The following is a 144,179-nucleotide window of genomic DNA, read 5'->3' as shown; positions in this document are numbered from 1 at the left end:
TTTCTGTTAAATTCATGAGATATTTTAATTAGAAATGGTGCATGTTAATTAGCTGATGGCAATTCTTGTGATATGTAAACAATGCAAAGGATGAAGTAGAAGTGACTATATGCAAAACACCTCTAGTTTTTGGTTGACTTTGTAGTGGAACCTACCCCTTGCTGTCCAGGTTTTAACATTTGCACAGAAAGAATATGTTGTTACTTCAGTACTTGAATTCCTGGAGCTTCTGATGACAGTAAATTTTTGTTTTCTCTCCTTTCATCAGGGCAGATAGTGCTATTATCCTCCAAGGGTAACATCCCAGTGAAGATCTGCTGAAACAGATCTGAAGACTCAAAACCTATTGAAATTTATAATTCTTCTAATGTCAAAAAACCCCAACTATCTCATTCACAAAAACTGAGACGAGAAATAAGATATTTGAGGTAAACTAGCATGTTATATACTTGCTTAAAAGAGGTTTCCCATGTGTATTCTCTTAGAATCAATCACAGAATCCCTTAGGTTGGTTTTTCTGCATTGCATCCTACTGCAAGCACTTAGTGTAAGAGAAAAGCAGACTTTTTTTCAGTAAATGTCTAAAAATAAAATGTATTTGAGTTCTTATGTTAAAAGATTCTGAATCTTCCTGCAACTTCTTAGAAATGTTAACCTAGTGGGATATTTCCAAGTGCTGAGCTGCCTAATTTCATGAGAATCAAGAGGAGCTTGGTAGCTAAATACTTAGGCATGTTGGAAAGTCTCTTTAGCACCTGTCAGTGGTCAGGGCAGATGTCCAATACCATTCTTTGAGCAATTTGACTGTTTTGGTTCAGCTCAGTGAGATGGAAGTGTAAAGGACCAAAAGACTTTTCTTAATAATTTCTTATGCCTTGAAGGAGCATTTGGCCCAGTACTGCTTTTTATTTTTCCAGAACTCAGCAATACACTATAGCTTACTGTGCAGATTCCAGAGAATTACTAAAAAATTCATAACCTAGGAACATAAAAATGTAAACAGTAATGCTGGATGCTGCACTATGCATGAAAATAACTGATGCCAGTTTTAAATGTATACTGCTAATCAATGTAACTGGATTTGTAGACATAAAATAACATTTTTGTCTTTCTTCCAACGTGGGAAAATGAAACTACAAGAGGCAAAAACATCTCACAGCAGAAAACAAACTCAGTGTTGAAATCAGTCAGTAGTGCTTTCAACAGTCACTTGCCTAATTGTTTCTTGCTTTTCTTGTGCTGCTGCCAAGAACAAAGGTCATATTTAATGACTGCCTAAATCATTTGCAATATTTTTTAGACTTGGCCAAGAGGTGGCTGGTGTGGATCCTTTCATACTTGGTAGGAAAATCTCATATGGATCACCCAGTTAAAGAAACATTATCCTTCTAAACTGATTCAAATCCCTTCACATCCTCCAAAATACACACTTTTCTTTTTCTTTTCTGTTTCATGTCAAATACTGTAGTCACAGCTCAAACAAGGCAACACTGTTTGTTTCAAGATAATAGAGCACTCAGGACATCCACATCACCTTTGAAGTAAATTTTTTGAAGCCACAATCCTCTGCCAAACAAAAAAGAATATATGTCATCATAGCATCATTGCAATGACATGACCTTAACCAGGAGTCAGAGATAGCACCAAAAGCTGAGGGCCTAAGTCTTCTCTGTCTTGTTCCTCAAGTAGAAAATGTTAGGGCTCCATCACTTAGAAGTAGTGGTTTACTGTCTCTGGTCTAGAAAGTGAAATCAATACAATCTCATTTTTTTAATGACAGGACACTCCTGGTATTTACACACTTTTCTCTTCCTGCTTTATTATAGGCCAGTAGTTGGGCAATAAACAAAAGGAAAGTATTTTGCAACAAAGCACTTCATGGTGAGGTGAAAACAGAAGCAAGAATAGAAGAAAATGGAATATTAATTTCATAATATCAAGGACAGTCTGAGACAGAGTGTTAGGTTCTCCCATTGGTCCCAAAACTGGGGCACATGTGCCATGTTGAGGAGGGTTGGCAGTGAAAATCATTGGGGCTCAAGACAATGAATTTCATTCCATCTGTATTTTCAAAAACATCTCAGTAGGACAGAGGGTGATTACAGAGGTGATGCCTACAGCATCATTACACAGATACTAAATCAGTTCAGAGTTTCCTTCTGTTCTCTTCTCCCATCACTAAATGCGTTCCTGCCCCACAGAACAGATAGGAGTCCCACATTTTTTAATGTTTCTTTGAAAACTGATCATTGAAAACACAGGTTAACTACTTCAATCTGTCTTGATGATTAAAATACAGTGTTTAATGTTTAGTGCATGATGGTTACTTTTTAACACTGCTGGTGTCTGCCCTTGCTGTCATTTAAGTCCATACCATCACAGCATCATAGAATCACAGAATCATAGAATATGCTGTGTTGGAACAGACCCATCAGGACCATTGAGTCCAACTCCTGGCCCTGCACAGACACCCCAAGAATCACAACATGTGCCTGAGAGTGCTGTCCAAACGCTTCTTGAACTCTGTCCAGCTTAGTGCTGTGACCATTTCCCTGGGGAGCTGTTCCAGTGCCCAACCACCCTCTGGGTGAAGAACCTTTACCTGGTATCCAACCTAAACCTCCCCTGACTCTGCTTCATGCCATTTCCTCAAGTCCTGTCACCGGTCACGAGAGTGAAGAGATCAGTGCCTGCCCCTCCTCTTCCCACTATGAGGATGCTGAAGACCACAATGAGGTGTCCCTTCAGTCTCCCTTCTCCAGGCCAAACAGACCAAGTGACCTCATAGGGCCTCTCTACTCACTGATCCTGACAGGTCCCTTCCAAATCTGTATATTCCATGATTGTATGATTCACCATCCTCGTGGCCCTCCTTTGGATGCCTTCTAATAGTTTAATGTCTTTTTCATGTTGTGGCACCCAAAACTGCCCCCAGCACTCAAGGTGAGGCCAACTCAGTGCAGAGCAGAGCAGGGCAGTGTGGGATCTCAGCACCTCAGGATGGAGGTGCAGAGTGGCCGAGACCACCCTTGGGGGGCTCGGGAGTCCTGGAATGTTGCCAGAAGTGTCTGGTGGCAGGGCTTTGATCCTACACAGGAGACGACACCTGTATGAGGACTGGGAGGAATTCACTGGGTGAATGGTGAAGGGATAAGTTAGTTAAAGTGTAAAACACAGGGTTTAGGATTTTGGTACAGGGGGGTCTAAAGAAGTAAGATGGAGGAATTGGGGCGTGTCCTGTTCTTCTTCTTCTTCTTCTTGGCCTCCATCTTCTGTGGTGATGGTGGCACTTTGGGATTGGTTATTACTAAAAGTGCACCGGTTAACAAGGGTAGAAGGTATTGGGGAAAAATGATAAATATTGTACACGTAACTTCAGGTATAAAGATAAGTGACTGCCCCGGGGGCTCGCAGTGTGCCCATGGCTGACTTGCTGTGCAGACCTCTGTCGGGCTGAAAGAAAATCTTTTAGATAAACAATTAATAAACACCGAGACCGAGACAAGATCAGAAGTCTCTCCTCATCCTTTGAAGCGCCGGGCTCTTCAAGGCCATCCCTGGGCCTTTCCAGGCCACCTAGACAGCACAGAAAACTTACAAGTGGCGTCCCTGAGCTATCTCCGGTCATAAATTAGCAAAGAGAAACATGAAATCGACAGGGCAGGACAATGCCCTCCCTTGCCTGGCTGGTGATGCTGTGCCTGATGCACCCCAGGACATGGGGGGCTCTCCTGACTGCCATCAGTCAGGGCATGCTGACTCAGATTCAGCTTGCCATCAACCATGACCCTCAGGTCCTTTTCCACAGTGCTCCTCTCTGGGCTCTTGTTCCTGGTCTATACACACAACCAGGATTGTCCTGTCCTAGCTGCCAAATCCCACACTTTCCCTTGCTGAACTTCATTTGATTGGTGATTTCCCACCTCTCTAATTTGTCAAGGTCTCTCTGCAGGGCCTCTCTGCCTTCGAGGGAGTCTACAGCTTCTCCCAGTTTAGTGTCATTAGCAAACTTTGGGTCCTGTGTCCAAGACATTAATGAAGATGTTGAAGAGAAGTGGGTGGAGGGTGGTCCTGGTTTAGGGCAAATTTGGGAGAAAACTTCCAAAGGGGTCCCTCTAGAAAGCAGATTCAAGCAGCCCCTCACCCAACTGGTTTGGGAAAATATTTCCTTGGTAAAAGTGTAAAAAACCTTGTTTTTTTAACAAGCAAAGTATTCACAAGCATAAAAAAAAGAATAATATTAAACAATAAAACCTCTTGCTGTTCTGAAGAGATGACAAATTCAAGAATTCCTTTCTATGGGGTGTAACTTGGCTCTCTCAGTCTCTTATCAATCCTCTGGAAAATGCTGCATCCCAGGCCCCAGTGGGCCACAGGTGTAGCTCCTGGTGGTTTTCTGGGTTTTCAGTCTAGAGCAGGGCTGATCAGTTCCAAGAAAAAGAAAAACCACAGTCCAGGGAACTTTTCTGCCTCAGCTAGCTAAAAAATAACTAAGTAAAAGCAAAGGAGAGCTCTCTCTCTCTCACTGTCCGTGCTGCAAACAATACAGTTCATGAGAGAGGATGCAGGGGAGTAAGTGCAGTTTTTGAAAACAGTTTCTGGGTTGTCTTTCTCCCTTCACTCTCAGAACCACTCTTAAAGGTGTAGAACTTAATATCCAGCATAAACAGAAGAGAAGATTAGGATAGAATCATCATAAAGTTGCCCCAGGACAAGGATGGGGCCCTGGGGAACCCCCCTAGGGAGAGGACACCAGTCTAATGTCACCCCATTCCCTATAACTCTCTGTGCCCAACCCATGAGCCAGTTGCTCACCCATTGCATAACACTGTTATCCAGCTGTGTGCTGGACATTTTGTCCAGAAGGATACTGTGAGAGACAGTTTCAAAAGCTTTGCTGAAATCCGAAAGATTACATCTACTGGCTTATGAGGTAATCCAAGTGGAAAGCGCCTCTGGAGGGCTCCTGTCCTCAGGGCTCTAAACAGTTGGGTTCTTTAAAACCTCCAAGGACACAGACTGTACACCCTCTCTGGGCAATGCCTTCCCATGCTCAATTTGCCTCATGATGTTTCTTTATATCCAGTCAGAGCATCTCCTGTTTCAAGATACACCTGTTTTCTCACATACCCTTGCCATGCACCACCATGAAAACCCTGGTTCTGTTTCCTCAAAAACCTCCTTATAGGCACTGGAATTAAAGGATGTGCAAAAGCAGAAGTAAATCCTAAAAAGGCTACAATTTGTCCACAGTAACATCAGACCTTTGTATCAGTGTCTTCTCCAATTTCATCTCTTTCTCAATCCTGACTGAGCATTATTTCCCTATCCTTCCCCAGCATGCTGATCCAGCAAGGTGTGACAAACAGCTGCAAGGACACGTGTGAAGAGGACCACTGACTTAAAACAACTTTCATATGCATAAACAGTCTCTCAGAAACATGAAATACTGCAATGTCACATCTTCATACTCATCTTCAGTATCATTCTTGGCTTGGAGTTAGGATTAACCATCCATTATCTCTCAGTCACAAAAGCTGGAAAGCAAGCTTGAATTTATGTTTTAAATGCAAACTGATACTCTGAAATCATTCCTTAGCCCGGGACTATGTGCTGGTAACACATTAACCAATGTGAGAACTGGTAGCACTGCATCTATGCCTAGGCATGTGCTTTCAGACCTTGCCAGACAGAGGGAAGAGAGAACAGCTAAGCCTCGCATATGCTCAGTTTCCCTCAACAAAACCATAAACCAGCAAATTGTTACGCTAACCTTAGCTTGCACATCGAGACATTCCATTGAAATGATACCCTGTAGGCTTGTGATTAGCTATCAACAGATTGTCAGTCGTCCTTCAGGAGTTATTTAGGATGAAATAAATTTAGCTGAGAACCAAGCCGCACTGGGGGAAGTTCAGCTTGTAGAAATTTGCTGTCCTGTTAGCTCTGAGCCACACTCATTTTTAGTAGTGTGTAATGACATGGGTAAAACTTACCCATATTTTGTATGATGGAGACACAGCAAATTTAATAATGATTTAATTAGTCATTTGTACCAACAGTAAAAATATCCACAATTACTCTTATTAAGCCCAAACTGGAAGACTGCCTTTCATTCCCAAGGGAACAGGCATACTACCAAATCATGGGAATTAGGAATAAAGTGCTTTCCTGACTGCATTCCACTTTTGTTGGTTATTAATGCATTTTTCATTCTCAGAAAGCATGACAAGAAATCCAAGTGCAAGAGGAAGGCATGGGGGAGAGAAAGAGAAACTGTCAGTGCACGAACTTGAACTTACTAGCACTAGCCTGTCACTTCCTAACACACTGGTAATACTGGTGTACTGGTAATAAATAGCAGGAATTCTCAATTCAGAATTTGAAGTTTTACTTATAGGGAGCTCTTCTGAAGCTTGTTATACTGTTTCCAGCAATGTCCAGTCTGGCAAGGAATGGCTTGCCCATTTCACATTTTTTCTCTGGAGTACTTCCAAATTCCAGGTCCTTCTCACCCACGGCAGAACATGTTTTTATTTCAAGGGGCATTGTTATTTCCAAAAAAACCCCCCAAAATTGTGGTTAACACGTGGTGGCAGCAGTGAGTAGCAAGGAAGGAATGATGAAATCGATACTCAAGCTGCAAGGAGCATAAGGTATGGGCAAATTCCACAGAACTGTTGAGTTTTCCATGTGCCCATGTGTATATTTCTGCATTCATTATGTGTATCTTTGCAAGTGCAAGTGTGAGTAGGAGTTTTTCCTGAGGGCATTTTATCCCTGTGTGTGTATGTGTGTGTGTATGTGTGTGTGTGTGTGTGTGTGTATCTGAGTGCTTCTAAGGAGCAGCTCAGACCACAGACAGGAACCAGATGATCCTCACGAACACAGGAGCAATGTAAAACCTCTGGGCTGGTGCTGCACAGCCTGCTCCCCAAGCCTAGGTTGCAGCAACTGCTCTTATAATATCTAATGGCAGCTCAGGGCTGAGGATGGGATGCTGAAGCCAACAGTGAAATGCAGAGAGAAGGGTGTGCCTTGTTATGCTGGGCTGTCATGTCCTTGCTCCCCTTTTTCTAGAGTACTGAGAAGAAGGTAAATCTAGTTAAGTTAAAATAGAGCTGTATGTAAGAAATAAATAATAATATTGTACCAGCTTACCAAATAACAACTATGTTTAATATTTTCATAATTTTCCTTGGAGAAAAATATATATTAGTTATTTGAACATTGTCAGCACTATGTCAATGTCAGGAGATTTAATTTTGGAAATTACTTTGCTACTTTGTGTTACATCTGAGCAGCCTAAAGATCAAGTATCATAGCACATCTCTGGGCTCTGACTCAAGAAAAGGCTCAGTAAGTGTCAGGAAACATGAGAAGATGAGTATTTCTGCCTCATTTTGGGACCTGTGAAGCTACATTTTCAAAGGACAGGCTGCAAATGGTTTAGGAACTGCTTCATGAACTCCTCTGCAGCCTGTGGAGCAGGGGTGGAATAGGTGACTCCTGTGAGCTGAAGGACCTCCCCACCAGAGGCTGCCTTTGCTCCTCAACCAGTGCCCTGGAAGTTAGCATGGATTTGCAGGCACACCAAAGAATGAAGTCCATCCCCAGAGAAGCTGCCAGCCACTAATACAACAGTAATTCCAAGCATCCCTCACCTATCATGGAATTGGTGTCATTAGTGAGAGGTCCCTTCAAAGGCAGATGAGAAGATAAGAGAACATGACAACATATTATTGTTTTATAAACAATAAACTAAGCAAAAGGTTAACATTTGTAGGTTTTCACTGCTTTTATAAAAATACTGTGGACTGCAATTGTCATGGTCCACAAAGTGATGACAGAATTGAAGGCAGATGCACTTTCAGAAAGTGATTTCAAAGCTGTTTCCCTGAGCCTGTAGTATTTGTAATGAGTGTGCATGAAGAAGGGATGAAGCACTATTGAAACACAACAGTGCTGGAACCATAATAATGGTGATAGGATTTAATGTGGGAAAAAAAATAGTAAGGCAGGACTTTCCACTGGTGCAAGAAGTAATAGCCCAGTAATGTAGACTGGTCAGCCTTGTATTGCATTTCTTTTATCCTGTCTAATCATGTGTGAAAGCTATTACTCCTGATGAATCCATATTCCTGTCTGTGTCTTCTCATGATCTGTACTAACTACTCCCACCACACCCTAAAAGTGTCCTAGTGGGGTTTTATAGTGGCTTTAATGCTGTTGTTCACACAGGCTGATTGGTACCTTGGCCTGTATTGCAGATGATTATAACATTGCCAGGCTGTAAAGACAAAGGGGAGGGGATGTAGACATTTTAACATCTAGACTTTGAACTCCCATTTGTTGCCTGAGAAGAAGAGTTATCCTTGCCACAACAGGGCTATGTGAAAGAACACAAGAGAGGAAAAGAGAAACCACACTTGACGGGTCCTGCCTGAGTCCAAAGAAATGCCCTGCCAAGGCAACAGTGAGTATTTCTGTCCGAGATCCTATCAGCCCAAAAGACCAAATGGAGAAAGGATGTTAAGGATCTGTCTTGGATTTTCTCAGGGGCACCTTGAAATTTTGCTAGCCCACTATGTTTTCCAGTGCCTGCTCCTCAGGATGGAGCAATGCTTTGGAGGGAAACAGGGAGGAAGAAAGGAGGGCAAAATAAATATTATTTGCATTAATAATATTTGCATCTCCTTCTGGAGATGTGAATACAGGACAAGTAGAAAAGGTAACATTAAAAACCAAAACAAAACAAACAAAAAAATATCCCAGATTTTCTAGTTACCTGTTGCTTTCTTTGTGTTCTTAGCAGGATTAGGCTTGGGGAACATGTGGCATAAGCAGATTTCAGTATTCTATGTGGTCATATGCTACAAAAATTTAGTTGCTGAGTGTGACAGTAGTTTTACAGCACTGTTAGAGGATGGCAAGAATCATTGGGCCCATTGCAGTTTCATTAGCATAATTGGCATCCACACTTCTATGGATTCAGCATTACTGAAGCAGTTTCAAAGGGACTGATTATGTGCTGTATTCCTAGGAGCAGAATTTCAGCCAGAGATCCCACTGGGATGGAGCAGACATGAAAAAGAGCCCTAAATTTTATAGTGTTGTGTCAGTATTACTACAAGAAAAGTGTGGTAATAAAAGAAATTTGTCACACACAGGCAATTACCAGCTTAATGGATTTACATTGTTCTTTTAGATTTATCTTGATCAGTTCTATGTTATAGCTTCCCTTGATCATCTAATAGGTTTGCTCTTTCCCTAGAAACTGAACTTCAGTGTTTTCTGCTACTTGCATGCAAAATGTAGTCACTGACTTTGTGATCTAGAAAATAAGGGTAGCATCACTCCAACATCCATTAAACTATGGGTTTCTGCTAGCAGCAGGCTGTGCTCAGAGTTTTTTCTTTTCCTTTTTGAAGCAAATGCCCAAATGCAACTGCACAGCCAGCAGGGCAAAATCAGCAAGGAGGGTGAAACATCGTGCACTTGCTTGTCCCTAAGTCTGAGGATACAGACTAGAACAGCCAAAAATATTCTGACTATGGCAACACCTGCTGAGAGCTCCAGCCTGTACTTGGATCTTGCTCAAGTTTCAAGGATGTCCCAGCTACCTTACAGCTCTTACTCCAGCCAGTCTTGCACTGCAACATAAAGTCATCAGGATTCCACACGTCTTTCTTTTTCTTTTTTCACCCTGGATGTGCCAGAAAATGTGTGTACTCCTCCAGCATGATTTTGCACTATAAGGCTAGTGCAAGGATGCTTAAGAAGGTTGACAAATCAAATTTGTACTATATTTTTGGAAGCCATTTCAGTTGTTAGATAAATATAACACATTTTAACCTATATATATATTTTTAATATATACATTATATATCCCTATATATGCGCTATGCAGATTTACCATCATAAAAATACATGTATTATGAAGTAAGGAATAGTGAAATTATGAAAAATTATGTTTCTGCTCATGTTACAGTATGTGTACCTGCAGCTGTGCACAACCTGTGAGACCTGATGCTGCCAGCTCCCCTGCCCAGGCAGGGACACTGACAACCTACTGAAGAGTTTACAAGGACAGAAGCTAATCCAGTGCTGACTTTTGCTTTCACAGGTAGGAACCCAAGTTCTCATTCTGGAGGGCCCTGTGACAACATTCTGCCCAGTCCCTGCCATTCAATTACCCAAGAATTTCAGAGATCTGTCCTTAAGTCCCAGGGCTTAGTGGCTGCAGGATCCCATCTAGATTTGTCATGTGCTACAAATGAAGAGAGATCTGTTAGTAATGGAGAGCCAGTAGTCTTTTAGATAGTCCTGTGTCTCTTACCATCCCAAGTTAATTTACCCCTTCCCATATCTTGACTATTCAATTAAATGATTTAAGTGTTTGCAAATTAATGGATTTGTGTTTTTTTCTTAACCCAAAGGGGGTTAGAACACTGAGTGTAAATGTTAAATATAATCACAGAAAGGACCACAGGTGCCCTTAAACTGTCTTTGGGACACAGAGAAGAAAATTGTTTTCTCCGTTTTCTTCCTTAGGCTGCTGTGGAAGACAGCAAAGAAAGCATTACATATTTCTTTTGATATATCATAGAGAGTAAGCTGTGGGGTGCTGTAAAACACTGCTAAATGCAAATATATTTTGGGAAGGATGATTAGCTTTAATAAGGGTATTTAAAAACAGCACTAAATATGTCGCTGCGAATACAAAGAGATTAGTTCTGTTATTTTTAAATTAAACTGATATTTGTATTTATATTTATTTTTACTTTTTTTTCCTTTTAGAAGAAAGGAAAGAAAATCTAGGTTTACATTACAAAAGGGACAGTGAGGATTTCCCAGTTTGCTCTCCAGAGTTTTTTTAACCCTGATATTTTGAATCAATGAGTTGAACGGAAACAGGATAGCTGTGGATCACAAATGAGGAACCAGATACATATGGAATTGATGAGGTAATTAATATCACTTTCATGGACATGTCAAAGAAAATCTGTTGTGTCCTGCACAGAAGTGTCTGTTTTGATGGGAACGGTCACCACCTATCCCACAGCTTCTTTACATGGTTCAGCAGGAAAAAAATTGCAGTTTCTATCTACAATAGTCATTAGAAATCACATTTAACAAGGAACAAAGGGCCCTAGGTCAAGCTGTGAATGCCCAGAGCCATCACAGCCTTGCTAGCAGGATGTGCTTTCACACATGCACTTGGCAGCAGCCAGTGGAAGCAGTCCCATGACTCCCACCCCTCTCCAAGCCCCGTGCTGTCCTTGACCATGCTTAGAAGGATCATTTCTGTGACTGTGCAATGAGCTGGCTCAGTGGACACGTCTTAGCTAAAGATCATTCAGAAAAAAAAAATAGAAAAAAGTTATTTTTCAGCCTGCCTGCCCAGGTGGCAGAAGCAGTGCATCCAGAGATGCTCACATCCCCAGCTGCTTGCAGCAGCTCTCACTGCAAAACTCCTCTTCTGAGGAACAGGAAAGAGTGAGGGGCTGTTAGCTCACCTTATCCACCCTGGTTTTTCCTGTAATGGAAGAGCACCAAGCTGATTCAGGGGAGCTGGAAAGGGGATTGTGTGATAATGGAAATGATGGTAGTGCCAGCCCCAAGCATTCAGAAATCCTGAGCTGGGCTGGCAGAACTCATAAGGTCTTTAAAAATAAGAAAGGTAGTATTTCTTTTAATTCATGTGCCCTAACCTTTAGGGCACATGAGATACTGAATGCACATCTTCTTAGACTTTTCAGAGGGACTAGATTGATACAACCACAAACCAAGATTTACATGCTGCTCAGAAAATATAACCAGCTTTTTCTTGGTGGCTCTTTATCTACCCAGCATATTTGACACTTATGTATCAGAAAACTGAGTCTGACCCTGATAACTTAATCAAAACTTAGCAGTCTGCTGTGGTAGGCATGTGCTGCCTGGGGCTGGCCATGATTCCTTGCTGCCAGCTCCAGGTGAGCAGTGAGGTCCCTGAGCTACAGGCACCTTCAGGCACCCAGTGCTGGTGGGTGAGCTCCTGGGCCACTGAACTGCTGGTGTGCCACACACCCCATTTTGGGTCACCTCCTGCTCCAGAGCCTGCCCAGTAAGTTGTCATCAGGAAATACTTTTCCCTTGCACTCTGCTGACTTGATTTGGCAAATCCTCTGAAGATCAAAACCTCCCATGAACCAGTAGGAGTTTCAGATTATGTATATCTCCTCTTGGGTTTATGGGTGATCAGAGAATGCCCATATGCATTATTTATTATGCAGTTGAGGTGTTTTGACAGAGTTAGAAAATCAACTATCAGGAGATTTCTCTTCCAGCTCAGCATGGATGGTCTGTGAGAAATCACAAGAGTTATTACACTGGATGAAAATCTGCAGCTCAGCACATGCAGACCTGCCAATACAGACACACAGATCTGTATCTTACATTGAGATATGCAGTTTTTACTACCATAATTTAAGTGTCAGCTTTCTTCTTTACTCCCCTTCAGCGTGTCCTCACACTGCTTGGACCCATGCAGGCCTGTCCAAAAGCCTGCTAAAAGAAAACAAACACTGATTTCAGGTGGATGAATACATGATTCCCAGCCAAAACCACTTTGCCTTGCACAGTACTTCTGTTTTGCATTGTGAGTCATTATATGTACCTGTGAACAATGGGCTAAGCAGTCACAGCCTGTTTCATGCAGGATCTGGCCACATCAGTCAGAGGGAATTGCTGGGTTCCCATGCTGGGAGGGCAGTGAGGCAGACACCTCAGCCCCAAAGGTGTATATGTCTGTACCAGATGTGAGGTGAAGGAGTTTGTGCTGGGTCTTTTCATAGGGGAGTAGCAAAGGTATCAGACACTAAAAGGACTTTTGAGCTACATTCTATTTGTATTGTTTGGCACAAAGAGAAGCACAATTCTGGCCAGTCTCCACAAGTGAAACTATTAATAATGTCAAACACCAATCATGCAGTGGAGCCGATCCATTGCTGTCACCAGATGCAGTGCCAGGCTGGCACTGGCTGTTCTGGGTGGCTGGGGAAGGTACAATGCAGGCTGCAGCAACCTGGCTTCATTTCCTCTCCAAAAAGTTGCCAGAGATCTGTGGAATCAGGACTCTTTCAGTCCCATGATGCTGTGATGGACATATTATTTTCTGGAAGTGTTAGAAGTGTAGCCAGATTCACTCGCCTTGACTTTACCGGTTTGCCCCCAACAAAACAAGTCTCAGGCCCCTGAAACCCCCTGGTGCTCAGCAGCTCTGACCTTTGGCTGGGCACTGCCACAGCTACAGCCCCTTCCACACAAACCCCCAGCAGGAGGGACCCTCAGAAGGCTCCTCTGCCCCCACGGGGCGCTGCTGCCATGTCGGGATCTTTAGCTTGTCAGAGTGACCCCAAGAAGAGTTTGAGAGTCTGCTTTCTCAGCCCGGCGCTTGAAGAAGGAGTCAGAGCTCTTAATTTCTCAGTCTCAAGGTTGTTTATTGTACCTTATCTATAAAATTCTTTCTCCTGTCCTGCTGAGGTCAGCTCAGCAAGACAGTCCAAAGCATTCTGCCTGCCCCCAGGGCGGTGTTATGTCTTTATACTAAAAATTATGTATACAATGTTTACAATTACTTCCAATACCTATCACCTATGTTAGACAGTGAGATTCTACTCTAAACCCATCTGTAAGTGCCAACATCACAGCAGAAGATGGAGGCCAAGAAGAAGAAAGAGAAAGGCTGGACACACACAGTTCCCTCCATCTTGCCTCCTGAACCCCCATACCAAAAAAAACCCAAAATCTACTTTTCCACTCCATGATAACTTCATTATTATTCTGCCTAAACTGTTGTGGCTTGCTGATCTTCATATAAGGTTAGTAACCTGCTCCACGGGTCATAACCAAACCATGGGCATCTTGGGCTCTGTGCCAGGGTCTCTGAGCGTCCTGCTCAGAGACAGCCAGAGGGATGTCCTGGGTCCTGACACTGCCCATGGCAGGGATTCCACTGCAAAGCAGCCCAGGCATGGCTCCCGCGGGTGCCAGGCACGGCTCCGGTTACCAGGAGGTGACACTGACACTGCTCCGCCTCGTCCCGCACCCCGGCAGGGCAGGAGCTCTGCCACAGAAACCGCGTCTCTGCTGCCAAAGCGGTGTCTCTGCAGCTGAAAGGGTGTTGTTTTGGTGCTTACAGAAACTTGTGAAAGAAATGAATGGCAGGAAATCTTAGATGGAATAGTAATGCAAATAGTAATAACAGCAATAAAAAGAAATCTTCCACATTCAGCCAAATGTCTGCTCTAAATGACAGCAGTAAGAAAATAGAGATATTTATATGGGTATAACACAGTTATGTGTGGGTGGGTGTGTCTGAGCTATAGTGCAGGGAGGATGCCACTTATCCTTGGATCCATGGCAAGTCTAACAGTGATTCTCATCCTCACTTCTTATTTTGGAGGACAACAACTTGAAACCAACTGTGATGGCAACACAGTTCCACAGTATGACTGCAGGACATAATTCTCAGAAACATAATAAATAATTTCATATTATTTTATAGCATTGGAAAACTTGCAGTTTAGAAACATAACTACACAGTGTGTGCAACACTTTCAATACATGCTCACATTCCAGTTGACTTACCAATGGGCATGTGGGCAAATGGAAAGTCTTTCCCTAAATCAACACTGTGTTACACAGACCAGTTCCCTGTACAGAACCATTGCCAAATATGTTATATGGGACTTTTCCAGTATTTCTGTTAAATTATGCTATTTCAGTGTATGTAAATTCAAATTTAGCAAATTCACCTCATGGCAATGTAGTACTCTACAGTCAGTACTTTAGGGAATATTTGGTGTTAATGTCTTCAGTAAAAGAGCTTTAATTACCTTCATCCTAGTGCTGGCTGCTGTGGAGGTTATTCTCTCCACTTTTCCAAGAAAAGTATCATACTTTCCTATTTAGAAAATCAAAATACAGGTTATTCAGCATGCCCTACAAGTTAAGAAACTCAGGCTGTATCAGGTAAGGAGTGAGAGCAGATCACCAGTACAGATTCTGAGCAGAAAACACAACATATGCAGCTTGCTGGAGCTCAGGGCTCAATCTTTGTGCCTACTAAAGAAAAACAAACAAAAAAACCCCAAAAAACAACCCCACTGATTCCAGCACTGTAGTGGCAGATCCAACTATGAAAGAGCTGAAACACCTTTCTGATTTCATTTGTTGTGGCATATGTTTTAGGGGAGGGCAGGAGCAGCAAGTTACCAAGCCCTAATTAATAATAAAGTTGGAGGTATTTTAATGCATTTTCTCTGTGCATGTTAAGTGTCAGGTCCAAAGCAGCTCCAAAATCCGTAGTAATGAAAAATCTCAGACTAAAATATCCATATATTAGGTTCTGTGACTGCTGCCACTGACACAGTACTAACCCATACCTGTATGACTCCATTTTGTTTTAATATTTTATAAGAATGGAAATCCTTTAACATGAGAATGAAGACAACATCCTGAAAACAGGAATAAAGTTGTCTATTAAGATGCAAAGATAAATGCAAACTGTTTGCTTCATTTTCTCTTCTTTGAGTTACAAATTTCTTGCTGTCATGAAAAACCTTTTCATCTTTCCTGAAATTCATCACTGTGGCACTCGGTTGACAAATGTATTCATCACAGTAGTGTACTTCCCAGAGATTCCTGTCTTCTGCCTCAAGCATTTTATTCCTTTAGATGATAAAAGTATTTTTCTGAGAAGAGTTTACATACATACCTGTGTGGCTGTAGGCTCACGCACATCATCAAAGTATTCCAAAAAATCGTACTTCCAAGAAAAAAATCAGCTTTAAGGACGGATATTCTTTATGACAGGATCTTATTTCCACAATGGCTGCACAGTGATCGTCTTTCCACCATGTTTGGACAGTGAAATGCTCTCTGCTGTAGCAATTAAGGAGCATGCAACTGTATTTTATGAACTTAAAAGTTTTTTTGGAGGTTCTCAACGTGTGGCAATGCAGCTACATTACTGCATTTGGATGTGTAATAGCCATTTACCTGAGATGGCATCAGGCAACATATTATCACTAGGTAAGAATATGTGTGTATAGCTACTGCATTTTGGTTTATACAGCTGTCCTGAGGGGAATGATAGCCGAGAAAGTTGGCCATTACTGCAGCAACTGTGGTATTGGAAAAATAAGCTTTTCTTCACCTTCACTTTTTCTTATAGACACTGTTCCCTTTTTAATGGCACCTGCTCCTGGAGTGTTGGGTGTGAAAGGGGAACTTGTGAAAGCAGAACCCCAACTTGTCCTCCTTTCTGAACTCATATTGTGTTACATGTAGCTAATTTTTCAGAGCTCTCATTTCCAGTGCAATTTGGGTAGTGGAAAAAATGTCTCTTCCCTTGGTTCCCTATCCCCACCGTGGGGACCACTTCGGGGCTTTATAGCCAAATACACAAACTATTCACTGGCATCACTTTCCCACAATTGAAACCAAACCAGTCTGAAAGCAAAAGCCAGAGGATATAGTCAATAAGGGATCTTCATCTCATCAGGAGAGGAAATTTATGCATGCAGAAATCCTCTTCTCTAAACAGGCAGCTGGTTGCAATATTAGAATTATATCATCCACCATCAGAAAATAAGGGGTTTGGGTGCCCAGAAATTTCTCATTCAGAAGTCAGATCCTCTGTTTTGCTTCTCACATGAAAATTGGCATTTCCATTTTCATACTTTCACTACTTCCACTTAATACTTTGCTACAGAACTGGTGAAATGCATTTCAACAAAATATCACTGTGTAGCAGTGAAACCTCCCAACAAGGCTTCTGTGATGCATAAAGCTTTCAGCTGGCCAAGGTGACTGACCAAAACCCATCCCCTCTCATTGGGCTTAAGTGCTTCATGTTGGGTGTTAGTCTTCAAAGAACTGGCCAAGCCAGAAAAAATCATTTGCAAAATCAAATCCCACTGGAGTTTCCAGTTACTCAATACTGTCCACTCTGATATACAATGAGCCTGAAAAAAATCCCAAAACATTTTGAGGCGTTTGGTTATTTATATAAACAAAGCAGACTATTTTGTTGAATAAATAAAATGTAAGTAAAACATTCTATTTTGTTAATATAAAGAGATATGTAAGAAAATATTCTAGTCTATAAATACTAATTCAAGGTAGGTTGATGTGAGAATGTATAAGGGTGCTGATATTCACTGTGTTTTAAGAAGGTGTCATCTTGGGGTTGGCTAATAGCAGAAAATATGTTGTGTTTTTCTTTCTCTTTCTGTGTCTCAGGTAAATTTAAAGACAAAATTTATTCATTTAATGTTTATTATATTCATTTTGGCTTCACAGCTCCTCAGAACTAATAGTTTTTTAAGATCTCATTTCCAAAAGCATACAACTTCAATTCACTATGCTTAGACAGTTTGGAGACAGTAAAAAAGAGATCATAAGAAGATTTCAGATAAAATTCTCCTGTGTCAGCCCAGAGGCCAGGGTCCATTGTACCTTTCCTGTGCCTCTTTGAGATCCTATTCTGCTGAGGAAAATAAACCTAATTTATGGGGAAACAAAAAGTTGCATGTTGTTCAAACTAGAAGAAATGTGAACAAGATTTCTAATACAATTCCAGATAAAATTGCTACCTTTGTAAAAGCCTCATTGGCATCCCCTTTTTACCAGTATAACTGTATATTTTTTACCAGTAAAACTGTAAAATAGGCAGCATAAGGACACACCAAACATCTTGCAAACTTCCTGCAACATTTTTCCAATAAAAATGCAAGTGATGTAATTTCTTGCCATTGCTGCCTCATTCTATATATTTTTAATTTTCTGTTTTCTCTCACTTCTACTTGACTTTTCCTTAGAATACAGAACTGATAGGAACTTAGAGCTGTTTTGCTGGCCCCTGTCCCTTGCTGATTGTTCAAAGGACACTCGTGTTTGCCATACCCTCCTCTGGATATTAAATTTGTTCCTTGAATAAGGAGGGCACAGGAGTTCTCCCATCTCCTGTCTGCACCAGACAGGTATTGAATTGGTCAAATGAGCCACCATAAGCATAATGGTGCTTTGGAAGTGCCAATTGATGACATTTGATTGATGAAGACATTATGATACTTAATATGTTTCCACTACAATCAGTAGCTGTGAACAGCCAACAATTCAAAATGTAATCTCTGGGACAGAACTACAAAACCTTGACTGATTTAGATTTTGATGGATAAAATGTGTCACAGAATGTGTAAAATCTTTATGATGATGCTCTCAGCATACCATTATAAAATGAGTGTGGTTTCCATCTAGCTCCCCAGAAGTGCTGATTCAGGGCCATAAAGAGAAATGCATCCCTCTGTAGGAAACTATAACATTTCTATTGATTTCAGACATCTTGTATTCTGAGCAAAAATAAAATTAGCCCTGCTTTAATTTAGGAGAACAGGGCAGTGTTTGGAGGAGATCAGTGGCAATGAGGACTCCTGGATTCTATTCCTAGCCACAGCAGTGACTCATGCCATGACCTTGTGTAAGCCTGTTGACCTCTGTGCCTGTTTACCCATGTTGGACAATGAAAAAAGAATGAATACCTACTTCACTGGGGTTTAAGCCCTCAGTCAGAAAGTGCCAAGTATACAGGCCTTCCTGGCAAAGTAAATAAATCATGAGGACGTTTCCAATGAGCTCAGAAAATATCTCCAGTATGAGGTTTCTGTGCTCTCTTCAATTTGATCCTGTTATGTATTTCAGTGAGCACATGTCCTATCTTTAAAACACTGGGTAGGGTTACATGCTGTGGGATAGGTTACAGCATGAAGATTTAATATTAACATTAATGGGAGCTGTGCAGTTAAAGCCTATGGCTCTCTGCTGAAAGTGTGCCCTCAGGAGAGCCAGCCTGCTAATAATTTACACATTGTCCAGTTAAAAAGTGTTGTGGAAATTTCTGACTTCTGCAGACATATCTTGTGAACTCTATCAGAAATGCTGTGGCTTTGAGTATGTTTGTGTGTCAGTACTGAGACTTGTGTGAAATATTCTGTGGATGTTCCTAAGGAAGGCTTGGGCAGTTACTTACCCTTTAACAAACATTTAAAAGCACTTGTTTCCTTGCAGCACTGTTACATCTGAGGTGTCATTGCTGTTCTATTTCTGTCACTCTGCAGTCAAATACTGTATTTTGTGGGACACTAGCAGATCAGACAATACTGATACGGGTGATATTCTCATTTTTTTGTTTCAGTTCTAATAACCGTTTGGGCTGCTTTTCACAGAATAAGGCAGCAATTTATATTGTGACCTGAGTAAAAATATCCACATGCAACTGATTGGTATCAGGGAAACAAAAACTCAGAAAATCCCCCACTTCTGTGTTATCCCCTTCATGTATGCAACCCATCTCAACAACCTCTTGTGCTTAAACTGAAACAGACAGGTATCTCCAAGATCTGTATTTTTACTTCTGCATTTTACCATTTGAACTTTTTCATGCTATATTATCTTGTGACCCATTGGGAGGAAAAGCAAAAAACGGTGGTCAGAGATCTGTTGGTTGATGACATATTTAAGTGATGGTACCTCGCAGATGGTACAGCCAACAGACCTGTCCCTGGCTGTATCCTGAATACTGGAACAAGGAGCTGGAAAACCAATAATGTCTTGGTTTTGCCTTCTCCCACTGAATCAGGACCTGGCTCCAAGCTGCACCAGGTGCTCCTCAGACAGGTGAGACATTTTCATGTGGGATAAACTGTCTACATCAATTGCTTGAAATAGCAGGTAAGCTGAAAGTAGATGTTTTTTCTGAATAACTCTATAAACTGATAAGTTTCACAGGGAGAAGAACTTTATCAGCTCCCAGACATTCTTTTCACTTTCAAAAGGAGCAGTCTAATTTGGGGACAGAGAAAGGCACTGCTTCCTGATGTCATTTTCTCCTTCACTGACTGCATTGATAAAATTATGTCTAATTTCCACAACCATTGGTCTCTTCACCACATTATTATCACAGTCCTTAACTGTTTTGTATAGTGTCAGAATCTACCTGCTTCATATTTGCAATTTACAAAACATATTGACAAACAAACAACAACAACCCCCATAGGTAAACAAATAATAAATTAGAGGGCTACTTGAAATAAATTAAAACATTTACTTATCATAATCAGCATTTCTGGACATATCCAGATGTCAAAAATATTCATTTAGGAAGTGTGGCAATGTGTTTTTTTTTTTTCCTTTGCCTGGTAAAATAGGACTACAATTCTTAACTGGTTAAAATAAAATAAACCAAGCAAACACATTCCATCAGATCACGGGTATTCAAAGCTAACCAAAATAGTTAGCCTCAGCTAACACCCATAGAAAACCTTTCTGTTCTCATGCTGCCACTCTCCAAAAGAACCTGTCCATGTGCCAGGCTCCTGCTGGAATCAATAACAACACATGAGCGAGAGCAAAACTACACAAATGAGTGCTCACACTGAACACACTCGTTGCTTTATTAAACAGTCATTTTTCTTAGGTTGATAATAAAGTCTAAATACATTTAAGTGTGTGTGGAGCATTAAGAAGTCACAGTCTATTTTGAACCTACAAGAACATCAAGAAACTTGACACATTCATATCAGCGTTGTCTGTAGCAGTATGCAATTCCAAAAAGCCTCAGTCTCTTGACTCTGCTATTTTTTATTTTTTGAGGGGAAATGAAAATTCAGGAGAAAATAACTCTTCCCAGTCATAGTTGCCATGCTGGCTGGCTGCAGCATTCTCTTATGGAAGAGCAGCAGAATTTGATTTCAGTGTCCTGTGTGCTGCTTCTCGTCCCCTTCACAGGAGGTTTTACAACCTATCCTAATGTGTCACTTTGTGTTTGATGCACACGTACAATAAACCTGTAAATTACGGGTCAAAATACAGAATGGGAGCGTTGCAGATGACATCTCCACTGGCCCTCTGCCAGAAGAGGCGAACACTGAATAAATACACTGCAAAACCACCTTTCTCTATTTCGAGTTAAGTGTTTTCTGTACCCTGTGTGTACACGTCTGTTCCGTGTGGCGTTCTGCCAGAGCGCCTCTCGATGTTTATCCGGCCTGCCGACACTGCCCCTGCAGCTCTCCATCCTTCCCGCGGGACCAGGAGCCAGAGCTGCCTTTGGAGCCCGGCCAAGCCGCCTGTGCCGGTAACCGCCGTCCCCGTCCCGGGGCTCCGAGTGGCCGAGCCCCGCCCGGGGCTGCCGATGGCCGCGCTGCTCCCGGGCCGTGCCCGCTCCGCTGCCACGTGCCCGTCCCGCGTTATCGGCCCGTGCCAAGCCCGCCGCGCCCGGCCCGCCAATCAGCGCCGCCCTTACTCTGTCCCGCCTCCCGAGGGCCAATCAGCGCGGCCCTTGGTGGTGCGGGCGGGCGGGTTCATTCAGGAAGCCGCTCGGCGGCGCGAGCGGCGGGGCGGGGCCTGGAGGGCGGGGCGAGAGGAGGCCCCGCCCCCAGCAGCGCGGGGTGGTGGCGGCGGGCGCGGGGGCGTGGCCGGGGGCGCGGCCGGCGCGCGGGCGGTGGCGGCGGGGGGCGTGGCCGCGCGGCGCGCGGAGCCGGGAGTCGTTGGCGGCGGGCGGAGGCGGCGGCGCGCGCTCGCTCGCCATGGTGTTCCTGAAACTCCGCGAGCAGGTGGGCATTCCCGAGCTCCCCGGCCCCTCTCCGCCCCTCCCGGGCCGCCGGGCGCGCCCTCCGCCGCCGCGGGCTGCCGTTCGTGCGCGGGTGACAGGCGGCGGGCAACGGGAGGCAGCATGGCTGCTGCCGCCGCTGGGGTCCGGGCTGGGTGGGAGGCGCCATGTGCGCCCGGTGTGGGCGCCGGTGCCCCCGCGGGGCGGGCGGGAGCCGCCGTCCCTCGCAGGTACCGGGCCGAACAGGTGGCCGCGGCGGCCCGCCCGCCCCTCGCCCCGCATCGCCGGCGGGTCCCTGGCGAGCCCCCTCCCCGGCGCGGAGAGGAAGCCCGGGAGGGGTGGTGGGGGTGGGTCTGAGGGCTCCCCCCGGGCCAGCCCTGCCCCGCGCCGTTCTGGGGAAGGGAAGGGTCTCTGCACGGGGCTCCCGGGCCTGAGGAGCTGCCCGGTGTGAGGGGATCGACCTGGCGGCGGGAGGCGGCGTGCCCGGGAGATGGGGCTGGAGCTGGCGCCGCTCCCCCGGCCCCGCAGCCGGCCCTTGCCCTGCGCAGTTTCACGTGCCCGGGAGCCGCCTGCTCGTCCCTCCACCTTTCCCTGCCGGGCCTTTACAATCTTTTGTTCGGCCGCCGTGCCTTTGGCCTGCCGCGGGCATGCCAGAGCTTCCCCGAGCCCGCGCTCCCCTGCTGAAGGCGAAGGAGGCTCTCGGTGCCTTCAGTGGGTTGTTGCTCTCGTCGCATCACACCCTTCTTTGTCTGCCAGGCTCTTCGGTTTCCATCCCAGCTGGTGTAAAATACTTGTCTCCGCTGCTCTGTCCTTTCCTGGTGTCTCCCCTGTCCTACCTATTGTCTCCTGTGCGGTATCAGGATACAAAGGTGGGAGGGTCTGCGCTGCCAGTTTGCCGCCTATGAAAAGATGTTTCTTACGAATGGTATCATCTCGTGTTTTCATGTGTGCCAGGCCAAATTCCGTGTCAAAAACTCATACATCCTGCTGTGGGTCTCCTTGTTACTCTTCCTTAAAGATAACCAACTGTAACACTTGAAGACCCCACCCCCTTCCAAAAAAAAAAAAATTTAAAAAAAAAAGCCCCGCAGTAAAAAAGCCTGTAGAAACTTGGGGGTGGTAAGGCCAGCTGATGTTCTGTGTCTGTTTGTTATGCTGATCAGTGTCAGCCCATCCTTACCTGCGAGTCCTTTCATTAGCTACATACACATCTGTGTTTTCACACTTAGCTTGCGTGATCCCTCGGGATTTGTTCTAAGGAGCATTTGGTGATATGGGGCTGGGATCTCTTATGTCCTGCTGTGTTGTGTGTAAACTTTGTGAAGTCTCACGTTGTTTTAGAACCTCATCTATGAATCAGCAACAACTGTGGATCTGAAAGACACTTAGTGTCCCTCGAGTTAGATTTTCTTTCAGGATTGGTTGCTGTTCTTCTATGGGAGACTTCCCACAGAAATAAGCACTTGTTCATCTATTCTGTTAAATAAGCCCTTCTGTTAAAACCAAGAACTACAACCCTTCTGCAAGTAGGGGTAAAAACCCCATTATCAATATGCTAACATGAAAGTACTGTATTTCAGAACTTTTCTTCTGGGAAGAATCCTGCTATTGACAGATGTTGAAGTGAAATATTGAACTATGTGGGACCATTGGTTTGACAGAGTAATGCATGTGAGACTTTCAGCTTCTGTCATAATGTAAGTTTTAATTCAGAAGAAGCACAAGGTGGATTTTTTAGTGGCTTCACAGATCTGTAAAGGAGAATTGATACACTGGGAATTGAAGTATTCATTCACATTATGGAGGGGGTGCTAGGGCAGGGAAGGGATGGAGGGAAGGAAGGGAATGCTGGTTTTGGACAGTTTTGTAGGGGGAGTGATTTTTAGCAGCAGCTGCATTTCTGCTGCTAAAGTGTCAGTTGCTTGACAAATCAGTTATTTCAAACTAATTCTGTTCTAGCAGTGTGAGAATGCCAGAAAGTCATGAGGAATGATGTTAACATGAAATCCCTCAGCTTTGGAATACAGAGCATTCCTGCAGGTCCCTGTTGCAGAGTGCTGCAGGATGTCTTGACTTGAGGATGCTGTACGGAGAGCGAGGCACCACCTGCTCTTTATGGAAGCCAGCCTGTGGGACTGTGTGGGAGCAGAGCTGTTCCTCTTCAGTAGTTCAGGAAACATGCTTCTTGTGTGCTTGAGCCATTTGCTTTGCTCCATAGTGGTGTGTTTGGTCAGAATGAAGTGAGTTGTCTTGTGCATTTGTAGTCCTTAGAGTGACTCTGTCTGCAGGGGTGGCTGTGCTTCACAGGGAGATGCAAAGGCTGCTCTGTTGTTTGTACTGTTCAGCTGGTATGAAGAAGGGAAGTGATTTGCTAGTGTCTTTCTTCAGCTGTTAGATTAATAACTTTCTGAAAACAAATTATTAACTAAAGTATTATTTGAGTGGAATTATCAAGATTATTTTTCCAAATTCAGTATGAACCTGTTGATTTTATTCCTTGATAATGTAGAAGGGCTCTGTGTTAAATATCAGAATTTTGCTGGGGACAGGCAGACTTATGCCATACAAGAAGCTTAGTGTTTTCTTGCACTTGCTTAGTTTTTCAATTTACTGCAAGCTGGTGTCAAAGCAGTGCTCGGGAAGTTACAACGAGGTGAGAAATTCTGCTCTGAGCCTCTTAGTTCAGCTCAGAGGGTGAAATCCCGGTTCCACTTGCTTGATTTAATTTACTTAGTACCTGATAAACAAAACTTTGATCCTGCAGATGCTTAATGTGTTTGTGAAGCTCAAATATTTGTTTGTCTGTGGAGGCTGATTTGACACGTTTAACCTTCAGAATACAGGTTTTCCAGCACTGAGAAAAGCAGGCCTTACTTGGGCTCAGCAAGCAGGCAGCCAGTACATTATCTATACATTTGTGTTGCTGCTTGAGCTTTATTGCTTTGCCATCCTACCAGGTAGGAATATATTTCAAAGTTTGGACGTAATTGAGGGTGTACGCTGCACTTTCAGAAGTGACTTATGTTTGCTTACAAAGTATATCAGGTATCACAAAAACTCATACGCCATGTTAGCAGAAATTGTATTTAAAGCTAAATTGAGCTGTATTGGGCAAAGCTGATACCTGTAATGCTCAATAGCAAATTGTAACTCAGGTATAGAAAAGCAGTCATTCAAATGTCAAATTAGAAGTTGTAGATTGTTCCCATTGCTCTTGGGTTTTTGTGCAGTGTTGTGCAGGTTTCGTTTGATAACAAAGGAAGCAAATCTGCAAATTCTGAATGTTAAACTATTCAAGGTAGGGATGAAAAATATGGTAAATGTACATTATAATTGAGGTATTTGCTTTTAAGTTTGTGTGCTTTTGTATTGTCTTCATATATTGGTGCTTGTATACCAGGTTCTTCTAAATGAGATGCTGCTTTAAGTACAAAAATGCTAAGTGAGACAAAGCCTAGAAAAGTTTGTTCCTGAAATGCTGTGTTACACTGCTGTTAGAAACTGCACTGACAGTCCAGTTTAGGTCAGGGGTCACTAATGTTTTATCACAATATTTTGGTTTTTTCCCCATTTAGGGGGAGTGTGTGGAAGGGAAGGTATGGGGTGGGGCTAAAAAAGGAGTATTTTGCTTGTGGGTATCCATAGTGGTTGCCTCGGTCTCCTATGTGGAATCCCTCTCACCTCTGCATGGCTAGGTGTGAAAGGCTAACTATCCTCTGGGGTTTTTGTTTTGCAATGTAGGTTCTAGGAACACTGTTTCCCAGAACAGATACATTCTTACTTTAAGGGTTGTGAATTAGTCTCTCGTACACCTAAGAGGTAATTGACAGCTTAGTTTTTCTTAGCGTGCAGGTGAAATTTGGATTGCCCAACAGCCCGGGGATTTGTTCCTTTTCTATTACAAACTTTACCTGCATATGTGCCTATAGGTCATCTTTTAGGCTCACATAAGCCTACATCTCAGCAGAGTTTTGTTGAAAGGTGTGAAATGAATCAAAACTGGCTTGTTTTTTGTTTGTTTTTTTTCTCTCTAGTTTTGCAGCTCTATAACTATTTCTGGCAAAATTCATTGGATGCAGTGTCATTCTATTTGGTAAAGTTTTATATTTTTCTTTCAGTGCATCATAGTTTTAATATTAAGCATTTTAATATTATGCATTTCCCATTTTCTCTGAATCTTAAATGTGTAATAGGAAGATGTCTTAGGGCTAATAATGATGGGCATGTGGAAGGATTTTGTATGGGATTTTCCTGTATGACTGCTAGACTGTGCTTGAGGCAGTGCATTTATTTCCATAAGTCAGATATGAGTGGTACAGATCTGAGTAGGAACAACTGCATGAGGATATTAGGATGACCACTTATCTTTAAAGTCCTTGAACAGTGAGAGCACTGACTTCTTTATTGCCCATTTATATCTTTCTGGTAGCTGAGATGGATCTTGTTCAATTGGCAGTTAAACAAATGTTTGCAGTGTCATAGTGAAGGCTCTGAATGCCTCTATGGTTGCTATTTTCATTACTGCCAGCGTTAGACTTCATTCTTTTAGAATTTATGCCAAGAATAAATGTCCCAACTAGTTCCTTGTTACACTAAGAGGAGGAATGGTCTCCTGTGGTGATGAAAAGGAGCTGCTGCTGTTCAGTGAGGGAGGGATATGGTGGGAATGGAATTATGTGGTATTGCTCTACAAATTCTGTTCAGATGTAGGCTAATGAGATGTGTGTTTTATTTTTGACTTTTTTGGTAGTAGTTACTTTCAAGTTACTCTTTAAAAAAACCCAATAATTTCTTTCATGAATCTTGTAGTGGCTAAGAACCAGCTCTTTGTACTCTGTTGTCCATTGTATGTTCTTCCTAAAATTTGCATCTAATCTTTTCAAAGTGCATACAAGATAATGAAATTAAGAAATTGTAGTTCTTACCAAGACACCTAAAGTCTTACTGTTAGTTCTCTTGTTCCCAGGCTAAGAACTTACATGTGCTGAGAAGATAAGTTTCTTTAGCTGATGGGCAACTCTGAGTAACTTGAACTCTGTTTATCTTGTTATATGCAGTAATTACCAGCCCTTCCATTAGAATGTGTTGAGAGACCCTGGTTCTACCACGTGTTCGTTTGGGGGGATCAGATTGCCCCAAGATAACTTTAGAACTTTTGACTTGTGAACAAGCAGTTCTCCTCAGTCAAGAAAATAAACCTTTTAAAAGAAGGAGGAAAAAAGAGGTGGGGGAGAAACAAAGCAAGCCTTGATTCTGCAGTCAGATCCTCAAGGCGGATCCTGTTAACTCAGCAGCCTTCTGTGTGGATATAAAGGTCTATTCATGCAAATAGCATCGAAGGTTTCTGGCCATTATTTGGAGGCAAATATCAGGGGAAAATGAGGCAAATGGGCACTTCTCTATGAAGAAGTGACTTCTTTAGCACCCACAAGAAAAGATGATTCCTGTAGGAAACTAGTAGCTGTTGAGACTCTGAACTAGCAGTCTGCTATCTGGCATGGATTGTTATTTTCCCAGATTCCTAGGGTTGTTCCATTCACTGAAACGGGTTGTGGAATATGATTATTGAAATGAAATTTATTTGGTATTATATAATTCATATTCTCCACCTCATCTTTTGTCAGCAAGTTTGTTTCTCATTTGCCATACCTGATATTTTTCTCTAATCAGCTGGGCCATCCTGAGGTCAGACTAGTATCTGATGATTTGTTTTCTTGCTTCTGCCAACTTTTTACTTTGTTCTTACCTCTATTCCTTACTCCTATTTCTGGAAATTGAGTGGGAGACTCGTTGCCTTAGTTACAGTGACTAACTGTTTCAAAGTTATTTATAATGTTTGTTTTTAAATAACCTGTATCACAATAGAATCATAGAACATTTCACATCAATAAAAAAGTAAACAAAGCAGTACATCACTGGGAGCATGCTTACAGTGCTGATTTTTGGGAGGTTTGTTTTCCTTTCATTGATGGGGGTGGAAGACAAGTTCTCATCTGGCATTTCAAGATACATCTGAAATAAGGTGTCTTGGTGTTATCCTTTGTACAAAGAGAAACGAATCTTAATGTTTAAGCTCCAAAATATCAGGGAATGTTATGCTTTCCTTAGTAAAGACATTAGCACTCTTCCCAGGGGGTGGCAATATACAGGTTTAACTCTGTTAATTCAGTTGTGAGTCTGGTGTTGATGAATTATACAGCACTGACCCATTTCAGCACAGAAACCAGAGCTGTGTGAGAGTGGTGGGACTGAGTAGCTGGGAGGGAAGGGAAGATGAGACTTGTAGCCAGCTGTGTGGGTGCAGAGAGATGAAGAGGAAGCACCAGCACTGATATGCAAATAAAAGGGACAAAACAGTTGGTTTGTAGCATCTTGTAGATTAGGAAACTGCTTGTTAGCTGAAGCTAGTGACTTAGCTGATGACTTCTGTCTTTAAATAATGAGATGCTCTTTACTGTGAATTGAATATAACCTGAGATTTTCATTGTTTATCTCTACAGTAATGTATGTATGTGAATTGAGTGAACAGTACTATGTAAGTAGATTGTTTTCTACATGAATAAAGTCTACCTATTTAGGGCAGCCTGAGAACAAATATTTTTCTCAGTAAGTTACTGAAATGGTACATAAATTTGAGAAGTATGAAGCAGAAGTCTGCCTATTCTAATGCTTGGCATCTGGTAAAAAAAAAAGAAAAGAAAAAACCAACTCAAGCTTTTGTTGTTAAACTTCAGAACTGAAGTTACCTGGGTGGGGGTGAAAGTGTTTACAATTGTAAACTGACTCATGTTAGAACTTCCTGAATGTTCAGGTTTTGTAGGGGACTGCCTGTTTACATGACTGCAGTCTAATTCTGACTGTGTCTTGAACTGTTGTGAAGTCATCCTAAATGTTTAATGTTTCCATATTCTCAGACAATGAACTTCACTTAATGGCCTGTCTAATTCAAGATGATGAGCATTTGCCTATAAGTCACTCTTGGTAATTGTGCAGTCATGCAATTATACTTCAGCTCCACTCTCACTTTGTGCTGAAGTCCTGTACCTGCTTCCAGCTGGTGCAGAGAAGAAAGCATAGATTTTTTTAATTTTTTAATTTTTCTTTGGCAAAGTGAAGATACAGCACTGCCTTAAGGAAGGAAGGCAAGGGAGCACAAGCAAGAACAGTCAGCATGACAAAATGAAAATGAAATTACAGTCAGTTAAAGCATTGAGACCAAAACAAGCCTTTTTTAGAGCTTACAGAACTCTAGCAATCATGACGAATCCATGTTTTGTTTCAAGATTTTGCTGTTTGTCCTCCTTTTTGTTTTTGTTTTGATAGCTCCATCTATGCTGGTCCCCTTGACAAAGGAGAAAGTTGAACCTTCCATCAGGAGCCTGGTCATCAAACAGCAGGCAGCATAATAGACCAGGGATCTACCCAGCACGTAGATGGAGGAGCTGCTTGTGTCATAGGCAGCTTACCTGGGGGCAGTGAAAAGCATTTTCAGGAAGGTCTGTAGTTATTTATATTCTAACATAATCTATACCTAATAAATCATTAAGTTATTTAAATTCATTGCTGCAGACTAAGTTTTGTACCATATTTGGGGTAATTGGTATTCTCTCTTTCCCTGTGCTATCTTCAGGTCATCTGCTTCTTCTGTTAGTTGCTCATGAGAGTGGGCAGATAATCTATGCAAGTCCTTTTTTTCATCCCAAGCACTTGATGTGTCTTTCCTGCCTCAGATCACTGTGTAGTGTCTGCTAACATTTCATTCGTTCACCAGTATGTCCCTACAAAGTATTGTTGGTAGGTTAAAAGGAAGGACATAAATCAGGAGAGGAAGAAAAACAAAATGCTAACCTTGTTTTTCTGGTTACATTATTACTCATTGTTTCAAATTAGTGCAATGTCCCAAGCCATGGTAGAAGGGTGCTTCAGAAACAGCATGTTAATGGCATTCCTCAGCCCTTCCTCTGTCCCTTGCTAACTGCACAGTTTTGTTCCCTTCTTGCTGTGTTGGCTAAAACATGAGGGTCGATAGAAAGAGGTCTTATGCTTAATTCTGTGCTGCTGTGCAGTCTTTGACAGATCAGAACCCTGTAATGGTGCTGCCTGATGGCTTTTATTTCCTTTGCTCCTTGTCTCAGTTCCAGGAGCTGTATTTTGTTTTATAGCTCTGCTGTATCTCTTACCTTTTTTTTTTTTTTTAAACAGTGCTCTTACATTCAGGGGGATAATTTTCAGTATTGAGGAGTACTTGTAGAAGAACACTTTCTCTTCTTTCTGTCACTGCAAGGCTGCAAAGGCCATTACTGACCTGCAGCAGTACTGATCCTGTAGTAACCAACCAGCTCATTTATTTCTTCCAGACCTACCCACTGACATTGTTTGCAGTTCCTTTCCATCCACAAGTACAGGAACATTTAAAGTTTATTATCTAACACTGCTTAGATTACAGAAGGGTAAATCTATTAAAATAAAACCTTTCAAATAAAGAATATTTTAGGACTTGTCCATAGGTATTTCTCTATATTTTACCGTAAGTTTAGCAAATTATGATTTGTGCAATCAGGGATGTAAATAGTCAAGTTAATATACTCCATAAGAAAGAGAGCTCAAGAGAGGAGTTTTTTGAATGCTTTCATTAAGAGAGTGAAAAGGAAAGGTGAAGAGAGGATTTATAGAACACCAGAGAGAACCAGGAGGACAGAAAGGGTTAGGATATCCCAGCTTGTCAGCATCAGTGAGCAGCAATGCTCTTCTGATGAACTTCAAGTTTCATAGTCAAGGATCATCCAGAGACCAACAGGTATCCAGCTGCCCTGTGGAGCTGTGTTTGCAATGACTCGAAGATATTGATTCCTTTTTCTACCTGCTGCACCTTTTTACAGCACAGGAAGGGAACTTTCTGTAATCTCAAACTAACACTGTGAATAATGCACAGATGAGGATGCCTCCTGCTGTTTTTCTACACCCAGAGATGTAAAAAATGGTTTTTGATCAAGTATACCAGATTTGTTATTTTGGAAGGGCAAATATAGCTGCATGCAGCCATATCTTTTATTTCTGAAAGGACTTTGACTCTGCATGTCATGAATTTGCTTTCTTTTTTTTTTTTTTTAAACTCAATATCTAGCAAGCCATAATTTAAAAATTATATTTTTTATAGCATGGACTTGTACAGATAATTTATGAGGTTTTCACACCTGAAGATTGATAAAATTTTGATAATACTTTGCATGTGTTAAAACTGCTTTTGTAATCATTTAAGCATTAAACTTACTCCATATATAATTCAAGAGTAATTACTATAAGTGCCATAGTTCATGAGTCTGTGTCCACAAGCATTGGAAGAATTTTGCAGAAAAACTGCCATGACTGTTGAAAAATTGTTGATTATATCTTTGCATTTTAGCATTATTGTCACCTGGAAGGCTCTCTTGGTGCTGCAATGGCTGTACAAAATATCCCACACATTTAGGGTATCACTCTGGTTTCCTGTCTTGCCATGCCACCCCTTGCATGGGGGAGCAGTGAGATGTTTCCTTCTGCAAAGCTCTGCTGGAGCTGACACGAGGCAGGGAAACAGTATCAGTTTGAGCAGCAGGAGGAACAGCAGTGCCAGCGGTGCTTTGCAGGCTGTCAGAGAGCTTCAGCTCCCGGCCCTGGCACTTTGCCACACCAGTATTAGCAGGGCTCTCCTCCTTGTTGACTGGAGGTGTTGCAGAGTTGTTTGGGACCTGTCATTCTGGAGGAAGTTCTTTAGAAAATTAGCTCTTTGGCTCTGCAGTGGCCACAAGCACAAATGAAACCTGCAGGCCTGAAGCTTGATCTGGTGGCAGCAGGTGGCCAGAGTGAACTGAACCTAAAGACAGGATGAATGTACCTGCAGAAGAGATCTCAGAAGTGTCTGCTGGAGCTCAGCCTTCCATGTTGTGGCAACCCTTATTATCTTTACTGGCATACAGGTGTTTTAGATGTGTCCTAAAAAGCCCTGGTGGTGGTTTTTATATGTATGTTTGTTTTATGTGTATATATAGTCATACATATATGACTGTCCTACCCACTAGAGCTCCTTTTATGATGCCGGACACATGCCTTGTTTTTTAGGAAAAGTAATCTGTAAAAGTAGGATGGATAATTGAAGAAAAGAGGGGGAATTGTTGGAATTACATCATTTGACCTCAGGGTTTCGTGACCTGCTCTTTTGTGGAGTGCAGTGATATGTTGCCTGCCTGGGAAGTGCTGTGTTGTCACAGGATGCCTGTTCAGAATGCCAAGTTCTTACTTTTCCCTGTGTGGCATGGCTGCAGAAGTAAGGTGCAATCCCTTGGTGTATATTTGCACTGTCTTGATTTTTTCACTGGATAAGAAGCAATGAAAATGACCTGTAACAAGCAAGGTTAAAATACTGACAGAAACATTAGGGTATGTTTTTCTTATAACTCTGTTTTTCTTTTAAGAGGTTAATTAACAGCCAAAACTATGCTAATTATATGACTTGGAAATTATCTACCACAGTGAGTGCCAACATTTTCAGCTGACAGATAGGAGAAGGAAATACAGATACATAACTACTGAATGCAAATGTTTTTCTGGTGTAGGGTAGGACTGTGTGTGTGAGAAATGGAGTACATGCCTCAATCAACCCTGTTCTTTTAAGCCAGCAGAGTAGGTCAATTTTTATGAAAGATTAGAGTTCTGTAATTTTAGGATGGAGTTTAATGACGTGCTTCTCCTTGAGTTGTTTTTTAAGTTTTTTTGTTTCCATTTGCAAGGTTTCTAACAATAATGGTTGAAACTCACTGGCTTCTAATCTACTGCCTAAGGCCACGGTTTGATATTAGGTGGTAGCTGAGCTTAAGCAGTCTTTCATTCTTCTGCAAAGGGCTGAAAAGGGAGGGGAGAGGCAAATTATTTGGGTTAGCATAGGGCTGTGAAGTTGTTCTTGGAAGTTTTCCAAAGTAGGAAGTACAAATGAGAGTTTTGTATCACATAAACTTACTCTAATGTCTGTCTTTGTGTCAGATGTCCTGTAATCACAGATGATGTGCCTTGTGTAAGTGTCCTTTGGTTTGGGGACTGGAGGTGAGTGGAGAAACTTGACTGTGGTCTGCCTTGGACCTTTCTCTCTGAGTAACTTTGATGCTGTTGGTCTAAAACTTCTTAGAATATGTTTGGAAACTCAACAACAGGCTTGATTTTTGTGTCTGGTTCGTGATTCTTCTGGGCTTTGAGTGTGGTTGTGAATTCTTCTCTAACTGTGAAGGAACCTAGGGTCTGCAGAAGTCTGCTTCTATTTATAACACACTATGTTGACTTACATTGACTGAAAACTCCAAAAGAAGAAAAGTTCCACTGTCAGGATACCCAGCTTTTTCCCATCTCTGATCTGACAACAGTGTGTCAGTTTTCCTGCAACATTTTGCTTTTTCCCCCTCTTAGGGTGATCACATGCTCTACCAGTCGGTTTTGAAACTGGAGCTCTGACAATGACACCAAAATTACTTTCTCTTGCCTTCCATCTCTTCTCAAGAGGTTACAGTGAAAGTACAAGACCGTGTTTGGGTAGTCCAGTTACCTGAAAACCATATGCCAAAAGTAGTCTGAACTTGCTGCAGCCTTTTTTTTTTCCTCATAGAAACATGTATGATAGAGGGCCCTTCAACATTTGTGCCTGTTATGTGTGCAGCTTTCATTCTTGGACACCATCCAGTGATGGCCTGGAGTCATGCCTGTTGTGACTAGTGATCCCTCTATCTCCCTGCACAGAGATATGTGCTTGGGGTAGGGAAATATCTAGTATGAAAACACTCATAGAAAAATGCCTAAGTTGAAATAAACTCTAAAAATAGTAATTAACAAAGCATGTCAGTCTAAGAGTAAACTGCAGTCTTCTGGAATAGAAATTTTCATCTCAGCTCAACAGGAAATGGAAACAGAAAATAGTAGTTAGTGTTTATTATTCCACACATCACCTCGGTAGCTGTATGAATACCACAACATAAGCACACCGATTGTGCAAATATTTTTATCAGCAGCTGGAGAAGATAACATTTTGAATTGCCATTAATGAAAACCTTATCTATCAAGGTGGACTGTTCCTTACTTTATTCTGTTTCTTGGTTTGATTGTGCTGTAATAACATTTAATTCAGCAGGTTGGGGATGAGGCCATTCATCTGACTGGTTTTATTTTCTGGAATAGGCAATGGTAAAACTATAAAGCTTTGTTTAAAAGAAAAAACAAATTGGGCATGTCTTTTGACTGTGAGAATGCACTGAGAATAATTATCATTATATTAGGGTATAATAAAATTGTTTTAACAGTTTCCAAACAAACAGTTGCCTACATATCACCTGTATGCTTTTGAAGACTTAGGTTACAGCCCCTACTTCAGGGTGGTTCTTAAAGCTGGTCATCAGCACCATTTATTTTTTTTTAAATTTTAGCCTAAAAGTCATAGGCAGCTGTTCAAGAGCTGCTTTCTGAGTAGGTCAGCTGTCATGGCTGTGGGCTGCTTCTAGTAGGTGTCAAAACCCAGACGGGTGACATAAAAATGTAAAACATAAACAAATGAATACAGGAAGGATGGGAGAGAGAATGACAATGACAAACATTAAATAAAGAACTATTTTTTACAGTGTTAATAGGAAACATAGTTTGATATTTAAGACAGCTTACCTAAGTATCAGATTATAGATTTTCTTGGTAAGAGGACAGAATATGAGAGGATAGCAGAATCTTCTTTGCTGTGCTGAAATAAACCAAGTTACTAAAAGTATGCAAAGTTTTGAGAATACCTGTTTTATGTAGCTATTAGTGTTTTAAATCAGAGTCAGTGCTGCAAATTAAATTACATTTATGGCAAATTTCTTGTTATTCTGTACTTTATGTTCCATGTTTATAGAAGATACAGAGTACTTTTTGTTGTGCTTTTTGTATTATGTTGTACAAAGGTTCTCAGTGATAAGACTAGACAAAAGGTTAATCTATTTTCAGTGTGGTTTATTGGCATGGATTGTGGGAATTTCAAGGGAATGTTTGAGCTTGAGTACGTAGAGAACAGGACGGAAATTTTTGATTTGAAAATTACATTAGGAAAAGATATGAATATAACTTGCTAAGATTTAAGTATAGCATCTACTTGCTTTCAAAGAATTATAAAAAATAGCACTTAAGCAGTATATATTTCTTGCCAGAGGATTGAATTCAAACTGCTTCATGAACGGAAGTCATGAGCTAAGCACTTGGAATGAGTTTGTGAAAGCTCACTGTTTGAAAGCAGCATTAGACAGTAGCCTCTTCTGGAACAAATGGTATTTTCTTTACAATTAACCCTCTTAATTGGTCTGTTCAGTGTTGAAAATCAGAAGAAGCTGGGAAAAAGAAAAGCTTCTGCAATGAAGTGAAGTCTGACAGAACTGTGCTAATCTCAAAATTTTGACGGACTTTGTGGCCACCCCCAAGTCATTGATTCAGCTCATTAACTGTCATTGTATGAAGGAAATACTGTGGACTACTTAACTCAAGATATTTTTGGAAGATTTTAATTAGTGGCACATGTAATTAAAACAACTTAAAATATTTTTTTAAATTTCTGTTTTTGTTAGCTGCTCTGATAAAATCACAAATTAAAAAGTATAGCAAAAATAATAAAAGTAAAGTAATTAGTGCATTAAAGTAATTAATGCAGTGTAAAGGTTATCATGTGCTATTTAAGTGCATCCAAAAAGCAAAAATAGTACTCAGGATAACTCACTTTGATTTGCCCAGATCTGCCCTTCTGAACACAGATAGAGATTAATTTAAAAAGTGTAAGTAAAGCAATCAGCTGTCTGTTCTGAAGAGTGTCGCACCTGGTGATCTTATTTAATAGTAGCTTGCTTTTCTTCTCCCAAGGGAGGGATTTAAGCAGTCAGGACTGAGAGGTGTTGCTGCAACATTGCATTGCTATTGTGGAGAAATGCTAGAATAATCATTTTACAGGGGGTTTCTTTTGTGGCTGGTTTTGGTGTGCTGGATTACACCCTGTTTAGTGCACATTATTTTGCTGTTCTGTGTTTGGAAGGTTGGAAGGTGTGTTCATCACCAGGGTTGGAAATGACGTCTGGAGATATTAGTCCAACCCTCCCAAGGCAGGGTCACACAGAGCAGGTGACAGAAACTCACTCAGGTGGGTTTTAAACTGAGTCTTTGGAGAGGGAGGCTCCACGACCTTTTTGGGCAGCCTGTTCCAGTGCTCTGTCACCTCAATGAAAATAAGCTGCTCCTTGTGTTGAAGTGAAACTTCTTATGGTTTGGTTATGGACACTGCTCCTTGTCCTGTCACTGGGCACCACTGAAAAGAATCTGGCACCATCCTCTTGGCATCCACCTTTAAGATATTTATAAGCATTGATGAGATCCCCTCTCTGGCTTTTCTAACCTAAGAGGTCCAGCTCCCACAGTCTTTCCTCAAAAAAGGAGATGTGTTCTCACAATCTTTTCCCATCTGGCCCCTATCTTCACCCTGGAGAAGTGAAAAGCTTGAAGTTTTCATGTGGCACAATTCTTGGGTTCCTGTCTGTCAATCTGTCGTGTTTTATTTAAGAGCATTGCACCTAGATAATTGTAGGTAGGCAAACATACTTTGGAAGTGAATTCTATTTAGTCAGTGTAATTGCACTTTACCTGAGCAAGGTCTTAGTTTGGTTTGTGTGTTCTTCTTTAGATTGATGGCATGACTTGGTTGGGATTCATTTTCCTGAGAATGTCTGTGTCCACCAAGCTGTAACAGTTAACCTGTCTTTTTTCCCATCCCTTGAAGTGTTCCACAAACTGAAATGTAATGGTATTTTTTAAAAAAAATTACCCTTTTTTTTTTTTTTGTAATGGTCAGATCTTGCTGAACTCCAAAACTGTGCTCTTCTGTACAGCAGTCCTCAGGTCAGATAGAGAAGGTGACTGGCTTCTGGCAGTCAGAGGTAACTGATTTTCTTCCCTTTGCAGTCTGTATTGATGTAGTGGAATCTGGTATCTGGTGTGGCACTTGTGCCTGGCAGGTAAGAATGCCAGTTTGCCTCATTCAATTGTGTGGAAGTGGCAGTCACGATTTAAGCTTTGAGCAATTGATAGAGTGCACATAAAGGAGATGTTTGGCCATGTGTCCTGTCCAAGCAACTGGATTTTTCCCTCAAATAAGAAAGTCCTAAAGTGTAGTGGTAGTACCCTCTGTGTTTCCTGTGGAATTACAGTGAACTGGAAAATGTGGATCTTGTTTTTCATTCAAATATTTGACTTGCAGTTGACTGATTTACTCCTCTTGTAAGGTGAAGTGCTGCTACATCCGCATGCAAAAATGTGTCTGAGTATACTGGCCAGTTATCTTTTACTGTTTTGCAATTTAGGGAATGAAAGCTGTGTATCATTTAGCAGTGTTAAAATCTCAAAGCTTTGTTTTGACACACCTATGTGGAATGCCTTTATTCCAAGTGAATTCTGACTCTCCCATTTTAAAAACATGTTCTTGTCTTGTTACAATAGCCTCGAGGCTGATAAGACAACACCACCCCATGTGTGCTAGTGTTTATATGAAATTGCAGATTCTTAAATCTATTCAAAGAGCTGCTTATTCCATATATTTTGTTACATTTTCCAATTTTTTTTAAAGGCCTAGTCAATAGGATTAAGAAGACAATTGCTGTTTGCTTTGCTGGCCCTGGGAATAGAGAAATGACTGCATCCACTGTTATTCCCAGTGTATTATGGCACTTCCTCATTAAAGATCCAGTGAGGCCATTTGGATGTACTTCTATTTTTGTTTTCAAAAATTAATCTAAAATTATTCTTTTTAAAGGTACTGTTTTCCTTTCAGGGAGGGAGAAGCAACTCCAAGGAAGCTTTTACTTATGGCGGCTTCTTTCTCTTAATGCATGAGCTGAATGTTTCCAGTAGGCATTCTTTTTTTTTTATGCCTGTAACTTAGTTTTGCAAATGCATCCTTTTTTGTTTGAAATAGTATTTAGGTTTTATCATTCTGTCTGATGGATGTGTATTATCAAAAATACTCCTAACCCTTCTTCCTGTTTTTCCTACCCTTGTAATTGGTAGAGTGGAAGTGTTAAAATTCAGACACATGAAAATTAAATAGTAATGATTAAAACCCATAAATCAAGAAACAATTTCCTAAAGGTGGTGTGCTGGTAAAAGATGACCTCTCAAACTTCCACCCTGCCATCCTATAAATACTATTGATCAAGCCTAATCCTTGTGCCTTGGCAGATACCTAAAGTATGCAATTCTTTCCTCCCTCTACCCAATATCCATTTTTAACTGCTCTCTTCCCATGGATGTTCTGAAATATGTCATTGCTGGACACTAGAAAGTCTCTGTTCCACAGTCGTAATCTGAGGGTTTTAACTCTTCAGTCCTCCCGTGTATTTTAAGCTCTGTGGTTTCTGTGAAGACAGACTGTAGGCTTTGACAGGTAACCTGCTATGGACAAACGTAGACTCAAATAGCTCCAAACCTGTGCTTTCTTCTGATATTAATGTCTATGAACATCACTTCTTGATTTGTATTTCTCTTTGAATGTGACAGGCATCTGTTCAGAATAGAAAGCATTACTCTTTTCTTGTCTTATGTACAGTGTTTTTGAAGAGTAGCTGTAGGTTCTAAAGAAGTCTGTCCTGGCTGTGAAGTTTCTTAATGGGTTGATTTATGTATGAACTGCTGTGACTCACAGCACACCACCTCGTTTTTATCCAGATAATTACCTTGCTAAAAGATGTGTGAAATGTAAAGATTTCTTCCCTCAGCTTGAGGAGAAATGCTATTGTCTATCTGTCCTTTTGATGTTAAGTTTGATCAGAATTCATCTTCTGCTTGCTTTGCCTTCTTCCCAAATTTTTAAATGGAAATTATCTCTGAAGTGCTTAAAGAATTGTAAAAGTGAAAATGAAGGCCACAGCTGCAACTGAGTGCAGTAGCTGCACTACTTTGTTTGTGGGGTTTTTTAAGGTGTATGTCATAAGAATTTTCAATGTTGATAAGGCTTTTTGTATAAGTAGTTATTGTTTGAAATTATACATGTGCACATGCTGAAATAAGATGTAGGTAAAGGTTTCTGGATTTGTTAGAGGATCTTACTCCTCTTCTGCTTTGATCATTTTTCATTTTTAACAGTGGTGTGAACATCAGAGGATCAACACGTGTTTTCACTTATGTCATTTGGGATGCTTCATAGGTTCACAAATCCTCAGGCTTGTCAGGTCGTTATTTCACCTCTTGTTTTGTGCCAGGGAGCTGTTCAAGCTCAAAGCTTTTATCTGAATAGCAAATCACAGAGTCAGATTCAACATCAAGAGAACTATTAAATCTGGTTTTTAATTTACTTTTATTTAAAAATGGTCTAATACTTTTGCCATGATCTCTGACAGTTCTGCTGATTCATAATGAAACAGCTTGAATTACTGCTTTGTTTGCCTGTGAAGCTCCTCCACGTTGTTGTCCTTGGTAAATAGTAGTCACTGAGGAAACAGTAAGGGATAGCATCCTCCTACCCCCTCAAATCCTCCTCCTTCCCCTCAAATCAGCTCGGCTCACAGCTGCATGTGCATGTTAATGGTATTGATTTTATGTTAGTGTACCTACTTGTGAACTGTGATTATTGGGGACAGACATCCCTGTGAATATCTGCTGCTGCTGCTAAACCTGCTGGGAGTTGTAAATGTTGTTAATATAACCTCTAGAGTGCTCTCAAATAATATGCCTGATTTTAACCAACAAAAAATTAGAGGATCAAGTAAGTAAACCAATATAAGTACATCAGTGATCTTTTTTTTTTAGATTGTAAACAGTTTTCTTATATACTTAAAAGATGAAGGCATGAAAACAAGGAGAAAGTGAGATACCATTTTAAATTATTTGTACATTTTTGCTGCTTAAAGCTTGGTATAAATATAAACAAGTCATCACAAGGATTTTGGAACAGCATATGGATGTCTATTCTCCTCCTTCCAGCCCCCAAGATATTCAGGAATATCTTGGGAAGAACTTGTTGTCCTTCCTGTATGTACTCCAGTTTATATGTAACCATGATAAATAAATTCTGTGTTTGTGCTACATTGAAACAGTCTTTAGCATCATTTAGTACCACTGACACTCATCAGATGTAAAAGATGGAGGGTTCAGTGCTACATATGTTAAATTACATATCCTGAGATCCAAAGTAGAGCTTAGTCTTGTGCTTTAAAATCTATTGCTTTTATTACAACTAAAGTAATGTTGGTAAGATCAGCCTCCCACATAGCTGGACTTTCCAGGACTTTTTAAAAGAGTACTAAAGACACCTGAACTTGGCACATTTTTCCAGTATTAATAATTGGTTTCATGCTAAGCCTTGGTTATGACTTCCATGAGTTTGGGTCCCCCACCCACCCAGCTGTTTTGGGAATGGCAGTTTTCTGTGGCATGTTGCCCCAGACACTGGTGATGCTTTGTCTGCCCTGGCTCAGATGCTGCCATGAGGCATCTTTTTGGGTGAGACTTCCCCCACCTTTGCTGAGATTAGTCTCACACTGCATCTTTGTGAGCTCCTCATTTCTTCTAAGTGGTTATTGCTTTTACTCTGCTCAGCACAACTTGCTTCAGAAGGCTGCTTGCCAGTGTTGATTCTGTTGTTTTCTTGCTATTTTTTTTCTTAGTCAATGCATTTGGTCTTGTCTCTGTAACAAATGGTTATCTTAAATAGCTTCCCTCTGAATTATTGATGTTCCACAATGACTTCTTGCTCCAATCTATTTATACTTTAAGCCTATCTGCATTATTCTGTGAGATAGGAATATTCCTCTGAAATACAGCATTAATCAGCCTCTGCAGTATTGTTATATATGAGTTTGTAGATACTTCTGTACTATTGATTTCTGTGTAGCATTCTACAACTAATTATAAATTCAGAGAACAAGGTGTTCAGTGTCTGTCACTGTAGGTAGTTCTTAGTTTAACTGCTAAGTCTCCTTCTATTTCCCAGCTTAACTGCATCCATAGCATTAAGAGCAGAGCATCATATTGCTTTGTGTTATCCCTGCTATCTTGCCAGACAATCATCTGAATGTCAGTACAGATGGTATGACTCATTTACACTTGTCCTAAGCAGGCAAAGTACTTAACACCAAGTGTGTGCCTCCAGCTTTTGATTCCTGTGAAAAAGTGTTTCCCACTCACCACCCCAACGAGAGTTATTTTGCTATGATTCAATCAAATTTTAGTTCACTTTCCTTTTCAAATTAGGGAAGCAGTCTCTTTTTTTGTTTCCCCTACCTAAAATGCAATTGACACTATTTTTAAAAGATGCCAGACCTCTGCTGATTTTGCTGAGACCACTTTTAAATGGGGAAAAATGAAGATGAGCAAATGAATGGCTCCATTGTTTGGATGTAGAAAATACACTGAGGTACTGTAGACCTACTCTGCTACTTTTTCAGTACCTCTGGAATATAGATGGAATATAGACAACTGTTTTTTCCTAGTGTATGGGGAAGTTAGTGTATTCTGCAACTTGGGATGCAGATAAATAGGCAAACATTTTTCCTTTTAAAAACAGAGTGGGTCTGATAGTGCTTCATTGTTGTCTAGACCTTGTATGGCAGTCTTGAATATGCTGAATGGTTTATCTCTCCTCTTTAGGAACAGGGATAAAAAAGAAATCTTAGAAACCTGTGTGTGGTGGTGGAAGTAGTGGAATATTATTTCTTTTTACACAGAATCATTACCTCTCTTTTCTCCATGCCTCAGCTGAGGATCTGCTCTTACAGGTAATGTTGAGGAGCATGCAGTGTGTTCAAGGCACATTTGGCACCGAACAGCACTGAAGTGGAGCTGAGAGTTTGGGATAAAATTGATAAATAGTCCTGTGCCTTACTTGTTTAATGTTTCCCTTTTCATCTAAGTCGGGTCCAAAAACTATTTCCATGTTGTGATATAGGATGTTGGTTTTTTTCTTTTAAAGGCAGTAAGTTTACTGAAAAAAAAGGATAAGGAGCACATTCTCCTAACTTTTAAAAATATTAGTAATTTAAATGAGCAGAACTTTGAAGTTGTTTTTCATTATGCCATTGTGTCCTATTTTCTACTTGTAAAAATAGTACAGCAGCTCTGTTTTTCAACAAAAACTTTGTTTTCTTGCAGCTTTTGCACATATATGCTGTGTCTCAACAAGAATTTGGAGGACCAGCCCTCCCTTAAACTGTGTAGGTGTTCATAATCACAGAACTGTGTGCCTGTTCCCACCTAGAAGCTGAACACTTGTTTAAAGCTCCTACTCCCTCTGATGGCAAACTGCTGCGTTTCTCTTGCTTTCTGTGTTCACTTTCATCTCTCTCCCTTGGTCTCCATTTTATCTCCTTGCTGCAATGCTGGATTAGGCTGTTGTTTCATGTGTGTCCCACTGAAAGTGGAGTTTTAATGAAGCTGATAAAATTGAAGGGCCCTACCACACTGCATGTATACTAGACAACAGTAAGCTGTTTGGTTAGGTAGGAGGAAGAGAGGCAGAGCTTATCTTCTCCACTTGAATTTATTTAATATTTTTAACTATTGGAGTCACTCTTTTGTGGTACAGGTCATACTTACTTCCTAATGCTTGGCTTAAACTGATGACTGCACCTCCCTGAAGCTTGCATACAAGTACTCTGCTCTTTTAAACTCAAATTCTTTTTCCAGAAATCAATTGTTTGGGTAATATCATCTTATGCTTAGTACAAAAACCCCTCAGTATTATAAAGACTGCATTAGTTACTTTTGTATGGGATTGTTATTAAGAAATTATTCTCTTTTAAATTTTGTAATTATAATAATAAAGATCTAATAAAGAGAAAATAGAACTGTCATTGCAACTTGTGTGTTAATGATGTGATAGCATATGGTAATCCTATTAGTAAAATTGGCATGTAGATTACAAATAGTAATCTAAACCAAAATTTTAGATTTTAGAATTCTAGTGAAACCAAGCTGTTTATCATGTGGTTACAGAAATAAGACGTTGTATAGTTTGTATGCCTCTGTACATCTTTGTGTAGAAGACCAGTTTGAGAGAAAAGATAACCAAACTGTTGGCCCTTTGATAAATGACCCTTTGCTACATTACTCAGAGCAGAAGGAAGTCAGCAGATCTTTGTGTTCTCATTGCATCCCTTTCCTGCTTCAGTAGTAGTAGTTTCAAATGTTTCTTGAAAGCGTTTGCTAAATTATTTAATTATTATTAAATATTACTCATTTAATTAAATCTAACCTTTGCTTAACATCAATTATTTAAATGGGGGAGGACTATCAGTTCTCATTCCTTGTCACTGACTACAATAGCACTGTTGGGTACTTACTGTGTGCGGTGTTGCCTTTCATGTGTGATGCTGGCAGGAGTTTCAGCTGGTGGAAGAGATGTAGGACTGTAATGAGTTTTCTGGTGTGCTGTCAGGCCTTTCCTGGTGGCATGAAATCCAAATCTATGGTGCATCTGACTCAGGGTCCCCTATTTTTTTCAGTTTGTAGGAACTGCTGGCTTGCAAGTATTGCTTCTGTTTGCTTGCTGAGCCTTGCACCTTGTTTGGGAATACTATTTAGCACCTTTAGCATTATTCCCCACCTTGTTTGGGAATACTATTTAGCATGTTACTGGCAATTTTGGTGGAGGTAGGTGAACCTCTAAACATGTCAAAAAGACTGAAATAAAACTCTTTTAATTTTGAGCCTTTACTATCTCCTTGAATGTGAAGTCGGTAGTCTTAAAATTTTAGGTGCCTGCCTTAAATATGTGAAGTGACTAGAGCCTTCCAGGAATCCTGGCACTTGTAGGAGAGATATTAAAGTAGTATGTGCTGGGAAGCAATTTCGTGGTCTTGCTCAAGTGTTTTGGTTTTCTTTGGTGTGCTGCCACCAAGTGACAAAGTTTGATATTGCTGCTCTTGTTTTCTGTTTTTGTTTTGGGTTTTTTTTTTTTAAGAGTGATTTCCACTAATCACTCTCTTTTCTTTCAAACTGAAAAAATTAGAATATTATTTTATGCTCCTGGTACATTCGAATACAGTATTTCAAATTATTATTCCAAATAACATGACTGCTTGGAAAGTCTGACTGAAAATTTCAAGGATAAATGAACTGTCAAAGCTAAGCTTTTTTTTCCCCCCCATCATTCTGCTCTTTTGTTTAAATATTCCGGATTCTGTAAATTATTGTGGAGTCTCTGTCACTGGAGATATTCACAAATCATCTGGATGCAATCCTGTGCCATGTACTCCAGGATTGAGCAGGGAGGTTGGACCAGATCACCTGCTGTGGTCCTTTCCAACCTCACCCATGCTGTGATTCCATGATTGGAAATAATCTTCAAACTAAACAACACAATGTAAGCACACATCTGAACATAAACATCAAATATAAAAATGCTGAGATCAAAAACCAATATCTGGCAGATCAAAATGTATTATAGAAATAATGTTTGAATCCTACATTTAAACATTTCTCAGAGTATCTTTTGATGAACAATCTTACAAAAATAATCAGTATATTAAACCAATATTCTAAGCAACACTCAAAATACTCAAAATGCCTCCCTATTTGCTAATCTATAGAAAACTTGCTTTGCTTGGTAGGATAAAGGATGTTGGTGCATTTAAGGGGAGATTGTTGCAGATGGAGTGGGGTAGCCATGAGGTGCTAGGGGTGACCTGACACCTGTGCAGTTCACGCATCTGAGGTGTGCTGTCTATTTGACCTGCTGGGCACTGTGTGTGGACAGGGATGATGGTGGGGTGCAGAAATTAGAGACAAGATTATACATTTCCACTGATTACTGATACTACCACTGATATTCTTTATCTTCTCATTCTTACAGGCTTGAGTGCTATAAAAATTGCTGAGCAATGAAATTATGCTTTCTTTCTAAGAAAGTGAAGACGTTTAAGACTTTAGTTACAGCATTATTTGAGAATATGATTAGAGGTCTGATTTGTACATGAGACAGTAGCCAAGGTGCATCTGCACAGATTAGCAAATCCATCCTAAGTGCTGTTTAAAAAGACTTCAAGCTCTTACTAGAAAAGGTAGTCTCCTGTATATCCCTCCTTTGGGAGTTTCCTGGCTGTTCTCTTGCACTGTTGTTCAGCAGATCTTACAGCAGGCAACTTTGGGGCTGAATTAGCAAAAAAGCAGTTTTAGCTTTCTGCCACTTGTTCTCTATAGTTCAGCTTATGGGACAGTAAGGTAAATGCAGTGGCAGCACAAAGAAAACACTGGGGACATGTAACTACAGCAGTGGTTCCTCTTTGTTCTTGGCTCTGCTGGGGTTGAATCTGTCACGTGCTACTCCACCCAGTTTGGAAAGGTGACCGAGGATTGTGTTTTGACCTGAGTAATTAATTTGTCATTAAGACTCATCTAAACAATGTTGTAATCATGCAGTTATTTTGGATTAGTCTGTACCTGCTTGCCACAGCTGTTACCTTGCTATTTACCTTCTGTACCCTGTCTTAACTATGAATGCTGAATATTTTGAGGTTTGCTCCCTGCTCTCCCCTTTTGCCCCTCTTCAGATGGAAGGGAGGCATCTGTGAAAGCTTGGCTTTCTTTGTAAATACATGTGTCAAGGAGGAGGGGGAAATAGTGATTCACTTGTTTTGGTCCACAGAGAGGAAATCCGTCAGTAAAACCTAATAGCAATAAAGACCAAAACAGTTTATGTAAATACATTGAAGCTTCCAGAGATCTCCTCTCTGGCACAGGAAATGTCATGTGTTGCTGACTATGCTGCCAATTCTATCCCCAAGTATTGGCCTATCAATATGCCAGCTGTGCTTCTTATTTTGCAAAAGAAAAACAATTAATTACCCGAGGTATGGTTTTGTTTGCCTTAGTAAACTATTGTAACAGTTTTAGCATAATTAAAACGTTTACTTCTGAGGTGACAGTAGTTGTTTCTGTAAAATATAGCCAGCATGTGATATATTGGGTTATATTTAAACTTAGTGAACAAGGATTTAAGTTCTGAATTTTTTTTCCTGTAAATTAGGAATTAATTTTGCCTGTGGCCATTTCAAGTCCAGTGTAAGTGTTCCTGTCTCATGGTGCGTAAAGGCTACCACAGTCACATGGCAATTCACAGGGTAAGACACTTCTGTATAATTTCATTAAATGCTCTGTTTCCTGTCGTGTATTTCCTTGTTCTCCTAATGTTCTTCAAGTGCTTGTGTTATTTATTAAAATAGCAAAATGAGTAAATTTAATTAAATCCAAAGTAAATTTCATTAATGCCACTCAGTGTTCGATGATGTAAGTTTCATTGGTTCCCCTTACAGAACTAACCTATAAAGGAATATCCAAAGTGTTTAGAACTGCTATTGTGGATAGACTTCTTAAATAAAAAAACACTTATCCTCCTAACTTTCAAAGTAGTAGGGGTGTGTAATTAAGCACTGTCTTTATTCTATTTAAGGTAAATATATCAAGGTTGTATGTTACCTTAATTCTGCCATTTTCTGGCTTGGTTTGATCCCGGTGGGCAGCTCAGCCCCATGCAGGCACTTGTTCATTCTCCACCAGTGCAATGGGGGAGAGAATCAGAAACATAAACATGAGAAAAGTCATGGAGTGAGATAAAGGCAGTTCAATAGTGAAAGCAAAAACTGTGCATGCAAGCAAAGCAGAACAAGGAATTCATTCACCACTTCCCGTGGGCAGGCAGGTGTTGAGCCATCTCCAGGAAAGCAGGGCCCCATCACACATAATGATGACTTGGGAAGACAAATGCCATCGCTCCAAACACTCCTCTCTTCATCCTCCTTCCCTCATCTTTATATGCTGAGCATGATCTCATATGGCATGGGGATAGCTCTTGGGTCAGTTGGGGTCAGCCCTCTCAGCTCTGTCCCTTACAGCTCTCACATCACCAGCCTGCTTGCTGATGGGGCATTGTGAGAAACAGAAAAGGCCTTGGTGCTGTGCTAGCACAGCTCAGCAATAAGTAAAACAACTCTGTGTTATTAATATTGTTTTCATCACAAATCTAAAACATAGCCCCATTACAGCTACTGTGAAGAAAATTAACTTCTGTCCAAATACCAATACACTGAGTACCTTGAGCTAGTGTTTTGTATGCAGTGTTTCTGTCCTTCATGTGTTTGGATAAAGGCAACTACTGTAACTACCTATTTTGGCATATAAATAAAATGGATAAGCAAAAAAGGAGTGAAACTTGTCAGGATGTGATGCCTGTAATTTAACAAGTAAACTGTATGAGGTCATCTGGTTTGTGGCAGCACTTTTTTTGTTAACTGTATTTATTTTGATAGTACCTGGATTGTAGAAGGCTGTGAGAAAAATTGGTTTAGGTTGATTGAGCAGCTCACTGGTGATGGAAGCCTTTAGGAGAACACAGGTAGACTTCCATTACTGCTTTAGAGCCATGGGTGTGTTTTAGCTTTGCACCTGAAGTTGCATTTGCTTAATTTCTTATACGTTGGGGATTTTTTGCTTCAGATTCTTAACTTTGTTTTTTATGTTTGTCCTGGTTTAGGGGAAATATGGGAGATGTCCCAGTTTCAAGACTAAGCATCATTGTTTCATTTGAAATTACAGATTTGGTTTTTTTTTAAACTGAAGTATGTTTTCCTGTTTAGCCATGACAGTGACTCTTGACTTGTCTATTGCCTTCTGGTTTAGACTAGTTCAGCTACTTCCTTTCTTCCTTCTAGCATGGGAAAATAGATCAAGATTCTTTACCCTTAAAAGTAGTTCTGAAACTGTAAAAAGAGCATTAGTGTCAAGCTCTCTCCTGGGGCTAGAATCTCCCTAGAGGATATTATCCTATGCTACTATTGTCAGTGTAGTATCTATGGATTCTCTGAACAAAGTAGTCCCTCTGAACAAAAGTCTAATTTAGAGTTTGCTGGCCTAACTGCTTTAGTTATGGTATAAAACCACTGTTCTTCCCAGCTTGCACAGGTTTTCTGTAAATTTTATTTTTATAGGTCTCAAAGAAGTAGTTGCTTTGCTCTTTATGGAGGCTGAAACACTTTTAAGCTGTTACGTGCTGTTTTGTTGATTCCTCTTGCTAAGCTGCAACACTTATGGAGGGAAAGATATTTAAACCTGGCATAGTGAAAAAATCATAAGAGCTTAGACAAAATGTAAATCCCATCTTTTTCTTGTCTGTTGAGGAAGAACTGGTTATTTGTAGACTATTCTGGATTTCTGGAAAAGCATTGCAGTTTTTAATGCTTGACTTCAAAAGTGAATTTACCTGAGAAGTTAGTGTACATAATTTCAGATTATTACTGCTGAATAAAAGCTGAGAAAGCCAGTTTTGACCAACAGGCTGCATGTTCTAATTAATTTTTTTTTACTGTGCTGATTCTGTATTGAAGAAGACTTCTACTTTGAAAGAAGTAGCACCTACATGTTTTTTTCCTGTGTTGCTACCACCAGGTTAGAAAACTGAAGGCTGTTGTCATTTAACATGTTCTTACCTTATTCCACAGACCACTTCCATGTAGACTGTGACTTTGAAACAAACAGCAGTAATACTTCTTGCCAATAATGAAAAGGTGCATTGTTCATATTATTTTGGTTTGAAAGCCCCAGATTCTGGGAGCGGTAACAATGATATTAGGACAATTTTGGTGAACTTTACATTCTATAAGTTCATGATGGTATGATAGATTTCTAAGCAGAGGAATTGCTGGATGTGAGAGGAAATAGTTTCCATATTTCTCTCTCCAGTCTCAACAGCTTTCTTGTGCTGGATGAGGAAGACTGTCATGAAATGGTAGTTCCAGTTGCTGGAAATTTTTGCTTCAATGCGTGGGACATGAACCTCGCTTAGTTCATTAAGACCTTTCATGCTTATACAGTAATCCTTCTTTCTCCATGCATTTCTACTACTTGAATATGTGACTTTCATAATCAAACCCAAAAGCTGTGATTTGTTTTGGAGCTCCATATGGGCAAGTCTGTTTATAAAACTGAAGCAAGCAGTAGTCATTTGCTTTTCACAGCCCTCCCAGAGCTGATCTCACCCTGGTCTCTGTCAGCTGGTCTCTGTTGGGACCTTGGAGCCTGGCAGTCCAAGTCCCCAGCAAATGGGATTCCTCTGAATGAGCCCATACAGGGCCTGGGTTTGGCTGCTGGGGGCTCCCCAGCTGGGGTGCAGTGGAAGCCATCTCCCTTGTGAGTGATGCTCAGCAAGACCCTTAACTTGCAGAGCTTAACAGTGTCTTTGTCGGTAACTATTGCTTGTGGGTACTCCTGACTATACTTACAGCATTTGCAGCAAAATTGTTAAAACTGGAACTGTTTGATTAAAGCCTTCTTTTGCAAGACACATTCCTTTTGAGACTAGACTAGGGACTTCAGAAGGTTTCACTATACTCTTTTTGTTTTGTCTTCAAGTTTCTATGGTTGCTATGATTTGCATGGAAGTGTTCAATTTGGGATAGTTACCATATGGTTAGGATGATTATGTCTTTCCAGGGTTTCAAGGTAAATTACATACAGAATTTCATCTGAATAGATGGCCAAACTCATGCTCAGCATTGTTGCAGAATGATCTGTTTGTCGGGGATGAGCCATTTGTTGGTGAGGGGAGACTCGGACGCTCAATATGAGTTATCAGCAAGTTCTGTTTATTGAAGAGAGCATCAGACACTTATACAGCAAGTAATAAGCTTATGAATATTCTGTAAGCCAAGCAGTCGATTGGTTAAACTTCATTCTTCATTCTTTTGGGCCTACATTTCTTATTTCTCATGTCTCTCTGTCTACTTGTTATCATACCCAGCTAGACCCAAAGACACGCTATCTTGCAGGTGCAAGACTTAGAATTAGCCACAGCCTTGTACTTTTCCAGTCTCTAGTCAGCTAAATTCCCAACACAGCATCAGGAGAGAAATGGCACACAGAACTCTCTCAGATCTTCGTTAGGACAACCTCCCCAGACTGTTCAGTTTATGTAGCTATTTATTTTGCTCTCAAAGAATCACCTCCCTTGGTCTGCTGGCTACACTGGTTTTGATGCAACCCAGGACATGTTTGACTCTCTGTGCTGCAAGCACACCTTGGTGGGTTACAATGAGCTTCTTGTCCACCCACACACCCAGGTCCTTCTCCCCAGGGCTACTCTCAATCCATTCTCAGTCCAGTCTCTACTTGTGTTTGAGATTGCCCCAACACACATGCAGGACTTTGCACTTGGCCTTGCTGAACCACATGAGGTTCACACAGGCCCACCTCTCAGCCCATGAAGCTCCCTCTGGATGACACCCCTTACTCCAGTGGGTTACCACACCACCCATCTTGGTAATGCTGGCAAGCTTGCTGAGGATGCACTTGACCCCACTGTCCATGTCTCTGACAAAAATGTTTAAAAGGAGCAGCCCCTATACTGACCCCTGAGGGATATCACTTATCACTGTCCTCCACTTGGACATTGAGCTGCTGACTGCAACTCTTTGAGTGAGGCCATCCAGATGATATTTTATCCACTGAGTGGTTCATCCATCAAATCCACATCTCTCCAGTTTAGAGTCAAGAATATTGTGCAGGACAGTGTCAAATGCTTTTCATAAGTCCAGGTAGGTGATGTCTGTTGCCCTTCTCTGTCCACCACTGCTGCACAAGCCCATCATAGAAAGCCAGCAAATTTCTAAGGCATGATTTGCCTTCAGTGAAGCCAGTGCTGACTGTCACCAATCACCACCTTATTTTCCATATGCCTAAGTGTAGTTTAAAGAAGAATCTGTTCCATGATCTTGCCAGGCACTAAGGTGAGACTGACCAGCCTATAGTTGCCTGGGGCTTCCTTACTTCCTTTTGTAAAATGGGAATTATATTCCACATTTTCCAGTCAGTGAGAACTTCACTGGACTGCCATAACTTCTCAAATATGATGGTTTAGCTTAGCCACTTCCTTGGGCAGTTGCCTCAGGACCCATGGATATATCTTACCAGGTTCCATGGACTTGTGCACCTTCAGATTCCTTACATGATCTCAAGCTCGATCTTCTCATACAGAGGGAGGTTGTTTTTTTTCCCCAGTTCCTGCTTTCACATTCTGCAAACTGGGCAGTGTGGCTGGAGCATTTGCTGGTAAAAACTGAGGCAAAATAGTCACTGAGTCCCTCAGCCTTACATGTCCTGGGTAACCAGGTCTCCCGTATCTTTCCTGAGAGGACCTACATTTTTCCAAGTCTTTTTTTTATTAATAATGTACCTAAAGGAGATTTATTTTTTTACCCTTAATGCCCTTGAATAGATTTACCTCTGCCAGTACTTTTCTAACCAGATCCCTGTCTGTTCAGACAGTTTGTCTCTAGTCCTCCCAGGCTATCTGTCCTTGCTTCCCCCCTCTGTAAGTTATTTGTGTTTGTCCAGGAGCTCCTTCTTCATCCCTGCAGGTCTTCTGGTGTTCTGCACTATTTCCTGAACTTTGTAGGGATACATTGCTCTTGAGCCTGAAGCAGACAATTTTTGAATATCATCCAGCTCTCTTGGGCCCTTCTTCCCCCTTGGGCTCTATCCCATGGCACTCTACTGAGGGCATCCTTGAAGAGACCAAAGTCTGCCCTTGTCATGTCCAAGGTACTGAGCTTGTTGTGTGCCCTCCTGGCTGCCCTGAGGATCTTGAACTGAAGATCAAGTAGACTTTATACCATCCTTTTAAATGTCTTTTGTTAATAATAATAATTAAAAAGTGGGTTCTGTTCTGTACTACTGGTACCAGTTGTATTTTTTCAGTTTTGAAGAGCTGAATCTTCCTCTTAGTTCCTCAACATCACATGCTAGAAATCTGGAGGCCAAGCTGCTTTGTGGCGTAGATGTCCTTCCTATAATTTGGGGCCTGTGTGAAGATCAGGTTCCAGGTCTGTCCCCTCATCTGATCTTTTACAGTTTCATATGTCTGGTGATTGTTTTTCTTGACTGATTTGTCATGGAATCAAACTAGAGCAACTTTAATGCAAATCATACTATTAGAGGGAGGTGCCCTGACAAATGTCCTAGAAGAAGAGTTGATTTCTCCCTCTCCTCCTTACATCTTTCCTGAGGTTTAAGTGGCTGTGAAGATGATGGCTTGTAGTGGTTTAGTTTAGAAACTGAAAACCATGGTAGCTGATAACACTTGTTTTGCTCTTCTGTCAGTACAAAAATGATGCATGTGCTTATTTAGAAATACTGGAAACCTATTGCTAGCTACAGTATTTCCAAAATGCACTTGCTGAAAGATGGGTGATTGGTTTTTGGGTGGGGCATGCAGTCTACTTTATACATGTTATGGCAATTGTTTATGCCTGGAAATTGTTCTTTTGGGGTAAATTATTCAGGAAACTGGGTCACCAGACAGCTACAAGCTATCCAAACACATGGGTCATGTACAGGTAAGAGACTGTAACATATCCATTATTTGTGTGTAATGGGTACCAGAATGGCGCATGTTTCTTTGACCTTTCAAAATTTCAGTACCAGCTATAAAATACTGTGCTGCTATGTAACACTTAGGGTGCTATAACTTAAATTACTGTGTGAATTAAACAGATGAAAATAAAATTTATTTTTCCCCTAATTTTAGTCATACTGGGTGGGTGGAGGTTCATTGTTGGTTTGGGCTTTTAAAATTTTTTCTTTTCCCTTTATTTTTTATCTGATTCTGACACCCGATAGAGAAAACTTGAGTCTAAATTTTGACTGATTTTAAAAGCTGGATGCCTGTGGCACTTAGTATGTGTGGTCTAGCATTTGTGCAGATGTTGTGGTAGCTCTTTAATGCAAATAATGGGGAGCAGAGTAAGTTTTATTTTTAAGTGTGTTACCGTGGATTCTTTCTCCAGTGTGCACTTCAAGATGACCTCATTTTAATCTTTTATATTACGTGTGATATTTCCATAGCTGCTGACCAGATGGTGATAGTAATGACTGGAAAATAAGCTCCTTCCATGATGAATGGAATTTATCAGCTGCTGCTTTTTGGCAGGGGTGGGAGGGAATGTTGTAAAAATATGCTGACTGGCAGTTTGCTTGTTCCATCTCTCTTAAAGCCAGGAGTTCTATGGGGCAAGAAGTTGGATGTTTCTCTGATATGGAAAGTGAATATTTTTGTCCTTCTTTATCATGTTTTAATGCTACAGGAATTCCACTTTGATATATGTGAAACAAAGCTTGTATTACATAAAGAGTAAATGCTTGAGAATCTTTTCCCTTAGACTTGGTAAAGAGATGGAGTATTTAATAAATTTTTTAAACATGGAAAGTTTTACAGATTTTGCCAAAATATTAGTGTTGTATTAATTAATGTTATAAGTACTTCAGAGAATAGAATTCAAGCAGTTTTTCTTAGAAGGTCAAGAAATTTGAAGTAGCATCTCTAAAGAAATTATATAATGTAGCTGCATTTCTTTTTTAAGAACTGACAGTATCCTCTAAATGGCTTTGTCTTGCATATTTAGGTAAAGATAAATATTTCAAAAGAATGAGTTTTTTTTTTTCCATGGATATTAACATTTCTTGGATAATATTAATTCAGTTACCTCTACAGTTTCTAACAAGAGTTGCTAATACCCCTAGCAAATAACATTACAGGCCTATTATATATGTATTACTCTTTATTTTTCACAGTTGAAGACTTTATAATTTTAGTTAGCAAGGAGTAGTTTGTTAGATTATCAGTCTTGAGATATGTAGTGTGTGATTTGACTATTTATATAGATATGCCACAGAGTTCTCAATCAAGAAGGAAGAAATAGCAGAGGTTTGGTGTTTTTTTCATGTCACCCTGTTGGAAAGAGTGAAAAGTAACACACTTCTCCTCCCAGTATGAGAATCTGGAGGAAGTAGTGAATTTTACTAATATTCTTAGGTAATCATGTGTGTAACTTTGAAGGTTTTCATGTACTTCAAAGAGTAAAAGGTTTTTGTGTAATGCCAGAAATTTATCCAGAGGCTGTTTCTGCCATTTGGGGAGGAACATTTCTGGTCTCATTCTTCATATGGCCATAATCCTATTTATCTTCCTGGTCTCTCTGTTCTGTGAGGAGTTAGAGCAGCTGTGGCTGCTTCCCTGCAGTTTGCAGGGTCTGAAGCTGGAGAGAAAAGGACCCTTGTCCTTCTGTCTTCCATGATTCAGTGTTTGTGGGGGGCAGAGTTCCTCACTGCTCATCAAAAATTAATGCTGAGTGGTTTCTTGCTGAAAGGAAAGGAGCAATAGACCAAATAATGTCATCTTAAGATTGACATTTCTAAAGAGGACAACATTTCATTAAAGGAAGAAGAAATTAATTGGAATTTTTAAAAAAGACAGAAAAACAGAACGAAGAGAGCATAGACTGTATTTTTTAAATGGCCATGAGGTGTCAGTGTACATCCAAAAAGAAACTTGGGTGATCAATGCTTCTGATAAAATGGCTGTCTTTATTTCATAGGGCCTGAAATAAATCTGTAGGGACAAGGTTACAGCAGCTGAGTCAAGATGATAAAAATTTGTATCTGCATGACTTAAAGGTTACATTTTCATAGTTATTTGGTGGTTTTAACCAAGATGTGTAAGTTTATTGATGTATTTCTAGACTCTAGTGTAGTTTGCAAGCCAGTTCATGAGTTCAGTGTTCTCTCTTCATTGCCCTGCATTATGAGCATGCTGGTTGCATGAGGTGTTTTCTGAGGAAGACACTCCACAGCTTGCTATGTAAGATATAAACAAATATGACTATTCGTAACCCTATTACTGACTTATTGTTATTAAATATTGAAGTTATTAAATATGTTTGGTTCCTAACATATTTATATTATAGAAATCTGGTATTTGTTTTTCACAATGCTTTTATAAAACAAAAGTTGTCTTGTCAAGAAGAGGTAGAAAACAATTGTATACAAGATGCCCTGTGGCCTCGTTTTTGCCACAAAACTTGATCAAATACTCTTCGATCAAATACTCTTCCTTTTTATACCCACTTATTTGCTAAGTGCGGTTTGATTATTTGTAGGTTCTAAGATACCTAATCCTAAAGTAGTGTTAGAGGCAAAGGTGTATAGAAGTTAATTTTCTTAATATTTTGAATAAGTAATATGTAGCTCATGTGTATTGTGTATTATGTAGTGTTTTAATACCATCTTTCTAATTCTGTATGATAATATTCCTTTATAATGCAATTTATTGGCTCTTAGGAATGCCAAAACTTACTTTGCAAGTTCTCCTCTAGGTGTCGTCTTAATTGAATAAATCACTGAGTGAAGCCAGTGTTAGAAAGATTTTGGAAGACATGAAACCCAAAATAATCCTGATTGAAAAAAAATACTAAACCCCCCAAACTCACAAGTTTTATATCATGTTGGATAATTGTGTAAAAGTTGTAGCTACCTTGTTGTGTTTGTATTTAATACATAAATTGCTTGTATGTGGATTCTGGATACATAATTGGTTTTGTCTGCTTTTTTAAAAAATTCTCTAGTATTTTCTTTATAGAGCCATATGCTTTATAAATTCTGTTAGTACTGCAGGGACAGTTTGATTAACACAATCTGTGAAATTTCTATTTTGCAAAACGCTTTTTTTTTAAACGGAAATTTATTTGGAGCAATTTACATATTGACTCATGGGACGAGAAACTTAATAATTCTTTGAATAACCATGGTTTTGTGTAACTGGAAAGAATTTAAGGAGTGATACACTTGTAATAGTGTAATAGTTTTGTAATAGTGTCCAAGTTTGGAAAAGTTCAGGTGTCATGAAAGCTGTCTTGAGATATTTTAAGGATAATACAAGGAATGGAATAGTTCTGATACATGGTTGGAGGGAGCTGGGTTGATGGGTGTGGGTTTGCAGAGCTCTCTCATCACTGTCTGCTGCAATGAGCAGTTTGAGCCCTCCCAGTGCTGTGTGGCAGCTGCAGGCCCATGGTGAGCTGGCTCACACAATTGGCCAGCAAAAAAAAAAGTAAATAGGGACAGTTGGGTCATACAAGTTGTCTGTGCTGGATCAGGAAAGGGATGTGAATGTGCAAGGATCATGCGGGGAAGGGAGGAGTGAAGAGCCTGTCTGGTGACCAGCAGTTAAAATCAGACTAATACACTTTTTAAATGTCACTTAGGGGAAAAAAAACCAAACATTTCTAGGGTTGTAAGAATTTAATTAGCATTCTAAAGTAATACTCTGTTGCATTTTATGAAATTTCATTTGGTGATAGACTTTTTAAGCAAAGTGTTTTTTATTTTTCTAAATACAGAATTGAAAAATGGATAGGAAAAGTAACTGAGGAGTGCAGGTTGTGTTCATGCTCTTATCCTGTAGTGATGTGTAAGAGCCCTCCTCCTGAAGAGCTGCTTCCCTTGTGGGCATTGTGGGGAGGACTCCTTGGGAGGTTTGAAGCAGGCAGGGATGATGTTTGTCTGCAGCTGTGTGCTCCTTGCTTCTTCTTTGGGAGAAGCCACATCTATTTTGGCAGCTGCAGAAGTTTTAGATGAGCTCTCTCATCCTGCAGTAGTCCCTGTATATGTGTGTGAATATGTGGATTTCATCCAGCTGTGTTTTATGGAGTGTTTTCAGTTGCCAGGAAGGAGTTTTTCCTTGGACATGAGGGAGGTGTAAGGGGTTCCTAAAAACTTCTAGGAAGTTTAGCTTTCCCCAAGCAGCAAATCCTGACACTTGAGGCAGCTATTGACACACACTATTCTAAAGATAATCATCATAATTTGTGTACAGTGACACTGTTTACATACTGAAAAGAGAAAAAAAAGTGGTATCGATAGCAACTGGGATTAATTTTGCTCACTCACATACAGTGTTTTGAGTCCTGGTATGTATGGAAACCAAAATTTCACATGTGAGCAAGCCAGCTGAACTGTGGCTTGTGTGGTCACAGTCTATTCCTATCTACCCAAAACTGAATTAAAAGTATTGCACTTGCAGTAAATGTTACATGCATTTTTAGTATTATAATAGTTAAATATTTATTTAAAAATTTGTTCTAACTCTTATAACTTCTGTAAGAGAGAACTAATTTTAAAAAAGTTTTCTTTAAAAGAAAACTTTTAAATCTTCTAAAAAAAATAATTAATATATTCAGGACCTTTCCTTCCCAAACTCCATCCTGAGAAAAAAGACCTCATCATTAAAATGTGCCCCCCTTTTTTCCTCCTTTGTCCCTGCAACACTCATTCCTGGGTGGAACAGGGAGGGGGAGACTGGGTTGTAGGCAGATTGTACCATCACATGACTAATGAGTAGGAAAATCTGAACAGAAACTTTTAAAGGCCACAGTTTTTCTGTTTTCTTTTAGAGTTATGAAATAATTCAGCCTCTTCCTTCCCTCAGTATTATGGACTCGCTCAACTTTCTACTAGGAGAGTTTCAGTAATGACAAATGTATTGGACAGATATTTTGAAGGTGCAGATTTTGTAGTCCTTTTCTTCTTGACGAAATCGGAGCTTTGTTTTGAATAGCAGAAATTGTGTGGTACTCTCAGAAAATATATGTTGTTATCACTCTGTTATTCTAAATAGTTTCCTCTAAATAATGCATTTGAGTTCTTTTACTTATCAGACTGAGTGAATAGCAGACATACATTTGAAGCTGGGTAAACTTTCCTTCCCTAAGATGGTCAGATTTGGAAGTGTTCTCTTCCTGATGCCCTTCTAGTAGAGGTAAAGCAGCCTGTACCTTATAGTTGCTTCTCCTTAGGTTTTATCTTTGCTTCTCAGTCCAACCTGTGTTATTTCCCCTTTTGGTCATTTAATCACTGGAAGCCAGTGAGAGCTGTTTACCACTTCTTTAGGTGCATTGCTCTGCTCTGGTTCTTAGTTTTTCACAGGGTGTTCATTACTTCTCACTCTTAATTGGTTGTATCTTCTTGCTTCTGTGACTGGATTATCATTTTGTTAGTATTTGCTGCTGAGATAACACAACTGTGAGTCCAAGCAAAACATGGACTAAGATAAAACCCTGCTAATGCTGCTGAAATGAGACAGGTGGTACACTGTTTGTTATGGCAGCATATCCAAGCTGATTCTTGCAAATATGCTAAAATCAAACTTAAATCAGCATAGCTAGCAGTTGGAAGTCGGTGAGATTTCTGACCTTGGCTAGCAGAGATAGATCCACTGAGCTTCTTGGGGTTTGTGCTTTGGGAGGAGGTGGAGGGGCAAAAGAAATCCCCAACCCAACTCTTTACTTTTTACTAATTCTCTGATAGTTGAATGGTTCTGTTGAAAGCGGGTCTGTCAGTGTTGTTTATTTTTTTTGAATAGGCAACTGCTGTTTGTTACTGGAGAAAAGCAACTGGTTCTGGAAATGTTCTAAACTGATGTGAGTCATCAGTGAAAGATTTAAATAGTTGAATATGATGTTTGTTTCCTCCCTTCCATGGCTCAAAATGGTATGAATCATTTTTTTAGTGCTTCCCAGATAATAGTCTGAGTGGAAGTGGTATGTGTTTCTGACTCAAGTTCCTAAATGTTGGTGGAGCACTCCCAGCCACTGCTGATTTTGGTCATGTGGGAATTCCATAGGAACTTCTGACAAATGTATAAAAGCAAACATTTTGTAACCATGGCAACTTACCCACAAGGATTGATGTGGTTGGTGGCATAAAACTTTGAAAGTCCTCTTCTGACCGGCATAAATAACTTTTCTGCCTAAAATGTGTTAAAAGGTATAGGATAAAAATTCAGTCAAGAGAAATTGCTTTTCAAGTGTGTAGAATGTCTTGTAGAATGCTAGAATTTGTGTTGCCTTTTTATATGGCTGCCTGCTACTGTTCCAAAATTGAGATGTTTTTTATGAACCCACATCTCTGTAGTTTCATATGCTCTTTGCTAATTTTGACTTTCCTTGTTCTTTCTACATAACTTGGAGCATCAAAAACAATGCATACTCCAGTGTTAACTGAAATGGTGCTGAAAAAATTAGCTAGTGAATTTTACAGGGGAAAGAGAAGGGGAAAAGGAAAAGAATGGGCACATGTGTGTTAAAGAATGGTAGTAGGAGGATAACCTTGATGTAACCTGGAAAGGACTAACTGAGTTGTCTGTCATCCATAGCTCATAAAACATGCTGCAATGAAAGGTTTTATATGTCATCAGTATAGTGGAGATTGGGACTGAATCAGAGTGGTTATTCAGCAGAGCAATTCTCATTTCTAGAAATCTCCTGACTACCATTTTCTTCTTCAGAAGCTCAGCAGCATGGCAGCCCAGCAGAGTTTGAATGAGGAAATGATAAACTTTATGCCAGATTTCTTGGCCCCAGTGAGAACCTCATTTTCAGTCTCAACACCAGCACTGTCCAGTGCTGAATCTGGGTGTTTTGCATTGTGCTGCCTTTCCTTTAAGGGGGTTTCCGGTCTTCCAGCTAAAGAACTAAGGTTAGAAAAAGAGCAAAGGATAAAGGTTATTGGTTTATAGCCCATGCAGCTAAATGAGCCTCTGTGGGGAAGCTGAGCCCTACAGACCAAATGCAATGTGTTCCTAATCATCTGCTGGAGAAACAGCAGTTTGTTCAAAAACAAACCAGAAAAGCATACAAATCTGGGGAAACTGGGACTTCTTTTCCCATGGAGCAATGAAAGATCACACTCAGGGTTTTTTTGAGTAAGCAGCTGCCAGGTGAGAATTGCTTCTTTTCTTTGGGATACAAACATAGAGAGTTGGTTTCAGTGCACCAGAGACAGAAGAAGTGTGTTATGCCATACATTAGAAAATCCCAAGGGATGTCTGGTATTCAAGGATGCAGTCTCTGAGAGGCTTGTGGTGCTTTTGTGTGTTACAGTGTCTGTCCTTGAATCTCATATGTTATCCACAAACCCCTTAATTCCTACTGAAGAGGGAAGAGCAAACCTATTACATGGTGAAAAATAAGGCAATGTTACATTGACCTTCTGTGATGTGGGCTAGTTTTTCTGTAATAAATAATGAGTTTGATTTTTTTTTTCTCTGCGGGAACAGTATTGCAGGAAGAAATTTTCAATGAGGAAATATGTAAAATCAGCACTTCCTCTGTTCATCTTGAGCATGACTATAGATCAGTAGAAAAGCAGATCAAAGGAGATGTACTAATTCTTCTCAGTGTGTGTGTGTGCCCTCGGGCCCAAAGGGAATTCTCTTAGTTGTTTCACCAGCTGCACTAATATAATTTAGTAGGATCATATTTTAGTTAATTTACACGAGTGTGTACAGTAGCGGTATAAATACTTTCAAAGCAAGGTGATAGGTGATATAAAACTATGATTAGGAATTCTGCAGTTGTTATTTGCTCCAGCCTAGCTACCTGTTTCTTCTCCTTGGGAAAACGTAGTAGTATTGTTCCCTGAAGCACCAGGCTGTCAGTGCCAGCTGTGACAGTGGGTTGTTCTTCCAATGTGTCTGGGTTGTTATTTTTGCTCTGTTCTTGCTGGCATTCCTGTCCAGCCTCACCTCCCGGCAACGGGCTGGGTGTGCTGGGAGAGGGTGCTTGAATGTGAAAGAGCAAACAGGAACTGCTGAGACTGAGTCTTTGATTTTTGGTTTTGTTTTTGTCAACTCTGCTTTTAGAGCTGGTGTGCACAGCTGAAATTGCTGCCCTCAGTAATTGTTCCTGGAAGGACACTGTGGTTATTATTGTAATTGATGCCATTTTCAGTGCCAAAACCCAGAATTGGCCGGGGACATGATATGAACTGGAAGGAGCTAAGGAGGCCAGAAGAATTGCTTCTATCAGTGTCTTTTCTGCCTTTGCTCTGCCAACAGGTGGAAATACTTTCAACAAACCTGTGGGCCTTGCTTTTTGTATTATGAAAACATTTTTAAAAGCTGTCATCCTTGCGAAAACCTTAAGTGTATAGATAATAATTTTGTGTTTGTGTGGGTTTAACAAATACTGAAATGTTTTGCCTGCTTCTCCCTTTGACTAAACGGACATTTTAAGATAATGTCTTCTCCATTTTCCATCAGAAATCATTTTCTCTCGCTTACCTTCTCCCAGAAAGAAAAATTGCTTGAAAACTGTCTTCTGTCCAAAATGCACGCCACAGTAGCTAAAGCGGTTTGTCAAGGTCTTTGTCTTCATGGATGCAAAGTTACGTTAACTGTTCATAACAATATATGTGGATAGGTGCACCTTTTTGTGGTCTCTCTTCCCTGAAACAGGAGTTGTTTTGACTTCTAGTCAATTTTACAAGACTGACAATACCACAGTCAGACTCGTGTGGTTGTTATTTGGAGAAGCTGTTGGATGTAAGAGCTGCCTTCTGTTTCCCAAAAGACAGAGAGGTGGCTGCTGTTGGGTGCAGCTGATAAATCTGAGCACACAAATTTTCTGCAAAGTACCTTGAGACCGTGAATTCAGACAGACTGGAGGACTTCTTTTATGTACAGTGTGTTAATGTAAGAATAAATTGTTGATTTTTGTTTACAGGATTGTGCACTTTCAGTGTGCCTCCTCCTGCCAGTAAATTTAAATCTGGCCTAAAAGGAATGTGTGCTGGGTGATATCCTAGCTAGAAAACATGTTGGAAGATGCAGGACCCACATATTTTCACTTTCTTTTCAGAGAAATAGGAGTTGCATTTGCTTTTCTGGTATTTGGTCTGTGCACAGTTTGATTGGTAGACTCCATATTTTGGACTCCAGAGTTATTTTTTTTCAGGTATTTACTTATCTTGTACTGTGGTGGCTGTATGGTCCTTCAGCCAAGAGTTTGTCTGCAGGTGCATTGGGCAGACATACAGAATAGAAGTCTTAAACAGAAAATTGCTTAGTAGATTTTAAACACTTTCAAGGTGCTTTATTGCTCTTTGATCAGATTATATTTTTAACATTTTACTAGGTGTTTAAGTATACAACTGAAGTTTATATCTGAATCATAGACATTTTTTATTAATTATTTTTCTCCTCTTGCTCCAATTGAGGAAAGTTTTAATGAATGCTGGATTATTTTTCTTCTTTGTGTTTCAGTTTTAGCTGAAATGACTTTTCAGATACTGGATTTTATTAATTGCCAAGTGTTCAAAGATAATATGTGACAATGTGAAATAGTTCTTTAGATTAACAGAGTATGATTAATTGCATGAGAAAAAGTAGGAATTTTCTATGGTATCATGAAGTGCAAGCAGAGCTATTTTGCACGTCCTTAGAAGCAGAACTGGGGAGTGCAGAGTTAAAACTATTCTGCAGAAGCAGATGCTCTGGAATAAACAGAACAAAACTGGGAAGAAAGGTACTAATTTCTTGCTTTAGACTGTTCTCTTTCCTGACTCCACCTCGTTCCCTCAGGAGTGGGGAGGAAACAGCAGAGGAGTTCAGATGAGTGACTCATGAGAAGTGTTCTAGAAGTATTGTAACTTACATTCATGGTGATGCTGAACACTCATCTCTGTCTGTATGTGATAAAATCAGCTTATACTGGGGCATGCCTGTTTACTTAGAGCTGTAGCTGTTAAATGCAATTTTTGTCTTATGAAGAAATACACAGATTTGGTATTTGCCTTGCAAAGTTGATATATGAATTGGTTCTAAGTTTTTTTCATTTTTACTTGAACCTGACAGAGCAATTTTTTTCCTTTCCTAGATCCTTTTAATCATACAAAATATTACCTGAAACCAGTTGGATTAACCTCAGCCCAGAAAAAAACTTGGTAAATGCTGATTGGCAAGAGAGAAATCTTAATCTGAGTAGATTCTTTGACAATGATTGTCCTTTGGTTTTTGGTGTCATCAGCAGGGCTGCTACAGTCTTTTGCTTATTTGTTCCTAGAGAAGAGGACAGATCCACAGAATTTTTAAATTGCTATTTTTAGCTGATTCAGAGTTCATGTTTTTTCTGTCTAGTGTAGATGGCTGACATCTGTGTTTTAACCTGCAGGTTGCATTCTTGTAATATCCCCTTTACATGCATCCATTAAAGACTCTTGAAACTTGATTTACTTAAAGCCAAGTGTAGTTTGAAAATTGCAACACTTTTTTTTCCCTTACAGCTACCACGTCCACAAAAAAGCCTTTATTTTCACAAAAATGGCTATCATCATTGCACTTCTTAAAATTTGAGAGTTAAGTGTGGAGATCTTACTTTGCTAACAGACCTTGTGGAGGTCATCAGATCACCACTCAAACCCCTGTAGACATGGCATGCTTTTTTTAAGTTAGGCCATTTCTGAGCCTTCTTTCCTAATTCTGGTTTCATAAGCTTTTGTATGGAAATAGATGACATTTGGAGAAGAGGGATGATGATGACCTGCTGTCTTCAGTTATTTTAAGTTTTATTAATACAAACTGTTTGAGATGCAATGTTGTTTATACCTTCACAAAGTTCTGTTATGATTCCTAAATTAGTTTGAGGAACAGAAGCTTAAATTAATCATCTTGAATTTACTCTGCTTTCATTCTCTGTTGCTATTAACTCTTCTACACAGAAAGTTGTTAGTCTAGATAAGCTGCTGAAAAATTGAAGCCTTAGTTTGGTTTCTCACAGTAGAATTCGAAACAGTTTTTGGTTTTTAGAAGACCTCTTAGGTAACATTAGAAACTGCATTTTGCACACCAGAAGATACTTTGGATGGTTTTTTGAAGTTGAAAGAAGAGGTCATTAGAGATGCTGTTTGCATTGAGGTGAAGGCACAGCTTTTGGCTGAAGGGGATGTAAGGGGGAAATGCCAGTTAATTGTGAGCAAAAATTAAATATCCAGAACGGGGTTTTCCTTTGGTTATGGAAGCAATTGCACACACAGAGTTCTATCATGAGCAGGGTGTTTTTGCTTACATACATGGTTTAGATTGCTATTGAAATCAATATAATATTGACTCAGTTGTGTTGGTTCTCTTTCTAATGCAAACTGTGATGTACTGGCTTTTAACTCTCTGTTGTAATGTCAGAATTCAAAAACATACAATGTTAGGTGAGATATATGTTAACTTGCTTTTGGAAATAGTTTATATTAATTGTGTTATATCTAAGATCACTAGAATAATTACCAGAGTAAATTAAAATGTTCTGAATTTTCACAATTAATGGAGTGTGAAAGCGTACCTTCTAAGCTAACTATTGAATTTCTAGCTGACTTTGAAGCATTAATTCCAAAGGTAAAAAATGGACCATATTCAGATAATTTGAACTAAGTTAGGTATTATCTCTACCTAGCAATGTGTCCAGTTGGTAATTCCAAAGAAAGCATATGGAACCCTTGGCATTTGCTTTCTGCATAAATTTACTGACTCCTGAAAAGTGTTCACTTACACTGAACGTGTGGGTTTAGCTGGAAAACCATTCTCTAGCAAGTGTGTGTGTATCATTTGAAGCTTGAGTATGCATTGTGCCAGTATTTTGCTTTTACACATAAAATCTGAGTTTTAATTTTTTTTAAATGCAAGTTTAGTTATGCAAAAAGCTAAAGTGTCTGTTCCTTGGGGCATTTTTCACAAATAGAAAGCAGGCTATTTCCTATGTTGTGGTTGTTGTGTTCCATAGCAGACAGTAGGGTGTTGCAATAGCTGAGCTTTGAGGATGTCCATAGTTTATTAGAACTAGTTCTGCTGTGGCCAAGAAGAACGTGAGTTGTCATATGTACTCAGGTAATCTGTGTTGTTGCTTTTAATAAATGGGTGAAATGCTAGAACAAAGCAGTGTGGTGTACAAATCATTGCTTTTTTTGTAATTAAGACCAAAAGTATGAGATTTCAAAACAACTAGACTCCATGTAATGAACAGACTACATTTATAAAGTTATTTGTTAGTTTTGAGAAATTTTAATCTGAAGTTTCATGATGAATCAGAGCCTGGTGCTATATTCTGCCAGGCCAGGACTCTAGAGGTCAGGGAGCCTTTGACCAAGGTACTCTTTTGCACTTAGAGTAAGTTTCACCTGCAAGAAGTGTCAGGGGGAAAGGGAGGTGTTTAAGCAATTCATTATGTTACAATCAAGCTACTGTAGGCATTTTTGCAAAAGAGTTCATGTAAGCTTTTCCTGTCTGTGGCCCCCAAAGGTGGGAATTCAGTATGTCTATTTATATCCAAATCACTTACCCACCATTTAAACCTGTCTTTCTCTCTGTCTGGATTCCTGTGTGAAACCTGAGTGCAAATACTTTATTGAAGAGCTATAAATTTGCTCACCATTGACAAATTCTGCTCTTAGCAGCCACCGAAGGACATCAGAATTGCCTTCATGCTGCACAGCAGGAGCAAAAACCCTCCCTCTGTTCCTGTAGCACTGAAGCTTATCCAGCAACTTTTGACAGAAGCCATTTACATAACACACCCACGAGCCAGCACCATTTAGGCAGATTCAAGCTGAAGTATTTATTCAGCAAGTTGTAGGGCTTCATATTATATTTCATTATTATGGTATATTTTAATAATATTATATTTAAATTATACTTAATGTAATTTTTTTCCAAGCTGAGGTTGTGTTTGTCTGTACTAATTGCAAAAACCCACGGGTTTGGTTGTTAATAACTGGCTTTTTAATAGTCAGCCTACTGCTTTAAGATTTTACTTTTCATTTAATTTTCAGATTATTTGTGTGGGGCATTTGTTGTCTTTAGTGAGTTAAATTAGGACTGTTTTGCTGCTCTGACCAGTGCCATATGAAAGCAGTTAAAGCGCTGGAATTGTTTACTGCCTAAAGTGTAGTTAGTCAGCAGAGCCAGTACACCACATTGCTTTGCGGCTTTTAGTGGAAAATATTAAACAGTCGCTCTTTCTTCAGTTATAGAATTTTTACGTTTTCAGCTGCGTTAGTCACCGAACTGGCGCAGGCTGCAAAGACTGCCCCCAAAAAAGCAAAAGGCGGGTTTTTTTGGTGCCAGAGGAAGTTGCCCTGGGAGCGGCGGCCGGGTGCTCCGGTAGGTGACATGTGAGCATTACCAGGCATTGCACCCGGGCAGGCTGCAGCGCTGCTCGCGGGGCTGCTGCTCAGGGCGGCGCTGCCGTGGCACCGCTCGCTCTGGCGCCGCTCGCTGCGCCGCTCCTGCCGACCCGGACCGCCGAGCTGGCTTTGGACTTCACAAGGCTATCTGCTGATTGTATAATTTAATTTGTCAAGGAAAAAACCTGATAAGCAGAAGCTCTAACTGAAGAGGAGAATCAGGTTGGCGCAGTGACAGATGTTCGGATAAAGAAGTTGGCTCAGAGAAGATGTACAGAGTCTGATTTTTTTTTTTCCTTTTTTTCCTCCCCCTCAATCTGAATGAAGACTATCATGGGAACTGCATTCACATGGTGATCAAAAGAAACACTTGAGTGATGAACTGCTTTTTCAGAAGTCTTCTAAGGCAGTAATTTGAGCTTTTGTGTGCAGTAGCTAGCTTGTTTTGCTGAAGCATTCCTCCTCGACAGTATTTCTGCCTTACGCATTCCCTGATGGAGAAGCCACAGCTACTGCCTGCTGAAGGAGAAATGAACGCTCCGCATTGCTCGTGTCCCTGACGGAGCAGCGCCGGCTGCGCTGCTTTTGCTGGATTCAGCCGGCAATACTATTCAAGGAGTTCATTGTCCCTGGGGTCTGACTCATTGCATGTAAATGTGCTGCAGCCGTGCTGCACGTTGCAGCTATTTTCTTGCATGGGAAAGAATTTTTTTCCTCTGAGCAGGTCCTGAATAACTGCTGAACCGAGATGTGTTTTTCTGTCCGGACTGTTTTTGACATTGAGAAAGGAAGCTGTAGAATGGCAGGATGATCGGGAGGCACGTTTATTTTCAGTCACCAGAAAGCCTGTGAGGGTTGATTTAAACTGACCTTGCGGGAGTGGGAATAGCTGCGGCCGTCTCTCTCGGGGCAATTGTTCCTTGTTCCGTCCTCTGCAGGACGGAGTCGTGTCTTCTGCAACAATGACTTCACTGTGGGGGTAGAAGGACGCTGTGGAAGTTGTGACATTAGCAAAGATAAATTTGCTTCTGAAAGGACAGCTGTGTGCGACAGTGAGTGCTGTTCGAATGGAATTGGATCTTGGGATATTTTTATCAGCTATTCCACGGTTTTGTTATTGTGGTTTCGATGCTTAGGGACTTTTTATTTTATATAAAGAACAACTTTTTCTCAGCAGTGTCTTGAACATCTCATGGTGTTTAAGTCTGGAAAATGAAGCGTGGGGGGGGATTGGAATGTCCCTTTCTAGATGCTAAGACACCAGCAGGAGCACTCACAAGTTGGTGAGGGCCTGTGAAACAGGTGAAAGTGTTTCCTCTATGGTCACTATTGCGATACCTGCAGTCTGCTTCCAAAAACACCATTGCTGGCATTTTCGTGTTTGCTTTTGCTTCCTCAAACGGATCGAATGAGTCGAGTCTGTATTGTTGTTTTGGAGGAGGAGGAAGAAGATGATTCTCCCACATTTATTTCCAATTTACCTCAGGAAAATATATCTGTACATCCATCGCCCTCTGGAAACATGCTGGTAAGGCATGTTGTTTGTTGGCATATTTCCTGCTTATAATGCTGTCTCAGATACTGATAGCTATATTCCTAGGATAAGGATGAATCTGTGCAACATTGAAACAAGACAAGATGATAAAATCTGCATGTAATAAAGATGGGAAAAGCTGAAACTTAGTGGTAGAATTTATGCTTGCAAGGGTCCTTTCTATTTCCTGTAACCTTATTTATGGTGCAGCAAGTACAGGTCTTGATTCTTGTGTAATAGCAGTGGGGTTTTAGAAGGCTTGGGGAAGTGTATTTGAAGTAAATGGGCTTTCCCTGCTCCACTTCTCACTCTTCAATAGTACATTTATGCAGTACCACTTTAGAAGCTGATGTGATCATTGTATTATATGCTGTGTTTATTTTGAGAACTGATATAGTACATAGTTATATCAAACAAGAGCAATTCTAAGCTAAAATAAAAATTACCATAAGTCACAATCTTGGTATTACTGTTAGATTCAAGTTAGCACTTTCTGAAAATGATCAACACTGGGGACTGTGCTTTTATTGCTTTAAATTATTTTATTCTGTCAAGTGACTGACTTAAATCTTGCTAGCATACCTCAGGAGCTTTTCTTACTTACTAAGAAATCCTGCTATATTTAGTAATAGATGTATGTGAGCGTGAATTTGTTACCATACTTATCTGATGCACTTTGCTTTCCCACTCTGTCTAAACAGGTGAAAGACTTCCAGTAACTTGAGTCACTTGCTAATGTAAAAGGGGATTGTTTGCTTATACTGTATAGAATTTGCAGCATGCAACGACAACCCTAATTTTGTTCTGAGGCGTTCTCTTTTCAGCTCTTTTAAGCTTGTCTTCTCAGCTCCTTTTTTTTCTTTCAGGTATATATTTAATTGACTTAGAGATGTCCATGTGTTTGAGGTTTTTAAAACTTGCAATTTCTTTGATTCTAAATACTGCTGCTGGTTTCTTTGTTTTACTGCCTGGAATGGGGTTTTTTGTCATTACCTTGGGTTTCTGTTATGTATCAAAAAAACCTGTATGTGTATCACTAAAACCTAAAATGGGATTTTATTTTAAGATGTGTTTTTTCTTCATTTTAGCCACCATTGGTTCAAGCTATATTTAATGGAGATCCTGATGAAGTTCGAGCACTAATATTTAAGAAAGAAGATGTTAATTTTCAGGTAAAATCAAATATAGCTATCTTTGGATATATTTTAATTTTGAATGTATTTTAATTTTGTTTGTTACATCTTTCTGCTGTACTCATCTCTTGAAAACTTTGCTAATTCTTGAGCTGTACATTTTATATCCCAGGCTAAGTAATGCCTATACATACACTTAATACTGGGAATCAGATGTATAGCTTTGCAGATTTGTGTGAATAGTAAAGACCTAATTTTATATTCCTTGTAAATGTTAGCTCTGCAGTGCTTGGGTAACTGCAAAGTTTGTTTATACAGTTGCATCAGACTAATTTACAGAAAGCTAGACTGGTTGAGTGTGATGCTATGTAGACTTGAATTGGTTTTAAATTGAATATAGCATACAGTATACATGAGACAATTATAAGAACATAGTCTGGGGTTTCAGTAGGTACATTTAATAGTGGATTTTAAAAAGGGAGGCCTAATGATTGTATTAGTAGGAATGAGAAACAGGATTTTTATTTTTGCAGTGCTGCAGACTCAGGCACTGCAGACATAAAAATTCTGCCAAAAAAGGTACTAAGTTTGTTCCACTGGGTGATATTCAAGATTTGAACAGCATGCAGTTACTGTATTTCTATTAAAATTCTAATATGTGTGTTTGACACTGTGAAAGATAATATAGCATAAACTCTTTACATGGATTAGAAATTGCTTTGATTATTACAGCAAACTGACAAAAACCATTTAGAGCTTATGCTACAGGAATGTATACAGCTGTTTCTCCTCCAAATGCCTCAGAGCAAGAGTGATGCTAAAGGGCAAAGGCTAAGATGTAGTTGCTTCCTAGGGGCCCATTTAAGACCATAATGATTGTTTACACTTTCTTCGAGGGAAATGTAAACCTAAAGCAAATATTTAGTTTGGTATGTCTCTTTTGACATTTAAAAGCATTCTGCAGAATTTACAGCTGAGAAATGCTGTGTGAAAAGTCCCAGTGTAAGGGAGCCCTCCTATTGTCTTGAAGAGCTTGAGTAGGACCCTATATAAAGAAATTTTTGTCAAATCTGAAATTTTGTTTGATAAGGTTGGACTTTTTATCCTCTTTCAGGAGTTTTGTATGTCCTTAAACAAGACTGTATGATGAATTATACCTAAAGACTTAATATTCTTTTTAGTTATGAGAGCACTACTTTTGTATCCTTCCCGTGTCTGCATCTATATGCTCTGGTACCATTGCCATTTTTATTTCTGGAAGATAATTATTGGTGTTACTTTGTATTCATTAATGTGTTAAAGTCAGGTTTAGCATTCATAGCTCTAGAGCTTGTAAACAAAGTTAGGTTTACTGTCTTTCTGCTTTTTAAAACGATATATTACCAAAGCCTCTGCTGTATTTCAGTATGCATGTGGGAGTGGTTTGGTATTGGATTTTGTTCTTTCTCAAGTTCTATCAAACACTTGCAAATAAATTGGAAGATAGGAAGCCAACTGATAAATAGGAAAGCTCATATGTTTTGCTGTCTTTTGCTGAAGAGAATTACTTCAGATTGCAAGGTACTTCTATTGTAGGAGAAATAGTCAAAATCTGGAGGTTCCTATATTTTATGTCTTAATTTTTTTATTTTAATTCCTTTCTGTGGATGTATCTGCCTTTAATAGAACATGTGTGCACTAGGTGTTAGCCTAGTAACACCCAAGGTGTGGTTAGAGTCTTTGCAGGACAAATATGCCATTTTTTCAGAACCACCTTCTTCAGCACGGGGAGATGCTTATCACACATGACCACTGTTTATTATCATGGCACTCCTAGTCCTGCTACAGTATTTAATATTAAATTTACATTTATCCCTAAAATGCTGTTTGTTGGGACAAATTGAGCATGTAAATTCTCCCATTGTCTGGTAGACAATGAAGTACAAAGACTGCTTAATACATTTTCCTGTGTGTCTGTGTGCATTTTGTTCCCTTCCTTGGGTTTTTTGTTGAAAACGTCCTTAGCTGGAGGTAATATATCCCTACATAAGTCTAGATCCAGAGTTGCTCCCTGAGTTATGTGTTACAAATTGGTGTGGACAGAAGGAGGAAAAAAGTGAAGAAAATGTGGTAGTTACTTATATTCCTAAAAAAGAGAAGGATCGGGATAGACTGTTTTGGCCACTGTGGGTTGTATTAGACCAGTGTATATACTGGATTTTTTTCCACTTTGCTATCCAAATATTTCAGTACAGTTATTTGAATTCCAGAGTCACTCCCTTCAATGCCTCTGCAGTCATTTCCCCCTCTTAAGAGTAACTAATTATTTTGCAGCTTGTATTCTAATAGTTGAGATTCCTTCCATCCTCCCTTCCCCTGTGCATGGGCCTGACTCTGTAACTGGAGACCCAGCAGCTTTCTATGAGTTAATTTTGCCCAAAAGTGAACTGAAGATAGGGCTGTTGTACATCTTTGTTGTGACAGCGACATTCATCTAGGAAGGTTTTTTATGATGAGATGTGGGTATTTTTTCCTTCTGTTTCATCCAGCTTCATTTACCTTCTTATGAAGTCTTACAGATTGTGAGTTGCTGCTGTGACTGTAAGATGATGTACAAGTAGCAAATGGGCTTTTTTCAGGAAGAAGATTGTTTTCTGTTCATGCCACACCAGCCTCTTGAGTCACAGGCTCAGTTTAGATTTAGAAAGTATGTATTGTATTCCCTCTGCTCTTGAAATCTTTTGTGAAGAAAGGATAAATTGAGTGTATCCCTAGCTGCTTAAACTGGGGTTCAAAAAGGCTTACCCTCCCTGCAAGCTGGAAATGTGCAGCTCTTTATAGACAAAACTGATTTATAGGAACTTTGTTCAAATAAATTGTTTGGAATGTGTACTTTCCTGAGGCTCCAGTTAATGGGAAAAAAAACAAACCAGAGGAGATGGGGTTGCTTCTCACTCATCTTTCCCCAAGAAAGCTTGAGTAACTGTAGCTGCTTGATTCATAAATCAGGCTTAAATCACATGCATCACATATGTCAAACAGCATAGAGATTCTGTTACAAGCATGGCTTCTGCTATGCTGTGTGTGTTTGCTTAAAAAATTATTTCTTGGTACCATCTTGAGCCTTTGAGACTTGACAGAAAGGAAAATCTTGCATGTCAATGGGCACATTTAATATCTATTAGTTAATGGAGATCCTCAACGTTTCCTGCCCTTGCTGATTAGATTAGTGTGGCTGGTTTGAATTCTACTTTTCAGCAATTTGTTTTAGCTAACTGAATGATTCCAGCATTGCATTTATAAATTAGTATTGGTTTGGAACTTTTTTTTAAGATTTGGAGATCTGTTACTGTTGTAAACTCGGCCATTTCTGTTTGTCATCAAAACTCGTATGATGCACATTTAGTTTAAAAGATCATGAAAATGGAATATTTCCTGTCAGCTATTAGTTAAGAATGTAATTCTCTCAAGGGAATACCAGCTCAGTGTCAAAAATGATTTAGAGGTTGCAAATCTGATCACTGAAGTGATTGTTCAAAGTCAGAACAATTTTTCCTCCTCCTAGACCTATTAGGGTAGTATTTCTTGCCATGAAAATTGATACTTCAGGTAACCCAATATGCATTTTTTATAACCCCATTGCACTTGATCTTAGCCGAGGGGACAAACATCTGATCCTCTCTGGAACTGGTGTCAGTGTGCCCCTTGCTCTTCTCATACTAAAGCCAAACAAGCTTTTTATTTTTTTTTTTTTTGGAAGATTCCCAAAATTACACAGATCTCTCCCAATGAGCTCAAAAGTGCTCACCTGTTGCTATATAAAATAGTAATGTTGACATATGTGAGAAGTTACTTAATAATTAAGTACCTGGATCTTACTTTGTATTGTGCTTTGTGAGATTAAAATAGATTTTAAACTATGAATGTTCTAAAGCTGCTTTATATGTGAGTTGGTGGTTTTTTCCCTACATAAAATGAAATAATGGGAAGTGAAATTCCTCATACTGTACCATTACAGCCATTGTTACCCTGTAGCAATCAGGGTTCTCTGTATAGTTTCTATTCTGAATTATTGATCCAGCATGACTCCTAATTTAATGTCTTTTTTGTATAAGTAACCACAAAGTAAAAATTCACCTGTGCTGCTATTTGGGGAAGATGGGAAAAACAAAACAAAACCATGGAACCAAATGATCTTTTGTCTGCGCTCCCTAACCCACGCCTATATTAGGTAGCAATGAAAGGTTGCCCATAAATCCCAAGTTTTTTTGGTGGGACTCACAAGGGCTGTGATCCTGTAGCACCAAAGTTCTGGGTACAAACAGGATGGCTAAAATTCTCTCTGACTGGTGGTGGGGTGCCTCCATGGATAGCTGTCCCAGTAGAGATGTGGGTTTCATTCCCAGTCCTGCCAAATGTGGGTTTGCATAACTTCTTCTTTGTGTTTTTTGCATAGTAGGAGAATGCTGCTGGATGTTGTTCTAGGATAAGACACAGCATTAGGTTATCCTACTCTGCAGGTCACTGTATATACTGAAAGAAGAAGAAAGTTGGCTTTTCAGTCTAGTGACAACTCTAGGACTCGTTATACAGCATCAGGTCTAGGTACCGGGGGAATTAGATTATTGGGGGTCTCAAATATATCAGTAATTTAGAAATGAATAATGAAAATTTCAGTACACTTTAAATAGCAAGAAAGATTCTTTGAGATGATGGTTATGGTCAGCAAAGGCCTAAAAGAAAGAGGTTAAATAGAAAAAATAGGTAATGGATATATGGTCACTTGGCTTTCATCTTTATACTTGTTGTTTGGACTACTGGAGTAACAGGTGTTTTTCTGTACACTTGAGAGTGCAGTGTAGAACAGGAAAGCCTGAATTACTTGGCTGCAGTATGGAACATTCTGCAAGATCTAATAAAGTGTGATGTTCTGATCATGCAAATGAATCCTGTGCCTATTTCGTACATTAAAAGAATTTTTATATATGTTGTTCTGCAAGAAATTGTAATTGTTCTCTAATTCAGCAATTATATTGAAATATTTCTCAGTGTAAAGAACCTTACATGAGTAAATATCATGGACATGTTTGAAAACAAATGAATGAGAAGCCGTAATTTGTAATGAGGTAAAAATAATCATTAGGTATTTTCTTACCTTTGTGTTCATGATGTTTCTGTAGCCAATCATTTTACTGATTATTAACAGGGATTTTCTCATTTGTCTGTTTTTTATAAAAAGTATATTTGCAGACTACAAATGTAAATTCACTTTAGTTTGACTTATCTGTGCTTCTAGAAACTTTTCTGCATTAATTGATATGCATAAAGTGTTTGAGCTATGCCTTTTGTTATCAGTGCCTTTGTAACTTTAAGTAACTGTTAGTATAAGAATTTGCTGGTTGGGACAACTGGAAAAAGTTCTCAAAGCAGGTTAATATGTGATGCTCTTTAAACAGTGGTGGTTGATGTACAGCACCGTGTTTCTGTGCTTTTGGTGAGAGCAAGACTCAGAGATGCTATTTTTAACAAGGAGTGGAAATTGTTTTGAGAACGGGGGGAAGACCTTGACAGTTTTGCAGAGATTTGTATGGGCCAGATAAAAGCAATGGGAAGAGAGGCATGTCCTAGCAGTCCTCCATTCCACTTCTGGAATGCTGACACTATTGATCAGGAAAAGGCGTTCACAGTGGTTTGTGATTTGGTGCACTCACAAGTATGTTTGCAGGGAAATAATTTTCCAGACCAGTTCAGCTGCAGCACCTCTTGGTTCCAGAGAAAGCTTCTGGCAGTCACAGCAAAGCTACCCTCTGGTTTTTGTACCTAAACTGGTGAGAGTAAATAGTGGTTAAAAATGAATGTAATGTAACAACAGCTAAGCAGGAGTTGTGAGGAGTTTTTAACTCTTCAAGTTGTGTTTCTGAAGAGGTGAGATGATGGGCTTGCTAACCAGTCTGTTTGTCCCAGACATGGCTCACACCCAGTGTTGGTAACTATTTTGTCAGGCTCCTGCAGGCAAATCAGATGATTTACAGGAAGGACTTTTTCACTGGCAGCTGGAGTTGGCAACAAAAAGTTGCACTAAAGTATTTGTTACCGTGGAGCAGCATCTTACTGTATTCCTTGGCAGGACAGACATAATGTCTGCTTTGCTCATTTGAATGCTAGGGAGGAATTAAAAAGATGCCCAGAAAATTGTAAAATATTCTGAAGAGCACAATTTATTTACTATTTTAATAGGTCAGTTTTTACACTTTTGGTTTCTTAGTTGTGGTCATTGCTTAAGAGTTCCAATCAGTTATGCATTTTTGTTCTCTAAAAGTGTTAGTCACTTTTTTTACTGGATCTTTTGCTAATTTCCAAAGGCAGGCAAGCTTTTAATAAAGAGACACTGTAGTTATTGTAACTTGGACACTGTAGTTATTGTAACTTGAACCATGTAGACTGACTTTGTGAAAGTGTAGCTGCTGTAGTATTTTGGAGGAGTGCACAGTTTAGACCTATTAAAATAAAACTTGAATTTAAGGCCTTCTCTCCAAAAATGTAATATCTTGAGTCTCTAATCATAGCAAAGAAGTATTCTGTGAAAATAGTAACTTTTGAGATATTCATAAAGTGCATAAAAATATTTGCATGCTTTCTGCTATATTGAGAACACTTTTTTCTCCTCAGAGATTGTTAGAATAAGGACAGATTTATTTTCCTATTTTTATGATTTTTTTATAGCTGTGGTGTATCTTAATATTTATATCTTTATATATATTTATATATATATTTATATCTTTAATATTTATATCACATTATAGGGATCAAATCTAGAGGAAAACTTGTTTTAAAATTGCTTGCTAATTTCCCATATAATTTATCTATTTAGAAATCTGTTCAACCTTGAAGCCCTTTCTTTCTCCACTAGAAAGGTTTCTGCTTGGTTAAACATTCTTTGTAATATGTTTTTATCTTCAATTTAGAGTGTAGCAGATTTGGGGGATAAAATTAAAGGTATTTGTGAGTTTGAAAGACTTCTTAATATGATGAGAAGATAGGATATATTGTAACTTAGAGCAGCAGTAATTCCCCCTCAGTTTCCTGCAAATAACAACTGTACATTGAAGGAACACACACATGTGTATGTCTGTATGTAAATGCATTCAAGTTACAGATAAAATGTGAGCTTATTTTTTTTAAATGGTCACTTGCCTAATGTTAACAACAGAAGGCATATAATGAAATGACAGTGAGAACAGGCCTCTGAAATAGCTGCAGGAGGTTGGAGAGGAAATAAAACATTCCTGTCCAAACAAACACTAATAAAGAGAATTCCTGCAGTAAAATGCACTGCTGAGAAACTCAAGGCAGCAGCTGCTGCCGGGCAGCCTCTGCCTGGAACCCAGCTTCAGGTGCTGCAGCAGGGGCCAAGAAATCTCATATTGGCCAAGTGAGGAGCTCTGAGGCTTCACAAAGCCCAGGTGAACTCAGGGTGCACATAAAACACAAAACAAGCTGTGTGTGCCTTCAGACCCTTCTACTGTAACTTCTAATAGAAGAATTTTTATTACCCATTTAAATAACAATAATTATACCTATCTTTACTAAGAACTGATCTCTAGTAAGAACTGAGAGCTTTTGTAATTAGATAGAGACATTATAATGGTTAATGGCTTTAATTTGGTACGTTTTCATTTTGGGCAAAGTATATGTAAATATATTTTTTGAATGTATGGGTGAGAAAACTGTAGTGTATAACCCCAGAGACTGATGCTAAGTCTTATCTTCTCTATTTGTTTGCCCACATGCTTCTAACAAAATACAGCTTCCTGATAGGAGCAAGGTGTTTATTTCTCCTTAAACCTGTGTTTGGATTTTTGTCCAATGTGCATCTCAGAGTACTGTATTGCTTTCTGCTTCTAAATATTCTCTGTACTAAACTTTCTAAGTATTTTTACCACTATCAGGAACCCCCATTTCCTGTGTGACCAGCCTGATGAAATGATGAGTCATATGAGACTCTTGCTTTATAAAATGTTCAGTAAATTGTAATTTCTTCACATCTGAATGAAGATTCTGTGAAGAATTCTGGTTTTGAGGGGAGCATTTGTGATCTTGAACAAACAGGAGCAGCCTGCTCAGAACTTGCATATATGCATCAGCTTTTGATGTGGAGCTGAAGTATCTTGCATGTAAGAAAGTCCAGGAATTTATTTTTGGAAGGACATTTTGTGAATAGCACAGGCCAAAGTGTGTGGTGTTGTATTAACAAGAGACATAGCTTGTGAAACACCTTGTCACTAAGCCTGATCAATTTTTAGTGAGGTGTTTGTAAAGGAGGAAATGGAGTGCTGCACTACCATGCGGGAATGTCCAGGAGGTTTTTGGTAAAGAATTAAGTACCTTGTTAAATACATGAATATTCATGTTTTATGTCTGAAGAGATAAGAAGAAACTTCACTGCGGGGAAATGTAGGGAAGCTCTTTCTGTACGAAAGCTGATTGTACTTCTAAAGGATTGGGCAATAGATTGTTTGATCCATTGATCTGAGCCTGACTGAGTCCAGAAATAGAGAACTTTGGAGACTAATTCTTCCAGGTGTAGTGGAAACTTGCTGCCAGTTGTATATTGTAAACAGTATCCATCAGCTACTCAAAAATTATTTAAAATCTTCACACAGAAGCTATTTACTGTAACTTAGCTTTAAAGTTGAGCATTTCCTGTTCATTAGTGTAGGATGTTTCTCAAGCATGTCATCTGTAATGATTAATCAGATATCTTAGTTCCTCTGTAGTGTTTTAGAGTGAATCATGTTTTTCAGCCTCCATATAAAGTCTGTCCAAATGGTGTTGAGTTCCTTTTCTGGCTTAGAAATAGATTCAAGATGTTTTAAATACAAATCTGTATAATTAGGCATTTTCCTTCAGAATTGAAAAGTTTAATGGGAGAAATTTGCTAGTCCAGAGAGGAATAAGTTTTATCCTTTGTGTCAATAGCACTGTCTTTAGCCTCTGCAAATGAGATTTTCAGCTGGATCAAGTTATTACTCCTATTAGAGTGCTACAAACAAACCTTGAGCAGAGTTACAGGATAATCTGACCCACATCAGCAAACTGGTACTCAGTAGAGCTGGTACTGTGCCCATGCTGTCTTATGGGCAGTGGCTCTTGAAGAGTTACCATTGCAAAGGGTAGAACTGAGAAGAACACTGTGCTTACATGGCATGCTGCTGCCTTGAACAGGAAATGAGAATGATTCTTTAGAGACTGGAGTATGAGTTAATATTAGTGTGCTACTCAGGCAAACATCTCCTCCTTCTCATCAGGCCTGGTAAGCTTGCCCAGTACTATGCTAATGTGGATTTACTGCTTGCTAAACTGGGCAAACAAGCCTGGATGTCTGCATGGCAGTGCTTTACAGTAGTGGCCAAACACCGAATTTCTTCTGCAGTAATTGGGAATTTGACAGACAGCTTTTGTTTCAGTCACTGTGATTTCTTTAACATTGAAAAATTCTCATTGGTGTAGAGAGCCTTGAATAACTACTTCAAATTTAAAAGTTTGAAGAGTTTTTAAAGTTTCAAGGGTTTTGTGTTTGAGTCTCCTGTATGATTCTTAGTGATAATGATTTGGTAGATCATGTCTAATTTGCCTTTTTACTTTTAGTGATTATTGGTTAAGATTGTAACCTTCAAAGCAGAGTTGAAGTTATGCATTTCTTGCTGCTTTTACAAAACAAGCTAGAGGCAAGGTCTTGAATAGTTGGAGCTTACTGGAGTTATTCCTGGCAGTTGCTGTGCCTGACATGCAAAGAATTGGTATTTTAGAACAGAACATCCCCATTGAAAGAGCAGAGAGGGGAAAAAAAGTCCAAAAGTCTTAATATGCATTAGCTTCCAACATAGACTCAGCCCTTAAAGATGGCATTGCTGGGAAAAGCAAGATAGGATTTGAATTTACTGATTATTAGTAGCCATTTTCTGGATGAAAGCTCTTTATGCATATGTACCGTCCCTTTGAACAAGACAATTTTCTCCACTATGCAAGTTGTTGAAGGTATCTTATTGTGGAATATCCAATCAGCAAACATAATTTCCTTTGTCCAGTTTGGCCCTTGTACACAAGCTCTGCATGAGGTAGATGCATCTTTTAAAGTCCTTAAATTTTCTTTAATAAACGATGGATATACATCAAAAACAGTGAAAACAAAGTTTCTCATTTGTTTGCTACATGATGTAGGGAGAGCTGTCCCATAAATACCCAAGGAGGAGAACTCTTGTCTATTGTCAGTAGGATCTGAAAAAGCTCATACTGGTGTCAGGTATCAGGATAAAGAAACTGAAGATCTTTTCCAATGAGTTCTTGCTGAAGAGCATGCTCCAAAATTTCAGATACAATGTCTTGATTATGAAGTTTGAGGGGGTATTTTCTCAGGCCTATGATATCAGCCTGTACCCCTCTGTTTCCAAAACCAGTGGAATTCTGTTCTCTTTCCAATCTTTTGAAGTCCTACATTATTATTGTCATCCTTCCTGATCATTAATGTAATTTCTGTTTGAATTTGTGTTAAGTACTAGTTATATACATATGTATATGTGTAATTATGGTAACTTATAAATAAATTACATGATGCTGACTTGATGCCTCAAAGGAGTGCTCATATCTTGCCTTGGTTGTTGCAAGTTTTTCCTATAATGACAGTTATCTTCTAAGCTTTTCCAGTGTCCACTTAGCCTAAGAAATAGTGCACAGAAGATACTTTGATCCTAAGATAACCAGCAGGTTTAGAGGAGTTCTTATCCTCACTGTCAGAGGCTTTGTGTTGGGTTTATTTTGTGATCAGTGTAGGGACTTCTCATTTCCATTGTTGGGTGGAAGTTTTTTTGCTCTCATTTTACTTGTGTTTTTCAGAATAGATTTTTCTTGCCTAACAATTAGCCTTTGGATTAGCATAGATTGTGTTGTATGCTGTTTGGAGTTCAGAATGGTGCAAAGGTCTCTTAAAAGGAGGGCTTTGCATATTCCAACTAGATGACCTTACTTCATGAAGCTTAACACACAGCAGGAAAATGTTTTGGCTTGCTGCAAGAAGAGGTGGTAACATTAAACATACAACCTGAGAAGCACATCTTTCCTGTCAGCAAGACAATGCAGTTAGTGGGACAAATATCTGTTTTCCATCGGTGCTTGTCATTGGAGCACTTGCCTTTGCAGTGAAAAGGGCAGAAACCCCAGCTTTTCTGAACAAAAGTGGCAGTGGCCCGAACGTAATGTGCTGGATTTAAACTGTGCTGGAGATGTGCATACCTTACCTAGTGTGGTGTGTGATCTTTCACTGGAGCATAAACAGAGCCTGGATTGTACTGATTTCACTCTTGGCATATTTTCTTATTTGTGTCCTCAAACATGACAGATGATGACACTGGAAGACGAGGCAGTGCCCCTGTTCCAGCCCACTCTGTGAACACAGCCTGGGTTACATAATGTGCTCCACAGCACTGTACTCTCATTATGGGAAATCCATTGTTTTCTCATGTTGCTGCCTTTTTTTTTTTTTTCAGAAATAGTTTCAGAATTATTTATCATTTTTCTTACCAGCAACTCCATTCTGTTTAAAAGCTGGGGTCTTCTTCTGTCATACCTACCAGGTAAATGTTTGCAAATCATATAACTGGCATTTGGGAAGGATAAAGGCAAGGGCAAGTATTTTCAATGATATATTATTGGTTTGGGGAATTTTGTGGGGTTTTTTTTTGGTGGTTGTTGTTGTTGGGGTTTTGTGTGTTTTGTTTTTTTTTTTTTTTTTAGTACAGCAGAGTTCTGAATTCGTAGGGGTTAATGGATGAGTACTTTTTAATTTTAGTGAATTTTTTGCTCTCTCACCTCACAGGGTTCTAGAATGCTAACAAATTGTCTTGGCCCTAAAAGTTGCCTTTTTTTTTTTTTTCTTCCTGAGTTAAAGGAAAGTACATCCAACTGCCTCAGCTGCACTGTGAGATCAAGTTGCTCTTACCAAAGGATACAGAATAGCTCTTTATTCATTCTATGTATTGGGCAAGAATTCAGTAACCTATATTAGTGATAAATAGGACCAGTTCTTGATGTTGGAACTTGTCTTTGAAAGGGAGCAGCAGCTTGCAAAACCTGCTTAGTTATTCAGGTCCTTATCCAATATCCAAATGAATGCCTGAGTTTGCTCATAAGAAATCCTGGCCTTTCTAATTCAGCCAGAAACATTTATCTGTTGTGTAAAAATATTGTTGTGTCTACAAAACATGTAAAAATGTAGAAGCTTGTAAAACCCTGGGTTTAGCTTTTCTTTAGCTTGGTCCCTACACAAGTTCTAAAACCTGACCAGAAGAATTATGATAGCAATATTACAAAATCTGTATGGAACATCAAGGTTAAAGGGTATGAGAAGATGAGTATTTCCAAAAAACACTCTGACTCAGTACTTTCAAGAAAGAATAATTGAAGACAAAAGGTTTTGAGCTGAATTACTTGGAAGTAGAAAAATGTAGAGATGTTTAGTTGTTTCAAAATCTGCTTCTTGACATAATTGAAATACTTGACAGCAAGTCAAATAGTCTTCTTGCTGTGGACCTCTTTAGTTGAGACAAATAAAGATGCAATGTCTACCAGAACACCTCAAGCACTCCTGTTCTCATGTGTGAACAAGGAGTACTCAAGTACTGAATCTCACTTTTCAAACATCTTCACCACATCAAAATAACTTGTTGGGGTTTTACTGTATATATTTAAATGAGATTTTTTTACTCTCATGTTCTGAATGAGACATTAGCTGGCTGTAAGATCCAGCAATCATAATCTTAGATGAAGTTTGAAGCTTAATTGCTGTTCCTTGCTCTAAGTGTGACTCACTTTCTTTTGTGTGTCTTTCTGTTGGGGCCGCTCCTGTAAAAGGAACAGGGCTTCAAACAATTACACCTGAATGGTGTTTTGTACCTAATTTTTGTCATGTAAGACAGCATTTGAAGTTAATGAAAGATGCCTGGAATGGTGTTATTTAACAACATGAATTGTTCTGAGCTTTGGGTTCCTTTTTTACCAGTCTTTTTTGGTACTGTAGTATCAACTTACATTTAAAATGTCACTTTGCTGAGTTTCTATGGACATTACAGTTTGAGATTCAATAAAAGTTAAACCAGCAAATTTTCTCCTGTCCTCTTCCTGTCAAGTTTTTCTGCTCTGTGCCAAAGTCAAAGACTGGATTGTCTTTTAGACAAGAGTAGTTTTGGCATCTGATGTTTGCTCACATGACTTGAGCTCTCGATATTTTTTGTACAATTTTTATAAAAGGTATTTTCCAGTGTTATTTTAAAATACTAAAAAGATACAAATGGGCTATCTTATACATATAAAATTATGTTTTTTCTGTGCAAATAATTTTATTATTAAGATTGCTTTTAGTGTTTAGGCATTTTAGAAATGAACCAAACCTTCAATGTGCTTTTTGTTTATAAGTTTTTATATTGTGCGTGAATTGTTTGCAGTGGTTCAGTAAGGATAGATATTTTTATCAGTTTTAGGTTTATTATTTGCCTAGAATCATTAGCTGAATTGGAAGTAAATTATCTTCCAGGGATTTTAGTGCTGTTCTGTGAACTTGAGCCTAAATTCAGTCAGAAAAATTTTTAAAATGCCAAGAGGCATCATGCCAAACAAGGATGTTTCTGGAGCTACCAAGTATGTCTGTACAGCAAAGCCATTCAATGTGAATTCTTTCTTGCCTCCTTCTTGGTGGGGATTCTCATTTTTGTGCATGCAATGTGGAATGGTGTGCAAACAGATAATGTCATTCTGCTCTACTCTAGATAAAGGTAAAACTCAAATGTTTGACTTTTTCCTGTAAAACTTTAAATATAGGAAAGAAATTTGATTGCCTGGGATGTTTCAATAGTCAGAAAAGGAATAAACAGTTGTTTGGTTATGAAATGTATTGTACTTGGTCAGTTGGTCATTGTTTTTATAGACTCTAAAACTCCAATTTGGCATAAATGATACTTTTTTCCCCCTTAGGTTTTTACCATAACAGATAACTTATTGTCCAGGAGAAGGAGGTTTCCAGATCAAGGTTCACTGTGTTGTTAAATTCATTAATTTTTCATGGAGGAAATGTGACTATATCTTGATAGTTTTTATAGCCAGATTTCTTAGCCAATTATGACTGCCATAAGTATTGAAATCAGAATAGATTAGACTTTTTCACTGCTGTTGTTTTTAATGTCACTTTGCATGGGTTTCCCCCATTTTGCTTGTCCTGTTCACCAGGACTCAAGTTAAACTTTTGTCTTGTTTCTGAAAAATGCCCATATGCAAAATCTGACCATTTGCAGTTGCTGGGAGATTTTGATGTTTGGAAAATCAAAATTTGAAGTGGAAAGTTAGTGTCTCCTTTGCAATTATATAGCTAGTAGTAATTTCTTCTAACATGCTACAAGTATGGTGCTTCATGGTTGTTTTGTGGTCAGTGTAGATTCACTCAAAAATATCTTACAATGGGATTTTATTTTTTATTATTGCTCTTTGTGACAATTTAGAAAACTGTAACCCTGTACTCTTGAGGAACACAGGTGTTTAGAATGACTTATGTTCAGGTAAACTCTTGGTTTGACCTAAAATGGTGATCTGGTAACATTTTTCCAGGCTACTTTGTAGTTCTCTTCTGATGTATCTTTTATTTTTTATTGTAACCTACAGCTGCTATCCAGTTTTTTTAAGGCCTCCACAAACTCACAGTGCCACAAATGGTAGTCATGATTAAAACCTTTTGTGCTTTATTCCATGGTGTGCCAGTTTTTATTATTGTTGCTTTACTACTATTATTATCATTGTTACCAGCTAGAAACAAGTAAAGAGCATGCAGTGTTAAACTGGTACTGAAAACCTTAGCTAGCAACAACAGTGGGGTTTGGCAGATTATGACTGATGTGACCCTTGTTGCTAAAACCACTTTCTTTCTCCTACAAGATAAGGTCCCTCTCATCAATGGTCACTCTGTGTTAATGAGCAAGAGGGCAAAAATTCCTCCTCTTTTTTTGTGATTTTTTTTGAGTTCTTGATTTGTTCTGCCCTCCTAACAGCTGGCATGAAGAGGACATGTCCTGAAATGTAATGAGTAGTGATAAGGTCTTACTAGTGAAAGTTTAGTACTGGGCTTGCAAAAATGTTTCTTGCAAACGCGGTACAAGTGCTCATACAAATAGGAGCATGAAAATTAGTTCAAGAAATTAATGCAGTCAGTATGCCAAATCTAATAATTTCAACTGAAATGTATCTACTGTCTGGCTTCAAAGGGTACTTTGTGGTTAGCCATGTAATATGTATTGGTTTTGTGGTTACTGTCATAATTTCTTCATATTTTAAGCATGCAGGAGACCATTAGTGTTACATTAGCTTTCTCTATATATTGGACTTGCATCTTAATTTTGAAATATGGGGAGAAAATAGAGGTCTGCTTCCAAAAATTATGTCAAACAAAATTAGTTAGAAATTGGTTGATTTTTGGCAATGCGAAGTTCTGAGAATTGACTAAAAATATAAGAAAAAATCCAAAGAAATAGCAGATGACTTACAGTTAAGGTAGGGTAGAGATACAGTATTAATTTCTCATGTATTTACAAGTTTTGAAAGTTTAGTACTTAATCCTTTTCTTCTAGTTTCAATTCAGTAATTTTCAAATGCTAGCTATGTGTTTCTAAGACACAGTTGGGATTGAACATACTTCTGAAGAGTTAGTCCTCATTTCTGGAATCAAGTACCTAAGTAAACTTCTAAGTAGTTTAAAGTTGGAATGTGAAAGCCAAGTATTTACGTGTGTTTTTTTTTTTTTTTAATATAGGAACAAAAAAAAAATTAGTTAGCTATTCCACCTGAGGAAATGATTTTTCTAAAAACTGTAGCAAAATTTGTAACTAAAATTTGTTGTTTTAATGATTCCCAAGAGTTGCACTAGGACTTCACACAGTGATACTGGACACTACCAAAGGATTGGAAATACTTTGTAATCATTCCTTAGACATTTTCAGTGAACTTGAGAGTTATACATCATCCTGGTTGAAAAGTCCTGTCTCTCTAAACTAGCTGAATAATACACTTAAGAGTTATATTTAAGCCCAGTTTCATTTAAAAGGAATGTTTGTTAAAGCTACTGCAGGGTATGTTGGAATTGAAACTAGTTCAAGATTTGTGATTGTGTATTTAGAGTTGATTTTTACCAGGAACAGATGGCACTAGAAGCAGACAGATGACAAGTTATACAGCACAAAACACCTATTAAAAGATATTTTGGAACTGTGATCATAAAATAATGAGAGTATATTAAAGTGTCATTGCAGAATTTGGTTTTGAAGAGCAGATAGCTAAAGAGGAGTTTTTATGAAGGGGGAAGTTGCATTCAGGCTATTTCAGAAAATGCTTTAATTCAAAGAATCCAGATCAGTAGATGTTGAACTATTTGAAGGGCAAATTGAAGTTATATTCTAATGTACTCTTGGGAGAGTCATAGATTGGTTATGGCAGTCTTGTTGGATATTCATGGGATAAGAGATTTGCCTCAAAGGCATCTAGCTCCTTAAAACTCACTGTAGTTGTATGTGGCTACTCTAAATCAATTACTGAGATAGGGCCCAAACCAGGAATAAATTGTTTTATCTCAAAGGACACTTACTCAAAGGTTACTTTAAAAAGAGGTAGGTTTGAAACCTACATCTTTAAATTAGCATAAATTTGTCCTTTGTAGAAGTTTTGATCCATAAAATAAGCAATGAAGCAATTAAAGCTTCTGGTTTAGGTCAAAAGAAACAAAAGGTGGCATCACCATTGTTCTAGATTAGAGTTTATGAAGAAGCTCACAGTGTCAATGTCACTTTATTCTAGATTTGGTTTTGGCAGGGTCAAAAGGCCTTCTTCTATGCATTTCTCATATTGCTATTTTATGCAAACTACTGTGTAGATGGAATGCATGGGAAACTCGATAAATGGAATTATTGGGAATGGCAGGATTGTATATTTTTCACATAATGCAAAGGTACATATGGATATGATGCTGGGGCTTTTGTGATGCAGAAGCATCATTCTGAAAACCAATTCCTTAAGATCTGAGCCCTCTTATTGCTTTTTAGTTTAATGACAGTACTGACCAATATCTGGAGTTAAACTTGAGAGTTTCCTTTTGGCAATATAATTTTCTTTGTTGTTTCCGTGGGAAATAAGTTTTAAAAAGGTAAAAGTTCTCTTTCAACTGTGTAAAACCTGCTTAATACAATCAGTGTGATCTGTGTCCTCACTACCATTACAGCTGATTTAGAGTTGTAATAGTCCAGTTTGTCATGCAGATATTTGAACTGGAAAATGAAGGTGCCACAACACTTGCTTTTCTGTGTTGTAAATGCTGCTGCAACACTGCAATATTTGGAATTAAATAATACCATTAGTATTAGATTTTACATTCTGTGTAACAGTGACTATTATGAACAAAATCCCTTCTCTAATGAAATATTTCTTTTAGTGTCATTTAAATCTATGAAATTAAAGGAAGAATATTAGGTCCAGTATTTATATTAGTATTACAACACCAGTGGTGCAACATGTTGCCTTCCAAAGTTCCTTGTTAAGGCTGAAAGCTTTCTTAGTGTTACTTAAAGTAGTCCTTTATATGCAGCAATTTGTATTTGCAGATGAAATTTGTTCATCAAATGATGACTTGCTTGAATAAAATGTAGTTGATTTGTTCAGAAGTACTTTAGTAGCATTTAAAATGCAGAATTCTCTTTAATTTTATTCAGCTTTCATTTACTAAAATTAATTCATTAAATGTAAGTCTTCAGATGGAGCAAAATGAGAATTTTCCTGTAGTGGAAGTAAAAAACTTCATCGTGAGAGATCGCTGAATGCAGCATTTCTGCTTTTTTTTTTTTGACAGGTTCTGAAAACCAGGTTTTTAAATACTAAACAAAAAACCTTTTTCACAGAGACATTACATTTTTTAAAAAGTGTTTGGAAGCATCAGAAGAATGCCAGCTGTGAAACTAGAGAGGAAGGAAAGGCCAGGGTTTCTGTCAAAGCACCCTCAGAGTGTGGAATATTTGTGGTCGGTAGATACCCTGGGGCTTGGGATTGTTGAAATTCCCATCTCTGGAGCTGACCCAGAAAGGGACAAGCCCTGAGTGTCCCAGCAGTGCTGCCCTGGTGCTGCAGAGAGCAGGGACATGTCCAACCTCCTGCCTAAATGTGCTCCCAGTTTGTGCTCCCTGCTGCAGAACTGGGAGCTGGGCTTTGAGTGTTTGCAGTCTGTCAGCTTAAGAGTGGCAAAACTGAAATACTTGCATGGCTGGAAACTCACAGCTTGGAGAGGTGGAGTGGAAATGTTGCTTGTGTTTAAGCTGCTTTTATGTTTGTGTCTTGGTGATTTCAGGATGGGTTTTCACTAATAGAGCTTGGATTTTTTTGGGAAGTATGTCTGAAATTAATCAGAAGTTTGGACCATGGATGCTTTGGGAAAATCTATTTGTGGCTTGGTGATGAGTGTAGTTGTAGAAAAACCCCTCCCTTCTGTCCACTGTTTTATTGGAAGATTTCTGATTCATTCTGTCACATTGATTACTGGTATGACTTCTGTCACTGAGATGCTAAAAAACCACAAAAGAAAACAAAGTCACCAAGAACACAAGTGTGATGTACATTTTTATAGTAATCAGTTTTGCCCACTGAGTGGGGAATGCAGTTTTTCTTATGTTCCTGTGTAAATGCTCTCTCTACAGAAAAATGTGCTCATGGCCCATCTTATTTTCTCTAACTCTATGATGAAATTGCAGACAGAATACTATCATACTCATTCTTATGTGTTCCCTAATCTCTAGTTTATAGACTTTTTTGCATTATCAAAAAAGCATCAGTGCCAGCTATCTATAGGAGCTCTGTTTTCCATACTGAAGGAATAAAAACAGATTTTCATTGCTGGCTGGTCTTTACTGTCTTTCAGCTGGGGAAACAAGTTTAAAATTTGTATTGCTTTTCTTTTTTCTTCATTCTTCTGGTATTTTTCCTTTCCTTTTTTCTTGTTTGTTTTTGGTTTTGGGGGGAGGAGTGTTTGTTTTGGGTTTTTTGTTTGCATTTTTTGTTTTGTTTGTCTTATCTGTTTGGTTGTTTTTTTGGGGAGGGCAGTGTTTGGTTTTTCTCCTTTTTTTAAAGGGTTTTTTTTTTCAAGATATCAAGTCCTTAGTGCCAGGGGCCTATCTTTTTTTATCCTAGATGTGTAAGCTGCATTTGAGACATCCTGGCAAGAAATTGGTGAGGTATATGTGGTGTTAGTGATAAGTGTAGCATTGATTCCTTAGGGTGCATCAGTGTCAGGTTTGCACTGCTCAGTTTGGAATTTCTTGCATGTAATTCAGATATTGTGTTAGGAAACATTGCTAATATGGTGAACTGTGTAGCTTTAACTTTTTCTGAGCAGGGACTAGGCAGGGAGTGGGTTGTCTGGGGCAAGGGGTTGTGTGTGGTGATGTTTTTGTAGAGGGGGTGGTTTGAATGCTCTGAATTCTGAAGTTGCCTTTTATGTTTCAGAAGAACTTCTTGGGTCTCAGCTGCAGTTTTGCTCTAAGATCTTTCCTGCCATGAACTCTAATTTTATTCTTACATGGTGCTAGCTGTCAAGTCAGGGTTCACTAAATAAGGTTATTCTAGCAAGGGAGAAGATTGCTTTTCACAATAAAATGTCAATAGAAAATGTGTGTTAATTTTATGATAGTCGTGACACAACAGTAGAATTAATAGAAATGCCTTGCCACTTAAAATTTCTTGCTGAATATTATCCCGATCCCTCAACCCCAGTGTATGTGAAACTCTACTAAAAAGATCTAAGCAGAGCTTAGGGCAGAACCAGGATGCTGACTGATTATCTGTCTCTTTTCTGATTTCTCACCAGCCTTCCCTCAGAGAGCAAACTGGTTGGTTCTTGTTCATTTTTATCACTCACTGTGATGTGATCTTATTTTTCTGATTAAGCTATAAACTGGTGCAGGGAAATTAGCACTGATCCTGAAAGAGTTACAAGATATTTTGTGTTTATCTTTCAAAAGAGGAACTTCATTGTTATATATTGTGCATGAATGAATAATATGTCTTACTGGTACCTTCAGAAGGACCTTAATCAGCTTGAACTAATTAAAAGTACTGGGTGTTACTTGCAGAGTGGGTTTTTTGCAAAACAAATTTCACGTCTGTCTTCTCTTTACTTATTAATAGTAATTGAAACAGTTGAAATTGGATTCCACTATTTTTGCCGTTAAACACTGTAGCTTCTTTTCTATTTTCTATTAAAATAGTAACTTCTGAAATTGCTTTAAACTTCACAAAGAAAATGTTTCTCACTAATTGTTGCATATGACATTAAGGGACTGGTTTTAACTGTGTGGGACAGACTTGAGTTCATGTCTCTGGAGACAAGTGACTGGTGGTTTAGAACTGGTGGGTTAATCTGAAGATGTGATGAGCATCCTGTGTGTGTCAGGAAAAAGTGGTTGGCTATGTGGGTGTTAAGAGCTCCTTAGGGAGAAGCATGCTTGTCTTAGTAAGTTTGACTGATGTCTTTAGAGTAATCATATTTTTTTAAATATATAATGTACAGTATTTGAAAGATGAACTTTTATGCAGTGTTTTTTCATAACATACAAAATGCTAAACCATACTTTTGTATTTTAAATAAAACCTTTTTTCCCCCCTCTTACCACAGGATAATGAGAAAAGGACCCCTTTACATGCTGCTGCCTATCTCGGAGATGCAGAAATTATTGAACTACTTATTTTATCTGGTATGTTCTATTCCTGTTAATGGAAAAGAAATAACTCTATGCACATCCAAGGAAGTATTTATGTACATCTTAGTCTGTGTAGTTTTTATTGAGATATTTAATGTACTAGAAATTAAAAATGCTTGTACAGAAATTTTAGTTTCCAGATTTACTAGTGTTGCAATACTGTGTATTTCTGTAATTCTGCTCTAAATTATTTCTTTGTAGAAAGCTTTCTCAGTTATAGCTATTTTTATTTGTAGCTTGATCAGCTTTCAATAGTTCAACACTATTTTAAAGAAGTAATAGTGTATATGGTACAGGTGGGTGTTAGCAGTATTTCTTTCATTCTGAAATGCCCCTCAGAAAAGCAATTACATTTGAGCTTAAAGGTGCCATCCAGAGTTGGTTGTATTAAGTATCTTTGCCTGTTGGCTTGAATGCACAGAATATAATTAGAACCAGCTGAAAATGCTATAAAATATCTTTTTTTTCCTATTTATTTGTACTAATAAAAATTCCAAGTTCTGCAAAACAGTATACTTTGGGTTGTGGGTTTGGTTTTGTTGTTTTTTTAAGGGTAGAGAGCCAAGAAACTAAACCAAAAACCTGAAGAACATCATGACAGAAGGTCTTTGATCTTGGAGAGACCTACCCATTAAGTAGCTTGAGGCTGAGTTCATAATACAGAGCTTCAAGCTTACATAGAAAGATGAAAACTTGTAGCAGTGCCACAGAACTACTTTAATCTTCAGTCTGCTTAATTGCAGGCCTTACCTGTGCAAAGCTGGCTATGTCTGCTGCCACCACCCCCCATCAACCCCTTTTACAAATCCTGCCTGAAGGAAATACCACTTTTAGCGTTACAGGAGTCGCTTCCAGACCTTCAACTGAATTTGCTGGGCATAATTTAATTTGTTATAATTTTAGTATTATGTAATATTGTTGTTATATATATTACTTGTACTCTCTCTATATAAGTATATATACATATCATAAATATACATTATGTCATATTAATTAATATATCTATTGTATGGACATACTCTACAGTGACATTTTGTCCAGAAAAGTTCACTTTTGAAAAGGTGCAAGGTTTAAAAATCCAAAGAGGTGCTATTTTTCCCTATCAAGACGGAAGGCAAGTTCTTGAAAATACATAGTGACCCCTTTAATCAACTAACAATGTTACAAATTTTGCAAAGTTGTAGTCAGCTACTTCTGAGAGGGAATCATCTGTCTGGTTTAGATGAACATAGTCCATTTACCAGATCAGTGATAGAGCAAAATATCCCTTTCTTGGGTGAAAGGCTTATGGATGGAGGGGAATTCTAGTTCAGATGGGAATGACACTAGATCCTGGCTGGGAGGGAGTGGAAGGAGAAGAAATATTAGTCCTGCTATTTGGGCATGTAGCCTGGGGTTAAGCATAAGGGAAACCAACAATGGAGAACAAAGAAGGGAGGTAAGAATTAGAACTGTACAAGTAGTGCAAAGCTGAGCAGCTGCATGAAGGAGAGGTTGTAGGTGCTGCAGTGTCTGCAGATTGTTCAGGGAGGATGTGAGACATTGATATGTCCCAGGTAACATTTATTTAATGAAAATCAAGATTGGCTTACAACAAAACAATGCATTAGATAGTTGCAAATCAAAAGCTCTGAAAGCTGTGGCGATGTCAGTCCAACCTTGGTGTGCTCATGTGCTGTGCTGTGGGCTGCAGTTCCATGCTGTGCCTTGCTGGAAGGGCACAGCCTCCTGAAAGTCCCAGGAGAGGCTGCACTGAGAGTGAACTGGGCTGGTGCAGTGAGGGGTGCACAGGTAGGTGTGAGCTGTTGTGAGTGAAGAGAGGCATCAGTTGCAGGGGGGAAGTGACGTCTGAGTGCTCAGGCTCTTCAGTTTGCAAGGCTGTGCTGTACTCAGGCACATATCTGTATATTACTTGCCTGCAAGCAGCAGTTTTAGGCAAGCCTCTTAAATATTTAAAAAGTATTCATCAATTTAGTCTTCCTCATTTCTGAATGCTGGATTTGAAATCTTTGTGGTTGGTGAAGTATGAGCACTCAGCAGTATCAGAAGTGCTGAGGCAGCTGCTTCTCAGAGAAATCAGGTCTAAATGTATCAAAATGCACAAGCTTTGATTTCTCTTTTAGCTCTCTTAATTGAAAGGTGGGGAACAGAGGTTAAGTGTATTTATCCTCTCCATTTCATAAAGATAAGGAAAATTCATCTGTTATGTTTCAGCTGGAAATTAAATCTCTCCTTGGAGGCAGATATGTAATGTTACACTTTGTCATAATAGAAGAGCATTAGGGAGCAAATAAAGAACATCTGTTAATGCAGCAAGGCTTGAAAACTGTTAGTTGTGTTGCAAGACCTCTTTTTTAAAATTGAGGAGAGTGGTTTGTTGAATAAATAGCATTTCTGTGCTACCATCTCCTCTGTGCAGTAAATTCACATGCAAAAATTGGGTTATGTGACTTTAACTGATCTATTGTAACTTATCTGTGCAAGGGATTATATAAAGTGTAGACTACTTTCATCCTAATAGTTCTCACCTTGTGAAAGCTTGTCTTTGCAACTTTTAATGTCCTCTAACACAGCTTTGCTGGAATGTTACTAGGAGCCACTTTACAGTTTTCCTGCTGTGCAAACTACTCTACAAAGACTGTTTGCTTTGATGTTTTATTCTTTCTTCTAACTAAGAAGACCTCAAAATTACTGAAGTCAGTATTAATCTTCCCACTATTCGGTGGCTCATACTTGATTCTTTCTTATTATTCTCTATTCTTAAAGTGTTATTATAGAGTACTTACACATAAGTTTTTTAATTTGATTGGGATGTCTTTTTCATCCTGCTCCAGGGGATCCACATTGCTTTTAAATATGTATTGTGGATCACATATTGCAGTCACAATGTCTTTATATTACTTTGCTACAGACCTAAGTAACCCATATTGCATGTCCTGAAAATATAACTGATCCAACCTTTTACAGACTTTTTTTGGAGTAAATTTTCAGTCTCAAGAGCATTATTACTTAGTTGTTGAATTCTTGAGATATTTTTCTACTCAATTTAAAGATTACTCTGTGACCTTTCCTGTTATCTTTCAGCTGGACAAGGAATCTGAAGGTGATGCTTTGTGTACAGGCTCCAAACATCAAAGAAAATTGCTTTACTGACTCCATTTTTGGCCTGGACGTTAAATTGCCTTTGGTTTTTTTGAGACACTGAACATTAATAAACTTGTTCCCTGAGGATGTGAATGTCTTAACAACAGTTTTTCATACCACTGTGGTTTGTGGAAGTTTAAGATTTCAAATAATTTCTCACTTTTGGATTGTAGCTAGATAAGCAATTAGCATTCCCAGATTTGTTGTGTAGGGAGGTGACCAAGAGGAGGCATGAAGATTATTTGTAGTATCCAGAAGGATAGAAGTTTATATTTTAGTCACTTGAGAATCATAATTTTAGAAGCATTTTCCTTTTTGTATTACTCTGGGAAGAGTAGTAGCGCTCCTCACAGTTGTATTTTTATGACCTGTGTACAGCTCTGCATCCTGGTACACAAATACACCTGTCTACTTGGCATAATTGCACTGACTTTAAGACTGTAAATTATGGCAAACTACTAAAAAGTAGAAAAGTACAGTAGTTCAGTCTTAATTAACTGAATATCCAGCTTTTTGTTCTTTCCAAGAAGTCCTGATTTAAAAAATCAAACCCTTCTTTAAGTCTGGCATGTCAACTGTTCTGGACAGGCTTCTTGCTTTATAAAAAAATCATTCTTTCTAGCTGTCCTATGATTTTTAATCATCAGAGTCTACTGTGCCAGGAAGTGTCATGTGAAAAGCAGAACAAATTAGTGTGATCAACCAATGTATTCTTTTGATTACTAACTTTTTCCATTTATTTTCTAAAAATACCACAGAGACGATTATTGCTTTCACTGAAATCAATGTAATTCACAAAAATCAACATTTGAATTGTCTGTTATGTTCTTCTGAATGGATTTAGTTGCTATATTGCATTGATACTTAAATACTAGCACAACACATTGCTGTTTGCTTAACCCAACATTTTGTCTGCATGAAGCTCAGTGTTATGTGAGTGTGGTCAAACTCAATCTCATTAAGGTTTGGCAGCCCACGAGTTTTTGTTTCCTCTGGGTCAGGTGGAAAATGTAAGAACCGTGCTGATGCTGGAAAACTGCCACTGTAGTCATAACAGGTTTTGGAAGATAGTAAAGACCCTTCAGTGTCACAGCACTCTACTACCTCTGTTTCTTTCATCTAATTACAAATCTCTGCGAGTGTGAGAAATCCATGCCCTGACAGTCACATGGCTCAGCTGCTGGAAGGCTCTTGCTGCCTCAGTCCCAGCAGAGTGAAGCTCCCTTTGTTGGGATTGCAGATGTACCCACAGGCTGGGGCTGTTTCACAGGGGCCCCTTTGACACTGACTGTATCTTTCAGCCGCTTCCTCTTCTTTTCACAGCGTTGTTGGCCGATGTTTTTCTTTTCCAAGCTGCCCTAACTTCCCCCTGGCAGCAGCAAAAGTCAGTTGCTGTGAAGAAAGTAGCTCTGATGTTCTTTGAGAGAAAAAAGTTAAGCTGACTCAGGAAAAGATAGAACTGTCAGTAGCTTGAGTCAGAGAACCTCATGTTGCTCACTGAAGCTCAAGGGGGGAGTGGCTGAGATGTGTCAGAAACTGAAATTCTGAAAGGAAATTGGCTTATATTGACAAATCAGTAAAGTCCTTGAAGGGTGGCTTTGACTTGATTCTTGTTTTCCTCCCTTTTCTGGCTAGTGTGTCTCCATGAGTATTTGTTTTGTGAGGTTGTTTTGGGGTTTGGAATTTTTTTTTTTTTTGTTGGTTTCTTAAGGAACAAAAATTAAAACTGTTCTTGAAGGCTTATTCTCTCTGGACAAAAGATTCCAGACCTGTTCCTCTTGGATTTTTTCACTATTCTATAGATCTTCTGCTATGCATTTAGCTTTTAAATAGCAAGAAGCTTTCTCTCCATAAGGTCATTATTTTTGCAGGAATGATTTTCCAAGTTTTCAATAGGAAATTACACTCCATTTCTATTATTGATTATTCCAATTCCTCTCTCAAATCTTATACTTTAAAAACTTCTTTATGTCCTCCTGACTGTTTGCATATTTTTCTGTGTAAGGAAAAGTTTTCATCTCTATCTGTTTATTCCTCAGTATGGTCTGAGAATTTCTGCTTGCCAGTTTAAGTGCTTCCAAGGTCATTGTCTCTAGACAAAAAAGTGGATCATTCAAAAGAAAGAATTTCTGAACCTATTACTTGCTATTAGGAAAATAATTAAAGAGAATCTAATTACAGTAGGACAAGTGGTTACTTTCAGTGATTTATACCTGAGATCTTCCTAATTTCTCCAAAGATAATATCTAAAATTATTTCAATATACTAGTTTCTAAGTCAAGGTTTGTTACTGTCTTAAATGCACCCATAAAGATCTTTTACTCCTAAATAGACACTTCAGAGCTTCAAATACCAAACATTGGTGTCTGTCAAACATTGCATAACTGAATGAAAACACTTTTGCTTTCTTTGCTTATGTTATGATATTGCTCAGTCACTAGCACATCTTGTACAATAACAAAGGAAAATACCATCCTTGAGAGTCTAAAAATACAGACTGCAAACAAAACAGTGGAAGGCAATTGAGTACTTAAGTCAGTACTGTGAAAACAAAGATGAAAATGTCTTGTCAGTTCTGTTGTATTTCTTAATCTATTTCCAACTAGTGACGCATAAGTAATTCAGCCACTGCATTCATTAGTCTTCTGAGGACATTTCCAAATAGGAAGAGTTCTGGTGCAGAGGAGCTGTGGAGGAGTGTCACAGCCAGAGTTTTTGTGAGAGGAACACAGAGGTGGTGTGAGACAGGGCAGTGTGAGAGTTGTGTGGCAGTTTATGGGTGAAGGAAGAGATGCGTGGTTGTTCCTTGCAGCATTTCCTGCCCAGTCTCTGTCTTTGTAAGAGATGGTTGAGATACTAGATCTTACTGGAATGTAAGAAGTATGCAGAAAAATATGGACAGGAATTGGTGGCTAATAGCACATTTAAATGTGCAATTTCCACATGTGGGCTGGTAGAAATAAACTCTCCAGGATCATTCTGTAAATCAGTGCACGTATTCAATTAGAAGATTTGTCTCTTGAAACATAAATTTGCTAGAAGTAAGCATCACAAAGCTTTTTAGTACCCTCTGTACTTTATTTATTAAGTAAAATGTGTCTTTCTAATTGTCAGTCTTGCAAATACAACTTGGCAAGATGAGATGTAACGTTCAGGGACTAGGAAGAAAATTATGTAATACTTCTCTCTCATTACCACCCCACCTTTTGCAGAGAAAAAGTACTTTAATATTTGCCTAGATGTGTAAAGTTACTGGGCTGTACTAGCAAAATAAGTGGTGAAATGGGTGATTTTCTTTTAATGTTTAATGTTTTGGCTTAGTGCACCAACATGGAGCAATAATTCACTTCATTTGGAAGGTGCTGTTTTAGGGGAGGATCATTCACGTGATTGGTTCTTAAGTCCTATTTGTGTTCCAGCATTGAGATTGCTCTGACAAGCACCCTTATCCTTTTCCTGCAAACTCTGTGGCATTAAAAGAGTTGAAATTTTATAGTAAACAAATCAGAAGTTCTAATAAACATATCAAGACCAGGCCCTTGAAGTGTGTGAGATCCAAGGGACAGAGGCAGAGGCGGGGAGAACAGCAGTTTCTTAGGGTTGTTTTTTGTTTTGTTTTTTTGGTTTTCCATAGAGGGAATTAAGATACACTGTCCTGTGCTTTGAAACAGCAAACTGCTCATAGCTGGCATTTGAAATGTGAGAAATGCCCTGGTTAACATGTCAGCAGGTTGAGCTTCACAGGGATAATATTGCATTGGCAGTGCTGTGCAGTAGGTTATACACATACATGTGTTCAGACTCTCTTTAAGCCAAATGGGAAAAAATATCTTAAAGCAAAAGTTATTCAGTGGAGGTATAACATTTGGTGTACATTTTTGTAACATTTCTTTCAGTGGTCTGGAGTAGAGCTTTACCTCAGATGGTGAAGGCTGTCAATTCCCTCACTGCTGCATGGTAGGACTGTGACAGGTTTAGAGAGCCCGTGAAGGGTCAGGGAGGAGCAGTGACATTTTCTCCAAATCATGTGCTAGGCAGTAAAGAACAGCCTACAGGAGGATTATTGTGTCCTCAGATACAAGGCTGTTTGGAAAAGCTCCTTTATGAAATTTAAATGGTTCTCAGCAGCATGGCTTCTTGGAGATGATTAAGGGCAAAGTATCTCTCAATTAATTTTAAAATGTTATTTTGTTTAATGTATCTAAAGCTGGCGATCTCCCAGTCCCCAAATTAATAATGCATATGTGGTTTTTGGTAGCACATTTATTCTGATTATTGCTTAAAAACTTTCTTTCAATGTAACAGTTTTGCACTTCTTTAAGAGTTTTTGTTGTGAAAGAAAAAAACAAGCTTGGTGGTTCTTTCTTAAGTCCATCAGAGATTCAGATTTGTTATCAAAAGTCAAGTTTAGCCTTTCCTATGTTAGAGAATCTATAGTTTTTTGTGTATTTGAAAAGTTAACTTATTTTAGGATCTGTATTTACACTGTTTCAATGTGCTAGACCTAGGCATCCTTGTTTCTTTGGGAGGAAGACCACTTATGGAATGGGGGGCAGGTATTTGCTACGTTGATTTTTGTTCTATTAAGAGGACCATGTTACTTTTAGATATCACTTCAGATTTCCTTAGACATTTCTCTGGCTAATGCTTTCTTAATTATTTTCTTTCTTACTTTCACATATTATTTTTCTTTTGTACAGTATCTGTTTGTATTGATTTCTGCTCTCTTCTGGTGTAGTTTTTAGGCTATGTGTTAGATTTACCAGAAATGTCAGTAAAATATGAACATTTTTACTGAGAGCTAAAGCTTAAGTAGCTGCTGGTTTTTAGAGTGGAAATGGGGGACTTTCTTCTCTTCTGATGGGGGACTTTCCTTTTCCTATCTTGAGCTTCATTACCTGGATGGATCTGAGCTGACCCCAGGTCTTGCAAATGCATTTTCCTCACGAAAATTAGGATAATTAGGATAGTAATTAATGGCTTAGTAACTCACTCAAGTTCTTTCAAATGCTTCAAAGACATTTGTATCCTAAAGTTAGAGATAGAAATCAGTTTGTGAAAGTCTCTATTTTTTGGTTGTTGGCTGCATGTGAAGTCAGGTTGAACTTGGAGTATGATTTTGGCTCTTGTTTTTTGTCTCATCTGCTAAAAACAAAATGTGGCCATCAATTACCTGGAATATAATCAAGAATTACAGATACTTTTGACATAAATATTGATTACATTCTCACTTACCAATCATTACCTCATTATATTTGTGATGTCATTCATCACTTGCTGTCTTCTGGGAAGGATTGCTAAAAATCCTCAGGCATTTCTAGTGGTTTTAGAATACTCAGATTCTTTCTTTGCTTGAGTTCTATGCAAGACTTGATATAGTACAGTCTGCTGTGGCACATGATGTGTTGCAGTGCACCAATGGGTCCTTAGGATGTGTGACAAAACCAGATACTTGTGGTGTCTCCTAAGCTTTTGTTAGACTGTGGTGGTTTTCTTCAAATTGGCTTGGACTTTCTTCCCTATTTACTAGTCTTATTTTTCAAAAATGTTTGCACTTAGGAAAATAGGACAGCATCCTATTCTGAAATTTAGATAAGGAAAGATGGAAATCCCTGAAATTGTAGCCAGCAGTTAGATCTCAGTCTCTGTCCAGTGGGTGGAAGACCTAGAATCAGACTGGAAGTTTGGATCCTGCATCAGCTTCCATGTTCTATTGTTATGACTGAAAGGGATGGATTGATTAGAACCTCAAGAGAATCGACCTCAGATATTTGTATACACAGCCATGATTTTGTACACACTTCTGGGTTTCTTGATCAAATAGCCTGGGAGAGACTTCTTTGCTGGTGCAGATCTTGGATCAAAATACTCTAGTCTCTCAGTTGAATATCCTGATTTGACCAGCAACCAGCAATTTTTGGCATCTTGTGTCTTACTGGCCTTCCACCTTTTTCTGTTCCTTGCATAGAAAAAACAGCAATTGGTTCTGACATACCAGTATTATGTTTAGCTTGAGATGTTAATCAGCACTGGTCACGTAGCATTAATGTTACTGTGTGATTCTTTCCAACAATATTTTGTAACTCTTTTTCTCAAAAATGTAAGATTTTATCTAAGCTATCTCTGTAAAATATCAGAATTTTCAAAATAAAGATGGGTAAGTTTCCAGTAGGGGTATAAATATCCTACAAGGTTCTGTATAAATTAAGTTATTAATCTTAATTATTAGGTTTTCTTGTTTGTTGGAGTTCACAGGAAGTTAAGATGTAGTTCAGCTGCTTTCTTCAGGGGAAAGAAGTTCCCAAACCCTTCTTTCCTTTTATTATTAAGAAAAAAATTAAAATCCAAACCCAAGCTTGTGTCCCTTAGAGCTGTTGGTGCAGCTTTGTTTCCTGGGGACAGGGAGGGCTGTTCCTTGAGCGCTTTCAGAAGTGTGGCTGGGAGTCTCTCTCATGAAGGGAGGACCAGGGGTGGGCTAGGTGACCTGCTGGAGTAGTGGAGATTTGCTCCTAAAGTAAGTCCCAGTAGAAGAATCATCCTCATTCCATATACCTGTCCATCAGACATGGCAACCACAAGGAAACTGTAGGTGTGGGGAGTAAATGCAGCCTCTTTCTATATTTTCACAGAGAATTTCAGCTATAATGGGAAACCATGAGATTTTTGTTGCTGTGTGAAGGCAAGGAGTTGATCTTTCTTAGGCAGCAGCTTTTATGTGGCTTTGGAAGGGCAAAAGATTATAGAGGATGACCTAGTATAAAAATATGAGTATATTTTGATGTGGAAGAATATTATTGGTAGTGTTCAAAGAATTTTCTCAAAAGGTTGATTTCATCTGGAGAAAAGATTCCTTTTCATTTTTTTGCATAAAAAATGCAAAGAAATGCCTAGAAGAAGTAAATTCATTTTGTTAGAATAAATAAATAGTTCTATTTCTAAAAATATCTTCTTGAAAATATCTTCTTGAAAATATTTTAGTCATTCTGTAAATACCTTTTAAATTTCTGTGTTTGTTATTTTTTGTTACAGGAGCTAGAGTTAATGCCAAAGACAGCAAATGGTTGACTCCTTTACACAGAGCTGTAGCATCTTGTAGTGAGGTATGTTGCTCTTTTTGACTACTTTGTGTCAAAATAAGAAATCTCAAATTAACTTCTGTCCATTGTTCATTTTTTAAAAACGGAAACTACTCCAAACATTTGGAATTGCACAACATTTTTGTGATATTTTTTTTAGCCTTTTGAGGGAATATATATATATATATATATATATATATATATATATGAGTGTGTGTATCTATTGCTTAAGTAGTAAGAAAGGAGGAAAACTATAAACTTTGAGTTCTCAGCTTTGCTCTCTGTGACTTCCCTAGCAGAGGACTCTGCATGCAGTGTTCTTAAGTCCTGTTTACTTCTGCTAAGGTAACCAGAATGGTTCAGCATGAGGGAAGATGAATTAATATTTAGAACAACTTTTACAGCATGGTCTTTGCGTTACTTCATATTTTTTTACAAGCTTGTGTGTTCAAGCATTGAAGAAATAAGTTATTCTATTAAAGGCCTGCCAATGTCTTTTTTTAAAAAAAAGTGATTAATTAACAGTATTGAATATCACTTTAAAATTCTTAAATGAAATGTAGACTGTTTCTTGGAGTCTACCAGTTATACAGTTGTGAGAATATCATAATGCAAGAAATTATTTGGTTATTGTTTCCCTGTGGTGGTTGTCCTAATAAAAAATTTAAATGCCTGTAGAAGATCAAAACAAACAGAGAAATGCTGATCTTGTTATGTGGAAGAGTTTATGCAAAACTATCTCCTTTGAGATCCTGAATCAAATTGATGCTCATTTCAGTATGTTTCAAATAAAGGCTTTTATTAGTAAATTTTTGTTTGGGAAGATAGAATTGAATATTTTAGTTTTGACAAGCATTGAACTTCAAGTGTTTGATCCATGAGCTATCTAAACAAGCCTTGTTTCAGTTTTTGCTTTTGAATTCCCTGGATAAACTGCAGTATTTTGTCACTAGCATTAATAGCAAAGTTATGTAGAGATCATGTTATTCAAAAAAACAGTGTTTGAAAATGAATCTTCAAGGGCTTCTTATTCCCAAATGCTATTTGTTCTTGAGATATTTTTAGGCCGTTCCTTTGGGAGCTGACCAAAGCACCAAATGCTGCATTCTTCAGAGCTGAGGAACAATTAAAGCTCTCCACATCACTAATGCTTGCAGAGGCAGAGGAGTGCTGCAAACAAACTGGGATTAAATGATAACTTCAAGAAATGCAATCATGGTCATAGGTTTTTTTTAAATATGGAAGATCTTAAACAAAACATTATTCAGAGGCAAACAAGACAAGTAAACCAGTCAGAGCTTGATAGACACTTGTCAGAATTTTCTATTTATAAACACAGTGAGTCATGGGAGCCCATGTACAGGGTTGATATATGCAGGCACTGTTTTCTAGCTGACAGACCTATATGGGTTTGGGGCACTGGTTGAAAAGCTGTCATGAAAAAACTGCATATTGGTTTCAGCAGAACATCTGGACTCTTGAAGTGAGGACAGCTGCAATTAAACAAGGACATTGAAGCTAAAAAAATAGCTGCAGTTATGGGTTTAGCTGTCAGCTGCATAAGTTCAGGCAGCTTCATGTCAAGACAGTCACATTTTTATTTGTGTGTGCCTGCTGTATGTCGCAAATTAAAAAAAAAACTCCAAGTAGATTCAGTCATGAAATTCATTAATGCAAATGCACATAAAAATTAGATTCATTACTTTTATACTAATGTTGTGGTGCTTCCTTCTGCAAAAGGGGTAATAGCTGTTCTGAAATTTCCTTGTTCTGAAATATTTCTTAATATTAGGGTTAAAAAAGGCAAGACTTAAAAACATAATTAGTTTTTTAAAACACTAAATCTGCTTCAGTTTCTCAGAGAAGACCTACTCAGTTTTCTCATTAAAGTACAAGTCTGTGATGCAGTATTTTCACTTCTGTGTTTGTTCCTGTCTTCTTTTTTATTAGCGGTATAAGAAATTTCAACATTTTCAATATTATTTCTTCTGATATAAATAGGACCAATAGTGACTTAGCAACCTGCCCATGGACCTTGCTGTTGTACCACAGTGTAATTCAGAATCTCTAGTAACAACTTCTGGTAACTGTGTTTTAAGTACAAAGTGATAATCAATTATTTGTGTGCTCAGTGACTGAGTTGGCAGTCACCAAAAGCAATTAGTGAATCGTGGGAAGGTCACACAGCTGATGCAAAATGCAATATTCATCATTGTGGTGATACTGCCAGCACAGTTATTTTTTTATGCATTCCAATTGTGTGTGCATATTTTAATGGGGTTTGTTTATCTTGCTGTAAGAATTACAGTCTTATTTGTCACATTTTCACAGCTTGTACTTCTGACAAAAGGAAATGAATAATCATTTTGAGAGATGGAATTCACTGCAATATTTTAAAACGGTTTTCAGGAATTTTGCAACAGTGTATGTTGAAACTTTTTGTGACCATGCACTGTTTTATTTGTGGTTCTCTAAATGTACATTTAATAATCTCAGGTTTGCCATTTGTAGACTTGCACAGTTGAAAAATTTTACTTGGCAGATTGATGGAAATTCATTGTAAGTTCATAGTACTTCACACTAATCCTTGGCTAAGAATTCCACAAATAGAAGAAATCCTAGGATGGTTTATTAAACTTTGGAAATCAGTTGTGATTACAAAATAATTTTCCATGTGGCTTAAGGAATAAAAGACCTGGAAATGGTTGGTTTGGTTAAATTATTCATGTCCTTGAGAACATTCCCAAGTTTGGATTTACGATAAAGTACAAATCCCAAAGTGTCCCAATGATTATGTTTGCAGATGAGCAAATGGTAAAGAGTTGTTTTCCACTGTACAGTCCTTAAATCCAGGGCTGCCATTTCTGATCTTTACTAAGTGGCTTGGTTTTTTGGTAAATGCTTTCAGGATGCTGTTCAGGTGTTGTTAAAGCATTCAGCAGATGTCAATGCTCGTGATAAAAATTGGCAGACACCCCTACACATAGCAGCTGCAAACAAAGCTGTGAAGTGTGCTGAAGCTTTGGTGCCTCTCCTAAGCAATGTAAATGTGTCTGATCGAGCAGGCAGAACTGCACTGCATCACGCAGCCTTCAGTGGACACGTTGAGGTAAAAGTTAATTTTCTTGTCTTCCACTCGTCATTCTGTCCCTCATATTTCTGATATTTCATTTTTGAGTTTAAAATAATTTCTCCCCCATTCCCTCAAAAATCCTCAATCTCTATTTTGTGTTTGAGTTTATTTTTCGTATGCATCTCTGTGCAGAAAAGTTGTGGAAAATAAGTGTTACATCATTTTATTGAAAGTTTATTACAGTGATCACTTTTCTTGTGACAGAAGGAAATTTGTTAACTGGAGTTAAATTAGTAACAGGTAAATTTAAAATGGAAAAGCCAAGATATTTTTCTGTTCAGTAAACAGTGAACATAGGGAGTTTGTTGTCACTGAAATTCAGAGGAAATATATGTAATAAACTCTGACTCACTAGTCCCTTAGTAACCTGAAGATATAAAAGATTTTGTGGCTTTGCAATATTTAACTGAGAAGTGGTTTTGTTGACATCAAGTTTTGTGTTCCTTACAGTCACTTCATTGTGACAGACAGTTTTTCAAACTTACGGAATATTCAAGACCCAACTCATTTAAATCCTCTGAAAATGCATACATTTTTGTTTTCCATCATGGTTTTCTCTGTTGAGGCAAAGTTTTTTCCATTATGAATGGAAGATTTGTGTTCTTTTTCTTTATCTCAGATGGTCAGCTTGCTGTTGTCTAGAGGGGCCAATATTAATGCATTTGACAAGAAAGACAGACGAGCGATACATTGGGCAGCATATATGGGTATGTACATATTTCAGTTGATTAATACTGTAGTAATAATGAAAAATCATCTCATGTTCAGTGGTTTGACATGTTTCTAGGAAAAATATTTGCATTAGAAGCATTGAGTTTACCTGTGTCTGCCAAAAAAACATTAATTGTGTAGTTCAAATTGCCTTGCAAATTTGTATTTTGTGGTGATGAAAATCAATTTGTTAGAAGAAGAAAAGTAAGGTAAGTAGTTTTGTTCTTTAAAAAGGAGGAACTATGTTCTTCAGTTAGCAAGTCTAGTCACAGGTGAAACATTTTGCAGAAATGCTAAATGAAAAGTAAGCAATTAATATAAGGGGCACCTGAAACAGAGGTTCATTGCAGCGTCCTTGGGGATTGTATTTTCAAAGAATATTTCATCTCTGAAACTACAAATTCTCTTGCCTTGCCATTCTTATTCCAGGAGTGGATAATTATTGTTCTTGTGGTCTTGATCAATGCCCTGGCAATACTATCAGAGTAATGTTCTTCCTTGCCTTTTATCAGAATTTCCTTCCCTTTTATCAATTGAAAAGAACTGAATGTGCCATTCAATTAGGAAGTGATCATCACAGCAATAATGCTCTTAATTTATTATTTCAAGCTGAATGAGATTGCACTTCAGGTATTTATACCAGTACTTAAAACCCCAGAAGTTAAAGAACAATCTTCATTATTGATCTAATGTTATTTCAGTATTAGTGTTTTTGATGTACTTATATCTGCAAAGCAGTATCTGTGACATTCTGTCCAGCCACCTTATTGAATGTGGTTATTTGCAAAATTTTGTTGAATGAAACTTGTATGTGAAGTTTCAGAGAACTGACAAGTGTCAAGGAGAGGCCAGTGACACCTTTTGCCTTGTGCTTGTCTAGCTGAAAAGTCTTCTGTTTTGCAGATAAGCTACATTTATTCCAATTTTAATCAGTGCTATATTGTAGGCTGTTTACAGGGAACTCTCTTAATGAAGAGTGTTTGGGCAGGAAAAATGTAGTTCAATTGATGTTGATCTGCCTAAATTTCCCTGTAGACAATAGAGAAGAAAAAGCTTTTGAAAGTCTTCAATCAAAGTAAAAATAATTATGACATTCTCCTTCACAATTTAGAGCCATTGTACATTGCTCCAATTGTTTGGAGAAAACCTTAAAAAGTTTTCCACCATGTAAAACTGACCATAAAATAAAGAAGTTATGCTTTTCGTCACTCTGCTATAAATAACTTTCTAGGGTGATGTCCATTGTTTTGCTTCCTTCCTGCTTTTCCCCCGGCTCCATTGCTGTCCAGCTGCAAAGCTGGGACTGAAATGGACTCACAGTGCTGTGTGCTGGTGTTGCCCTCACTGGTGCACTGGGATGTCTCTGCAGCACTTCTCACATCAAGTACCTTGCTCTTCCCTTTGAGAGTCTTCCACTGATCGCTGCTTGCCTTTTCAATGCAGGTCAGGGGTTTTTTTGGCTTTTTACTCTCTCTTTGAAGTTTTTTCTGCCACTGTTCTGTTCACTGTCTCTATTCCTTTCGCTGCTTTCCATATCTTCTCTACTTCTGTTTCTCCTTTAGGGCTTGTTTTCATTCTTTTCCCCATTGTATTTGGGTAAAAAGATGAGTATTGTGTTTGCATTTCTCTTTCCCCTCTTTCCTACTATACTGAGATAATTAAGAAGGGAAATATTAAAGCACTTCACATTTCACTGGTAAAGTCTTATGGCTTTGGTTGGTATAGCTAGGTGAAATGGCATAAAATAAGTATCAGTGTCTGAGTGTTTATAAAAACAGCTTTGTCTGTATTCCTTTGGGTAGGCACTTCCTATTCAAACTTTTGCAAATTCTCTTAACTGCTTATGAAGCAAAGACCCACACTCTTTGTGAAGCACCTAAACTGAAAGGTGGGTTTGATACTTTCTACTTAGATATCTGTCTGGATAAATATAAACAAAAGTATTCCGTGTGCTCCTCACCACTTCTTTAACTAAGGAAAGGATGTCACCTGAAAGGTAAAATAAAGAGTTCTGCATGGGTCAGTTATAAAAGTAAAGCACCAAGTGTATTGTGCTCTGGTAAAGTCATGTATTTCTTTATTCAGCAGTCTTTGTCATGACTATCCGTGTGCTTGCAGTAATTAGTTGTTTGGCAGTTAAATTAACAACAGAGCAAGAATGACAGATACTTGTCTACTCCATTTTCATGGCTTCTTAGCAGGCAGTGTCACAAGTGCCTGCAAGCAGAGGAGGAGCATGTGGCCATGGAAGGGAAAAGCTCATTGCCCCTTGCAGCTGGGGTGGGTGCTGGGGTCCCTGGCCCAAAGCTGACAGTGAGAGCTACTGCCCACCACTTCAGGGTGGGCTCCCTGCCCTCTCTTCTCTTTTCCCTGAAACCTCCCCCATGCCTTCTTCATTATCCCAACTCTTACTCTTCCTTGTACTCTACTTCCATTGTCTTAGGAGAGCAGCTGATGCTTTTAAAAGGCTGCAGTTCCTCAAAGATCGTCTCTGAGTCAGTCTTGAAAACAAAGCTTTACTAAATCCTGTATGATGTGGCTTAACATTTTAAATGCTTTATGGGTAAAGGGATTTGGATTGGGGGGTATATTTTGCTGTAAAAGTAGAATATTTTCTTCTTTTCATGTTTGCATCAATTTTTCAAAGTTTCTGTAAGACTTAAAAATCTTAATGGGCATGTTTGGAATTGGGGTGACAGTGGAAGATTGGCAGTCACATTGTCTTGCAAGTTGTTATTGTAAATTTGTGGTCAATACTTAATAATTACAAAGTTACTTTGCTTCTCTAGTTCTCCAGGATTGTGTTTTGAGTATACAAATTTATTTTTGCAGTGGCTGTTGGGTGGGGTATATGGAGAAGATTATTTTATGTTGCTTTTATAGTTCATTATAGGATTAGAAAACAAGAACAATTCTTTCTTTTCTACATTAGGTCCAAAGGAATAGTTTCTTGATCATGTTATAACAATTGTAGAATTATGAAGTTTGCAAACCTGTGCTGCTTAATAAAATATGATGCTTCATTTTATTTGTCCTTATTATTTTAGGTCATATTGAAGTTGTGAAGTTACTCGTGACCCATACAGCTGAAGTGACATGCAAAGACAAGAAATCATATACACCCTTACATGCTGCAGCATCTAGTGGGATGATCAGTGTAGTCAAATATCTTCTGGATCTTGGAGTTGATGTAAGGAAAAATAAAATTAAATGGGATTTTTTTTTTGTTTGAAATACTCTTGTTAGTACTTGTAGCACACAGGTTGGGATATAGTGAAAGTACTTGAAGGAAGGTCTCTCTAAGTACTGCTTTTTCTTTTATAAACCCTCATTTCTCCATTAAAAGAAAACCTCCTTCAGAGCCTTGCAGGTTTTGCACAATAATTTGAAAATAAATGTGTATTTAGTGGGGCATTTTGTTTATTTGATATTTCTTGCTCTGAATTCATTGGACTGGAAGTCAGGAAGTAGGAATTCCGATCCTAGCTTTGCCACACAATAATTTTTGAAGTGGAGGAAATCAAATGCTTTTGCCTAATTTGGTAAAATATACATGAAACTGACTTTTCTACATGACATAAATTTTAGATGATACTAAAAATTGTGAGAAACTTCATTACTGCAGTAAATTAGACCATATTAATATTGAAATGCAAAACAAATTAAAATTCTACAGTACCGGCCTGTAGAAGGAGTGTTAACAATAAACTGTGAAACTGTGTAAGAAATCTACACTGTGAATCATAATCTTAGTCTTGCAAGGCTGGAGATTGCAACTCAAGCTCAATGTTGAGGAGTAGATCAGAAATGCAATGCTGTTTTATAGAGGTCTGTCCTGTGCTTTGTGTGTAGCATCTTTACAAATTGCCACAGTTGATATTTTTGGCATGTGTGGCTTCTCTTAGAGTTGCATACAGGAAACTGGTGTGGAGACAATTGGAGGAGGTTGGCTCACTTGTAAAGCAATCATATCTTCCCCAGGACACAGATCTCAATCAACATGCTATATCCAGAACTTGCTTTTAATTTCTGTTTTTGAAGAGTTCCAAACGTAATCTCGTGACTTGAGATGTTTCCTTTGTTAGAATTAAGTGCTGCATTAAGTACAGCTTTTTGCCTACTAACTAATCTTGGTGTTTTTTTCTCCTATAGATGAATGAGCCAAATGCCTATGGAAATACTCCCCTCCATGTAGCTTGTTACAATGGGCAAGATGTTGTAGTGAATGAACTCATAGACTGTGGTGCTAATGTAAATCAAGTGAATGAGAAGGGGTTCACACCTTTGCACTTTGCTGCTGCATCAACACATGGAGCATTGTGTTTAGAGCTCTTGGTCTGCAATGGAGCAGATGTAAATATAAAGGTAGGTATATCCAAAGCCATCCTTTCACTCTTAAAAATGCTGTACATCCTTATTGGAGGTAGTTTTTTCAAACATACTTGTTTTGATAACACGGAGAAATTCCCACTGATAGATGGAGTATTTGTTTGAAAAGTACTGCAGTAAAAATGAGCCAATATGTTGCTTCAAGAATTGATCTGAATCTGGAAACCTCAATGGAATATATTTTATAGCCCAAAAGGATGAAGAAAAATGCAATAATGTCTGCCCAATCTCAATTACATTTAGTTGTCAGAATTCTGTATGCTTTGTTTACCCTAGTCTAGCCATGTAAGTAAGAGCAAATAATGTGAAAAAATGCAAAAGCACATGTTTTTCTTATAAATAAGTAATGTGAACCAAATCAGGGATATTTCAGGGAAGTGTGTATGATCTAGCTAATTGCAGGAGCAGTTGAAGAGATTATAATGTAAGATCTTAGAATCTAATCAATCAGGGAGATTGGGGAAGAGTATATTAAAAATACAAATATGAGTAGATCAGGCCAATGGAAAGTCTTAAACAGCTGATGTTTTAATTACTCCAGCAAAATTGTGTGAGCAGAGTCAGTATGCATTTTACATCTTTGGTCACAATTCTTTGACTGCAGAATATTCCTTAGAATCCAGCCTTGTTGTAGGTAGAGAGATGTAAGAACTTCTGGTTTGTATTATGTTGATCTTTACTCTAGTAATGAAAACTTAACTGTGTTCAGAAATATTTAGCAGCAGCATCTGGTGTCTTGGCAGGTTTCAGGCTGGGGGAGGTAGGAAATGGGTATATGGAATGAAAAGTCCAAGTGTTCCTTATGGCAAAATGTCTGGTTGCCTGAACTGTCACCCACATGTAGTAAGACAGGAATTATCTGTTATTTAATTTCTTAGAAAAAAAATGGAAAAGAAACTTGCTTAATAGGTTTATGCTTGAATTTCAGCACAATCTGTGCAGGAGGTGAATATTAGAGTAGCTGACATTTCTGTTAAAAATCTTGGGGTTTGTGGTTCACTTCACGTAAGTGATTTTTACAGTGATTGAAGCTGGTTTTCAGCTAACTAATTCCAAAATACAGTTTTATATCTATTGTTAGTACAAAACTCATAGCCAACTGAAAATTTGGGAGTATTTTAAAAATTAACTCTTTGATGTGTAAAATTCCTAAATGAATGTTCCTGCTCACTGTTACATATATTTAGACATGCAGCTCATTTAATAAAAATGTGCATAACTCAGTTGTAGAAAAATTCATCACCAAAGTGCCCTGCAGAAGTAAGGAGCTGTGTTATAGGGTTTATTGCCAACTTGTCATAAAATATCCAGGTCACAGTCCATTTATTTTTGTTGCCAGCTTTCTGCTCTGCCTAATGTCCCAGGCTGCATATGCCTGAGTGTTCAGTGTTGCAGGGCTGGCTGACTTTGTCCTACATTCTTGAAACATCATTTTTCAGTAAAGTGTGGTCTGCCATGAAAATAATCCCACAATGTTAAATATACTACAGATTATATTTGTGTGTTACTCACACAAATAAGAGCAAAGGAGAGCTTAGAGCACCTTCTAGTACCTGAAGGGGGCCTACAAGAGAGCTGGGCAGGGACTTTGTGCAAGGGCATGGTAGGACAAGGGGAAATGGCTTCAGGCTTTGACAGAAGGTTTAGATTAGATATTAGGAAGAGAGTCTTTACTGTGAGGGTGGTGAGGCCTTGGAACAGGTTGTCCAGGGAAGTTGTGGATGCCCCATCCCTGGAAGGGTTCAATGCCAGGCTGGATGGGGCTTTGAGCTACTTAGTCAAGTGGAACCCTGCCCATGCTAGCAGGATTGGAACCAGCTGAGGTCCCTTTGAACCCAAACTCTTCTGTGATGCTCTGAAAAATATTACCAGGCCAAGAATTACTGTTTTTCCTAAATGCAGGGCTGCAAGGGTTCATGATTTTGGGCATATTTCTGATGAAGAATAAAAAAGTGAACAGGGCTCCATTTCAGAAACAGCATTAGCTTTAACTATGGGTTGGTTGTAATTAAAATGTGCTGTTTTTGTACACATCAAAATTCTTAAGTGCAAAATCAAGCAAGTAGGGCTATGTTGAGATTTTAAGCAATTATAGCTTGAAAATAGCATTTATCCCCACTTTCCTCATCAAGGTGTTTCTGTTGTAATTCTGTTAGTAGCATTTCTGTGGATTTGTACCAGTATGACTGAATTTGGCCTGTAAATTTGCACCTGAAGGTGTGAACAGCCTAACTTTGCATATGAAAACTTATCACTTGCACTGTGGAAAAGTGCAAGAATTGAGGCAAAAGAAAATAATTTTTAAGTCAACTTCTACTTCCCTGGAAAGGCCTATAAAGATAAATCCTGGATTTAATCAGAAGAGCAATCCCTAAAAAAATAGAATATATTGGGTAACTAAGAAAGAATTGTAGATTTAAAATGAGATGGAATTAGGGTGTTCTTACTAAATATTTATTGAAACCAAGCTGGTTCAGTTTCCAAATACTGAGGCTGGAGTTCAAAATAGTTCTTAAAATGGCTCTAAGATCTACTTTTCATCATAATTATATTGCTTGTGTAGGCTGATTCAATCATTTCCTTCCATGTGCAGCTTTTCCTGTGATTTTAGAGGTAAGAGAGTGGATATGGATGGCGATGTAGGTGCAGACTGGACAGTACTATTACAGTATGTCCTGCTGGGGATGACTGAGTGGGGAGAGCAAAAGGGAAACACTCTTACTCCTGATGGCAGATAGAGGGGAAGTTCTTGTGCATATCTGTGAGTGCTAGCCTCATCTCAAGAAGGGATTATGTAGCAGAAGATAATAGAACAGTAGAAATATGTTAAATGCTTTTTATCACCTCTGGACATAATTTCCTACTTGTTTTCATAGCCTTGTCAGTGTCCACTGTAGAACAGTGAATCTTATTAAGTACTGCTCATTACTGCAGCACTCCCTCTTCACTATTCAGGATTTCCATGCATGGAAGAACACATTGAAATGAGTATGTAATGGGACAGTATTAATTGTTTTATGGACCTCATTGCTGCTTGAAAATTCAGTGACCTAAATAGAAAAATTTTTTTACTTTCATTGTTGGTACTAGAACATAAGAATTGTTGCTAGGGGGAGATTTCATTTGAAGGAATGCTGTGACATGATAGACCCACATTTCCTCTCCCTCGGTGAAGCTCAGTAGTCTGAGTACAGTTAATATGTGAGTTATCACTCAATAAGGCACCTTGTGCTGTGTATTATTTCTGTCTAATAGCAATTACTGTTCTTAGCACATTTGCTATGATCTAAGTATTTTGTGGATACATTTTCTCTAGTGATAGGAGAGATTTGGATGATTCCTATTACCACATTTAGCTGAGTCTCAGTGAAGACAACAGAAGTTAGCATTAGCCCATAGCTGTCCTGTCATGTGCTGTGATCCTGTCTGATCTCATTAAATCACACAGCTGTAGTTAGCTTGATATTTAGAGAGAAGAACTTAAAGACATAAAAAAAAGGAATGGAAGCAAAGTTTAGAAGATACCTCCCTGATTCTGCAGTCCAATCTCCTGGCATATCAGGAAATAGTTATTTGCTTAAGAGAGCCTTGATATTTCATTGCTTAAAGAAGTGTTTGGCTACTGGTTCTGGTCCTGTATATCCTTTTCTAGTGTCTTAGAAGGCAATTCTGAATGCAATCCTATACCTGCTTCAACATGGGACTTGTCTTCATTAAATTTTATACCTGTTCTATGTTTATATGCTGATAGACAATTGCATGTTGTGCTATATCTGGGCTGGAAAGGAACCTTAGACTGTTAGACATGAGAGAGGCACTCTCATGAAATCCATTGTCTTAGAAATCTATGTTAAGTGCATTTTTAAGTAAATTTGAATGGAGTAAATCTAAAAATCTCTTATTGTTTATACCGTGTTTTTTCATTTATAAGTGGAAAATTATTCTGTAGCTTATTTTGTTGGTCTTTTCAAGATCTTACTGAATTTTCTTGTGAGAAAACCACAGTGCTCTTCAATTTCTAATACTGTCACCCTAAGTTATTCCTATGTCTTTGTAAGGTGCATTATGAGATCTGTGTTTTTTCAGCTCCATCTTCTTTTTCTTCATTAGCCTTCCTTGGAGATACAGATTTGTTCCACCTAAGCCAGTGAGACTGCAGGCTACTTTATCTGAGTCCTGAAATTCTGTCTGTTACTTCACTAAGCTTATTTTATATGCTAATTTTTCTTTAAATTATTAGGTTCTATAGATTCTTCAGGTTAAAGAAGGATAAAAGTGAGGAGAAAAGTCACCAGATGTTTAACAGTTGTTTCAAAGTAATTGGGCACAGAGACTTTTAGTGGTTGGAAAAAGAGATAAGAACTGAACTTAGGGAGAAACATGAAAGAAAACTGGAGCACAGAGGTTGCTTGGAGAAATTGTCATTTATGGTGTGTTTATTTGGCTTTTTCTTAAGGCCTCCAAAGATAGAATTAAAATTGATTGTCTAATTCCTCAAGAGGATTTCAACCCCATGTTCTGTGTTTATTTGCATCTGCTATGGATATGTGGATGTTGTCTTTTGGATTATTTATGGTCAAAAAAATCTGCTAGCTGGAAGAGCTAGAGATAACGTGGCATTCCTTATCAAATGTTTTATTTCTTTCAACCTAGGTCCGAGAAGACAGTGTTTCACATATTTGTGCTGTTATGCTGCTCTGGGCAGTGACACAATGAAAAATTCTGTATCCATCCTAAAAGGGTCTTAGCAGACTTTCAGTATCACATCCATAGAACCATGTGCATTTGGTGCCAAAGGGAGAGAAAAGATGGGAAGACACTTTTGCATATGACAATAATTTGTGATGTTTCAATACATGTGTTCATATCATATGTTCCCCTGCCATATTTGTCTGATTTAATTGTGTATTTTGTGAACCTTTCACACTCTTCAAAGCCATCATTGAACATACAGATGCAGTATGCATGTGCATACTGCACTCAAGGGTCCTTTGATTTTCTGTGTCCTGTTTGAAATTTTTTGAGTGCATGTGTAGTAACTTTTTTCTGCAGTAAAGCTTTCCCATTACCTGTGACAAGTATGAAGGGAAGATCATTCCAAAATAATAGCAACAGTGGAAATGGTGCTTTGAGCTGTTAAAAAGTGAAGTTTCCTTATCTGTTACTGTTAGCCTGCTTCAGGGATGTCTTTACTGGGTGAATGTCTAAGTGCACATTCAAAATGTGAATTTCAAATGTGTAGTACCTAGTAGGGTTGAATAGTTCTACCCTAGGATTACTTAGAGTTTATGATAAATTGCTTACAAACATCACTTTGCAGAAATTTCTAGGAAACACATGAGCTTTGTAATGTGTTGTCTTCTAATATAATGTGTAAACTCCTGTAGTAAATACAGCTACTTTTTTTCAAGAAACAAGCTTAAAGCATTGTTTTATTTTACCCTTGGGGAGGGGAGGGGTTGGACATAGACTCATTGCTGAAATTGTGTGCTGTCATCATCCTCTTGAGAGTTATCTTAGGGACAGAAGTGTGAGTGAGTGGGCACCCCTGAGTGATCACTGGCAGCTGGAAGAGTGACTAAGAGCAGCGCTTGTGAAAATCTTGCCATGTCATGCTGAACTTGTCATTGCCAGCATCTGTGTGGCAAATGCATAGAAACAATTTAAAGGATGGAGTGCAGGGAGAAAAGAAGAAAGAAATGTCCTTTTTGTTGGTTTTTTTTTTTGGTCAGAACTGATTATTATTGTTACTGGCAATAAGTAACAGCATTTCTTTTTTCTTTTCCAGAGTAAAGATGGGAAAACACCTTTGCACATGACAGCGATCCATGGTAGATTTTCAAGATCCCAAACCATCATTCAAAATGGTAAAAAGGGGGAGGGAGTATTTTTGCCATAAGCTTTCTATTTTGGATGTTTTCATCCTCTTATATTGGTAACAACACGCTGAATTTTTTTCATGTCCAGTATCCAGTAATAGTGGTGGAGTCTGGCATATCTGTTTATAAAGTTTGATAAGTTACACTGATGAACCATTTCTTTTTAAGAATGCAGGGATATGTATTTGTTTCCATAACCCAGGTTATTTTCCATAATCCAGTTTGTCCCATAAGGTTACATAATAAAATGCTTTTCTCTGCCACTGAAATGTGTATAAGTTTTAAATCCAAACTACTCAGTCACTGACAATTAATAATGTTACTTAAATGATCATCAGTCCCATTTTTCTAACAAAGTATCTGAATGCCTGGATATACCCTTACTTAGTAATTATTCTTTATTATAGGAGCTGAAATAGACTGTGAAGATAAGAATGGAAATACCCCTTTGCACATAGCAGCTAGATATGGCCATGAGCTATTAATCAACACTCTGATCACGAGTGGTGCTGACACTGCAAAGTAGGTAACTTTACTGACATGAATGCAAGCTGACATAATTTACAAGTGTATTTATTAGGTTAACAGAACTAGTGCAATTTTTATTATCATCTTCAACTTGCACTAGGAAATGCTTTGTTTATTATGCTGTACTATACTTGTAAGTAGCTAGTCAGTATATCACAATTTGTACCAAAACTAAGAGAAATAGAGTTTTCTGTAATGTATTTGAAATAAAAGCTCTGAAAGTTTTAATAGGCTGTTGCGCTGATAATGCATGCTGATAGCTTGGAAAAAAGTGTTTAAAAGGTGATGTTAGCTCAGTATTCTAATGAGGTGGTTTGCTGAACCCACCATTCATATGCACTTTGGCACACAATCATGTTTGTTTTATTTTAATTGTAATGAAACTGTGATACCTGATTATGGTGTATCTTAGGCGGGGTATACATGGGATGTTTCCTCTCCATTTGGCAGCATTAAGTGGATTTTCAGACTGCTGCAGAAAGCTCCTCTCATCAGGTAGGACACTCTCTTAAATTCTTACAAGGTGCTTTGTACTTCATTGTGTATTTCACAGAATAGCTTTTAATTAGGTCTTAATTTAGTGATTAAACTTCTAAACTTCCTTATAGTTTACTAGTACCTTGGGGCCAATGTTGTTTTTTAATGGACAGTCCATAGTTAAAGGGAATGCAAACTTTTGCAGACATAAGTTTAAAAAAAAGTCCAAATTTCATATGGACTTTCAAATTTCAATGTCCATTAATACATTTATAATTTCTTTAATATTGTATTTGTGCATTTCAAGTTGGCCAAGGAGGTGGGATGACTGGTTTAGACCATAATGAAACTTCAAGGAGAAAGATTGATAATATTTTTTATTAATTTATGGATCATCCAATTTCCATTCCATGATGTCTTTAGCTTAATACAGATCAGTCTATTCCCATCTGTTCCTGTAGTGGGCACCTAATAGCTCTGAAGACTCTGTGGACTGCTATATTAAGAAACTGTTGCATTGGTATTGTGTTGTTAACCAAATGCAATGCAGACTGCACTTTTCTTTTGATGTTTGACTCCTCCCTGAGGATGTGGTTGTTGGAAGGTCATTACTTCTCTTGTTGGCCAGCATTTTAGGTGAATTCTGAGCTCTTTGAACCAGTGCAATTCTGAGAAAGTAGATTTATTCAAATAAAACTTCTGGTACAGAAGAAGAATAAGAATAAACTAAATGGTTCTGTATTAATCTGGAAACACTGAATGTTTTTTGAAAAAAGATAAGTGGAAAGGAGAGAACTGGGGAAAGGGAAGCATAAGTTGCTTCCCCAGCTTTATACTTTTAGTTAGGGAAGCCTGGAATAAGAACTAGAGGAATATAACTAAAGCTACCTACTGGAAAGGTTTTTTTATTTACTGTCCTGTCATGGGCACACTTGCAAGGATTCACTTCAGGAAAGAACTGTTCAATAGTTGACAATATTTCAATTGGATGTGTTCAAAATGGGGGACACTGGCTCTTTCTCCTTCCTGCACGTGCTGTGGTGCTGGCTGTGCCCTTACTGGAGGTTCAGTATGACAAAGGAAATCATGTGGAGGAATTGCAAGTTGATATCTGTGCTTTTACATGAATTGAGAAAACTTGGATGCAAATCTAGCCTGGAGCAGATAAGGACTTGAAGAGTACGTTCAGCCTTCAGGCTAGAAAGACTACATACTGCCAAGAGCTTTTAGGATGTGCTCGTGGTGTGGGGATTGCTATGTGCAGACTATGTGTCCTTTTTTGGGGCTGGGAGATGTCTCTTTTATGTAAATGAAAGATCTCTGATTTTCAAATTCATTTATATTCATGTGCAAACCTTAACAAAATGTCACCAATCTGCCTTGTCCCAGTACTGAATGACATTCGAGTAGTTAGTGATGGTAGACAAGCAACGTAGGGATGTGGAAAGCACCAAAGGCTATTCTTCAAACCAAGCTAGTAAACTCTCCTAATTATTGAAATGGGATAAAAGCATAGTGGTGCATACAAAACCTGTTTTAGGAGATATGGATTAGGAAAACAGTCTTGAAATAATAGTATTTTTGAATAACATATCTTGTGTTGTTCATTATATATGTTGTTGAACAGTTCTTAAAAGGAAAAAAAAAAAAAGGCAGCAAAAAACCAGCATTCCCAGGTACCACAAATAGAGATTTAGTAAATAAGTTACATTACACAAGAGCAAAACTCTCATAAGAGTGTAATAGTTTTCATAAACCAAAAATGTAGCTTTGAAGCCTGATTTAAATAGTAATCTTTCTGTCAAAATATATGGGTGGATATGGAATTACACTGCTGGTGTTTGTGATCTTGGATTTCAAGTTCCATAGCTGAGCCTTTTTGGAAAGAGAAAACTCCAGTGTTCTGCAAAGAGCTCCTCTGTAATTAACTGCTATTTGCAGCCATCACTCCAACTCAATAAAGTTCCTTCTTTGGGACTAAAGCACTAGACTCAAGGATAAAATTTAAGTAGCTCCTATATTTAGTAATACTGACATCCCCAAAAATTAATAATCTCTGCACAACAGTGATAAATCCTAGCGTATTCCTGAATTTTCATATGACCTGCATATATCTTATCTTCAATAGTAAATGGCACTGAAAAATAGAATAAGAAGAACACAGCCCCAGTGCAGCTACTTGTCTTTTACCTTATCTTACCCCTTTCAGTTTTATTAAAATGCCTGTTTTTCAAAACATTGGAAATAGCAAGGACATGTTTCAAATGAAGTAAGATTTAATGCTTGAATGCTCTTTTGCAAATAGCTGTTAAGTTTGCTTAGCAAGCATTTCTCTTAACAGCAGATGACAGCAGTTTTATGAAAGGTGATGTTACATAATGATTTTACAAAATATTTGCTTTGTAGGTTTTGACATTGACACACCAGATGACTTTGGCAGGACTTGTCTTCATGCAGCTGCAGCTGGAGGGTGTGTAAAAAAGCATTCATGCTTTCATTTTCAGTATTTCTTTTTCAATTGCTGATCATTCTTGTTCTTTTTTTCCGTTATCTCCTCTCTGTTTTTCCTGTCCTCTCCCCTTGGAACTTATGTAAACATGAAAATAATTTCAAGATGGATTCTATCTGCAAACAGAAAATTAATTAACTGTTCAGCTCAATAAGTCATTGCTGGAGTACAGTGTCCAAGTGTCATCAGCCTTACATTAGATTTATATTTGGGGATGAACTGATTCTTTTTTTTTCAATTCCCATTGATGATAATAAAATTTTTAGAATTTACAGCATTCTAAGATGGCATGCCCACCTCAGATCACTGTGGGACATGACACAGAGAACAGCAACTTTGAAAAATTTGTTTTTACCAAATCCATGAATAAAAGGTCAGTCTAAATAAAATAAAAGCAATAATTAAATTCCAGAGTTTAGGTGGATGAAGTAGTCAGAACTACTTGCTCATCACTTGAGTTGTGATCCATATTGATTATTGTTATTGTATTGTAGGTTTTCTATAGCAGCTACTCAAAATTGCCTGGAAAAATTGGGTAATAAATTTCATGATACACTTTGTGGGACACAAGAACTCCATGATATTGATATTTTCATTTTTCTGTTTGAATGTTGTTTAAGTAATACTGTTAAGTAATCATTGTAAGTCAAAAGTACTTGCTAGATACATCCTTGTTGCAAGTGATAGAAGTAAAAATGTTATCTCTTCATATAAAAACCAAATAATTTGTGACACATTCCCTCACTCATCTTCAGCTTAGCAAAGTTACCCAAAATAGTGTTTAAACAATAAACAATATAGTATATCTATTATGATGATCATATGTTTTATTGAAAATTGATTACACTAAAAAGTAAAATATCTATGTTTCAACTTACATTTGGCCTTAAATAATATGCAGTAAAATCTTGCCTCTGTGCTGGAATCTTGGTAGGAAAAGCATGTGACATGCAGGTGTTATTATTTATTTGTTTATAAGAATTGAATTAGGTTCATGTTTTTGTGCCTTATGCATGCCAATTGGTATCAATTAAATTTATGTATGTGGTTTTGAAATAATTTATATTCTTTATCGGTTTGGTCCATAAATTATGGAATCTATTTTACATACAGGAATGTATATATCAAAAATTCCACATTATAGTTCAGTTCCATTAACCTAACATATGAGATGTTCATGTGTAGCAGTTCTGATATTTGTAGAGGCCAATATTCATGAAATAAAATTTGCAATCACAAATAATAGTGTATTAATTTAATAGGAATTTGGAGTGCCTAAATCTTCTGCTAAATACTGGTGCAGACTTCAACAAAAAGGACAGATTTGGAAGGTAAGACATTCCAGATTTGTATATTGGAAAGGGCTGTTAAAAGTATTGCAGTAGCAGCTTATTGATATGTGGCCAAGTCTGGGTTCCAGCTTAAATGTGGTTTTTTGTGATATGATGTCTCTAATAAACTGTGTTTCAGCATATGTTCTCAAAAGTCACAAACATGTTTTGTAATCCTCTTTTGTTAGATAGGTGTTTAGTCTTTTTTATAAAGACTGCATTTCACATCAACTAATTTTTGTGACCCTTCTTTCCTTATAACATGGATCTAATATGTTTAAATTGCTCTCATCCAAGGACATTATTAATGTTTTCCAAAGAATGTATTAGTCAAATCTATACATCTGTGGCTATTTCTAAGCTCTTTTATTAATATACCCAGTATTTTATTATTACTGCTTCACCTTTCTCATTTCACAATATTGATCCCTTTCTGCTTTCCTGTTTGAGCTCTGAACTCTTTGGAATGACATTAATTTCTATTTTTAGTATATGATTTATTTAAGTTTAGATGGCAGGATCATTACTCATGTAAAATCTCATGTCACATCATGGAAAATATGGTTTTATGGGATGTGAAGAGCAGGAGTAGGACTTAAAGAAAATGTTATGGATCCAAAGTTGTATTTTGCTTTAAATTCCACTTCCATTATTTCCTGAGAAAGGAACAACTATCTGTCACAATTTTTGTCATCGGAAGTTGGGGTTTCCTTTTGGGCTGGATTTTGGTTTAACATTCATGTTATATAGAGGAATTTTTTCAGGAGATGGAAAATATTAGTTTAAAATGGAAAGAAATGTCTCCTCAAAATCAAGATATTTATAGCTGCAGTCTCTTTAAAAATAGAAAATGAAATTCTGAGTCATATTGGTCTTTTTAAAATTTTAGTTAAACTGGCATATTTAGAGAATTGTTTATGTATTTGAAGCTGGGATAAGTTTTCCCTGAGATTATACATCAGTACTAATATTTCATAGTTTTGATACAAGAAGACAAGGTATATTTAACAGTGCCTCTGCTATGTCAGTATAGATAAAAATAAATAGTAATGTTTTCCTCTCTTAGGCAAAATTGTGCTTTTTTATTAAAAATGTCTGTTTGTGTAATTGTTGTATTTTATTTGTGCTATATTTAGTTGTTGTGCAGTTTTTGATTTGTCCATATTTTTCCACGTGGCTTAAAATTACTTAACAGAAAATAGGATTTCTAATGTAAACTGGATTTCCCTCTCTATGTTTACACAAGAAAATTCAAATAAAGCTTCATTTAATATGAAGCTTGTGCATATTTTGGTTGGCAGATAAATCCACTATATATAGTTCAGCATTGTTAAGTGTCCCTAGAAAGCTGCCCTATTCTTTAGTATTGTGATGATGCATTCTTCACCACAAATACTTACTTAAAAATATAAGGAGGATTTAAGTTTCACTTTATTTTGCTTTTTCTGTCTCTATAATATTATTTTGCTGTTATTTACCATTGTACTTTTTATTTAAATGTGTACTAAAGAACTCCACTCCATTATGCTGCTGCCAATTGTAATTATCAGTGCCTGTTTGCCCTTGTGGGATCTGGAGCTAGTGTGAATGACCTTGATGAGAGGGGTTGTACACCTCTGCACTATGCAGCTGCATCAGACACAGATGGGAAGTAAGTGGCATGCTTTGTCCTAAAGCCTTTCTCATTAGGAACATCTGAGCTGTGAATTTCGTGTGTGTTCTGCCTTCAGATTTGCCAAATGCATTTCTTGTATTTTTAAAGATTAAATTTGACAGAGGTGTGTGCGTTGTATGTAAAAGACTTTACGTAACAAATATTTCAGAGGAAAAAAATGAACAGCAGGAAAATTACTTGTAAGACTTTTATGTCCTATAATGCAGATGTCCTAAATCAGGAATTAATTGGGAATAGAGTTCTTATTCCTATCTGCTGTGTAGTGGTTGGATAAATATCCTTTGTGGGGGTTATTAAGTTGGTTGTGGGCAGTAATTTTCCCTTAAAATCAAATTCTGAAGGATGGATATTAGCTTGATATTTCAATATAAGATGCTTTGTCTATCTGATGTTTGAGTAAATCACAGTTGTAATGCCAAACATGACTATCTGTTGATACTGTAATTTTTTATTATGTAGCTACACTTGTATTGATGAAATGCATCGAGAATCTTTCATAAATCCATGATCTCTTGCATGTGCTTATTTTCCAATGGTTATATTTGACATATATGTTAATGACTTAAATGCTTATATACAAAGTGTATATAGGTAGCACCAAAGTGATGATGACTTAAGCTGCAGACATTGGATATATTGAGAAGACAAGAAGAGCATCACTTCTTGTGCACACACTCACATATGCAAGTCGTGGTGTGCAGCAGCACACTCCACATGCACACAGTGACACCTTCCCTGGAGAAGTGCTGCTTCATGCCAAATTGCCTTTTTTTTTTTATACAGCACCTTTTAAAGGGTGAGATAGCAATAAGAATGAGGTGGTGTATAACTTAGATTGGGTTTTGAAAGCTAAATAAAGAGTACTTTTATGGCCATTTAACTTATATTTTAACAACGTGCCTTTTTTATGTTAAGCCAGATTTCAAAATTAAATTGTCTGGTGCTCTTTAGAAATAATATCAATTCCTGCTGGAGCTTGCTGAGACAATTTTACTTTAATTGCCCTCTTACAAGTTGAGCTAGGATTAATTTTAGCTTAACAGTTGCTCTGAAAACCTCCAAACTATAATGGTTCTTCAGATGACATCGTTTTGCCATCTGTCTTACATAAGGCATGAGCAGGAGTGATGATGACAATGCTGCAGAGCTTTGGGAGGTAACTCAAAGCATCCTCTCTGGAGCCCATGGGCTGCTGCCCTTCTCATTAACATTTGGGTCTCTGGAAGACAGGCTGCAAAGCAGAATGGCCTGAGGGGAAGCTTTTTATATTGCTGCACCACGATGAGTAGTAACAGCTGGAAAACCAATACTGCTCAGCTCATTCAAAACAGGAATGAAGTTTAAAATGATTACTGGAGTCAGAATATAAAGCCTGGGAAAAACATGTCATAAATCATCTACCAGGAAGCCATCTACGTAAAATTGCAAAAATATTTATGTGCAGTTTTATGGTCTTTGTTCAGACATCTTTAAAGACAGATTGTAGAAACAGGGATGTTTTTGTTGAAAATTATTTTCCCGTTCATTCCTGTTTGAAAGTACTTCTTTTGTATCTTTAACAAATGCTTTTGTTCTGGAATAAACACCACTAAGCCCCATTTTACCAAGACTAGAGAGAAAAGCATGATTTCATAATTTTCTCTTTAGAGGAGAAAAAGAATGTTGCTTCTATTTATACTTTTCTAATGGAAAATAAATAAAATAAATATATGAGAAATAAATTTAATTTACCTGTGCTTTCAGAAAGTTCTATTAATATTCTCTTAAAGAGACCTGTTGAGGACAGTTAATTATGTGAAAGATGTGGGAGTAACCTCTCTCTTGATGCAAAAAAACATCAAAAATAATTACCTGGAAAGATTGGGTACTTGAGGATTTTTAGCAGACTTGCTTCATGCAGTGTATTTAGTGTATTGTAGAAATTTAGGTAGCCAAAGCCAATGACATTTATTAATCACCTATGAATGGTAACACAAAATTACTGATGCAAATTAAAAAGAAAGTTAGATGATTGGACAAATGAAATGTAAGAACTCTAATTCTTACTTAATGAGACAAACTGATTTGTCTTTGGGTTTTCATAAATCTCGTCTCATTTTAATTCAAACAAAAACATGCAAGCACAGTTGTCATTAATGAAGTCTAGGCATTTATTTAGTGGACAAATAAAACCTGAATTGATTGGTTCAAAACATAGATATGCTTTACAAGTAGCTTTTTATTAGCTATACTGAATGAGTTTTAAAGTTACTTGCATCTTATGTTACATGTGTTATTCTTTAAAACTCAAGAAATTTTACCTTTCTCACTACATACCAAGACCTTGTTTAAGCTGGGCAAAAAATTATGGAAGTGAGAATCCACCTCTGATAAGGAAATATTTAGTGATCCCAGAGAAAAGAAGGGATGTTGACCTGTTGTACACTTCAGAATAACGAACAGCTTCACCAGAAAGTTCAAGGTCATAATAATGACTCTGGAAAAGGTTGCTGAAATTACAGTCATCATAAAGTATGAAACAGCAGAGTTATTGCTTGCAGTCATTAGTGTGTACACATGGAGTCTCTTAAAAACTGAAAACTAGGGAGAGAGTGAGCTGACTTGAATCCCCCATTTCCCATCCTCCTGACTGAGTGTAGATGAAACTGGGCTATAAATTTGTCCAGTGAAAGTAAGGAATGGTAAGATATATGTATGACAACAACTGAGTATTTGCTGTATAAACAAATTTTAAAAGTTGTATCTGGTAGTGCATATGTGTGTGTGTGATATTCTTGTATGCTACCATGAAGATCTGCTTCTCTTCTTTGCATATAACATACAGTAGAAGGGATTAATGCAGAAAAGCATACAAAATAGTAATCATTGATATTAGCAAAGGTAACTGCAGTTGTGTTAGCTGGAGGAAAATAGCCACGAAATACTAGTTTTAACCAAGTCAGATAACTCAGAAGATGCAGGATGTCTGCAGAGAAGGATTATTTCAAATTTTGAAGCTTTGTGATTGACCTTTATGTTTGTTGTAATAAGGTAGCATTCTCTAGTCCTAGCCAATATTGTACATTAAATCAGTGTCCCTGTGTGCTGTATTCTATTTTCCAGTTGAATTGGAACAATTTATCACTTAGCATTAAGTTGAAATTCAGCATTTAGATACATGGTTGCATATGTCAATTTGAATAGGTGCCTGGAATACTTGCTAAGAAATGATGCCAACCCCGGGATCCGAGACAAGCAAGGGTACAATGCAGTGCATTACTCAGCTGCCTACGGTCATCGCTTGTGTCTTGAACTGGTAAGAGAACAAATCCTGGATGGAAGGTGTCACTGCTGCTCTCACAGGGTGTGCTGCAGAGGCCAGGGCATTCCTCCTCCTTGCCTGTCAGCTGGGTCAATACTGGATTTTCAGTATTTTTAAAAATAATTTTATAATTATAAAAAATAATTATAAAATAAAATTATAATTTTCAGCCTCAGTGCAGATAAATTTAAGCATTTGGTATTCCTAAAATAGAAGCAAGGTGAGGAGCTAGGATGCTAGATACTGACTTTAAAAGATGAAAAATTCTCAGATGACGAGACAACTGGTTGAAGATGTGGGATATTAGGGGTTTTTGTGTCTTAATTTAAAATATACTACTTTTTTTTTTTTTTTTTTGGCTGGTGGCTGAAATAAAGCAACCACAAGTTATCCCACTGAGAACTTTTAAGAAATTTCATGAATGTTATTTGAAAGGAGCAAATTAAAATGTCGGAAGAACCTGTAAAGAAAGGGTGACTTATAAAATAGTTCATGCAGTTACAGTAACTAGTGGCCACAGAATAGAATTTCAGATAATAAAGTCATAGTTAGTTTTTTATTGCTCCCTTTACAAAAATATGTGTGCTATTTGATATGCTGTCTTATACAACTTCAGTATTTTTATTGAAATTGCTCTTTTATGTTTAAATGTATTCATGCATGAATTTTGAATGTTTTTAATTACAGATTGCAAGTGAAACGCCTCTAGATGTTGTAAGTCTATTATTTTTCACTTTTTAAGTACTGCTATAGAGCAAAAGGGAACATGTAGTTTTAATAATACTGCTTATTTTTTAGACTTATTCAGCCATTTCTTCAATGCATGAATGTATTATTTCATTTCAACTACAGTTTAGATTTAATTGGATTTTACAATTTTAAAATGGGAAATTATTTTTAAGCCATGTAGTTTTTTACTTAAACAGTTGTTTGACCATGCGTGATAATGAAAATGTAATTTGAATGTATTTGGTGTTCTTCAAATATTTTGAATGTTTTAATTCTACTAATGTACTTAATTAAATATGGTCTTGAAGAAGACCCAGAAGTAAAATTTCAGAACACATGTGAAAGCCACAAATAGTAATGTATATACATAGATATTTTAATGCTATAATGCTTTTGCTTTTTTTGAGTCCATTTTTTCTCTCTGAGAATTGTTTTCCTGTTCTCAGAAATCCATCCTGCTGTCTGGCCTTTCATATTGTATTCTGCTGACTTTTCACCTAATCAGGATGCTTACTTGGCTGATGTTTGGGGTTTTTTCCCTGCTGCTGTTGTCACCCTTCCTTGTCTTCCCTTTGTATTCATTGTTCATATTGCTACTTTAGAAAAAATACTAATTTCAATTTAGTTTCTTATTGAATTATTGCATTATTATGCAAAATTAAACTACTGGGGTTGGAACATGAACATGGGGGATATGTTGCAGTTCATTCAGACTCTAAAACGTTAGAGATCGGGACATCTGTAATTCTATACTATTCTTCCTACTTTTTCTCCTTTATTTTTCAATCTGTGTTTATGGAAAACTGTAGCAGTTATTGCTGAGTGTTTTCAAAGGTGAGGGGGTTTTGCACTCACTCTGACTTTTTCTCTCTAAGCTGATGGAAACATCAGGTACTGACATGCTGAATGACTCAGACAACAGAGCACCTATAAGTCCACTGCATTTAGCTGTAAGTTCTCAGTTCTTTAGTGATGACAGCTCATCTGGTAGCCAACAGTTGCTGCACAGATTTATTCATTTGGATTTTTTCAAAATAGGTTATTAAACAAAATGCAAACATATGTATTAATATTCCTGAATGAGGTATACAGGATGATTCTTGCATTTCACTTGAAATTTGCTTCACAGAACAGCTTTCATGTGGAATCTTCTAATTAAAATCTGTGCTAATGAAACTTTTATAAGACTTATTCTATAAGTAATTATGACTTTTTTAATCATTACATTGTTTTACTCTCTTTATTGTTTACTACGAGAAATGTTTGTCCTCAATACTTCAGGAAAAGTTTGCACAAGGAGTAGTGTAACACAATGATGAAATTCTGTCTATAAAAAATATTCAAAATGCAGAGTAACCAGCTCAATGTGTAGCTTTGATCTTTTCACTGAATTTAAAGCAATTGAAAAACCACTCTATACTTTCTGAAAATAGTCTCATGCAGTACATATATATATACATACACATATACATATATCTACAAAGTAAAAAATAATCTTTGGTAGTGGTAAATGAAAGCTATTTTACTGCATTCTTATTACAGGTGCTTTTTTAATATTTTATGTAAAAAGCTAAAAGCAATACTTAAGTTTGCTTATGTTCCTCGCTTGAAATAATCTGAGGATGATGTAACTACAACATAAAACGATGAAACATTGTGCAGTAGTCAAAAATACTGGTTTTTATGCAGATTGAAGACAGATGATTTTCTGGGAGTAGTTGCAGTTGCTGACTGAGGGGATAAAATAGGAAAAAACCACCAATCTTCTTGCTGAAATTGTGGGGTTTTAAAATTAGTTGTAACTGTTGTAACTACTTATGTCCTGCATCAGTTGCCCTTCTGCATGCTAAAGAAAGAATAGTCTCTTTATAGTATCATTTATGTAATTCTGGCAAGAAAGGGAAAAATGTTAAGGATGGGAAAATTGAATAATTTTCTTACTCTTGTAGGCCTATCATGGCCACCATCAAGCTCTGGAAGTGCTGGTACAGTCACTGCTGGACCTTGATGTGAGGAATAACAATGGGAGGACACCACTGGATCTTGCTGCCTTTAAGGGACACGTGGAATGTGTAGATGTGCTCATTAATCAGGGAGCATCAATCTTGGTGAAAGATTATGTTGTAAAGAGGACCCCAATTCATGCTGCAGGTATGTGCTAGCTACTAACCTCTAAAATTTTGGCTTTTGAAGTGTATAAACTGTTTAGAAGTCTCTGTCATTAATGTTCTAAGAAATGGTATTTAGGGACAGAGGATGACTTTCAAGGTATATATGCTGTGCTGAGAAGCATGTAGCAAGAGAGTTGCAGGCAGGAACCAGGATTAATCCAATAAACCAGTGGAGTCCAAGAGTGCTGTTCCACACTTCCCTCTGGAAGGGTGCATTGTCCTTGTCCATTCAAGTGGCCGTGCTGACAGGTGCAGTGACATGTCCCTGCTTCTCTCCTCATCTTTCACACAGGCCAAACTGCAGCCCCAAATTTAGAAAGGCAAATTGTGTTGCTGGTCTTGGCAGTAAAATGCTTCTAAAAATGACTGGAGTCTTGGAGAATTTTGGCAGTTTGAGAAGAGACATGAAAACTTACTTTGATTTTTTTCCAAGGATTTAAATGACTCCTGAGCATTTTCAAAATAACAGCAAATCCTTTGCAGTGTTTTCTTGCTGACTTTCCTAGAAAACATCTCTAGGCCTGCCTTTCTCTGAGTCTAGAATCCACACTAGAGTCTTTTTTTCCCCTCGCATTAAAAATAGGCTTATTAAATTTGGCATTTATAGTAATGGCATTACAGAAGTGTTGCAGTTAAAAAGAGCATTATGTACAAAACATCATCATTCTTGACAACTTGTTTTGTTGTCCATAAGCACAAGCTGTATTATGCTATTTGATTGAGCTTTCCTAACTTGTGTTAGCATGTCTGTCAGCTACAGAAACATGAATTGTCGCTGTGCTTGTGTGAGCTGAATACTGCAGCTGTAGGTCAGAAATAATTTCCCTTCCAAGAAGCAATCATTTTATCTTTCATGAGTTGCATTTAAATGAGATTTCTCAATTTTCTGTTTGTTCATTTTCCTTTTTTTTTAACTGCTTGGTTTATTACATCTATGCATTACATTTCCTTCCCCTTTCTAAATGTGATTTCCATTATTATTTTATAATATGTGCATGCTACACTTGCTAACAAAATCTGACTATGATTTGCTAGGTATGTGTTTCCCAGTGCCTTAAAGCAAGCAAAAATTACGCTAATTCTGATATCTTGTGTGTGTTGTATAAGCATATATTCCAATTACTTTTAATATATGCAACCTCTTTAATATATATATACATAAAATCTGTTGGCAGTTGATAGTTGGAATCAGTGGTTTCTAACACTGTACAATTGAGAATACCTGATTTCTGAAATTTTCTAGTATTCATATTTTAATTTAAGTTATAACAATGGTAAAATTGTACAGTGGGTTTTTAAGCTAATGGGCTTTAGTCTGAGCAGATAGGTTGCCATTCTCTTTGAGCTCTCTACTCAAAGGCAATTCATGTAAACCCCATATTTTTATAATGTTTTACAGCTACAAATGGTCATTCAGAATGTTTGCGGCTATTGATAGGAAATGCAGAGCCACAGAATGCAGTGGACATTCAAGATGGAAATGGACAGTGAGTTTAAATGATGGACATTCTGTTCTACACAAGTCATTGCATTTTGTAAAAGAAAAAACTAAATACTTTACAGTAATTATTTTTAATTTGTTTTTAAAGAAAATTATTGCAATAAACATGAAGTTGAGAGTGAAAAATGTTCAGTGGAGGAAACTAGAATGTGTCTTACTGCCCAGATGCTGAGAAAATGGATTCTAGTTACTTAATCAGGACTTCTGAACTGGGGCATGTTACTTTATTTTCTCAAATCTAAAAAGCAAATGAGTGGAAGGTCATTGATGATGTAAATCTTAACAGTGTTGAGTGCAAGGATAGCAGTTGTTGTGCTTGAACTGAGTGCTAGTCTGTTAAATTTCCAAGTGTAGATTTCCACTTTATTTCTGTCTCTGCTTAGGACTCCTCTGATGTTGTCAGTTCTCAATGGGCACACCGACTGTGTTTATTCACTCCTTAACAAAGGAGCAAATGTAGATGCCAAAGATAAGTGGGGAAGGACAGCATTACACAGAGGGGTAAGAGAATATTCCCTTTCTTTCATTTCCAGTTTCCTACATGTTAATTTCAAATAAAGACTTAATATGTAGTGTTAATTAATATCTCATTATTCTCATCTTGCCATTTTAATTTTTAATTGTATTTTTAGTTGCATTTGAAGGGTGTATTCTGCCTGTTTGCTACTCTCAGAATTCCTTTTGACTTCTACAACCTCCTTATCTTGCTGTAAAGTGTTGACTGGAGAGGTCCTAGAGTACAGTTTTTTGTTGGGGGCAAGGTAGGGTTAATAGGAGGAAGAAAAGCATGATACGTGCCACGTGCCAAATATTTTGTTTATAGTATCTGCCAGATAAGACAATTGAATGAGCCCAAGAGATTAGTAGTTCATTCAGTGTTGTTCCAAGAAAATATTCTGACATGAGTATTATAATACATTGCTATTTTCCCAACAGAATGTCTGTTTTTAGGAATAAAAATAGCAACTTATTTTGCTTATTTTGTTACGCCTTAAAAATGCAAGAATTTGCCTGAGGTTTAGGTTTGTTTGCTTGGGTTCTACACCTCGGCTTACATACATGAATATTTCCAAACTGGCCCTTTCCTGTGTCTCTCCCAGGCAGTTACTGGGCACGAGGAATGTGTGGAAGCCCTGCTCCAGCACGGTGCCAAGTGCTTGCTGCGGGACTGCCGGGGCCGCACGCCCATCCACCTGTCGGCGGCGTGCGGCCACATCGGCGTGCTGGGCGCTCTGCTGCAGGCGGCCGCCGCTGGGGACGCCGCCCCTGCCATGGCAGACAATCACGGCTACACATCGCTGCACTGGGCCTGCTACAATGGTACATGCATCCAAATGCAGCTCCACATTTATTTATTGGTATTGGGGTAGATGTATTAATAAGTTAATGTTCATACAAAAGCAACATCATCTTCCACTTCCTTTCAGTGAATGAGAGAAAATGACAGGATATCTTGAAGAGGAATTGTTATGGATACGAACGAGGCCAAACTTTCTCCAGAGAAAGAGGTTCTCGTTTATTAAAATAACTACAAGGAATGGAGTGCCCAGGATAAACCCAGGCACCCACACAGCGAGCCAAAAACGAAACAGTGTGCTGATCCCAAGTGCACTGGCTTCTCCCAAACAAAAAGTATTCCAAAAGAAGAAGAACCCTAACCCACCCGCACGCCCCGCATTTATAGTCCCCCTCGAGTCCAGGACTGGTGCATTTTGGATCCTCATGATGATTGGTCCATTTCCAGGCTTCTCATTGGTCTTTACCGCCGTTCATTCTAGACCAATCGTTTCTGCAGGGCTTCGAATGATTGGTCAGATGTTTCATCCAATCTCTCTTCGACCTTGCCTTGCCCCATCAGACCCCTGTTTCACCAAACCCTGGACCCTTCTAGCACATTCTAATAAGCCCCTCCCCTTTAACATAATACAAATAATAGAACATAATTAATACAATATAATTGAACTATATCCTGTTTTAACTTAACTTTTACCTATAACAAATGTATTAACATCTAATACATAAGAAATGTTTACTTTTGTCCTACATTTTTGTCATATACTGTCTTAGCTTTATGTCTCAAGGAGTCTTTAAATAAATTCAGCATAATACTTTTGAATAGAAATGTGTCACACACATCCCAAAAAACAACTTTCATAAGGAGGAATGGTTTCAGGTTAAATCTATATTAAACTTTCTTCATATCAAATATGGTACACATAAGAATCTCAAGTATATAAAAGTGATTCAATAAGAATTTTTTTTTCTTCGTCACTGATATTTTTCATGGATTTGAGAGTGAGGGAGACCTTAAAATGTAGGAAAATCATTCAGCACCTTTGCTAAAGATTTTGTTCTGTGTGTTCATTTAGAACATAGTAGAGGTTGTTTTTTATTTCATCTTTGAATGACATGATAGAGAAAAACCAAGAAGTAAGAGATTAAACCTTCATTTCACCAATTATTATTAAGTGAATAACTACTGAGCTGATGCAGCTGGGTGATAATTTCAACTAAATATGGAACAAAAATAAACCTCAAATGGTGGAGTTGTTTTCATGGAGACAAAGTGATAAATGTACAGAAGAGTTTGCAATGCAGAGGTGTAAAGAATTCAATTAGGTGCTCTGGGTGTTCTTCAGACAGCGTGAGGTACCTTAGAAATTTCATCAAGTTTACAGTATTACATGTCAGTTTGATTTTCAGGATTCCAAGATTGTATTGGTACCTAAATGTTGAATATTCAGCCCTGTTGAATATAACCAGTCTTTGTTTTAAATTTTCAAATACAATACTGCTTAATCTAATTTAGATACATATTTTTCATTGTAAGCTATAGTTAGACCTTTTCCCTTCTTTTCAATACCTAACTCTTACATTTGCTTTAGGTCACGACAGTTGTGTAGAGCTGCTCCTGGAACAGGAAGTTTTTCAGAAAATGGAAGGAAATTCTTTCAGTCCCTTGCATTGTGCTGTGTAAGGAAGTACAAAATTATTCTTCATAAATTTCATTGCTGTATTTAACAAAAGATTTATCATTCTGTAAATAACAGTCTGTTTAATTCCTTATAGGATAAATGACAATGAAGGTGCTGCAGAAATGTTAATTGATACACTAGGTGGTGGTATTGTAAATTCAACAGATTCAAAAGGAAGGTAAGAGTGCAAATGGAGAAGGAATGTCTGTAATGTCATACAGTGGCTGTGTCTAATTCTTCAGTCATTTGGGGGGGGTTGTATTTACTACTTAATGTTAATTCCTCAGTTTCCCATCTTATTCTTTGAAGGTTTTTGTTTTATTCTGTGCTAGAAATAAATTTTAGATTTTTTAAATCCTGTTCTTATTCAGTAAACTTGAATTGACTTTTTATTATACAGGCAACTTCGAGTACATTTTACATGTTTTCATTTTGTGGATAGAGCTTTATGCATCTTTTATTTTTTCTGAATCGAATTGTATCTCTATTATAAACTGTGTGGGTGGCATTAGTTGAACCTGGAAAGGGACTTTTATAAAGGCAGCAGTCACAACTCCAGCAATACTGATTGCAAAGGATCAGTGGGAGAGACTGTAGAGTCTTTTTTATTTGTAGGATCACAGGCAGGGATGCCCCTTTGAATACAGTAGAAAGCATGGCTGAACATGGCCATATTGTTTTTTGATCTGTTGTAGAACACCTCTGCATGCAGCAGCTTTTACAGATCACGTTGAGTGTCTACAGCTTCTGCTTGGTCACAGTGCTCAAGTAAATGCTGTAGATTCTTCTGGGAAAACACCTTTAATGATGGCTGCAGAAAATGGACAGACGAATACAGTTGGTAAAGAGAAAGCTTTATGTATTTCTGCTCTTAGCTCTGTTAATCTTACTGTGGGTGAAGTAGCCTTACAGTTCATGTTCTTGTGAATATATTTTGCCAAAACTCTGTTTTCATTTTCCCGTTTGGATTTTAAGGAATATGTTTTTAGTTAATAAAAGTCTTTATTTCCCCAGAGGTGCTGGTTAGCAGTGCTAAGGCTGATCTGACTTTGCAAGACAATTCTAAGAACACAGCACTCCATTTGGCTTGCAGCAAGGTGTGTGCACAGTCTGACTTATCAGTGCTGAGCTTTGTGTTGTCGAGCACTGTTTGAAAGTATTGTTACTTTGAGAAAACACTCAAAGCAATTGGTGAGGAATATTTGTTATGTGACAGATATTTGTTCTGTGTTAAGGGTCATGAAACTAGTGCCTTGTTAATCCTGGAGAAGATTACAGATAGAAACCTCATCAACGCCACCAACGCAGCCTTGCAAACGTACGTATCACAGGGACCGTGTTTGAAAGATGAGTTCTTGGTGTGTATCTTGCTCATAAAGAGGAATATTTTTCAGATTTTTTTTCAACCTCAACTGTTTATAGGTACCAAGAGTTGAACCAATTTGGAATTGAAAGGGTGTTTTGCTCATACTTACAGCTCTGGATGTTTTTTTTTCTCGTGGGTGAATAGAATGAAAAGTAAAACATTATTGTGATTCGTGTGTGGAGTTACTGCAATCCACTGAGATTACTTGTAAACTGAGATTTTTCTATTTTAAAAATTATCCAGTTTTTCAATTAAAAACCACTTCATTTAACAACTTGAGGCAAACTAAGACTTGGTCTTCAAAGTCTTAGCTATCTACTTTAAAAAAAATAACTGCCTGAAGTGTGCTTTTATTCTTCAGCATGCTTTCTGTTTGATGCTTCAAGGGTGAAACGTTATTGTCTATTAAATATCATGGAGAATACACTATTCTTAAACCTTCCTGAAGATGGTCTCTCAAATAGAATTAAATCTATTTGGTTAGCCTAAATCACAAGGAAACCTTAGAAATGTGTGGTATGTCATACCAATCAAGATGGGCTACTAAAATGACTCTAATGCATTTTTTTCCTTTTGGAGAATGGGTTTGTGTTCAGGGAATACTTGGCACACAACGTGTAGCTGAGTTATGCACATGAATTATCAGACTGCTTTAGTAATGGTATCACAGACCATTTAGGGGGAAAAAAAAGCCAAAAAAAACCACCAAAAAACACCCCACACTGGAACTTGTAAGCAACTCACATATTATTCTGGCCTTACATCCCTTCTGGAATCTTGCCATATTCAAGCTCATACAGAGCTTCCAAGTATTCCCTGAGACCTGCTTGAATTAAGGAGTTAAAATAGTAAGAATTCTTCCTTTGCTTTTGCTGCTCACCATGGTGCACCTCAGGCAGCATGAAATCACCAGAAAGCGGGAAAGGATTGATTGCCTCATTTCTGGCTTTAAACAAGGATGTCTTGGGAGAAGGAAAAGCAAAAAGGAGATGGGAACAGATGTGGGAAAGTATGCTACCACAGGCTCATGTAATTCCACCCACATGCCTTGGCTCAAATAGTTTGATCAAGAGATGTCATGGGATAAAATAGGTACACATTTGCACCTCTATAAAGTGTTTATATAAATTGCAGAGTTTTAACTTGTTGTTTAAATAATACTGCTTTAGCAAATATTTAATAACTAAATTGACTTTCAGAACAGCTTAAACAAAGTCCTTCTTTGTGGCAAGATAAGCATTAAAATTGTTGGTCTCTACATTAAAATTACTTTAATTACAGTACATTTTTCAGTATATCTGTGGGGTGTGGTAATTCTTGCATTTTTAATACTTTAAGGCAAGCACCATAGATACCATAGATACAGCTGCTCCTGTTTGTATCTTTTGCATTTCTGATATATAAGTGAGGCATTTGTTTCCAGCTTATAGTTAATTCAAACAACTTCAGGAATCTTAGAATGAATGAAGAGCAATATAAAGCAGAAGGGAAGTAAACTGATAATTCTGTTTCCTGCTGCGTGATGATAAAGTTTTATTTAAGCCAATGGGAACCAGTTTTGAAAAACTGTTGCATTTGAAAAAGATACAATTAGAATATTTGAGATAAAAGTACACTTTTCTTTATAGAGCAAGTCAACACAAAATTGATTTACGGTTAGTAGTTTGAGGTTTAGAAAAGTAATCTGCTTTTCTTGCTTCATGCATTATACTGTGAAATATTTTTTCATCTCTAATTACAATGGAATATAGTGGTTTCTAGAAGGCAGATTGATGAAGTGTTTCTGCATCTCTTATGGATATTTACATGAAGTAGCAAAGGGCTGCCATTCTGCTGTAGAGCTCCAGTGAGTGATGGCAGTGATATGCAGTTACTCTCACATGTGACAGTATCTGTTACAGCAGTTGAGTGGGGGATTTATCAGCAGTAGGGTGCCAAGTGTTTCTGACTTTTTAACATGATAAACTCCATAAGCAGGCACATCTTTACTAGCAGCTGCTTCCTCCCTGTGTGATGCCATGGAAAGAATAAAGTTCACAATTGGTATTTTGCAATAAGAAAAGAGATTTGCTGAGTTTTCCATCTTAGTTATTACATTTACAATATTTGTATAATGTGTAAATAACATAGAAGTATAAGTATTACATTTAACTAGATGTAAGCTACCTATCTTACTTCATGACTTGTTCTAAGGTTTATATATGAGTTTGCTTGTCTTCACAGACCTCTGCATGTTGCTGCTCGAAATGGACTAACGGTTGTAGTTCAAGAGCTTTTAGGGAAGGGAGCAAGTGTACTTGCTGTAGATGAAAATGGTAAGAAAAATCTAACTTTGTTTTCCTGTAAGGAACTGTGCTTCTAAACTCAACTCCTTCAAAAACAGTAACTGTGGAAACTCCAGATGAGCCTTGCAGTAGGTTGCCCTCACAGAAAAAAATGCATTGCTGGTGGATCATTTTAGCAAAGCAGCAGAAGTAGGGTGAGTGAAAACTTTGAGAACAGATGCAGGTCACAGCACAGAAAAGTTTGGCTTGCATTTGTAGTTCTATGATGCACTATAAAAGTAGTTTTATGATGCACCTATAAATGCACTAGCTTTGGCATACCAAAAATGGTCAGAAAAACATAATGCTCAAAGTAAAATACAACTTTCAGCTGTTAAGCTGGATTGAATTGCTATTTGTTTTGTCACAGTAGGTATATTGGTGTTAGCTTTTAAAAGCTAGTATGATTTACAGCTCACAGTTACTGCTCTCAAGCTTCTGGCTCTTCAGAGTTTTTGGCACTTAGAAGTAAGAAGTAACTGCTTTATCATGAGAATAAATCCTACATCTTGTAAAACAAAAGAAAATTAGATTTACTGACTAATTCACATATTTTCATATAAGATATCTGTGGTCCTCTTAAGCTGTGCTTTTGAAAGTGTAAGGCTCTGTCACTTATGCCATACAAGCAGGAGCTGGGATCTGGGGAGGGCTGAAGCAATGGATTGTTTGCTTTTTGACTTTGTTTGGGTTTGTTTGTTATTTTTTATTCCAAAAGTGATGTGCCTAATTAATAGTTCTAATTATATTTCCAGATTGGAAATTTTTTCCTCTTTTAAAGTTTGCTGTGACTTTCTCTGTGTGTTTCTCAAATTACACCGCTTCAAGTAACATGGGTGACTTAAAGATCATTCCTTGCCTAAAATAGGGCACAAGAGTAAGTGCTAAAAGAAGCTCCCTCAAATGAAAAGATAAAAAGATATATCTTTTTTTTATTTTTGCTTCTCATCACATGTATGCTGACTGGAGACATTTGCATTTTTGTGGGCTTCTCATATACAGCCAGCCAGTCCCTTGTTAGAATGGATCTTTGACATAACAGAGGAAAACATTTGAATCAAAGTACCCTGGCAGCCTGGGGATCTAAAAATCATCTTTTTTATTCTGCTCACATTTTAAATTTTAAAGTAAGTCTGAGCACTATCTAATATTTTTCCTTACTGTGGTTCTTTCTAATAGCAGTTGCTTTGTTTATACAATTTTAAGCAGCCTTGAGACTATATCAAGCAGCCTTGATGGATTCTTTTTCTGACTGAAGAAATAGGCAGTGGAATATTTTGGATCACAACACTGACATTCTCTTACTTCAGCATAGTCCAGATAAGTTCAGTGATCTGCCAAACAAGATTGGCATTTCATACAGAATTAGATGAGAAGGGAGTTTAATTTTAGTTTTAGAAAGTTTTAGTGTTTTACGTGGAACCTCTCTTGGTTCCTTATATGGAACATGTAACCAGCAGAGCCTCAGCTGTTATGGAGTGATGATCCACTTTTTGGTTTTGAATTTGTCCTTCCTGTAAAAGCTACATTGACTTTTTGCAAGCAATCTCTATTTGTATCTATAGCTGTATAAATTGAGTCTTCTGCTGCTATATCTGAGCATTTTTGAAAAACATGAGCTTTGAAAAAAACCAGCATCACTCCAGTTACCTGCATTTCAGTTTATAAATAGTTTATAAGATTTTTAAAATTCTGAATTTGAAGTCACACTGCTTTTGTCATAGAGCATCTTTTAAAATGGTGAGATCATTTTTGTTTAAGAACTAATGTCAGTAGAAAAAATTTAATCCTCTTGGTTCTTAATAGATTAAATGCAGCTGAAACAGCAAATTTACTCTCCAGTATACTTCCCCAAAGTGGTCGTGTTGAGGGTTCTTTCTCAGCTCTGTATCAGTTCTTATTCAAATTTCTTTTTATTTTCCCCATTTTTCTGCACCAGTCATGATGAAACTGCCATCACCTTCATCTACAAAATTCTGTTGAATTGGACATTATTAATGCAAATTTGCCCATCTTAAATGAAATTATTGGCTTTTTCTTTCATTTGATACCATATGAAGTTTTGTCACTCAATCAACGTTTCAGGAGGGTTTCTTTGTGTGTTTTGTTTTGTAGTGGAATTTTTTTCCCTGAGTATTTAACTTGTATTTTGGTTTATACTGGAGATGTCCAGTTTTCTGGAAGGAATTTTTCTCCAAGTTGTTATAAGATGACTTCTGTCTCAGACTCTCATCTCTTTCCCAGTGCTAATACCTCATTCAGTTGATCTTGAGAACTCTCATTGCACTGACCACATCACCAACCCTCTGATTTTCCTGTGGACCCCTTCCTGGCAACTTTCAAGGCCCAGGGGAGGGAGCAACTCTGCATTTGGGCAGGGGGAGTCTCAGCCTTAAGTCAGGGTCCATCATGCAGACCCCTGTTTTTTGTTGTGCAAGGATGCTGCCCCAACTCACTCTACTTCTATTGCCCCATCTACAAATGAAGATAGTCAATATTTTGTTGTTGTTGTTCTGTGAAGCCTTGCACAGGTACAAGTGCAGATTATGAGGACCATTACAGGAGAGCTGAGATAAGAGTATTTCAGTGGAGTCAGTTCATTTACCAACATCATCTTCAAAGGAAATATAAAGTATTTATATCTGCTGTTTCCCTGGCTTATGAATTATCACTCTGCAGTTAAGTGTCATAAAATTACAATTTGTTCTTATAAATTTGAATTTGATATAGTGGAGTTAATATAAGTTTATGTGGTGGAGGACACAGATGTCAGTCTTCTGTGGTGTAAGCAGTTACTTCATCTTGCTATGTCTAAGGCAGGAATAAAACTGGGGTATTTCATTCCTGCTTATGAAAGCCAGGAGCTCGAGATCTTCAATTGTGTATTAATTATAAACACAGTTTTTAGAGAACAGAGAACTTTTAACAGAAGCAAGTATTTTGTTTAATCCTTACATTGACCTTTTTATGATGAACTGGGATGCACTGCTCCAGAAGGAACATGAGTATTCAAGACCCTAGAAGTCTTTAAAAGGGGGGAGGGGGGAAGGGGTCAAACAAACAAAGAAATAAAACCCTTAAAATAGCAGATGACTGCTTGTTTTTCTTCTTTGAACTTTTATCAAGTCACATTAGTGAAAGGAATTGAATATGACCAGCTTTAATAAACTTTGTGTGTCATCTTACCTTCACACAACCTCCAGCAACCGTAGATATAAATGGTGTGCATCTGAGTATCAGTTCTGAGCCTTCTGTTCTGCCTTACATGCCTGAAATGCAGTCATGATCCAGGTGTGGCGAGCCCTGGCCCTTGCTTCTGAATCCTCTCAAAATGTATCTCTTCTGCAGACTGTCACTGTTAACTCTGAGCTGTTTAAGTGCTGTGGTACCTAACTAACAATGAAACCATCCGCTGCGCTGCACTTCTGTACGGCCCTATCGCATGGTCAGCTGGTGCGTTCTGTGCTTGACTTCTCTGTGTTTCCTTGGATTGTGTGCTCCTTTGGGCAGGGACTCTTGTCTTGCTCTGTTCAAAGCATCAAGCACAAGGTCTGTCCTGAGTGAGAAATAGTTCAACTGTCCTGAGTGAAAAATAGCTCAATAGACTGTCCCCTGCTTGCTGTTTTCTTGATTTCTAGCTACAGTTATTTTCCATAATGTGCTTACTGGTTTAATACCTATGTGCAGTTGTACAATACAGTAACTGCTCTTGAGCTCTATCCTAAAACTTGATCTGGACCTACTTCTAAAATAAAGATGATTCCTTTGAAGTAGTTGAAACACTTGCTGGTAGAATGAGGATTGCCTTGTTTTCCCTGCCTTCCTAAAGTCTGGATAGAAGTCTATCATGCACTTTGAATTAAAGCCATCTATTATTTAAAATTACTTGGATGCTTTTTACTTGGATGTTGTACACCTTGAACTTGTGGACTACAAGGTAGTGCAGGACTTCAGACTCCCAAATGTACCTGAATATGAATCTTCCTGTTGAGCTCATTGTGGGCATTTCTGTCCCACACAGTGAGAGATGCTGCAGGGTGGAGCGAGGGAGGGGAACTTTTCCTGCTCTTGGCATCAGAATTAGCTGTGATCTGTGGTGGTACTTAGGAGACTGCCCTGCTTTTAGAGCTGCCAATGGCACCAGCAAGGACAGTCCCTTGGTCCTGTAGATGCACTGAGACCTGTGCCAGACCTCACCCTCAGGCGCCATCTGAATGGCTACGCCTGAGACAGGAGCAGTGCACGGATCTCTGCTGAGAATTTGAAGCATTTTCCTTGACATTGAATGAATAGAGGCAAGTACACAGAGAAGGGGAAGCTACAGAAGGAACAGTGGTGGAGGATTATTAGAGCCGCAGAAACCCAGAAGAAATGTCACAGCTACGTGACCTGACTGCAAATCATTCCACAGCCTGCGACCTCCTGAATTTGGGGGTTGTCACAGCAGCAATGCCTGGCAGAAGTTTGGTTGGACCATTTGGGCAACCAAGTGGTCTCCCTGCAAGTTCTAGCCTGCTAACCCAGCTGGCATTTACTCAAACTTCTCTGGATTTCTTAATTGAGACCGTGCAAACAGAAATCAGGCATTGGCTTTATAATTTATATTATTGAATATTGTAATGAAGTATATTACACTATTGTGATGAAGTAATTACACTCTGCCTTTTCAATTGACTGGCCTTGATCCTTTAGCCAGCTTGTTATTGAGATAGCACAGTGTTATTGAAGTGCCTGTCTGTGATGAACAGCTATGGTGGAGATGCTGGATGAAGAAATGTTTGAGCTGTAGTTTGTGCAGTAGCTCTTTAGTGAATGCTCTGTATCCTTGCTGGCTGCTTTTAATTGTCTGTCCTCAGCCAGGTGACTTCCTCACCATTTTCAGATCTGGGCTTTTCTCACTGGCCTAGAGTGTTTGGCTCTGCTTAACAAAGCAATTACATCTTTTTTGCAAAGCCCATTAATTTCAAGATTGTTTTTGTAATAAGAAGTTTAAAAATCCTAATTGATAATGCGTTTATTTCATTTTTTTTGGTTTTTTAAACAGTGCGGAGCTAAGCAATGTAAAATACCTTTACAGCTGAAAGATTGTATGAACTTGGAGAAATTTGTCTGTTGTCTTTATTTTAAATGAAGGTTTTGTTTTCTCTCGATGCGCAGGTTACACGCCGGCTTTGGCCTGCGCGCCCAACAAGGACGTGGCCGATTGCCTGGCGCTCATCCTGGCCACCATGATGCCTGTTTCATCGAGCAGCACATTGCCCTCCCTCACCTTCAATGCCATTAATCATTACACCAACACCTCAAAAACTGTCACCTTCGATTCCTTGCCAATCATGAGGAGTGACCACAGCTCCTACTGTACTTTCAACAGCATTGGCAGGGAAGGTGGCTACCCCTACGCAGAAGAAGATGAGCTCAATGACTCAGATTCTGAGACCTATTAGAAGATGCTTTTTGTAGGTCTGAGTGAACTCTCACACTGGAAGGTCAGACTCGTGCTATCAGAAGGCTGTTGCTGTTTGAATACAGAAGGAGGACACACCTTTGAGAAGATGTTTTTTATTGTGGTTACATATAAAAAAAAATCTGTGAGACTCTAGGAAGATTTTTAGGAGCATATTTTGCAGAAGAAGCATAAATTCTTGAATAAGTACTTTGAATCCATGACAAAAAAAAAAAAAAAAAAAGAATGTCAAAACTGTTTTATTTAACTGTATTCTACCATTCTGTTTCTGGTGCCGGGGTAATTCCTGCAGACTGGGCACCCAACTTGGTGTAAATGAACAAGACAAAGGATTCAGATGCTAGATTCAGATGCTCTCAATAAACCTAAAACCATTTTGAAGGCAATAAATGAGTTTGGTACAGTAGGCATTGTTTGTGCTGCAAATTGCCAAAGGACCAAATAACTTAAAGATTTTTTTAATTAAATGCATTTTTGTGAAAACTGGAATAGGTTATTTGAGAAGTTATTTCAACCAAACCTTAATTACTTCTGGAAAAGAAGCTTAGATTTGGGTTTAAATGTTGAATTTTATTTTTTTTTAATCATCTGAAAGCCTTCCGACACTATTAAATGTACCATAAAAGAAAGCAGATGTGCTTTTAAGTTTTATTTTTTTTTCTTTTAGGTGAAAGGAAAATGATCTGTCATACTTTTATAATACTAAAATTAAACCAGCTAACAAGGTGAAGTCAGGGTGAAAAATGTACAGTGTAATAAGGGAAGGAAGGGGTGGGAGATGTGGGAGGGAAGAAGTAATTGTTGCACAGTTACAGATTTTTTTTAACTTTTGGGTTTTGGATGGAATTTTTCTTAATTTAAAAATACATTCATAACTTGCAAACTATGAAACTGCATAAAACATTGAATTGAAATGTCTTGATAACCCTGTTGTGACTGAGAGTTCTTTTCAGTAATTTATCTACTTCCTTACATCATAAAATTGTATGTAAGATTAAAATTGTATATCCCTGTCACATTTTTTTAATCCCAGATTAACAAGGGGGGAGGGAGGAGGGGAGGTGAATTTAAGAGTATTTTTCCCTATTAGAGAAAAAAGTACAGTGTCTGGTCTGTGGGAAGAGCTGTGTATCTTTGTTGTGCTCCATTTAGAAAATAAACAGCAGAAACAGGTCCCTGTAATGTAGTTCAGACTTGCCCAATTTTTTTTTTATTTATAACAGACTACTGTGGTTTTTTTAATTGCCTGAAGAATGAAAAACTGACATAAGTAAGCTGAAGTTTTGTCTGTTAAATATGAAGTTACTTTATTTGGCTCTGCTTTAACTATAACTGTTACTTTCAAGTGAATTTGTTTATGTACATGCAAGGAATCCTTGCGTGTCCTGGCAAAGTACAAAATAAATTACTACAAACTGATTCCAATTTCATTTTTATCCTTTTTTTGTATTGTGAAACTGGAAATCTTTGATATTGTAAATTAACAGCTGCTTTTCTGAACATAGTGTGGAAACATGGGACAATATTTTGATCTATTTGATAATTTTGTGGGGTTTTTGAAGAATTAAGCATGTACATAGAAATAGTGACTGCTTGAATACTGTATTTACCTGCACTCTTTCAGTACTTCAAGATTCCTGTATATTTTACAGAGTATAATAAAACCAAAATGTGAGTTCTAGTAATGAATAATTTATTTGTACGTACTAAGAATTAATGACAAAGTCTCTTGTCGAGCTGTTGGAGTTTATAAAATCTCCACGAAGATTTGCCAGCATTTTAATTCTAAAGCGAAGGTGAGCTACTTAAAATAATTTTGAATATTACTTCATTATTCCTTCAGGCTTCCTTATAAATACTGCTTTCTTAACCATTTGTGCCTGTGTTCACTGTTTGTCTGTGAGCAGAGTTAGAGGACTTCAGGGAGGTGGTGATTTCTGTGCTCTCCTCCCTCTGAATCTCCCACATGTGTGGCTCGGTGGCAGCGATGTTTGTGCCACGGGCAGCACTCACAAGATCCACATGGGCCTGTCTTGGGATTCACTGCAACCCTTTCCATTCCAAGGCTGAAGCAACGTGGACCCAATTTTTCCTCAAATGCTTGTGGGAAACCTGATGAGAACGCCAAGTGGTGAGGCAGTTATTTAAAAGGTAACAGCTGCATGTTTCTGTTCATGAAACTATCTGATGTTAATTCAGAAGCACTGTGGAAGGATGATATTAATAGGCCTTTATTATCTGTGCTGGCCTCTGTCTGACTAGGAGATGACCTGGTATCTCTGTGTGGTGTCTGTAGCCATAGGGCACAAACTATACAGGGGACACTCCTATCCTGCTGGGAAAATTGTAGTGCACTAGAGGCTGGGTGGCAGAGGAGGAAAAGCTCACATGGCATTGGTTTGTTGAAAAGTCAAAGATTTGAATATGGAATACAGAGACACACAGAAAACAGTACTGTTGAATGTTTTTGTTTCCTAATGCCATCAGAAATTGTGCCTTTCATTTTGTTGCTCTTGAAAAGTTCCTCACTGCATTAATATGCATTATTTTAACTTAGATTTTGTGAACTTTATTGAGCTAAATATCTGTCTTTTCTAATTATGAATTCCTAAATTGACTTTGGAATTCATAGTTACATTATTTGTGTATCTCATCTGTCTGATCATTGCAGTTTATTCAGTGAGCCTGTGCCTTGCAATTTGCATGTATTTGTTAAAAAAACCCCAAAACTCTATTACTACCTAGCAGTATGTGTGGGACAGTAATTGTGCCTTCTAAGTGATAATTAAGATTATTATTAGAGTATGGTCTAATTCCAAAAGTGGAACGTGATTTGTTTAAAGACCATGCTGCTGTGCTCAGAGACCAATTCTTAATGAGAGGTCAAGGAACAGCAGGCTCCTTGTCTCTGAAAAGCAAGGAGTGATGATGGTGTCACATAGGGCTTAAAAAAAGGTTCATACCTCAGTTGGAGGCCTGTTCCTTTCCAGAAAATTATGTTGGAACCTCCATTTTTCTGAAATAAATCCTCCTGATTTTCTACAGATGAATATTGCACAGCTATTCTTACAGCCTTTATCCAAACAATCAATTGGATTTTCATCAAGGGAGAGCAGTGAGCCTTGGCTGGACTACTGAAGCAATAGATCAGAATAAAAGAAACCCTTTATGTCCTGGGGAAGAAAAAAAATCAGATGGACTTAAGGAACGAGGACAGCTGGCTCTGCTCAGCTTTCTGTGTGCTCTGACTTCTGGGATGTTTTATGGGTTTTCCGTTCTCAGGATAAATGTTCTGCAGGAGAAAATGCCAAGTCAGTATTAACCTCCTAGGCTGAGCTGTTACTTTTAGAGTGTCATGTTGTAGGATAAATGCTGGCTGCTGATAAGATGAAGAATCAGTGTGTCTCCCCCTAAGAGTGACACTACTGCAGTTGAGGAGATTTTCCATGTAATTCCATATAAAATCTCTGTGTCCTGCTTTGTATTTCCTCCTTTAAGTTTTTATTGCCTTTCCATGGTTAAATGTCTCCAATATAGTTGTATAAATATATGTGGAACAGTAAGAGCTTTTCTTCTAGGCAATTTTTAGACTTTGGTTGCAATTGTTGGGGTTTTTTTCTGGTAATTTATTTTGTTTAAAATTCTGACTTGTCTATATTCTGGTTTTGGCTACCAGGCTAAAGAATTAACAAATGTTTGGTTGAAAAAGAAGTTAATATTTAAAAATTAATTTTTCAAAGTTTTGCTCCTTTTAACATCTACGGAGATGTTAAAAGGAGGACTAAAGATCCCAAAGCTATGACCTAAACTGTAGGGAAGATGACTGAAAAGGAGTATGAGATAATGTTTACAGATTCTCCAACCCAATTAATTCTGGTTTTGAGAAGAATTGGCCTTCCTTTCTTGCCCAGACTGTACCCATTTAAACACAACAACTGCCAGTGGTAATAGCTGTAGTAACCCAGAATAACATGCTCTATTTATAGCTACTATTAAAAAAAAAAAAAAAAAAAAAAAAAAAAAAGAGAGAGAGTGTGTTCATTAAATGCAGTTGGTTGGGGATAACACAAGTATTTGGGGAACTCAGGTTCTCTTTTGCCAAAAAAAACCCAAAACTGAAGTGTGGTGATCTTTCTGTTGTTGATGCTGCAATAACTGGGTGAGAGGATCAGTGTGTAGAATGATGGGAAGTGTCAGTGAATACTGCCCAAAGAACTGGCTAGCATGACTTGAGAGAAGTTTGTCACAATCAGGGAACATTTTTAACAGTGCCAGATGTCTGCAGGGAGCCCATACTACTCAATTCCATGTTTGGATCAGTGAAGTTCACATCTTGAAAAACCGAAACCGAAATGAAAAGGGTAAATGTTTATGGAAACAGTAGTTCTGCAGAACTGGAGGTCGTGCTCTGGCTCTGTGCACCACAGGGTGGGTGAGGGAGCTCCATGGGCTTCCCTGGCTCCAGCTGCAGGAGCAGCAGGAGGATCTTCCTCATCCCCCACAGCTTTGCACTGGGCCTCTGCTGATGGTATGTATC

General features: G+C 38.2%; 1 protein-coding gene across 1 annotated transcript; it reads left to right on the top strand.

Annotated features, from left to right (window-relative positions):
• Window positions 1-65,635: 65,635 nt before the first annotated feature.
• Window positions 65,636-143,666, top strand: ANKRD28 (ankyrin repeat domain 28). The gene is made up of 28 exons (XM_059484972.1): window positions 65,636-67,019; window positions 68,114-68,197; window positions 88,875-88,953; window positions 99,133-99,203; window positions 102,088-102,288; window positions 102,932-103,019; window positions 106,071-106,213; window positions 107,176-107,388; window positions 113,201-113,279; window positions 113,699-113,813; window positions 114,232-114,314; window positions 116,703-116,766; window positions 118,068-118,136; window positions 119,647-119,787; window positions 122,995-123,106; window positions 123,800-123,826; window positions 124,717-124,791; window positions 125,791-125,992; window positions 127,412-127,499; window positions 127,897-128,014; window positions 128,614-128,833; window positions 130,399-130,486; window positions 130,583-130,666; window positions 131,184-131,329; window positions 131,503-131,585; window positions 131,724-131,806; window positions 134,078-134,169; window positions 139,336-143,666. The coding sequence occupies exons 1-28, from the start codon at window positions 66,900-66,902 to the stop codon at window positions 139,620-139,622; spliced, it is 3,255 nt and encodes a 1,084-aa protein (XP_059340955.1). The 5' UTR covers window positions 65,636-66,899; the 3' UTR covers window positions 139,623-143,666.
• The last annotated feature ends 513 nt before the right edge of the window (window positions 143,667-144,179 follow it).

This window comes from Ammospiza nelsoni, chromosome 1 (genome assembly GCF_027579445.1).
Source record: "Ammospiza nelsoni isolate bAmmNel1 chromosome 1, bAmmNel1.pri, whole genome shotgun sequence".
Lineage (NCBI taxonomy): Eukaryota > Metazoa > Chordata > Aves > Passeriformes > Passerellidae > Ammospiza > Ammospiza nelsoni.
Note: the sequence above shows the minus strand (reverse complement) of the source record. Positions and strands in the feature narration are given on the sequence as shown.

Excerpts from the sequence above, each read along its gene's own strand:
- ANKRD28 (XM_059484972.1), top strand. The coding sequence starts at position 66,900 with ATGAGTCGAGTCTGTATTGTTGTTTTGGAGGAGGAGGAAGAAGATGAT. Across the intron at positions 127,500-127,896 it reads ATTCAAGATGGAAATGGACA|GACTCCTCTGATGTTGTCAG; the intron begins GTGAGTTTAAAT and ends GTCTCTGCTTAG. Across the intron at positions 131,330-131,502 it reads TGGACAGACGAATACAGTTG|AGGTGCTGGTTAGCAGTGCT; the intron begins GTAAAGAGAAAG and ends TTATTTCCCCAG.